Source organism: Prionailurus bengalensis, chromosome E2 (assembly GCF_016509475.1).
Source record: "Prionailurus bengalensis isolate Pbe53 chromosome E2, Fcat_Pben_1.1_paternal_pri, whole genome shotgun sequence".
NCBI classification, from domain to species: domain Eukaryota; kingdom Metazoa; phylum Chordata; class Mammalia; order Carnivora; family Felidae; genus Prionailurus; species Prionailurus bengalensis.
The window spans coordinates 6418455-6562633 of NC_057352.1; the positions used below are offsets into that span (position 1 = coordinate 6418455).

Below are 144179 nucleotides of genomic sequence, written 5' to 3' on the forward strand. Positions count from 1 at the left end.
TATTCATGAATGGGGGGGCAGGTTTTAGGGGATCAGAATCTTGAACTTGCACTGCCGTGGCATTTCATTGTAACTACATAAATATCCTGCGGCAAAGTATGGAGAGAAGAACTCAAGTGCAAAGTGTAAGTATATAAACCTCAAACTGTCTGTTCTTTAATTCTATCCTGGAAGGAAATTATTATAGGTTCCTTCAACCTTGAGAGCCTAAAGGTTGTTAGCATGTGTTACAAAGTACTCTATAGAGGTGGGATAAAACTGTGTTAGAAAAAGAACATGACTCCTTCAGGGTTATGGGGAAAAATTATTTAAACTTTATTAATGAAAACGTGAGACTTGTGATACATCCTGCAGAAAATAGTAGCAAAATGTAATGGCAGGAGTTAACTATGAATCATGAACATACTGTTCTGGTTCTCTGGATTCAACTGCCCTCTCAGATAACTGCTCTCTTCATTTTCCAAGAAAAGGGAAATGGCATTAATGATCCATCAGTTTGTCATTGATAGTATAGCACAGCTATTACTATCTTCCCCTGCATTGTTTCTACCACATAATCCGTCCCTAGCAAACAAACTATCACCATCATCTCATGAAAAGGTCCCTGTAACTCATCTAGAGAAGAGAGTGCCCTGATCATAACACGCATGACAACTTCAAGGGTGATTTTGCATTATTCTCTGCCCCTACCCCATGCAAATTCACACAAAATTGAATCTGACAACTCCGTGTCCTTGCTGTTCCAGGGAACACGGATATGAATGGGTCACACACAATGAAGTAGGCCCCTTCATCTTATGACTGCTCCTCAGAGACCATCAGGAAAGGCTTAAGATCAACAGATTTCAAACTTGAGGGTGAAACTCATAAATAAAATGTAACTCAAACTCATAAAATATAGCCTTTTCAAGAAAACTCAGGTAAGTATCTTATACACAGAAAATCATGAGCTACTTCCACACATGTCCTTGTTCCCATGATATAGGAGTTTTAACAATTTTTGACATAATTATCATGCAGTGTGGAACATTTCAGGTTAATCTGCGAGTTCTAAAGTCCTAGTTATTCCAGTCGGATCCAATTATGCCTGGATTCTCTAATGTGTGGTCTGTTCCGTGAATTGGTCAAAATACTTATCATATTTGTAAGGATTTGCAAGGAATCTCCCCAGTACCAATTTGTTGGTGAATCCTAAGGACACACAGTTTCTTAAAGGTATCTCCACATTCAGCATATTTGGTATAGTTTCCCTGCGTAAATTCTCTCATTACTCCAAAGGTGTGAGCACTTAATGAAAGCCTTATGACATTATTTCCATTTGTAAGGTGGCTCTTCAATATAAATCCTCTGATGTTTTGGCCTTGGGGCAAAAGCCTTAGCATGCACATTAGTTTTCTGTGATTTCTCTGCAAGGACTGGATAATGGCTCTGCCACAAACACTTACATGGTTTCCTTTCAACATCGACTCTTGTTGCAAAATACTTGGAACTCAAGCTAAGAGCTTTGCCACACTCATTGCATTTATAAGGTATATGCTCTAGTATGTTCCCGAACTTTTGATCTTTGGGTAAAATCCTTGTCACACACATTACATCTGTGTGGTTTCTCTCCAGGATATTTACTCATATCCAGTGAAGAGTACTAATTTAAAACATTGCCACATTTGTTGCATTTGTAAATATGAATGATTTGGTGAACCCTGAGTTTAAGGCAATACCTAAAAGCCTTGCCACATTCAGTACATTTATAAGGCTCTCTCCACTATGGATTATCTGATGACTGGTGAGGGGTGAGCCTCGAGTAAAGGCTTTGCCACTCTCATGGCATTTGTAAGGTTTCTCTCCAGGATGAATTCTTTGGTGAATCCTCAGGTCAGACCATTGTCTAAAAGCCTTGCCACATTCAATACATTTGTATGTTTTTTCTCCAGAATGAATTTTCTCATGAAGTCTAAGGTGTGAGCCCGTGATAAAAGCCTTGCCACACTCATTACATTTGTAAGGTCTCTCGCCCGTATGAATTACCTGATGTTTATTTAAGCTTGCATGGATGCTGAAGGATTTGCCACACTCCTTACATTTGAAAGGTCTCTCACCTGTATGGATTCTCCGGGGATTTATAAGGTGGGAATTTTGACTGAAGACCTTGCCACACTCATTACACTTGTAAAGTTTCTCTCTGGTATGGATTATTTGATGTGTACTGAGGTGTGAGCCTTGAGTAAAGGCTTTTCCATACTCATTACATTTGAAAGGTTTCTGTCCAGCATGAATTCTTTGGTGAATCCCGATGTCAGACCATTACCGAAAGGTTTTGCCACATTCAACACATGGATATGACTTCTCTCCAGTATAATTTCTCCCATGATGCCTAGGGTGTGAACGCTTGGTAAAGGCTTTGCCACATTCATTACATCCGTAAGGTTTCTCTCCAGTATGGATTATCTGATGTTTAGTGAGGTGTGAGCCCTGAGTAAAGGCTTTGCCACACATGGCATTTGAAAGGTTTCTTTCCAGCATGAATTCTCTGGTGAATCCTGAAGGCCTTGCCACATTCAATACATTTAAATGGTTTCTCTCCAGTATGACTTTTCTGATGGTCAACCAGGTTTGAACTTTGGATAAAAGCTTTACCACACTCATTACATTTGTGTGGTTTCTCTCTGCTATGAATTCTGTGATGTTTCACCAGTTTTGAACTCTGGCAAAAAGCCTTGCCACATTCACTACATTGGTAAGGTTTCTCTCCAGTATGGATTAGCTGATGGTTTGTTAGGCTTGAACGTACACTAAAGGCTTTGCCACACCCGTTACATTTGTAAGGTTTCTGTCCAGCGTGTATTCTCTGGTGATTTGCAAGGTGTGAATTTTGACTGAAGAGCTTTTCACATACATGACATTTATATGGTTTCTTTCCTCTATGAATTATCTGATGTATGCTGAGGTGTGAACCCTGATTAAAGGTTTTGCCACAGTCATGACATTTGTAAGGTTTTTCCCCATGTGATTTCTCATCATGTGTTAGTGTCGAAGGCTGAATAAAATCACTCCCATGTTTATTAGAAATGTTGGTTTGGACACTAGGAGAAATTTCTTGAAGTGGTGAAACTGAGGAACCAGTGTTGACACGCTTATCAACTTGATTACATTCATACATTTTCCCTTCAGTATGAAACACGTGCCATTCATCCTGAAAGCTTAATCCAGGCCTATTTACAACAGGCTTGTTTCCTGCATCCCTTGTACCAGATTGATCTCTTCTATCAGTGAGACTGTATTTACGGGTTACAGGCATGTCTCTAATTTGTTTCATCGTCTCTCCACGGCCACTCAAAGTCATGCACATTTTTCTGGATTTCCCTGAAGCAAAATCTTTGATTTCGTGGCCTTTGTGTCTTTCCAACATCATTGCCTGGAATACTTCTCCTGTATTACTATACTCCTTTGGTTGTAATTTCTTGATCACGTGTGTAGGAGAAACATCTACAAAATATAAAGAGCCAGAGGTATCCTCTTAATTACAGTTTGCAAACAAATGTAATGTTATATTCTCAACATATAACAATAAAAGTAATACTTGTACTGACCACAGTCATAAAACTTTTCCATGATCTCCAAAATTTTAGGAATACCTAAAGGAACAGGATTTTTTACTAAAGAGTGCTCATCTGTAATACAAATTAATCTCAGGATAGCCTGGTTTCAAATACCCAATGACAAAAACACTCACACTGTACAAAATTATGTTAGCTCTCAAAGAAAGGGTATTTTTCTTTCCTTTTAAATTCCAGTATAGTTAACATACAGTGTTCTGTTAATTTCAGGGGTACAATAAAGTGACTCAGCACTTCCACACATGGCCCAGGGCTCATCAGGGCACGTATGCTCCTTCGTCTTCATCACCTCTTGAACCATGGCCCACCTACCTCCCCTCTGGTGCCATCGGTTTGTTCTCTATAGTTAAGAGTCTGTTTCTTGGGGTGCCTGGGTGGCTCGGTGGGTTAAGTGCCTGGCTTCAGCTCAGGTCATGATCTCATGGTTTGTGAGTTTGAGCCCTGCATCGGGCTCTGCACGGACAGTGTGGAGTGTGCCTGGGATTCTCTCTCTCTCTTAAAATAAATAAGCTTTAAAAAAAAGTGTTTCTTGGTTTGTCTTTTCTTTTTTCCCTTTGCTTGTTTGCTTTCTTTCTTAAATTCCACATACGAGTGAAATCATATGGTTGTCTTTCTCTGACAGACTTATTTCATTGAGCATTATACTGTCTAGCTCCATCCATGTAGTTGTAAATGGCAAGATTTCATTCTTTTATGGCTGAATAATATGCCATTGTATATATATATACCACATATTCTTTACCCATTCATCTACCAATGGACACCTGGGCTGCTGCCATGATTTGGCTATTGTAAATAATGCTACTGACATAGGGGTACATGTATCCCTCTGAATTAGTATTTTTGTAATGTTTGGGTAAATACCCACTAGTGTGATAATGCGATTGTATGATAGCTTTTTTTTTTTTTAACGTTTAATCATTTTTGAGTCATGGAGTACCAGCAGAGGAGGGGGAGAGGGAGAGAGATACAAAGAATAGGAAGCAGGCTTCAGGCTGAGTTGTCAGTGCAAAGCCCAGTCTAAGATGGGACTCAAACCCACAAACCATGAGATCGTGACCTGAGCCAAAGTCGCACACTCAACTGACTGAGGCACCCAGGCACCCCAGGTAGCTCTATTTTTAACTTTCTGAGGAACCTTCATACTCTTTTCCACAGTGGCTGTACCAATTTGCATTCACACCAACAGTACAAAAGGGTTCCTTTTTCTCCACATCCTTGTCCACACATGTTCTAAGATACAGTATTTTTCCACCATGACCCCAAAGCACATACCAATTGGCAGTAAATACATTTCTCATAACCGATGAGAAAAAAGTATTATACATAATTTCTGTATACGTCATATAAATAAATGCTGCAGGACAGATAGTATATTACAATGGTAAGTAATCCAAACCAAGCTTATCTGATGGATAATCTAAATAAATGAGAATCCAGAATTCCAAAATAAATATAGCATTGAGAAAATGAAGAATTTAATAAAACAATGTTTACCAAACTAAATTTTATAAATACCTGTTATAAAATTATCTGTACCCATGAAGAATAGGCATTTCACACTATTCACAAGTGATGCATGTCAGTTCTATTGCATAAAACATGATAAAAGATCATCATCGTAAATCACAATAAACAGTAATAAATAAAATATTCTAGGGGTGCCTGGATGGTATTACCCCAGAACAGGTCCACGTGGTACAGGATCCTTTCAGTCACCAGGTTTTCATCCCAGCTGAGAGCCTAGGAGGTGCACAGGACTGTGGAGCGGGGCAGGCAGACTGCCCATGCTACCCTATGAGGGCTGCCTGACTAGCATGGTTTGAAACATCCAGTCTGGGGAGGAGAGAATTGGGTGTCACCATTTCCACCCCATCACCAACACAATGGAGTTTCAGGGAACAGGACAGAGGCCTCCAGTGGAGGCAGGACCCAATTGCACCAAACCCCACCCCTCCATGCCTGATAACGGCTTTTCTACCAGAGTAGGGCCGACACTAACCAAACCAGATAGTCCATCCTCGAGATCAGCATAGCCACTGATCCCAGGCACCAACAGACAACTGTCCTGTGGTTTTATAGGTTAGTCTAGTTTGTTTTAAATATTCTTTTTTTTTTCTTTTCTTTCCTTCTCTCTTCCCTTCTTTTACTTTATACCCTCTGATTTTTTTTTCTTCCCTTTGGAATCAGGCTTATAGTTTCTGCTTTCATTTTTGGTCAATTCTTATTTTTTATATATTTACATACACATATATATGTGCATGTGTTTACACATAAAAGTGTATATACATATAAGTACATACACACACACACACACACACACACACACATATCCTTTTTTTCTTTCTGTTCTAGGTGTTCATTTGTTTAACCAGGCATTTTTATTCTATTCTTTTTACACCTTTTCTGTATCTCTTTCTTCTTTATTTTCCTCTCTCTCTGGATTAAGCCTTATAGTTTCTTTGATTCTCTGCCTTGCCTTTTTTTTTCCCCCGCCCCTTTCATTTCTCTCTTTGTATGGGATAAGGTTCACGTGCTCTTTTTTTTTCCTTTTTTCTGGGTTACTTCAACAAACAAATCAAAGCACACCTGGTGGAAGGTCCAAACAATCCACCACTCCAAGCAGTGGGATAGAACAGCCAAAGATGTAACAACAGAGTAGACACAACATACCCCAGAAACACTTGCTGAAGTGCCAGGTCCTGGACAGTATATGACTCCTTTCTAATATGGTAGTACTTGCAGGTGCAGGACACATAACAAGCCATTGAAAGATGTAAAAGACAGAAAGTGACCCAAAATGACAAAATGGAAGAATTCTCCTCAAAAGAATTTCCAGGAATAAAGGATAGAGAATTGCTCAAACTGGATATAAACAATATATCTGACCAAGAATTTAGAATAACAGCCATAAAACTAATAGCTGGGCTTGAAAAACACATAGAAGACAGCAGAGTATCTATTGCTGCCTAGATCAAAGACCTATGAAATAGTCATGATGAATTAAGATATGTTGTAAATGAGATGCAAAATAAACTAGATGCAGTGACAGCAAGGATGAAGGAGCAGATGAGAGAATAAGTGAGATACAAGGTAAAATTATGGAAAATGACAGAGCTGAAAAAAAGAGGGAAAAGAAATTACTAGACCACGAGAGGAGAATTAGGGACCTAAGTGATTCAATAAAATAAAATAATACCTGTATCATAGGAGTTCCAGAAGAGGAAGAGACAGACAAAGGAGCAGAAGGTTTATTTGAACAAACCATAGCTGACAACTTCCCTAATCTGGGGAAACAAAAAGACATCCAAGTCCAGGAGGCATAGGGAACTCCCTTCAAAATAAAAAACAAGTTAACACCATGACATTTCATAGTGAAACTGGCAAAATACAAAGACAGAGAGAGAATTCTGGGCCTTAACCTACAAGGGTAGACACAAAAGGGTAGTAGCGGACCTGTCCACTGCAACCTGGCAGACCAGAAGGAAGTGGCAGGAAATATTCAATGTGAATAGGAAAAATATGCAGCCAAGAATCCAGCAAGGCTGTCATTCAGAATAGAAGGAGATAAAGGCTTTCCCAAACAAAACTAAAGGAGTCCATGACCACTAAACCAGCCCTGCAGGAGATCGTAAGGGGAACTCTGTGAATGGAAAGCAGCAAAGACTACAAAGCACCAGAGACATCATCACAAGCATGAAACCTACAGAACACATAATGACACTAAATCCATATCTTTCAATAATTACTCTCAATGCAAATGCACTAAATGCCCCAATCAAAAGACATAGGGTATCAGAATGGATTAAAAAAGAAAAAAGCAAGATCCATCTATATGCTGCCTACTAGAGACTCATTTTAGACCTCAGGACATCTGCAGATTGAAAGCGAGGGGGTGGAGAACCATCTATCATGCTACTGGACGTCAAAAGAAAGCCAGGGTCGCCATATTTATATCAAACAAATTGGATTTTAAAACAAAGACTGTAACAAGAGATGAAGAAGGGCATTGTATCATCATTAAGGGGTCTATCCATCAAGAAGAGCTAACAATTGTAAATGTTTATGTCCCCAATGTGAAAGCATCCAAGTATACAAATCAATTAATCACAAACATGAATAAATATATAGATAATAATATCGTGATTGTAGGGGACTTTAATATTCCACTTGCAACAATGGACAGATCATCTAGGCAGAAAATCAATAAGGAAACAGTGGCTCTGAATGACACATTGGACTAGATGAACTTAACAGATATATTCAGAACTTTTGATTCTAAAGCAGAATACACATTCTTCTCGAGTGCACATGGCACATTCTCAAAAATAGATCACATACTGATCACAAAACAGCCTTCAACAAGTATAAAAAGATTGAGATCATACCATGAATATTTTCAGATCACGCTATGAAACTTGAAATCAACCACAAGAAAAAAATTGGAAAGCCCCCAAATACATGAAGGTTAAAGAACCTCCTACCAAAGAATGAACAGGTCAACCAGGAAATTAAAGAAGAAATTTAAAAATATATGGAAGCAAATGAAAATGAAAGAAGGACAGTACAAACCCTTTGGGATGCAGCAAGGCCATCCTAAGAGGAAAATACATTGCAGTACAGACCTATCTAAGAAAAGTCCCAAATACAGAACCTAACCTCACACCTAAAGGAACTAGAAAGCAGCAAAGAAAACCCAAAGCCAGCAGAAGAAATAAAATAGAACAGAAATAAACAATATAGAATGGAAAACAACAACAACAACAACAACAACAACAACCAGTAAAACACATCAATGAATCTAAGAGCTGGTTTTTTGAAAGAATAAACAAAATTGAAAAAAAATAATAGTAATGTATATAAAAAACCTGATAACCCCCTAGCCAAACTTCTCAAAAAGAAAACAGAGGACCCAAATAGATAAAATCACGAATGAAAGAGGAGAGATTACAACCAACACCACAAAAATGAAAACAATTATTACAGAATACTATGGAAAATTATATGCCAACTAAATGGATGATCTGGAAGAAATGCACAAATTCCTAGACACTCATATACTACCAAAACTCAAATGGGAATAAACAGAAAATCTGAACAAACCATAAGAAGCAAAGAAATTGAATCGGTTATCAAAAATCTCCCAACAAATAAGAGTCCTGGGCCAGATGGCTTCCCAGGGGAATTCTACCAGACATTTAAACCAGAGTTAATGCTATTCTTCTCAAGCTGTTCCAAAAAATAGAAATGGAAGGCAAGCTTCCAGACTCATTCTATGAAGCCAGCATTACCTCGATTCCTACCAAAGAACCCACTAAAAAGGTGAATGACTGGCCAATATTCCTGATGAACACGGATGCAAAAGTTCTCAACAAGGTATTAGCAAATTGAATTCAACAGTACATTAAAAGAATTGATAGCATGATCAAGTGGGATTCATTGCTGGCTGCAAGGCTGGTTCAATATTCACAAATCAATCAACGTGATATATCACATTAATAGAAGAAAGGATAAGAACCATATGATTCTGTCAAAAGATGCAGAAAAAGCATTTGACAAAATATAGTATCCTTTCTTAATAAAAACCCTCAAGAAAGTCAGGATAGAAGGAACATACCTTAACATCATAAAAGCCATAAATAAAGTCAAACAGCTAATATCCTCCTCAGTTGGGAAAAATTGAGAACTTTCCCAAGTCAGGAACACAACAGGGATGTCCACTCTCACCACTGTTGTTTAACATAGGGTTGGAAAGTCCTAGCCTCAGCAATCAGACAACAAAATGAAATAAAAAAGGCATCCACATTGGCAAAGAAGACCAAACGTTCACTTTTCGGACATGACATGATACTCTACATAGAAAACCCAAAAAACTCCAAAAAACTGCTAGAATTGATACATGAATTCAGCAAAGTTGCAGGATATAAAATTAGTGTACAGAAATCAGTTGCATTTCTATACACCAATAATAAAGCAGCAGAAAGAGGAATCAAGGAATAGATCCTATTTACAATTACACCAAAACCCACAAAAGAACTAGGAATAAACCTAACCAAACAGATAAAAGATCTGTACATTGAAAACTATAGAAAGCTCATGATAGAAATTGAAGAAGACACAAAGAAACGGAAAAACATTCCATGCTCAAGGATTGGAAGAACAAATATTGTTAAAATGTCCATACTATCCAAAGCAATCTACAAATTCAATGCAATCCAAATCAAAATACGACCAGTATTCTTCACAGAGTTAGAACAAACAATCCTAAAATTTGTATGGAACCAAAAAAGACCCCGAATAGCCAAAGTATTGTTGAAAAGAAAAATCAAAGCAGGAGGCACCATAATCCCACACTTTAGATTACAAAGATGTAATCATCAAGACAGCATGGTATTGGCACAAAAACAGACACATAGACCAATGGAATAAAATAGAGAACCGAGAAATGGACCCACAAAAATATGGCCAACTAATCTTCAACAAAGCAGGAAAGAGTATCCAGTGGAAAAAAGGCAGTCTCTTTAGCAAATGGTGCTCAGAGAAGTAGACAGCAACATGCCGAAGAATGAAACCAGACCACTTTCTCACATCATACACAAAAATAAATTCAAATTGGATGAAAGACCTAAACGTGAGACAGGAGACCATCAAAATCCTAGAGGAAAACAGGCAGCAACCTCTTTGGCCTCGACCACAGCAACTTCTTACTTGACATGTCTCCAAAGACAAGGGAAATAAAAAGAATATGAACTGGGACCTCATCAAGATAAAAATCTTCTGCACAACAAAGAAAACAATCATCAAAACTAAAAGGCAACTGATGGAATAGGAGAAGATATTTGCAAATAACATATAGGATAAAGGGATAGTATCCAAAATCTATCAAGAACTTACCAAACTCAACACTCAAAAAACAAATAATCCAGTGAAGAAATGGGCAGAAGACATAAATAGATACTTTTCCAAAGAAGACATCCAGATGGCAGACACATGAAAAGATGCTCAACATCACTCATCACCAGGGAAATATAAAAACCACATTGAGATACCACCTCACACCAGTCAGAGTGGCTAAAATTAACAACTGAGGCAATAACAGATGTTGGTGAGGATGTGGAAAAAGGGGAACCCACTTTCACTGTTGGTGGGAATGCAAACTGGTGCAGCCACTCTGGAACACAAAGTGGAGGTTGCTCAAAAAATTAAAAATAGAATTACCCTACGACCCAGAATACAGGAGTGCTGATTCATAGGAGCACATGTACCCCAATGTTTACAGCAGCACTATCAACAATAGCCAAATTATGGAAAGAGCCCAAATGTCCATCAACTGAAGAAGGGATAAAGAAGATGTGGTGTATATATATATATATATATATATATATATATATATATATATATACATATATATATACATATATATATATATATATACACATATATATATATATATACACGCAATGGAATACTCCTTGGCAATGAAAAAGAATGAAATCTTGTCATTTGCAACTACATGGATGGAACTGGAGGGTATTATGCTAAGTGAAATAAGTCAGAGAAAAACAGATATATGATTTCACTCATATGTGGAATTTGAAAAACTAAACAGAAAGGGGGAAGGGAAGGAAAAATAACTTACAAACAGAGAGGGAGGCAAACCATAAGAGACCCTTAAATACAGAGATCAAGCTGTGGGTTGAAGGGGGTGGAGGACTGGGGGGAGCGGGGGAGGTGGGTGATAGGCATGGAGGAGGGCACTTGTTGGGAGAAGCACTGGATGTTGTATGTAAGTGATGAATCACAGGAATCTACTCCTGAAGCCAGGACTTCACTGCATGTTAACTAAACTAACAATTTAAATAACTGACAAAATAAAATTAAAATAATAAAATAAAAATAAAATAAAATAAAATAAAATAAAATAAAATAAAATAAAATAAAATAAAATAAAAATTCCTAGTAGAAAACAGAGGAAAAGCTTCATGACATTACTTTTTGCAATAATTTACCAGATATAACACCAAAGCACAGGCAACAAAAGTACAATAGGATAAACTGACTACATCAAAATCAAAAACTCCTGCACACCAAAGGACACAAATCAAAAGCTTAAAGCCAACCTATGGAGCACAAGAAAAGATGTGCAAATCATATATCTGATAATAGGTTGGTATTAAGAATAAATAAGAACTCTAAAGGGGTATAGTTCCACAGTGCGTGGTCTGGGAGTGGGGAGGTCCCCATACCAAAAAACAATGCTCTGACAGCAGCTAGGTATCCTACAATACTGACTCAGTTCTGACAATTCAACTCAAGCCTGATGTTATCTATTTGGAGGTCCCACAAGTTAAGGGCTGAGTCCTACATGACCCGCCTCCACTTCAGATGCTAATGGTAAATCCAAGTTGTCACACCTAGGCTTCTGACGGACCAGCTATAGATGTGAAGTTCCAATGAACCCCCTCCTTGGGTCTGACTTGCTAGATTGGCTCAAAGAACTCAAAGAAACATTTTACCTACTAGATTACTGGTTCATCACGAGAGGATGTAACTCTGGAACACGTAGGGCAAGGCAAGAGGAAAGGGTGCAGAGTCCTCTCCACGTGGGTCACTCTCCACAAATTTCCTCTTGGTCACCAGCCCAGAAGCTCTCTGACCTCTCTCCTTTTGAGTTTTTATGGAGGCTCCATTATAGAGGCATTATCGATTAAATCACTGATCACTGCTGGCTGAACTCCATCTCCAGCCCCTTTCCTCTCCCAGAAGTCCAGGGATGGACTGAAAGTTCCAACCCTCCAATCACTTGGCTGTGTCCCCTGGCAAAAAGCCCCCCATCTTTACAGGATTTCCAAAAGTCACCTCATTAGCATAAACTAGGTTGTGCTTGAGAGGTGACTTATGAAGAACAAGACACCCATTTCATCTTTATGGCTCCTGAGCAATTTCAGGAATTGACGAGAGACCAAATTATGATCAAAGATGCTTCCATTGTGGGGAGCCTGGGTGGCGCAGTCGGTTAAGCATCCGACTTTGGCTCAGGTCATGATCTCGCGGTCTGAGTTTGAGTCCCACGTCGGGCTCTGTACTGACAGCTCAGAGCCTGGAGCCTGCTTCAGATTCTGTGTCTCCCTGACACTACGCCCCTCCCCCACTCGTGTTCTGTCTCTGTCTCTCAAAAATAAATAAATGTAAAAAAAAAAAAAAATTAAAAAAAAAAGATGCTCCCATTGCTCTTATTGCTCAGGAAATTCCAAGGGTTTTAGAAGTTCTGTGCAAGAAACACGAATGAAGACCAAACAGATTTCTTATTATGAATCACAATATCACAAACTCCTACAGCTCAACAAAAACAGAACCCACAAATATTCTGATTAAATAATGGGCAAAGGACTTTGGAACCAACATTTCTCCACAGATGATATACAAATGGCCAACAAACTTATGAAATGATGTTCAGTATCACTGACCATTAGAGAAATGCAAATCTAAACCGCAATGAGATTATCACTCACACTCATTAGGATAGCTACTATCGAAGAAACAGAAAATACTAAGTGTTAGCGAAGATGGGGAAAAATGGGAATTCTTATGCAATGTTCATCAGCAAGTAAAATGTAGATGGAAAATATCAGGACAGTTACTTGAAAATTAAAAATTAAATTACCATACACTGTGAGCTGAATGTGCCCCCTAAAATTTCTATGTTAAAATCTAATCCCCAAGGTGATATATTTGAAGGTGGTGGCTTTGGGAAGTAATGAAGTCATCAGGATGGAGCCCACATAAATGGGATTAGTGCCATTACAAGAGGCCAGACAGCCAGCTCTTTCTAGTATCATGTGAAGATACAAGCAGTCAGCAGCAGCTTGTGGTCAGGAAGGGGGTCCTCACCAGAACCCAAGCATGCTGGCACCCTGAACTTTGACTTCCCATCTCCAGCACTGTGCAAAACAAATGGAACAACTGTTGTAAGCCACCCAGTTTTTGGTATTTTGTTACAAGAGCCTGAACAGACTAAGAAAGAAAATTGTCTTGATCGTGAGAAGTAGGGAGCTTCTGCAACAAATACCTAAAAATGGGGATGTGGCTGTGAACTGGGTCACGGGTAAAGGTGCATGCTGGAAGCTGAGAATGTCACAAAGGGAATTTTATTTATTTTATTTTTTTAAATTTTTTTAACGTTTATTTATTTTTGGGACAGAGAGAGACAGAGCATGAACGGGGGAGGGGCAGAGAGAGAGGGAGACACAGAATCGGAAGCAGGCTCCAGGCTCTGAGCCATCAGCCCAGAGCCCGACGCGGGGCTCGAACTCACCAACCGTGAGATCGTGACCTGAGCCGAAGTCGGCTCACCTGAGGTGCCCCACAAAGGGAATTTTAAATGTGATTCTGGTATAGGCTCCAAGACAAAAAGAAGAGAGCTGAACACAGTTCTCTTGGCCGAACTGCATTCATGCTCTACTGTCTTGTGGAAAGTAGAACTTGCAAGCAATGCCATTGCTCTTCAGCTGAGATTTCTAAGCCAAGACGCTTGGTTCCTCCTGACTGCTAATGGTTAAACAAGACCAAAGAAATAACTTGAAGATAAAATTATCAAGCAAAAAGAGACTATAGAACTTCAAGATTTTGAAAATTCCCAGCCTAACCATTTTGCAAAAAAGGAGAAACCATGTTTGGAAGAGAAAAGGGTGTGGCCCAAAAGACCCCGAATAGCCAAAGGAATGTTGAACAAGAAAATCAAAGTGGGAGGCATCACAATCCCAGACTTTAGCCTCTACTACAAAGCTGTAATCATCAAGACAGTATGGTACTGGCACAAAAACAGACACATAGACCAATGGAATAGAATAGAGAACCCAGAATTGGACCCACAGATGTATGGCCAATTAATCTTTGGCAAAGCAGGAAAGAGGATCCAATGGAAAAAAGACAGTCTGTTTAGCAAATGGTGCTGGGAGAACTGGATGGCAAAATGCAGAAGAATGAAACTAGACCACTTTCTCACACCACACACAAAAATAAACTCAAAATGGATGAAAGACTTAAACGTGAGACAGGAAACCATCAAAAACCTTAGAGGAGAAAACAGGCAACAACCTTTTTGACATAAGCTGCAGCAATATCTTGCTCAACACATCTCCAAAGGCAAGGAAATTAAAAGCAAAAATGAACTATTGGGACCTCATGAAGATAAAAAGCTTCTGCACTGCAGAGGGAACAATCAACAAAACTAAAAGGCAACCAATGGAATGGGAAAAGATATTTGCAAATGACATATCGGATAAAGGGCCAGTATCCAAAATTTATAAAGAACTTACCAACTCAACACCTGAAAAACAAATAATCCACTGAAGAAATGGGCAGAAGACATGAACAGACACTTTTCCAAAAGAGACAACCAGATGGCCAACAGACAAATGAAAAGATGGTCAACGTCACTCATCATCAGGGAAATACAAGTCAAACCACACTGAGATACCACCTTACACCACTCAAGAGTGGCTAAAATTAACAACTCAGGAAACAACAGGTGCTGGCGAGGATGTGGAGAAAGGGGATCCCTCTTGGACTGTTGGTGGGAATGCAAACTGGTGCAGCCACTCTGGAAAAACAGTGTGTAGGTTCCTCAAAAAATTAAAACCAGAACTACCCACAAGCCAGCAATAGCACTACTAGGAATTTATCCAAAGGATACAGGAGTGCTGATTCGTAGGGGCACATGTATCCCAATGTTTACAGCAGTGCTTTCAACAAGATCCAAATTATGGAAAGAGCCTAAATGTCCATCAACTGATGAGTGGATAAAGAAGATGTGGTTTGATATATACAATGGAATACTACTTCGCAATGAGAAAGAAGGAAATCCTGCCATTTGCAGCAACGTGGATGGAACTGGAGGGTATTACGCTAAGTGAAATAAGTCAGTCAGAGAAAGACATATACCATATGTTTTCACTCATATGGGGAACTTGAGAAACTTAAGACCATGGGGGAAGGGAAGGGGAAAAAATAGTTACAAACAGAGAGGAAGGGAGGCAAACCATAAGAGGCTCTTAAATACAGAGAACAAACTGAGGGTTGATGGGGTGGGAGGGGAAAATGAGTGAGGGGCACTGAGGAGGGCACTTGTTGCGATGAGCACTGGGTGTTGTATGTAAGTGATGAATCATGGGAATCTACCCCCAAAACCAAGAGCACACTGTATACACTGTATGTTAGCCAACCCGACAATAAATTATATTAAAAAAAAAAAAAAAGGAATAGGGTATGGCCAAGCTGTTTGATAAGATCAGAATGAGTGTGTTTTGCAGCGTTTTTCAGATTCCACGTGTATGTGAAATCTTATGAGGTATTTCTCAGTCTAATTTACTTCACTTGGCATAATACATTCTAGGCCCATCCACGTTGTTGTACATGGCACAATACCATCCTTTTTTATGGCCGTGTAACATTCCACTCTAAAATACCACATCTTCCTTATCCATTTGTGTATTAACGGACCCTTAGGTTGCTTCCCTGTCTTGGCCAGTAAATAATGCTGCAATGAACATAGGGGTGCGTTCGTAATCTTTTCAAACTAGTGTTTTCATTTGCTTTGGGTAAATACCTAGTAGTAGAATTATTGGATCATACGGTATTTCTATTTTTAATATTTTGAGGAATCTCCATACTGCTTTCCAGAGTGGCTGTACCAATTTACACTGCCACCAACAGTGCACAAGGTTCCTTTTCCTCTACATTTTCATCAGCACTTGTTATTTCTCATCTTTGATTTTAGCCATTCTGACAAATTTAAGATGATAGCTCATTGTGGTTTTGACTTGCAATTCCCTGATAATGAGTGGTGGTGAGCATCTTTCCATGTGTCTGTTGGCCTTTGGGAAAATGCCTATTCATGTCTTCTGTCCCTTTTAAAAATAAAACAAAAAGTAGAATCAGATCTATAAATATAAGAACTGATGGTTGACGAGAGGAGGGGAGTAGGGAGGTGGGCAAAATGACTGAAGGGGAGTGGGAGATACAAATTTCCAGTTATGAAATAAATGTCATGAGAATAAAAGGCACAGCATAAGGAATACAGTCAATGATACTGTGATAATGTTGTATGGTGACAGATGGTAGCTACATTGGTGAGCACAACATAACGCACAAACTTGAATCGCTATGCTGTACACATGAAACTAATATAAAGTTGTGTGTCAACTATACTCATGTTTAAAAATTAAAAAAAAAAAAAGATTAGTGAGTGTTAACTATGGACCTTATCAGCTACTATAGGAGGAAAACTGCCGGTGTGAAGTGAAGGGAAAGAAAATGGAAAGGAATAAAGGAAGACGGCCAGACTTTACAGAACAGAACCATAAAGCTATTTCTCTGCAAATTTTCTCTATTCTTCAACACAAAGGAGGAGTGACCTCAAGGCACTTCAGAGATGATTGGGCCTGCCTCTTCACTTTCTTTTTTTTTTTAATTTTTTTTTTTTAACATTTATGTATTTTTGAGAGACAGAGCACAGTGGGGGAGGGGCAGAGAGAGAGGGAGACACAGAATCCCAACCAGGCTCCAGGCTCCGAGTTGACAGCAGAGCCCAGTGCGGGGATCAAACCCACAAACCGCGAGATCATGACCTGAGCCAAAGTTGGACACTAGCCCGACTGAGCCACCCAGGTCCCCCTGCCTCTTCACTTTCAACAGGCCAGATGACCTCCCCACAAAACTGGGTTTTCAACCCCTGCTCAGTAGAACCTGGGGGGTGGTGCGGGACCCTGCCTGGTGGAGCTGGGTCTAGCAGCAGGACTGCTGTCCAACAGGCCTGGAGGGCAGAGCATGGAGGCAAAGAGGATTATTTTCAAGCCTTCAGAGCTCATGGATCTTGCTAGGTTTTGGACTTGCCTGGGATCAACCTGTGCTTCTCCCCCATTTCTGCTTATTGAATGGTATTGTCTACCCTATGCCTGTCCCACCACTATATTCTGGAAGTACACAATTACTCCATTCTACAGGTTCACAGCTGGAGAGGATTTTTTGCCTCAAGTCTCACCCATATCTGATCTAGAGATGTTTAGATTAGGTTTTGGACTACAGACTTTAGAGCTGATGCTAGAACGAGTTGACTTGTAGGGATGGTGGGATAGAATGCATGTATTTGGCATATGGGAAGTACATGAAACTTGGGGAGAGGGGTGAGAGCAGAATGTTGTAGATTAAACACTGGTGTTCCTCTAAAATTCATTATGTTGAAACCTTCCAAAATACAACGGTGGGCCTATGGGCAGTGACCAGTCCATGATGGTGGAGCCCTCATGAGTATCATCAGTGTCCTTACAAGAGAGATCACAGAGAGCTATCTCTCTCTGTTTCTGCTATGGGAGGGGACAATGAGAAGTCACCCATCTGCAACCCATCAGAAGGTCTTCCTCAGAGCCTAACCATGCTGGCACCCTGATTTCAGACTTCTGGCCTCCAGAACTGTAAGAAATAAAATTTGTTAATAAGCCACCCATTCTATGGTACTTTGTTATAGGACACCAAACTAAGATACCATATAATCTAGCATTTCCACTTCTGGGCGTGTACACAAAAAAAGTGAAAGCAGGACCTCAAAGAGATGTTTGCATACCCATGTTCACAGAAGCATTATTCAAAATAGCCAAGAGGTAGGGGCGCCTGGGTGGCTCAGTGGGTTAAGTGTCCAACTCTTGATTTTGGCTCAGGTCATGATCTCACAGTTTGCGAGATTGAGCCCTTGCATTGAGCTCTGTGCTGACAGTTTGCTTAGTATTCTCTCTCTCCCTCTCTCTCTGTCCCTCCCTGCTCTGTCTCTCAAAATAAATACACTTAAAAAAAAAAAATAGCCAAGGGCACCTGGTTGACTCAGTTGGTTGAACGTCTGACTCTTGATTTCGGCTCAGGTCATGATCTCAGTTCATGAGATCAAGCCCCACGTTGGGCCCCGTGCTATCAACACAGAACCTGCTTGGGATTCTCTCTCTCCCTCTCACTGCCCCTCCCCTGCTCTGCCTCTCAAAATAAATAAACAAACATAAAAAAAATAATAACCAAGAGGTAGAAGCAACTCAAATGTCTACTGATTGAGGAGTGCACAAATAAAATGTGGTATATACACATAATGAAATATTACTCAGCCTTAAAAAGACACTTGGGACGCCTGAGTGGCTCAGTCAGTTAAGGGTCCGACTTTGGCTCAGGTCATGAGCTCACAGTTCATGGGTTCAAGCCCCACGTCAGGCTCTGTGCTAACAGCTCAGAGCCTGGAGCCTGTTTCAGATTCTCTTTCTCCCTCTTCCTCTGTCCTTCCTCCACTTATGTGAAGTATCTAAAATAGTCCAATTCACAAAAACAGAAAGTAAAATGGTGTTCACCAGGCTGTGGGTAGAGAAGAAAATAAGTGGAAAACAAGTGAATTTAAATACTCATGGTAATCAACTGAATCTACATTCAAACAAGAAAAATATGGCATATTTTAACTCTAGTAAACTCAAATGATGGAAAATATTATGAAAGTTATCTGAAACAATAAAGAGAGACATGAGGTCAGGTGCCCTTCCTGTAGGTATTACTAAATGCCAAGCTGTTATTATGAATCCATGAAACTTAATGTGCACTTATCCAAAATGAGTAAATCAGACTCATAAATATGACCAGGAGAACAAAAGTAAGCTTATGGAGACCAGAGGAAATAAGCGAATGGCCCACTGCGGGAAGGACCTGTGACACAGGACACCATAAGCAGCAGCAGGTTCACACAGAAACAACTTCTCCTCCCTGGAGGAGGTCCGCGGGCAGAGAGGAGGCAGGCAGCATACACAGCAAATGAGAGCCAGAGAACAACAGGAAAGCACGAGACGGTGGGACACCAGGGACCAGGTGCACCTTCTACGAAGTTCAGATGGAAACCCAAAATAGTGTTCGTGTGTTCACTCATGAATGCAATTTACAGAAATTTAGAAATTTTGCAGAAAATATAAGTGTCATAAGCAACAGTGGAAGAGAAGTCAATAAAGTATAAGAAATGTGCTAAGTTTTCTGTAAAACACAATGATATTTATGTATCAATTCAATATACTGATACGAACATGATGAATCTAGACAGGGAGAGTAATTTTTAGAACACAGCAGTTACAACAAGAAATTAGGTCAGTGAAATTTGCACAAACTCAACAAGTTATGCACAAAAAACTGAAAACATACTATAAAAAAGGCAATAAATCTTACATGACAAATTAATGGTATTTCTGGGATTTGTACAGTACAAATATAAAATATACATGTTTTTAAGATATCTAAAATTCCCAATTTAATAAATTTAATTCACAAAAGTGTAACTTGATATTAGGTACTAGGTCAGGTGAGGCCAAGTAGAAAAAATAATTCAGACTATCTTTTCAACATATTCCAGGGTTTGTGCTGGATTTAGAGAACCTGTTGCTGAGCCATACCCTGAAAACTAAAGAAGGAAATAGTGTAAAATATTTAAAACAATATCTGTTCCCCAATTCAACACTCCCACTTACAAATATAAAACAAAGAACACTACTGGTAGCATCAGAAATTCACAATTGATGATTAAATAATAAAAATCAAGTTCTTGGGTGCTTGGGTGGCTCAGTTGGTTAAGCATCCAACTCTCAATTTTGGCTTCAGCCTTGATCTCACAGTTCGTGAGTTCAAGCCCCATGTTGGGCTCTGTGCTTTCAGCGAGGAGCTGCTTGGGATATTCTCTCCCCCTCTCTCTCTCCCTTTCTCTCTCTCTCTCAAAATAAATAACTTAAAAAAAATCAAGTTCCTTTACAATGTATAGAAATGGACAAGATGAAAGGAAAAAGTGGCTTAAAGGAAACGTATTACAGTGAACTTCATTAAAGTCATCGCTCAGCTTCAGCAACTCCCTCATTAAGATGCTGCATAATTATACCTGTTGAGGTAGAATGAACAACAGCCCGCAGAGGGGATGGCAAAGGCAACATGAACAACAGTCCAGTCAACAGCCTCAGACATATGAGAACGTGAACATGGACAACATTGCCCCAGGACAGATTCCTGTTTTGTTTATTGTGGCTCAAAGGGATGAACTGGCATCTAATGAACAACGTTGTCACAGAGCCCTTGAGAGATGACGTGACACACCTCAAAAACCAGAAAGAAAACTGGAATCACTGGTCCAGTCAGGATCTCGTGATACTTTCCATCTCAGTATCCAGGGCATATGCTGACCAGTCTAACCAGTAGCTTCAAGAGGTGCTTCTGTAGGAAGCAGACTATTATTAGAACACGGTAGTCAAAGTGTTCTTGGTCAAGAATTTTCTGTACCAAGTAAACCCACTCCACAGAAGACTCCACCAGAAGCAGTCCATAACCTAAAAGTGGACTATCACAGCAAAAAAGAAAAAAAAAAAAAAGGACGAAATTTCAGACTCTAGGGATGTGTATTCCAAAAGCAAATTTCAGAGGCAAAATCACGCAGACTTAAGAAAAATGAAATCGTTGCCAAACTAGGTAGAGAGGTGGAAGAGAGAGAAAATACAAGATGTCAGGGCCAAGTGATGTAGGATCTTGACACGGGACTGTGCCCTCCACCCACGGACACTAAGCTAAAAGCTGAAATGCGCTCCCATGTAGGACAGGGGATCAAAAAGAGCTTTCTGCCAACTGTCTTCACACATCTGAGTAAAAAATGTCGTAAGATCCAACCCACCTCCCCATTTCTTGTGCCCCTGAAGTGTGGCAGAAGCAGAATGGAAGCTATGGCTAAGGAACCTGAACAGGCAGACAGGGCTCAAGACGGCGCCATGCCGCTTCCAGGGAGCCTGATGGAAGGAAGGCAAGAGCAGCCAGTGTCTTCCCTTCTGATCAGGTCTCCCAGGGACAGCCAATGGGTGTGGAACGAGGACAGGTGCAAGAGTCAGGACTACAGAGGCCTCAGCTCTGAGCCACGTGGACGAAGACCCGAGCATCTGATGGCATCAAGCCCAGAAGGAGAGATCCCCTTTGAAACGGCCCTCCCATGCCCTGCAAAGTCAAGGACCAAAGCAATCACTGCACCAGGTCACTGTGTATGCATCACGGATCGCGACGTTTGTGTTCGTTTCTGCGGGAGCTGCAGCACCGCTGGAGGGTGAAAGGGTCAACCTCACACATCTGAAGACCGAGTGATAAGTGAGGGAGGAGAAAAATGTCCTCCAAGTGTTCATAAGAAAAAAGCCTTTGTTTTCCCATAGAACTCTCCCACTGCAGAGAGTTTCTCAAACACCATTTTTTTTTAGTTTATTTATCTTGAGAGAGATAGAGCACACTGAGTGGCAGAGGGGCTGAGAGAGGGAGAGAGAATCCCAAGTGGGCTCGGATGTGGGGCTCAAACTCACGAAACTCTGAGATCACAACCTGAGCCGAAACCAAGAGTCAGATGCTTAACCGACTGAGCCACCCAGGCGCCCCTCTCAAACACTATTAATGTGCGGCCTCCTCTCTGCCCTTCTTTCCCTTGCTCCAAAAAAGACGTAATATTCAGGTCAAACACACATATTCCTGCTTATAAGAAGAAAGGAAGGTGAACGTGATGTGCTATGGCTTTTCCAGAATCTTCGCTTTTTGTTCAGCTGAGCAGAGAGGACATCACAGATGGATCTGGAAAGATCATTTCACAAACTCCTCCACTGCCTGCCTCCTTCTGAGGGTGCAGGCAACAGGATCGCAGAGATACAGCTCTCTTCCCAAACTACTGAATTCAAAGTGCAGGGGAAGAAAATAGGGAATTGGCTATTTAAAAATTTTTTTGAATGTTTGTTTATTATTATTGAGAGACAGACAGAGACAGAGCATGAGCATGGGAGGGGCAGAGAGACGAGGAAACACATAATCTGAAGCAGGCTCCAGGCTCTGAGCTGTCAGCACAGAGCCCGATGTGGAGCTCGAACTCACAAACCACAAGATGATGACCTGAGCCGAAGTCACGCTTAACCGACTGAGCCACCCAGGTGCCCCGGAAACTGGCTATTTTAAAAGTCTGCCATTTGGTTTTATGCATTCTTAAACTCCAGAACAACTCCTGATGTATCATCTGAAAAAACAGGAAAGTAAAAGTCCAGCTGCCACATAATGAGGCTTTTCAATTCTGAGGCAACAGGGCTTCAAACTCAGGCAAGTAAGGCAGGGGCTCCCAGGAAGCAAACTAAGGAAAAATGCAAAGATACCCAAGGGCAGATCCCCACTTCTGAACAGACATTGTCCTCACCCAGAGAGACCAGGTTCCTGTAGTTCTCCAGCATCACGTCCCTGTACAAGGCCCTCTGAGCAGGGTCCAGGCACTCCCACTCCTCCTGAGAGAATTCTATGGCCACATCCTTGAAGGTCAATCGTCCCTGAAATGAAAACACACTTCACCAAGAGGCCATGGGGTGAGTTCTTCACACAAAATGAGAAGAGAGAGGTGCGTAAGTATCAATTTGGTTAAAGTGACTGTCCAACAGACCCACGTTAAGGTATTTTAAGCAACTTATGTGCCTCTAACTTTAAGTTCTTATGCATTTCCATAAGAGATTATAATACCCTCCAAGTAAGTAGGGATTTCTCATTTTTGTGGACAATACATGAAGAATACACCTAAAAAATCCCAATACTACACTGTCTATACACAGTATTAGATACTATGTTCTACACACGGAGTGATACTATCTAGATGAGCTACGGCACGAGTGCTATCTGCAGAGATGACAACATTCACAGTGGCTTTAAAGAGATATTAGAATTTAAAAACAGTGACGAGGGGGCACCTGGTGGCTCAGTTGGTTAAGTGTCTGACTCTTGATTTCAGCTCAGGTTGTGAGTTCAAGCCCCACATCGGGCTGTGTGTGACAGCCCAGACCCTGGAGCCTGCTTTGGATTCTGTGTCTTCCTCTCCCTCTGCCCCTCTCCCCCTTGTGCTTTCTCTCTCTCTCTCTCTCTCTCTCTCAAAAATAAACATTAAAAAAATTTTTTTAATTAAAAATTAAAATGAAATCAATAAAACTTGTGATGAGGATAGCAATGGCAATGACTTCAAAGCTTCTGACCCTTCCTACGTGCTAGGTATTACTCTAAAGGCTTCACATGTACCAAGCTGGTATCAGCAGAACAGCTCACTGGGGGAAGATGTGCTCCCATCCTATGGAGGGGAAGACTCATACTGGTCGGAGGCACTCTAGGAAACTCTCCTCTGGTCAAAGAGCTAAGAATGACACAGCGAGCACACGAGCTCAGGTAGTCAGGTTTTAGAACTGAAACTCAAGAACTAAGTAGTTCAGTAACGGAGCATTACAAGTACACAGACAGAGGCTTCTTGAAACAAGCTCAAAGTTTACGACATCAAACTGCATAAAAGGTCCTCATAGATGCTGCATGCACAGAAACACTGCTATTCTTATCATTACCTAAATCATTAGCCTGATAGTGTAGAAAGAATTTAAGGCCATGGAATATACTTAAGATATAATTTCAATGGCTAAAAACTATGAAACTTATTTATGGAATGTCTTTATAAAAACCATGAGCCTGGGTGGCTCAGTCGGTTAAGTGTCCGACTTCAGCCAGGTCACGATCTCGCGGTCCGCGAGTTCGAGCCCCGCGTCGGGCTCTGGGCTGATGGCTCAGAGCCTGGAGCCTGCTTCCAATTCTGTGTCTCCCTCTCTCTCTGCCCCTCCCCCATTCATGTTCTGTCTCTCTCTGTCTCAAAAATAAATAAACGTTAAAAAAAAAAAACCCACGGACTTACACATCCATGCACTCGTGCAAATTAACTGAAATATGAGGTGTGGTTTCTCAACATAATTTTGAATGATTTTTTTTTTTTTTTAAGAGAGAACATGGGCAGGGGAGTGAGGCAGAGGGGGAGAAAGAGAAACTTTTTTTTTAAGTTTTTAAAATTTATTTTGAGAAAGAGTGTGAGAGGAGGAGGGGCAGAGAGAGAGGGAGTGAGAGAAAATCTCAAACAGGCTCTGTGATTTGTGTGCAGAGCCTGATGTGGTGTTCAAACTCACAAACCGTGAGATCACAGATCATGACCTGAGCTGAAATCAAGAGCTGGAAGCTTACCCAACTGAGCCACCCAGGTGCCCGAAAGAGAGAGAGAGAATCTTAAGCAGTCTCCATGCTCAGCGCACAGCCCAACACAAGGCTCGATCCCATGACCCTGGGATCATGACCTAAGCTGAAATCAAGAGTTAGATGCTCAACTTACTGAGCCCCCCAGGCACCCCAAAAGAAAGTTTTTAAATGGCTGTTTTTATAGTAAACGAACACAGAATCCACCAGTGGTTTTTGAGAGAGAGAGAGAGAGAGAGAGAGTGTGTCTGCTCAAGGGAGGGCAGAGAGAGACAGAGAAATAATCTCAAGTAGGCTTCACGGTCAGCGCAGAGCCCAACACAGGGCTCACTGCCACGACTCTGGGATCATGACCTGAGGTGAAATCAAGAGTCAAGACACTCAACCAACTGAGCCACCCGAGTGCCCCCATTATCATTTTTATTCACGTGTATTTCAGCATGTTCGGGAAGATTAAAACGTATAAATTGTACTTCATTCGGTTTGTCAATATGACTATACAGTAGGCTAGTAAAGAGAGGGCACAAACATGAAAAAATAAAGAATACTTTAACTCCAATCTCCATAAAATACCTGCATTCAAAAATATAAATACAATTATATGCATTTAAACGTAGGTGTGTAGGCATTAACAAACAGCAAAGAGAGTTTGTTTATTCCACTAATAAAATGATGGTTCGAGATTAGAAGAGTTACCGGTGTTATGATATGCAGTACCTGAACAGATTTAGGTTTAAAAACATATCACAGTAATAGACACTTGAAAAAAATGACAAAAAGGAAATCGATGATTAAACTATCATTAAGCAAGAACATTTCACCAAACGTCATGACCAGTCGAGAACGCTGGATGCATTTGCTCTGAAATTTCGGTGGAGGAAAGGGGGTTGGCCGGGGCTCCTGCCATTCACCCAGCCAGCCTTAGCAGGCATCAGCAGAAGAAGTTAAAGGAGGTAAAAATAGAGAAAGAGAGAGAGAGAGAGTCAAGGAGCTGAAACTGTTGAAATTCACAGATCTAAGGATGGAAACAGGCTAAAAGGGCAAGAGGGAGAACGATATTTCATGCAAGCAGGATCCTAAAGACAGCAGAGGTGGTTATATCCTATCAGACAGAAGAGACTATAAGACAAAACGGTCGCAAGAGGGGAAGGACATCATGATAAGAAGATTGGCTCACCAGGAAGACAGCCCAAGGTAAACACACAGGAGTATGACATTAGAGCCCCCATATGTATTAAGGAAATAATAACAGTATGGGGCGCCTGGGTGGCTCAGTCACTTAAGCGTCCGACTTCAGCTCAGGTCACGATCTCGCGGTCTGTGAGTTCGAGCCCCCGGTCGGGCTCTGGGCTGACGGCTCGGAGCCTGGAGGCTGCTTCCGATTCTGTGTCTCCCTCTCTCTCTGTCCCTCCCCCGTTTGTGCTCCGTCTCTCTCTGTCTCAAAAATAAATAAATGTTAAAAAAAAATTTTTTTAATAAAAATAAAAAATAAAAAAATAAAAAGAAATAATAACAGTAGACTTCAGTACCCAGTTTCAGAAGATCCAGAAGGAGACAAAAGACCTGAACAGCACTCTCAGCAAGTGCACCTACCAGACAGACAGAACACCACAGCCAGCAGCAGCAGAACACGGTCTTCTAAAGCACACATGACGTCATGCCAGAAAACAAATCTTAGCAAATTGAAGAAGGCTGAAATCATAAAGAGCATCTTCTCTAACACTGAATTGAAACTAGAAACAAATAGCAAAAAGGAAACAACTCATTTTTTCTATAATATGCTTTTTTTCTAATTGCTTATTTTTTTTAAGTAACCTCTACACCCAACATGGGGCTCGAACTCACAACCCTGTGACCAAGAGTCTACCTACTGGGCCAAACAGGAACCCCAAAACATTTTTTGTTTTTTGTTTTGAGAGAGAGAGAGAGAGAGTGAGCAAGTGAGCAAGGGGCAGAGAGAGAGACGGAGGGGGAGAGAGAGGGAGGGAAGGAGGGGGAGAGAGAGAGAGAGAGGGATGGATGGAGGGAGGGAGGGAAGAAGGGAGGGAGAGAAAGAGAGGGAGGGAGGGAGAGAGAGAGAGGCAGGGGGGAGAGCAAAGCGGGGCTCATGCTTACTTGATGTGGGACGTGAACTCACAAACCATGAGACCATGACCTGAGCTGAAGTCAGATGCTTAATGACAGAGCCAACAGGTGCCCCCAAACAGCTCATTCTTAAGCAATGGGTCAAAGAAGAAACCGCAAGAGAATCTGCAAAGTGTCCGGATGAAAATGAAAAAACAACATACTGAAATGTAGGGACACTCAGAGGAGGGTCTGCAATGGTGAATATTTACATTAAACAAGAGGAAAGATCTCAAATCAGAAATCTAATTTTACACCTCAAGGAAGCAGAAAAAGAAGAACAAACTAAACCCAGTTTAGCAGAAGGAAGTAAATAAGATTACGGCAGAGGAAAATGAAATAGAGGATTAAAAAATATATATATTAAAAAAAATCAACAAACCAAGAGATGTTTTGAAAAGATTAATAAATTGATAAGTCCTTAGCTAGACTAGTGAACATTGCAACTCATGTCATGGAAAGTTTTAAAAAAGACTCTAGAGGGTACTATGAACAACTCCATGCCAACAATGCATAACCTCGAAGGTAAGGGTCAATTCATGAAAACATACAACCTACCAAGACTTATGATCACGAAGAAATAACAAATGTGAACAGAATTATACCTGGAGAGGACATATGAGCAGTGATCAAAAATCTCCACAAAGAGGGGCACCCGGGTGGCTCAGTTGGGTAAGCGTCAGACTTCAGCTCAGGTCATGATCTCATGGTTCCTGAGTTCAAGCCCCGCATCAGGCTCTGTGATGACAGTGCAGAGCCTGCTTGGGATATTCTCTCTCTCTCTCTCTCTCTCTCTCTCCCTCCCTCCCTCTTCCATCCTGGTGATTGCACTCTCTGAAAATAAATAAACTTAAATTTTAAAACAAAGTGGAAGATTCAACATTCAAAAAAATCAATGACAATACATTAGTAGAATGTACTAACAGAATGAAGGAAAAAAAAAAAAAACACTTGGTCATCTCCATGCGGAAAAAGGCTTTCACAAAATTCAACAAACTTTCAGCATGAAGACATCCAACAAACTAGAATAGACTACCCCCAACACAATCAAAGTCATATACAAAAAGCACACAACTAGCCTACCCAATGGTGAGAGACTGAAAGCTTTTCCTCTAAGATAAAGAAGAAGGCAGGGGCGCCCAGGGGGGCTCAGTCGGTTGAGCGTCCGACTTTGGCTCAGGTCATGATCTTACAGTCCATGAGTTCGAGCGCCATATCAAGCTCTGTGCCGACAGCTCAGAGCCTGGAGCCTGCCTCAGATTCTGTGTTTCCCTCGCTCTCTGCCCCTCCCCCACTCACGGTCTGTCTCTCAAAAATGAATAAATTAAAACAAATTTTTTTACGAAAAAAAAAAAAAGGAAGGCGGCAGCAAGGGTCCGCACTCTCAGCATTTCCGTTCAACAGAGTACCGGAAATCCTAGCCAGAGAAATGATCAAGGAAAAGAAATAAAAGCCATCCAAATTCAGAAAGGTTGATTTCATATTTTAAAACTCATGATGACTAAAACTCTTTCCATTCCATTCCCATCATTAATATCTTAAAGGCAGGGACCCACACTTGTTCAGCTTCAAATGTAGTGTAAAAGTGGGCAGATTGCTCGCTATTGGTCTGTTTTTCTAGAAGTTTCCAGGTACGTGTGGACGTTAATACAGGATTCCACGCGCCACTTCTTTTACCCCGGCTTACGGACGGCTAACAGCGCATCCAGACGTGGCCCCTAAACAACCGCTGCCTGAGCGTGAGCCCATCAGCATGTGGCCGAGCCTACTCACAGGCTCCGTGTCACTGGGTTACCATGAGCTGGAATCTAAATGGAGAGGAGGGGGACTGGGGGAAGGCCTGGGGGAGTGTGGACGGGCACGTGTCAAGAGTACTCTAGAGATCGGCAAGGCCAACAGGAAGGAGAAATGGATCCTCGACCAAGAATATGACTTTACCTGAGAAAACGCCATTCCTGTCGCCTCTTTCATTTTTCTTCCTCCTCTTCTGGGCCTCTTCCCTCACGCAATGTGGTTCTTTCTTAGAAGTCCACCTTAAAAGTTGAAAATTCTCTTTAAAGCTTAGAATGGCCATACCCCATTCTGTGCCACAAACACACACAGGGAAGTCCTCACCACGTGGGAGAGTAAAATATTTAAAAATACATAATTGCAAAAACATAACCATTAATGCAGATCACACTGAAAGATGGTCAGCTACAGAAATTAGCTCTGAGCAAATTTTTGTTTAATTTCAGTTTTGTTGAGGATTTTTTGTTTTGTTTTGTTCATGAGCAAATTTCTTCATTGTAAATAGATGGACTCTTTTGGGAAAGGTTCCAAGTCAACCCAGCCATCCTTCAGTTTGCAGAGAGCAGACAAAATGGAATTGAGGGGCACAGAGACTTAGTAGCTCACAGCCCACTGTTTTAAGGGATCATATAACAGAAGAAATTGGAGCATTAGACAACTGTTAAACTAGGTCTCAAAGGCTACAAGACCATCGGCATCCTTACTAAGTACGCACTGAAACAACCTAAAAGTATGTACCAATTGCTGAAGAACTTTTCTAATATATAAGATAAGGAGGAGAAAACACGCACTCCTCAATCTAAACCAGAAACCGATTTAAAAGGCAAATAATTTGTAATTTTTTTTAAAAAATCTAAATAATTCTTGGGAATGCAAGCTGGTGCAGCCACTCTGGAAAACAGTATGGGGGTTCCTCAAAAAACTAAAATAGAACTACCCTACAACCCAGCAATTGCACTACTAGGCATTTATCCAAGGGATACAGGTGTGCTGTTTCGAAGGGACACATGCACCCCCATGTTTACAGCAGCACTATCAACAATAGCCAGAGTATGGAAAGAGCCCAAATGTCCATCGATGGATGAATGGATAAAGAAGGTGTGGCATATATATACAACGGAGTATTACTGGGCAATCAAAAAGAATGAAATCTTGCCATTTGCAATTATGTGGATGGAACTGGAGGGTATTACGCTAAGTGAAATCAGTGAGAGAAAGACAAAAATCATATGACTTCACTCATAGGAGGACTTTAAGAGACAAAACAGATGAACATAGGGAAGGGAAACAAAAATAATATAAAAACAGGGAGGGGGACAAAACATGAGAGACTCTTAAGTATGGAGAACAAACAGAGGGTTACTGGAGGGATTGTGGGAGAGAGGATGGGCTAAATGGGTAAGGGGCATTAAGGAATCTACTCCTGAAATCATTGTTTCACTATATGCTAACTAATTTGGATGTAAATTAAAAAAAAAAATCTAAGTAATTCTGGGGTCAAAGTGAAAACAAAATTAACATATCACACTGGGCAATTAAAATAAAAACTTAAAAAATATATATCATACTGAAAAAGAATAACCTGACTTGAGTGTACAGGAGGCCACAAAAACTTATTTCAGAAGTTAATAATTATTTATATAAGGGGCACCTGGGTGGCTCAGATGGTTGAGCTTCTGACTCAGGTCATGATCTCACCGTGAGTGAGCTGGAGCCCTGCCTTAGGCTCTGTGCTGGTGATGCGGGGCCTGCTTGGGATTCTCTCTTACTCTTCCTCTCTCTCTCAAAATAAATAAATAAACTTTAAAAAATTATTATTTATAGAAAAGTGGAATCTGAACTAAGATTTACCTCAAGCTACAAAAAGAATACTGAATTAAATGTAAGAGAAGTAGGGAGGGGGAAGTAAATCCATTACAAAAACAAAAAGTAAACTTAACACTCCTTTAAAAAAGGCACCATGTAGGGGCACCTGGGTGGCTCAGCTGGTTAAGCATGTGACTCTTTTTTAAAGAGTTTTTTTTTTAGATATTTATTTTTGAGAGAGGGCATGCGCACAAGAGTGTGTAAGAGTGGGGGAGGGGCGAGAGGGAGATAGAGGATTCAAGGCAGGCTCCTCACCAAGAGCAGAAGAGCTGAAGGCCCTGCTCGGGCTAGAATTCAAGGACCCTGGGATCATGACCTAAGCTGAAGTCGGACGCTGACCAACTGAACCACCCAGGTGTCCCTACTCATCCCCTAAGCAGTGGACTCGAGTTTAGCTCAGGTCGCAATCTCACAGTTAAGTGAGATAGAGCCCAGAGTTGGGTTCCACACTAACAGCACAGAGCCTGCTTGGGACTCTCTCCCCCTTTCCGTTTCTCCCCCACGCGTGCGCACAGGCACGCGCACACACACACTCTCTCTCTCTCCCCCAAAATAAAGAAAAAAAAAACATTAAAAAGTATATATAAATAAAAAGGCACCATGTAGTGACCAGCATTTCTCCCCTTCCCCAACCCAGGCAAAGGGGAGAGGGTGATCCACAAATGACTAAGTTACCGCCCACTGGCTGAATACGGTTTGCAAATGGAAATTATCTTGCGATGCAAATAAATATAAAACGCACAAGCCTTACTGGCAGGTGTTTTGAAATTCTCGTCCTCATCCATATGATTTAAATAAACTTTAAATGTATTAGATGGTAAAGCCCCAAATCAGTATTTCACAACTTAATCATCTATATCCAATTAACGCAGACCCATCTGGATTCAGGCCCACCCTCTGTTTTCACTAAGATGTACTTTCCTCTTACTCTATCTTCTTCTGTGTTTCTCTTTTTTTTCTGTTTTCCCCCTGGGTTTCTGCTCAGTCCGTTATCCTCTTTCTGTCCTCTGGATTCCTTCCCTCACACCTATTCTGTCCCATTGTGCACGTGTTTCCCCTCTTGTTTTTATTTCTCCCCAGTCCTTCCGATTGTCCCCAGTCTCCATGCATTTCAGCCTCTTTCTTGTCCCACCTGCGCTCTTTCCCTGCTCTCCGTTATATTCCTCTCTTCTTTCTCTGTTATACTCCCTTGGTCCCCACTCTCTGGCACCCCCAGGTAGCTATACTTCCATTCTGGTTTCTTCCTCCGCTCTCTTGTCACCTCTTTCCTCTGTCTTAACTACACCTTCCTCTGTTGGCCAAGACTTTAACTCTTTAGTCCTCTCCTCCCTCTGACGTGCCTCACCATTGTTGCCTCCACTCCTACTCTGAACAAGGGCCTTTCCATTTTGCTCTCCTTCATCTCCCTGGAGACCGGGCTTTCCTCAAACTTCTACTTTTTCCACCTGCTGCTTCCGCGTCTTATTCTGTCTCTTTGCAAAGTCCCTCACCCATCCTCTACGTTGCCTCTAGGTTTTCTTTCAATGGCTTTCTTTCTCCCAATCGCCCTCCATCACACATTGAGTAGGCGTGGGATGAAATAAGACAACCGCCTCCTGGAAGAACCACGTTTTCAAGTGGGGAGGAATTTGGGGCGAAATACACTGGGTGTCACTAGGCAGGCCAAGTCACCCACCCCAGCGCGGAGTCAGGGGAAGAGGTGACCAGGGAGAGGGGGTTCTGGGGAACAGAAGCCGACGCGAGGAGAGGGGGCGGGGAAGGTGCCCCAGAAGGGTGGGCTCTCCAGAATCGTCGGCCCGGAGGAGGATGCGGCCTCTCCCGAGAGGCCGCAGGTACTGCCAGGCAGGGCCGACAGGGCGAGGCTGGGGCGGGGCGGGAATCCACTTCGTGGAAGGGGGCTTTTCACGACGTGAGGCGGGCGGCGGGCTCCGAAGAGAATTCCAGCAGGACACGGACGGGAAAGCCGGTGTCTGCGTGGCCCGAACGCGGAAACGCCGGGAACAGGGGCCAGTTTAGCTGCGATTTTAAACAGAAAGGGACGCGCCCCGGCCTCCCAATGTGACGTCTGAGTTTACTTGGGGTGCTCTGGCGAATGCGGGGATTTTAAGACCCGTAGCGATACCCAGACCCCGGCTTTGGAGGAGAGGGGACTGCAAAGAGCAGGTTTAAACTATAAAGACGGAAACTCACACTCAACAGCGAAACTTTTGCTCCACGCTATCCGCTTCCGGGTCTACCGGAACCTGAGGGCGCGTGCAATAAAAAGACGAAGGGGCCGTGTGTGGGAGGGGCCTAAGCGGGGCGTGGCCGTCAGGGGCGGGGCGTGAAGTGATGAGGCCTCAGCACGTACCGCGATGGGGGCAGGACAGAGCCGGTGAGGGGCGGGACCCGAAGGGAGGTGAGGCCTCCGCAGGAGCGGGACGAAGCTGGAGAGGGGGCCGGGCTTCGGAGAGCCCGTCAGGGGGCGGAGCGTGGAAGGAGGCTAGACCACAAGGGGGCAGGTACGGCGAGGGGGCAGGTACCGCGAGGCGGCAGGTATATGGCGGGTGTCCCTCCTCTCGCTCCCACGGTGTCTCTGCCAGGTGTAAAAATGATTCTTGAAATATCTCCAGGAGCAGCCTTGCTTCCTGCTTATTTCACGGTCTCTAACAGTTTTAAGGTAAAAGCCCGTGAAGCTGAAGCAATTTGGGGGCCAGGGAACTGGGATCCTGGTGGTCTGTGGGGACGTGGTGGGTGCAGGAACATTTCCTGTAGTTAGGATCAATTTAAGTAGTTTAATTACACAGCTGGAGCTGTTGGTGTCGGGCTTACAAACTAGAATGTAAAATTCAAAACTCCCTGGAGAGAAAAAGCAATTCCATACGGACACCCAACAAAATGGCATTGCTTTTTCAATTCCCCAATCACCCAGGAGGCCAAACTCAACGCTGTGCTCAGTTCCGAAGACTTGCATAGGGACGAGACCAGAGGAAAGAGGCGTGGAGGGCGAAGGCATATATAATTTGGGTTGCCAACCACTGCTTTAGGAAGAACACTAACTTTTTAAAAAATGTTATAAATTGCCTTGTTGTCGTTTATGTTTGTTATAACAATTTATTCTGTTACACGCTTGAGATGACTTACCTTCAAATACCTGAGTTTAACTTTACATAATATACTTAAATCAGTATCTAAATATAATTTCAAAATCACTACACATACCTTCTCAAAGTACAAGGTTTTTTATTTACAAATTGTATATTTTAGTTCTTTGCTTTCTAAATGTTTACAAAGCTTGTAACATATGTAGTCTTAGCGATTTTCACTTAAAGAATAATCAATTTTGCAATATTTCTAAAGGCACCCAGCAGGGAAGTGTATGCTCTTTAATATGAACCCTAAGGAAAGTAAAACTAGGTTATAAAACATCCAACAAACTTCTACCCTGAATAATTTTTCTGGCAGTATCTGTTAACATCTACTACAGATGTGTTTTCTCTCACCCTGCATATGGAAGATTTCAACCACGTCAAACTGACAGTCAATCAAAATACGTTTAGATAGGGAAATTAGCATATTTAAAATACTTTCAGGTAAAATTGAGCAGAATGTCTTGACATAGCACACATATGAATAAAAGAAGATCTATCATCCCATTTTTATTTTTATTTTATTATTTTTATCCCATTTTTAAAAGATGCAGTGACACAGTGCCCCTCCATAACACAGGATGAGGTACAAGCTATGTGACCTGGCTTCAGGCCCACTGGCGCATAATCCCAGAAGCAATCCCATTAGTTTGAGGACCTAGCTGGACAGGGTTTTTGCCTGCCAAAAGTGAAAGATATGACTGCTCCTTCCTTCAAATGCATTGACTTATAAAGAAATCAATACGGGGCGCCAGGCTGGCTCAGTCCTTAGAGCATGCAACTCTTGATCTCAGGGGTTGTGAGTTCAGGCCCCAGGTTGGGTGCAGAGATTACTTAATAAATAAACTTAAAAAGAGAGAGAGAGAGAGAGAGAGAGAGAGAGAGAGAGAGAAACCCATTATTTAATTAAATCAACTTCATAGAAACACTGACTAGAAAAGTGGTTGCCAGGACTGGGGGGTGCGGGAAACACAGAGAGGTTGATAAAAGGGTACAAGCTTTCAGTTCTAAAACTAATAAAGACTAAGGAATTCATGTAGGACATGGCAACTACATTCTATTATATACCTGAAATCTTAGAGAACTTAAATGTTCACACACACACACACACACACACACACACTAAATATGTAAAGTAATAGATGTGACAACTACATGGGGAAAATCCTTTTAAAATCTACACATATATCAAATCATCACAATGTACATTTAAATATCATACAATTTTATTTGATAATTATACTTCATTAAATCTGGAAGAAAAAAAAAGTAGAAAAGTTATACCAGCAGGGTCACCTGGGTGGCTCAGTTGGTTGAGTATCTGACTCTTGGTTTCAGCTCTGGTCATGGTTTCACAGTTTGTGAGTTCAAGCCCTGCATCGGGCTCTGCACTGATGGTGCAGAGCCTACTTGGGATTCTCTCTCTCTCCCTCTCTCTGCCCCTTCCCTGCTTGTGCTGTCTCACTCTCTCTCAAAACAAATAAATGACCTTAAAAAAAAAAAGTTATACCATCAGTTAAGTGTGAATCATACACCTGCATGAATTATATTGGTTCTTTCGATTAAGCTCTCCTGATAACTGTTCTCTCTTCAATTGTCAAAAATAAGATTCATTTATATTAATTTTTTAATGTTTATTTATTTTTGAAGGAGAAAGACAGCATGAGCAGGGGAGGGACAGAAAGAAAGGGAAACACAGAATCCAAAGCAGGCTCCAGGCTCTGAGCTGTCAGCACAGAGCCCGACTCAGGGCTCGAACTCACAAGCCATGAGATCATGACCTGAGCTGAAGTCAGATACTCAACCAACTGAGCCACCTAGGTGCCCCTTCACTAATTCTTGAAATAAAACAGCTATTAACATCCAAAGGACAATGTAGCCACCATGTCTCCTGTATTATTTCTACCACATAATCAGTCCCTAGTAACCTATTCCTATCTTCCCATATAAATCCCAATCTCCCAGTGTCTTGACCTGCTTTATTTCATGGTCATTTGGTAAAGCATTCCTTTCCTATAAACCACATGGAGTCTGTCTGGAGAAAGGCTCACTGAACACAATAAACCCAAGGGCTTAACTGCATCGTTTTACAGTATTCTCTGCCACCCCACATCCTCCCTAATTCAGAAAATATTTAATTTTATTTATTTGTTTTTAAATGTTTATTTGAGAGAGTAAGAGCACAAGCAAGGGAGGGGAGGGAGGGGCAGAGAGAGAGAGAGAGGGAGACACAGAATCCGAAGCAGGTTCCAGGCTCTGATGTGGGGCTTGAACTCACCAACTATGAGATCATGACCTAAGTTGAAGTTGGACACTTAATGGACTGGGTCACCCAGGTGCCCCAAGATAATATTTATTATTTTTTTTTAAATTTTTTTTTCAACGTTTATTTATTTTTGGGACAGAGAGAGACAGAGCATGAACGGGGGAGGGGCAGAGAGAGAGGGAGACACAGAATCGGAAACAGGCTCCAGGCTCTGAGCCATCAGCCCAGAGCCCGACGTGGGGCTCGAACTCACGGACCGCGAGATCGTGACCTGGCTGAAGTCGGACGCTTAACCGACTGCGCCACCCAGGTGCCCCGATAATATTTATTTTTAAAAGGAAGTATCCTTGTTCTTTCAGGGAACAAAAATATGAATGAACCTCAGCTAATGAAGTAGGACCTTCCATCTTTGTAATTCTGTCCCAGAGACCATGACAAAAGGCCAGTGAGAAAAGCCTATCACCAGAATCCAAATGTCAGGTTGAAACTCCTAGATAATGGAGCAGCCTTCTAAAGAAACCTCAAAAAATTGAATAAAATACCTCATAAAATTATTTGGCCATCTCCACATATTTGTTCTTTTGCTATCTATCATGCCATGAGTTTTAACATATTTTGACTTCTATTTATTCTGCAGTATGGGATATCTCAGATTAATCTTGAAGAAAGACTTACTCTTTGTAAAAATATTCTGATGTCGAGTCTGTTGTGACAATTAAGAAAATTAACATGTTCCATTACATTGGAAGTATGAATTCGTTGTCAATCCTGAGAACCCACCTTTGCTCCAAGGTCTTTTCCAGGTTCAGTACAGATGTATGCTTCCTCTCCACTATGATTCTCTGACACCAAAGGCATGGATGTTTGAAACAAAGCCTTATCACAAACTACCTTTGCAAGATCGCTCTCCAATATAAATCCTGATGTTTCAATTTTGATCTTTGTTCTCAATAGTTAAGAGTCTGTTTCTTGGATTGTCTCTTTTTTTCCCCTTTGCTCGTTTGTTTTGCTTATTAAGTTCCACATATGAGTAAAATCCTATAGTACTTGCCTGAATGGGCGGGCCTACGCTGGCCAACTCCATCTTGTTCTGTGTCCTTCACCTTGACCACGCCTCCTCCCCTTGAGTAACCTCCCGCTCACCCAAAACTTCCCGATCAAAACACACCCAGCGACCTGCATAACAGGACTCCGACCCTTCCCCAGACAATCGTCTGAGGCCACAGCCATTACCTCACCAACTGCCCCTAGGCCCCAATAAAACCTTTGTCCTTTTGAAACTCACTCTCTCTCTCCGTTCTCTCACCGCTGCGTCGTCGGTGCAGGTAGGGGATTGAGCTCGAGCTAGTTCGAATAAAGGCTCTTTGCTTTTGCATCGGACTCCGCTCCCTGGTGGTCTTTGGGGATCACGAATTCTGGGCATAACAGCCTTTCTCTGACTGACTCATTTTGCTTAGCATTATACTCTTTAGTGCCATCCATATTGTCACAAATGGCAAGATTTCATTCTTTTTTATGGCTGAATAAAATACCATGGTATCTATATACCACATCCACATTGTCTTTATTCATTCTTCTGTCCGTGGACATTTGAGCAGCTTCCATATCTTGGGTCTTGTAAATAATGCTTCTAAAAACTTAGGTAGGGGTGCATGTATCCTTTTGAATTAGTGCTTTTGTATTTTTTCGGCAAATACCCAGTAGTGCGATTACTGGGTAATAGGGTCATTCTATTTTTAACTTTGTGGGGAACCTCCATACTGTTCTCCAGAGTGGCTGCACCAGTTTGCATTCCTACCAACATTGCAAGAGGACTCCTTTTTCTTCATATCTTCACCAGCACTTGTTGTTTCCTCACTCAACTAATTTTTAACAACCACATAATTGGGAAAGGATAGTCTCTTCAATAAATGGTGTAGGGAAAACTGGAGGTCTATGTGCACAAGAATGTAACAACCCTTACCTTACAACATACTCAAAAATCAACCCAAAACGGATTAAAGACTAAAATAAGTTACGAAACTGTAAAACTCCTAGAAGAAAATAAAGGGGGAAAGTTCCTTAATATTAATTTTGGCAATGATTGTTTAGAATTGAAAACAAAAGTGTCAAAAACAAAAACAAAAATAAGACCAGATCACACTAAAAACCTTCTGCACAGCAAAGAAACAGTCAATAAAATTAAAAGGCAACCTATGAAATAGGAGTAAATATTTGCAAATGCTCAAGATGACAAGGTGTTAATATCCAAAATATGTAAGAACTTACAAAACTCAATAGCAAAACAAACCAAAAGGAAAAATAAACACAATGATTAAAAAAATGGACAGAGGACTGGGGTGCCTGGATGGCTCAATCCAATCGGTTAAGCATCCAACTTCAGCTCAGGTCATGGTCTCACAGTTGGGGAGTTCGAGCCCCACTTCAGGCTCCGGGCTCTGTGCTGACAGTTCAGAATCTGGAGCCTGCTTTGGATTCTGTGTCTCCCTCTCTCTACCCCTCCCCCACTCATGCTCTGTCTGTCTCTGTCTTTCTCAAAAAGTAAACAAACATTGAAAAAAAATGGACAGAGGACATGAATAGACATTTTCCCAAAGACATACAAATGGCCAACAGATACATGAAAAGATGCTCAACATCACCAGTCATCAAGGAAATGCAAATCAAAACCACCATGAGATATTACATCACACCTGTTAGGAAGGCAATTATCAAAAAGTCAAAAGATAAAAAGAATTGGAGAGGACATAGAGAAAGGAATCCTGTGCCCTGTGGGTGGGAATGTAAATTAATGCAGCCACTGTGGAAAACAGTATGGAGGTTCCTCAAAATATTAAAAAAAGAAATACCGTGTGATCCTATAAACCCACTACTGAATATTTACCCAATGAAAACAAAAACACTAATTTAAAAACATAAAGGCACCCCTAGATTTACTACAGTATTATTTACAACAGCCCAGATACGGAAGCAGCCCAAGTGTCCATGGATAGGGGAATAGATGAAGATGTGGTATACATATTCAATGGAAAATTATTAGTCAGACATAAAAAAGAATGAAGTCTCATCATTTGTACAACGTGAGTAGACATATAGGGTATTATGGTAAGTGAACTAAGTTGGAGAGAAAAAGACAAATACTATATGACTCCACTTATATGTGGAATGTAAAAAACAAAATAATATGCACAAACAAAAAGACAGAAACAGACTCGTAAATACAGGCAACAAATTGGTGGTTGCCAGAGGGGAGGAGGTAGGCAATGGGCAAAATAGGTGTAGGGGATGAAGAGGTAAAATCTTCCAGTTATAAAATAAGGAAGTCACAGAAATGAAAAGTACAGGGGCACCTGGGTGGCTCAGTTGGTTAAGCGACCGACTTTGGCTCAGGTCATGATCTCGCGGTTCATTGGTGCAAGCCTCGTGTAGGGCTCTGTGCTGACAGCTCAGAGCCTGGAGCCTGCTTCGGATTCTGTGTCTCCCTCTCTCTCTGCCCCTCTCCTGCTAATACTCTGTCTCTCTCTCAAAAATGAATAAACATTAAAAAAATAAAATAAAAAAACAATCATGCAAAAAACTTGAGGAAGAAAAAAAAGCCATGCATTTAAGCAAGACTATTTCACCAAATAGCATGACCAAGACTGGACAATTTCCTCTAAATTAAGGCTGAGAAAAGGGGCCAGCCAGGCCTCCAGCAATTAACCACTGCAAAGGATGCCTGAGGAGGGAGCAATACAAGAGAAAAGAAGGAAAGAAAAAAAGAAGGGAGGGGAGAGAGTCAAAGACCTGGTGTGTTTCGTTCATGGATGACAGGATTGCAACTTTGTCCAAGGTGGTCGCTGAGGCAGGAGAACTAAAGGAATGTACTAACAATAATATTCTTTCTTTACTGGCCCAGATTTCCCCCCCATCGGTCTCCTTTTCCAGAATCTTCCAACTCTTCCTACACATGAATCCAGGACTTCCACACATGGCTTCTTTCATCCTGGTCGACAGAGAGCCTACAGTGTGTCCAGAGGCAGCCCCTAAACACCCCCTGCAGCCCAGCCACACTGACAACACCCGTCTCCACTCGCCTGCTGCGAAGCCCCTCAGGATGTGCCCAGTGCAGCCTTCTCACAGGCTCGGGTCCCTGGGTGACGACGAGCTGGAATCTAAGTGCAGAGGAGAGGGACCGGGGGAAGGCCTGGGGGAGTGTGGACGCACCCATGCCAGGCAGGACACTTCAGACTCAGACAAGGTTGGCAAGTCCAAGAAGGGCCTTGCAGGAATGAGAGACAGGAAATCGACCCAGGATATGACTTCACCTGACAGACGGCCATTCCCGACTCCTTTCCTTTGCTCTTCCTCCCTTTCCAGGATTCTTCCTCAGGCAGGATCAGGCTTGGCAATTCAATCCTAAGTGTCAAGAAAACGCAGCTTAATGCTTTGAGTCAGTCTGGGTCCTTCCCGTCCTGCAGCCTCACACGGGAAGGCCTCTCCGTGTGAAAACGGGGGGTGCCCCGGGACAGTGAACTCCTCCAGAGGCCAGCAAGTGACCTTCCCACCCTTCTTCTTCAGAACCGGCTCCCGCCCTGGTGAAGCCCCCCCCCCCCGCACACGGCATCAGTGGGGACAGCAGAGAGCCCAATGTGGGGCTTGAACTCACAAACCTTGAGATCATGACCTGAGGCTAAGTTGGATGCTTAACTGACTGAGCCACCCAGGCGCCCCCTGCCTCCAACATCTTGAAAGAATTTTAGAAACCGCATGTTCCTCCTCTCATGTTAAGTAAACATCAAATTTTTTTCTTCATCTTATACAATAAAACATTTACAAATATAATGTAGTATCTTATATTTAGAATCCTGCTTGACATGGGGCTCAAACTCAAAAAACTGGAGATCATGACCTGAGCTGAAATCAAGAGTCAGACGTTTAACCAACTGAGCCACCCAAGCGCCCCTCCTCAAGCCTTTTAGACTGTTTTTTTTTATAAGCCTCATCCTCATCTCCTACAATTTATTTTTTTAATGTTTGTTTATTTTTGAGAGAGAGAGAAATTTTTTTTGTGAGTAGGGGAGGGGCAGAGAGAATGAGGGAGACACAGAATTCGAAGCAGGCTCCAGGCTCCAAGCTGTCAGCACAGAACCCAACGCAGTACTTACTCACAAACTGAGATCAGACCTGAACTGAAGTCGGACGCTTAACCGACTGAGCCAACCAGGCTACCCCATTATCTGTATAATTTAAACAAACTTCAGTTTCTTAGGTTATAAAGCCACAAGTCAATATAACAACTTAATCATCCATATCCAACCTTACCACTCACCTGGATCCAGGTACACCCTCTTTCTTCACTAGGATGTTTCCCTTATTCTGTGTATCTCTGTCCATTTCTTTCACTCTGTCTCTTGGCAAAGATTCTTTGCTTCACCAAACTTGAGTCAGACCCCTGAATCTTCTCCTGGGCCCATCTGTGCACTTCCTTATAAAACCAGCTTTGGCAAGAACCCGGAGTTTAACCAGAACCTCCCACCCTCTGTGTCTGATCAGGTTCCTTGTCCCCCACTATTCCCCAGGTGATGTCTGATCACCCTGGCCTGTCCTCAGCAAGAATCCTACTTGGGGGGCGCCTGGGGGGCGCAGTCGGTTAAGCATCCGACTTCAGCCAGGTCACGATCTCGCGGTCCGTGAGTTCGAGCCCCGCGTCAGGCTCTGGGCTGATGGCTCAGAGCCTGGAGCCTGTTTCCGATTCTGTGTCTCCCTCTCTCTCTGCCCCTCCCCCGTTCATGCTCTGTCTCTCTCTGTCCCAAAAATAAATAAAAGCGTTGAAAAAAAAAAAAAAAAAAAAAAAAAAAAATCCTACTTGGTCTGTTTAGCCAGAACCACACGTAGCCCTGATGCTCCCTCTTGGCGATTTTCCATGCAGTAACCCCCTCCTTGCCTCTTAAATTCCCACTTGCCCACGGTGTATTCAGAGTTGAGCCCAATCTGTCTCCTCCACTCTGTACCCTATTGCTGTGGTCCCTACACCTGTCCAGAGGCTGGTCCTGAATAAACGCTGCCTTACCATCTTTAACAGGCACCAGTGATTTTTTTTTCTTTGACACTCTCACTGTTTTTGGCGGGGGCAGGGGACTGTGTCTGGTTTCCCCTTGGATGTCTCTCACTCTGTCCCCCTCTCCTGTCCTGCTCTCTCCCCTTTCTGGATTCCTTCTCTCACATCTCTTCTGCCCCACTCTGCAACCTGTTTTCCCTCCTGTTGCTTTCTCCCCAACCTGATTGTTCCCAACTATTTCTGCCTCCTTCGTCCCCCACCTGTCTCTGCTCTCCCTATTAGGTTGGGGCTACCTCTGTTACAACACCCACTGCGCCCCCCCCTCAGCTTTCTGGCACCCCGAGCTCACTACGCTGCTTCCCTGCAGTCTCTCCTCCTCTCATCCGCGGTTCCTTCTTTCTGTCCCAGCACCACTGTGGTCTGCCATGGCTCCAACTCATGTACCCTCTCTCCACCGTCGGTCTGAAGCGCCTCTCCCTTTGTTGCTCCTGCTCCCACTTCCCGCCCCTCTCACTGTTCTGTTTTCCCCTTCATCTGCCTAGAGATCCCCCTTTTCTCCATCTCCTTTTCTCCCCCTGCTGCTTTCGCAGTTGATTCTTTTACTTTTTAAGTCTGCCACCCCCTCACGCGTCCTCCGCTTTGCCAGTTGTTCGTGGTTCTCCCTCACTTTTCTCTTTCATTTTTCTGGAATTCTCTCACTGGGTCTGTCTCTCCTGATTTCCTCTCACCCAGGAATGGGATGGAGTCAGATGCCCGCCTCCTGGAAGGAGCACCTTCTCCAGGGGCGAGGCGTTTGGGATGGAAGAACGCTGGTGTCACTAGGCAGGCCCAGGTCACCTCTCCCAGCGCGGGGTCGGGGGAAGAGGTGACTGGGGGAGAGGGAGCCTGAGGAGTGATCAGAGGGGCGGTGTTCTAGAAGCGGGGGGAGACCTGAAGAATCCCAGGACCCGGAAGAGCACGCGGCCTCTCCGGAGGGGCCGAGAAAGGGAGGCTGTGGGGCGCCAAGGGAATAAATCCACCTCGCGGAAGGGGGCTTTAGGCGCCTGGGGCGGGCGGCGGGCTCCGAAGAGGGTTCCAGCAGGACACGGACGGGAAAGCCGGCGTCTGCGCGGACCGAGCACGGCAGTGCTGAGGGAAGGGACCAGCCTCGCTGCGATTTTAAACCTAAAGGGACGCGTCCCCGGCCTCGCAAAGCGACGTCTGAATTTACTTGGGGTGCAGGGGCGGGTGTAGGGATTTCACGGCCCCTAATGACGCCCAGACCGTGGCAATGGAGGAGAGGACCCTACGAACAGCGCGTTTAAACTGGAAAGACGGAAACTCACGCCGCGTAGCAGGACCTTTAACCCGCGCCATCCGCTTCCAGGTCTACCGAAACCTGCGCGCTCTCAGTGAAGAGGACGGGGAGGGGGCGGGGCCTGGGCAGGGTGCGAGCGTTAGGGGGCGGGGCGCGCGGAGGCGAGGCTAACGCAGGTATCGTGAGAGGGCGGGACGAAGCCGACGAGGGGGCGGGGGCTCGGGGCGGAGAGCGGAGAGGCGAGGCCCACGCCGGAATTGCGAGAGGGTGGGGCGATGTGGGGGCGGAGCCTCTGGTGAAGCGCTTTCGTTCCGGGGGCGGGGCCTGGGCTTTGCGTCCTCCCGTCCTCTCTTCTAGCTGGTCTGTTTTCTGGGTTTGGAAACGTTTGAGTGTCTTCTGTGGAGCGGCGTTGTCTCCTATCTCAAGTTAATGTTTTAAACAGTTTTAGGGTAAAAGTTTAAAGTTGTGGGGAACACTTATGTTGGAAATTAAGATGCTTTTGTTTTGGGGGGCGGCTGGCTGCCATAGTAGGTTGAGCTTCTGACTTGATTTCCACTCCGGTCGTGATCCAGGGTGGTAGGACCGAACCCTGAGCCCTGTCTGTGCTGAAAGTGGAAACTGCTTGAGATTCTCTCTCTCTCGCCCTCTGCCCCTCTCTGCCCCCTATTTGTGTTCTCTTTCTCTTTAAAATAAAGCTTTCCTTTTCACACTTGAAAATGGTTCAACAATTATAAATTATAACAAGACAATTTAGAACGATTTTTTAAAAGTTACTAGTTTTTTTCTCGTTATTTTTAAAGTTAATGTTCATTTTAAACCAGTGGTTGGTAACCCAAATTATCGTATGCCTTTAGCCACGCCTCATATCCCAGGTCTGGTCCCTATGAAATCTTCAGAACTGAGCTCAGTGCTGATTTTGGCCTCCTGGGTGAATGGGGAATAGAAAAAGCAATGCCATTTTGTTGGGTGTCAGTACAGAATTGCCTATTCTCAAGTGAGAGAAAGTTCCTCTTGCCTTATCAGAGAAATAAGCTGATGAGAATAAGCTTTTTTTCCCCCCTCTTTTTTTAAAGTGAAACCTCTGCAGATGTAGTTTATAATCTTCACTTAGTACATCAAGAATTGGTTAGTTCCAAGGGAGTGCACCATTTCATCACCCGGGTCACTCTCCACCACCCCCCCCTCAACAAATGCTCCACGATGCAGTACAACCAGATGTTGTGTTTATGTAGAATAGAATGGTTTTTTTTTTAATTTTTTTTTAACGTTTATTTATTTTTGAGACAGAGAGAGACAGAGCGTGAACAGGGGAGGGGCAGAGAGAGAGGGAGACACAGAATCTGAAACAGGCTCCAGGCTCTGAGCTGTCAGCACAGAGCCTGATGCGGGGCTCGAACTCACAGACCGTGAGATCATGACCTGAGCCAAAGTCGGACACTTAACCGACTGAGCCACCCAGGCGCCCCTGTAGAATAGAATGTCTTAACAACACTTGTCCTATAACCACTCTTGCTGCTTTGTTCTGTTTTGGGAAAGGAAAAAAAGGAAAAACAACAACAACAATAACAAACAAGAAAGCAACATAATCCGAACACTGTGCACACCAGCGGGTGCCTGTCTTCCCTGGGCATTTTCAGTGGAATTTCTGCTGAACCCTGGCCCCCACCCCACCCCACTAGCAAGGAAAGAGGCAAAAGAACAGGTTTGCACCTGTGCACAGGTGGAAAGAGTGGAAAGAGAAACCACATACAAACTGGGCTGCAAGTGGATTCTCGCACATTTTTAGATGAGACCTAAAAAAAAAAAAGTCATGCTGTGCACAGGAAGCAGGCAAAGGAGTTCTGAGGGAGGTAGTGCCTGTGGACACGGTCTCCCCAGGAGACAGATGGAAATCAAGCTTTTCTTTATGAAAGTGAAGGAAGGCCTATTATTTTCTCTTCTTTTTTTTACAGTTTTTTAAAAATTTTATTTAAGTAACCTCTACACCCCAACATGGGGCTCAGACTCAGGACCCCGAGATCAAGTCTCATCCTCCTCCAACTGAGCCAGATGGGTGCCCCACGACCGGAGAAGGAAAGCTGTATGTGAATTCTGATTCAGATTGGCCATGTAGAGAGTACATACGGATGTGAACGAACTGAGTATTACCTTAAAACTCTGTGTGTGCAGATATGGGAAGGTCCTCGTGTAACCCCACAGTGAGGGCGAGGATTTAGTGCATCTAAACTAGCAAACACAGACTGAATTGTTCAAGACATAGTCTTTTTTTTTTTAAGTTTATTTATTTATTTTGAGAGAGAGAGCAGGGGAGGGGCAGAGAGAGAGAGAGAGAGAGAGAGAGAATCCCAAGCAGGCTCTGCACTGTCAGTGTGGAACCCGATGAGGGGCTCAAACTCACGAAACTGTGAGATCATGACCTGAGCTGAAACCAAGAGTTGGACCCTTAACTGAGCCACCCAGGCGCTCCAAAATCCATTTCTTTTCAAACTCTACACCCAGTGTGGGGCTTGAACTCATGATCCTGAGATCAAGAGTCATGCTCTTCCAACTGAGCCAGCCAGGCACCCCTCTCATTTTTTATAGTAGCTGCCCCAATAGGTGTGAGGTAGTATCTCATGGCAGGATATATATTTAAGTCCTTATTTATTTGAGAGAGAGAGAGCGTGTGCAGGGGAGGGGCAGAGATAGGGAGAGGAAAAGAGAGAGAACCCCAAGCAGGCTCCATGCTGTCACTGCGGAGTCCAACATGGGGCTTGAGCTCACGAAGCTTGAGATCATGCCCCGAACCGAAATCAAGAGTTGGCCACAACCGACTGAGCCACTCAGGTGCCCCTAGGGTATCTTTAAAGAGTTTGGGAGACAGTTGGGAAATATGACAAGATAAAATCCAACTGAATATTAGGATATTTAGAAGATCGAATATTGTGTATTCAGTGGTGATCTCAGCTAGAGGAGTGAATTTGGATTCCCATGTCCTTTACTTGAGGAAATATATCCATGGTGGGATTTTCACCATTTCTCCGATAGCAGAGGAGGAGAGTGGGGGAGAATAACCTGAGTCTTTTTTATGTTTATGAATAAAAAAAAAAAACCAGAATAAAAAGAGGGGGGTGGACAATCCCTCAATCACATAGAACAATTAAAACATATCCCTATTGGTAACTGCTAGATTTGAGAATCCAAAAAATTTGAATGAGTTTCAATAAACAATATACTCATCCCTGTGTCAAAAAAAAAAAAGAAAGAAAGAAAGAGAAAGAAAGAAAGAAAGAAAGAAAGAAAGAAAGAAAGAAAGAAAGAAAGAAAAAAAAAGCTCTATGCAGAACTCTATGCCCAACAGGGGACTCAAACTCACAGCCCCAAGTTATGAGATCAAGAGTCCCATGCTCCACTGACTGAGCCAGCCAGGCGCCCCTTAAATGTTTCCTAAGTCAGCACGACTGCACATAAACTTTGTTTAAACCAAAAGCCTGATTTATGGCGCACCAAGCATACATTTTACATCTGCTTTGTAAATGAGTGGCCTAAAGCAAAACCATCTCATCCTTAACACCAATGCTCCTACTTCTTGCATTTCTTGGCATTAAAACTCGTCATTCCTGCCTACATGCTAATCTAGAGTCTTTGGGCTTTCATAAGAGGTACAAAAAAGTATATAATCCTGTAAAAACTGTTCATTGTCTACAGCACTGTCTTCCCTGTGAAGATTGTTGGTTTGGGCCAGCTGGCCTAAATTGGGCTGGAATAAAACTTTCTTTCTTATAGAGGTGTTTTTTTTTTTTTTTTTAATTCTAAATGTTTATTTAGAGAGAGGGAGAGGGAGAGAGAGAATCCCAAACAGGCTCTGTGCTGGCAGCATGGAACCCAATGCAAGGCTCGATCTCATGGCCTTGACATCATGAGCTGAGCCGAAATCAAGAGTCGGTTGCTTAATGGACTGAGCCACACAGGAGCCCCTCTTCTAGACTCTAAAAGGTTTATTCGGGGCGCCTGGGTGGCGCAGTCGGTTAAGCGTCCGACTTCAGCCAGGTCACGATCTCGCGGTCCGTGAGTTCGAGCCCCGCGCCGGGCTCTGTGCTGACAGCTCAGAGCCTAGAGCCTGTTTCCGATTCTGTGTCTCCCTCTCTCTCTGCCCCTCCCCCGTTCATGCTCTGTCTCTCTCTGTCCCAAAAATAAATAAACGTTGAAAAAAAAATTAAAAAAAAATAAATAAAAGGTTTATTCATTTTGCATCAATACCACAAACTCTCAAAACTATAGGATATTTTGTAATAAGACAGATAATGTTTATCCTCTTTCAAATAATGGTATCTGGAAAACTGTACTTTCAGATTTTTAAAAATTGAACACCTAAGTAATAGTTGCTATTTATTTTGATAACTAGTTTTTGTATATGAAAAGGTAAGAAAATTCCGGTTCAGACTTCTGGTATTTATTTAATGAAAAAAATCTCTGGAGGAAATAAGTTAGCTGCAAATTTACGTATTAAAAGTTCACTGGACATATCAATCCTACAAGTCCAATTCAAGACTTTTGAAAAAGATACAGCGTAAGCCCAAAAAAGGGCAGAAATGAGATTTATATTGAATATAATGAAAAGTAGAATAAAACTAATGTCTTATCAAAATTGATACAGCAGGTAAATCTTTTAAAATATTGACTAAAGATAGGCACATGAACAATACTAATTAAACTATATTTATTAGTATTAGTACTTATGAATACTAATTACAGTAAGACTATTGATGAGATTTTCAAAACCTGTAGGAATTACTGTGAACAACTTTATCTTTACTAATTTGAGAACTGAGAAGAATAGTTTCCATGCAGATAGATCATTAAAATGGAATTAAGAATTAGAAATCAAAAAAGCATCCATAACTTGAAAACTTTGAAATATTCAACAGGACTCTGATCACCTTCCAGGAAACTTTCCCACTTTTTCAAGGTATTTATTCACAGTTCTCCCCACTTACAGACAAAATGTTTTCAGAACAGAAGAAAACATATAAAAAAAAAATGTAGTATTGCTAGTATATCCCTCATCTTAGGATATCAAAGAGAAAGCAGTTTGACTTCTGGAATGCGGTGCAAAATGAATCATTAGAATATGCACTATGACTAAAAAGGTTTTACTCTAGTAATGCCTGCATTTTAATATACTGTGGTACTATACACCCGATGATGTGATTACGTCTCCATTATGCTAGTAACTTCAGAAAAGCACTTTAAACATTTAAACACTATTATATTTAAACTATAAATGTGTGTTCAGTACATGAGGAGGAAAGTTAATCTGATCTATAGTATCCATCTACAATGAATACAGAACTTTATGTTGACAGCCAAATGTCAGAAGCATTTCTGTTATGATCAGGAGTAAAGAATTGAGAACTGAACCCTGTATATCACCACTTCTACTCAAGATTATACTGGAATTTCGGGCACCTGGATGGCTCAGTCAGTTGAGTGATTCTTGATCTCAGCTCATGTCTTGATCTCAGGGTCATGAGTTCAAGCCCTGCATTGGGCTCACTGTTGGGCATGAAGCCTACTTAAAAAAAAAAAAAAAAAAAAAAAGAATATACTGGAATTTGTAGTCATTTATAGCCAGTTGGTCAGAAGTACAAGAGGCCCAGGACTTGTGATTGGCATCTGAAGTGGGGGCAGTGTTGTGAGACTGAGTCGTTAATCTCTGTGGTCTGTGGAAATTCCCAGTTGGCTTCAGAACTGAATTAATTGTAAGACACCCAGTTGGTGTCCAGAGAGCTGGAGAATTGGTTGGTGTAGGGAAAACCTCACACGTTTGGTCTCAGAAGTGCTGTGTGAAACAGCTCACCTTATTGTTGATAATTAAAATGATCTTATGTGTGTTGGTTGCTAAATATACATGAAGAGAGGCACCTGGTTGGCTCAGTGGTAGAGCATGCAACTTGAACTCAGGGTGGTGAGTTCAAGCCCCATGTTGGGCACGGAGATTACTTAAAAAAAAATAATGAACAAATGAACAAACATGAAGAGAGGAATAGACAGAAATGGTACCAAGGGATTTTCTGATGGTTTGTTCATTTGTCTTCATGAATTTTAATGTTTTTATCTACTTATTTATTTTGAGAGAAATAGAGACTGTAAGGGGTAGAGAGGCAGAGAGAGAGGGACAGAGAATCCCAAGCAGACTCTGTGCTGCCAGCTGCAGAGCCCGACGTGGGGCTCGAACCCACAAACTGCAAAATCATGACCTGAGCCAAAACCAAGAGTTGGTCGCTTAACCCAAGTGAGCCACTCAGGTGCCCCATGAATTTTAATTTTTATGTGGAGCAACCAATGGGCCCTTTAGGAGTGGAAGACTTGGTGCTACAAGGAACTCTTGAAACACAGCCTCCAGCCACAAAAACTCCACAAACCCACTTACCAACCTGTACGTCCTTTGCACCCTTTTATCTGCATCTGTGCCTAGAAATAGGCAGGAGGGCCCCCCAATGTCCAAACCCATTCTCCTCATAGCAGTTCTGAGGAAGAACGTGATGAGGCAAAGGGGAGGGGTGAGAGCCAAATTCCCTTAAGAGGCTGTTTCAGAGGGAGGAAAAGTATCTTAATGTATTTACGGTCAACTGATGTGCAAACAAGGATGCCAACAACCCACAATGGGGAAACGAATAGTCTCTTCAACAAACGGTGCCGGGAAAATTGGATGTCCATCCCTATGCAGAAGTTGAAAGTGGACTTTTATCTCACATCACACTTAAAAATCAACTAAAAAATGTGTCAACAACTTAAGTGTAAAACCTGAAACCTAGAAGAAAACAGGGGAAAGTTTCTTGACATTGGCCTATGGAATGATTTTTTAGTTTGACCCCAACAGCATGGGGAGGCAGGAGGGAACAAAGCTAAAATGGGCAAGCGTGACCACATCAAACTACAAGGGACAAACTTCTTTCTGCACAGCAGAAGAAGCCATCAAGAGTGAAAAGACAATCTATGCAATGGGAGAAAATATTCGCAAACTATGTATCTGAAAGGATGTTAATATTCAAAATATATACAGAACTCAACATACCAAGGGAAACTTCCTCAACTCAATAAAGAACAGCTACAAAATTACCGTACAGCAAACATCAATCTTAAGGGTGAAAGAGTGAATAGTTCTCCCACAGACTGGAGATAAGGGGGTCCTCTGTTCCCACTGCTAGTCAACGTACTGTAAGTTAGAGCCAATGAAATAAGGAAAGAAAAGTGATGTAGACCAGAAAGGAAGGTTTAATAATGTACCCATCAACAGAAGGTATTGCAGTTGCAGTAAGATGAATGCCTCCCCATGCCTCTCACCCCCCACCAAAAGGATAGCCCTCATCCCTATAACCCGTGAGGGTTACATTCTATGTCAAGAGAGTTTGCAAAAAGAGTTTGCCCTTGTGCCCTAGTTAAGGATCCTGAGATGCAAGATGATCCTAGATGACCTGGCAAACATGATATAATCAGGAGGGTGTGATAAGAAGGATATAAGTGGAGTTGGAGACAGAGAAGTCGTTGCTCTGATAGAAGCAGGATGGGGACAGATGTTAAGATGCTACCTTAGAGGAAGTGGGCTATGAGGCAAGGCAATTAAGCAGTCTCCAGAACTTGGAAAGTGCAAGGAAACAAATTCCTCCCTGGAATATCAAGAAGGCTAACAGTGCTGTGGATCCATTCTAGACACCTTATGTTGAGAAGTAAAAGAGAATAAATTTTATTGTTTTAATTCACTTAGCTTGGGGTAACTTTTTACAGCCACATTAGGAAGCTAGCGAAATGGTGTACACAGAAAAGCCCAAAGAGGGACTCCTGGGTGGCTCAGTCGGTTAGGCGTCTGACTTGGGCTCAGGTCATGATCTGGCGGTTTGTGAGTTCGAGTCCCACATCAGGCTCTGTGCTGACAGCTCAGAGCCTGAAGCCTGCTTCAGATTCTGTGTCTCCCTCTCTCTCTCTGCCCCTCCCCTGGTCATGCTCTGTCTTTGTCTCAAAAATGAACAAACATAAAAAAAAAAAAAAAAAAAGAAAAGAAAAAAGCCCAGAGAAGCTACAAATCTCTAAAGTGAGATTAGTAAATTCTTTTTTTTTTAAGTTTATTTATTTACTTTTTTAGTAATTTCTACACCCAAAGTGGGGCTCAAACTCATGCCCTGGAGATCAAGAGTTGCATGCTCTTTAACTGAGCCAGCTAGGCGCCCTGTAAGATTAGCAAATTCTAGATATTCAAGATCGACATTAAAAAAATCTATATTACTTCAATGCAGTAGCAGTTAACACATGGAAACTGAAATTAAAAATACAATTATATGTACAATTGCTCAAAAAGGAAAAAGTACAAACATATGTTAATCTAACAAAAACATTAACAGGATTTTGATGCTAAAATCTATAAAAGTTTACACAAATAAAGACCTACCACAGCCATTTACTGGAAGATACAACATAGAAATGATGTCAAACGATTACAAATTGATAGGTTAATGTAATTTCTATCAAGGTATTTTCTACAATACAAACAAGATTATTCTAAAATTTATAAAGAAAGGCAAAGGAACTAGAATAGCTAGAGCATCTGAAAAAGAATAAAGTGGTCAGAATCATTCATGCAAGATTTCTAATATAGTAAAAAGTAATCAAAACTACATTGTATTCGTGGAGTGAGACACAAATAAATCAATGGAAAAGAACAGAGAACCCAGAAATGGCCCCACACAAGTACTTCCAATTGAGCTCGGACAAAGGTACCAAGGAAACTAAATGAAGAGAATTTAATACTTTAAACCAGAAAAGATTCCATAGAACATTATCCTCAGCATCCATATACCTTTGCTCTATCTCTGTGTTATCTATCTTCCCATCTGGAGTTTTAACACATTTTGACTTTATTCTGTGGTATTTTGAAAAAAACAATTATCCTGTGGTGTGTACTATTTCGGTATCTCACTTTAGAGAACTTGAGATTTCATTATTTTATTCCTCATAGAAACTCTCTGAGGGCGCCTGGGTGGCTCAGTCGGTTGAGCGTCCGACTTCGGCTCAGGTCACGGTCTTGCAGTCCGTGGGTTCGAGCCCCGTGTCGGGCTCTGTGCTGACAGCTCAGTGCCTGGAGCCTACTTCAGATTCCGTGTCTCCCTTTCACTCTGCCCCTCCCCCGCTCACGCTCTGTCATCAAAGACATCAAAGGCAGGATGTTTGACAAAAAGCCCTCTCAGATTCATTACATTTGTAAGGCTGCTCTCCGGTGTGGGCCCTGTGATGTTCTGTAGTTTTGATCCATGGGTAGAAGCCTTAGCATGCACATTACATTAATGTGGTTTTATCAGAGATGTAGATCCCGATGTCTAGTGAGTTGCGAAGACTGTGTAAGTCCTCTGCCGCACACGTTACATTTATGTGATTTCTCTTTAGCATGGGCTCTCTGATGCCGACTCATGCTTGAACTTCAAATCAAATGCGTTGTCACACTCCCTACGTTCGTCAGATTACTCCCCGGTATGAATTCTCTGATGGCTTACAAGGCTTGAATTCTGAGTGAAGACCTTGCCACAATGACTACATTTATAAGGTTTCTCTCCAGTATGGATCATCTGGTGTCTAGTGAGGTTGGAGCGTTGAATGAACGATCTGCCACACTGATCACACTGGTAAGGTTTCTCTCCAGTATGAATTCTCCGATGACTAGGCAGGCTTGAACTCTGACTGAAGACCTTGCCGCATTCATTACATTTGTAAGGTTTCTCTCTAGTATGGATCACCTGATGGTAAGTAAGGCTCGACAGCATAGTAAAGGCTCTGCCACACTCATGGCACTGGTAAGGCTTCTCTCCAGAATGAGTCCTGCGATGACGCGCAAGGTGTGAATCGTAACTGAAGACCTTCCCGCATTCGTCACACTTGTAATGTTTCTCTCCCGTGTGGATTATTTGATGTCTAGTGAGATGTGAGCTCTGATTAAAGGCTTTGCCACACTCGTTACATTTGTAGGGTTTCACACCGGTATGGATTACCTGGTGGTTAGTGAGCTGTGAGCCGTAGGTAAAGGCTTTGCCACATTCGTTGCACTTGTAAGGCTTCTCTCCTGTGTGAATTCTTCGGTGACTCACCAGGCCTGAGCTCTGACTGAAGACCTTGCCACACTCATTACACTTGTAAGGCTTCTCTCCCGTATGGATCACCTGATGGCTCGTAAGACCTGAACACTCACTGAAGGCCCTGCCACACTCATTGCAGTGGTAAGGTTTCTCTCCGGTGTGAATTCTGTGATGACGTACGAGGTGCGAGTTGCGACTGAAGACCTTCCCACATATGTCACATTTATACGGTTTCTCTCCTGTCTGGATTACCTGACGTCTAGTGGGGTGTAGACCGGGATTCACTGCTTTGTCACACTCCTCACGTGTGTAAGGTTCTTCCCTGATGTGCGCTTTCTGGTCTTGTGGGAGTAATGAAGAACGCAAGGGATCATTCCCACGTTCATTAGAGATGTTGGTCGGGACTCTTGGAAGAATTGTGTGAAGTAGTGAAACTGAGGCACTATCGTTGACAGACCTCGCCACTTGGTGACATTCGTAAACTTTCCCTTCAGTCTGAAGTATCTGCACGCCAGCCAGACGTGACTGAAAGCTTAGTCCAGACCTGTTTTCAATCGGCTCATTTCCTGCGTCTCTTCTACCAGTCAGGTTTTTGTTAAGGGTCACGAGCACACCTTCGTAATTTCTTTCACTGTCTCTCCGCTGACACTCAGAGTCGTGAAAACTTTTCTGGATTTCTCTGAAGCTACAATCTTCGGTGTCACGGCTTTCATGTCTTTCCAATATAACTGTCTGCAATACTTCCCCTGTATTACTGTTTTCTTTTGGTGGTAGTTCCTTGATCACACATTTGGGAGAGAGAGCTACAAGATATAAAGAACCATAGGTTTCCAATTAATTACAGAAAAATCTCATATTGAAAAACATATTACACCAAAAGTAGTACATATATTGATCAGTTATGAAATGTTGCAACCATGACTTTCAATTTTTAGGAACACAAAAGGTACAGGATTCTTTAATATAAAAGGGTAATTACATGTAATTCAAATTGATTTTAAAGCCTACTTTAAATAGTCAATGTTGGGACACCTGGGTGGCCTAGTCGGTTAAGTGTCCGACTTCAGCTCAGGTCATGATCTTGCAGACCGTGGGTTTGAGCACCGCATCGGGCTCTGCGATGACAGCTCAGAGCCCGGAGCCTGCTTCGGACTCTGTGTCTCCCTCTCTCTTTGCCCCTCCCCTGACTCATGCTCTGTCTCTCTCCATCTCTCAAAAATGAACAAAAACTAAAAAAAATTAAATAATCAATGGCAAAAAAAAAAAAATCACAGTATGCAAACTTACGTTAGCCCTGAAAAGAGGGGGATTTTCTCATCATGTTCTGAAATGGCACACCATTACCTGCCAATTTTTCACAGAAAATATATGGTTGTTTCACGTTTGAAGAGATAAAAGTACTGTCCATATTTACTGCATCTTTATTGGGCACTGATTCTAAAGCACAGCATGATATACTCTAATGGTAAATAATCCAGAACAAACTTATCTAATGAGTAATCTAAATTTTTTAAAATATTTATTTATTTTTGAGAGATGAGAGAGACAGAGCACGAGCGGGGAGGGGCAGAGAGAGAAAGAGACACAGAATCCAAAGCAGGCTCCAGGCTCCGAGCTGTCAGCACAGAGCCTGACATGGGGCTCAAACCCACGAACAGTGAGATCATGACCTGAGCCGAAGTCGGATGCTTAACCGACTGAGCCACCGAGGCACGCTATCTAAATAAATGGCAATTTAGAATTGGAAAACTATAGTAGCACTGGGGAAATGAGGGAGAATTTAATCAATGTTATAAAAATATTTTTCTGAATACCAGTCATGTAACTATATTCCCTCAGAATGGCCATTTTTAACAAGCAGTATAAGTCGGCTATGCTGCACTGTGCATACCAAAAAATCATCATCTGTAAGTCAAAACAACAGTTAATAAAACATTCTAGTAACCTAGAGTAAAAGCAGGACTGAAATAATAAGCAACCACAATGATACAAAATTATAGTTTGTGGAATTCTCAACAAATCTCTCTTGAGAGAAAAAAAAAAAAAGCAAGGGCTTCTATTCCAGAACCAGCATACAATACGAAAACTGGAATTTATGTTAAGACCACTCATTTTTGAAGTATTCAGTCAGGGAAATACTTAACATAATTGGGAAAAGAAGTCAGAAATCACAATTATGATTTTTTTTTAAGTTATCTCTATGCCCAACAGGGAGTTCAAACTCACAACCTCGAGATCAAGAGTCACATGCTCTACTGACTGCACCAGGCAGGCACCCCATAAATCACAATTATGAGTTTCGGCCTGCACTTATGTAACAGCTAATCAATTCCCTATCTGTGTAGTATTCTTTAATTTTTTAGTTCACTGGCCACAAAGTATATGTAATAATGAGTTTGTGCGTGAAAATCTTATTAATGAAGGCCAGATCAAACAATGTTTGGACAGAATTGTAGAATAAAAACATACAAAATATAGTGCAGGCTGCATGGCCTGAATGTTTGTGTCCACCCCAATATGATGGGGTTGGAGGTGGAGTCTTTGGCAGGTAACCAGGTCATGAGGGTGCAGGGTCGCGAATGGGATTAGGGCCGTTACAAGAAGAGATATGAGAGCTTGCTGCCTTACTCTTTCCATCATGCAAGGACACGGCAAGAAGGCAGTGCTCTAAACCAGAAGAAGGCTCATCAGGAACTGAACTGACTAGCACCAAGATCTTGGACTTGCCAGACTCCGGAACTGTGAGAAATAAATTTCTATTAGTTAAGCCATCTGGTTTTGGTACTTGCTATGGCAGGCTGAGCCAAGGCACAGACAAAAGACCATCTGATCAAAATCGTGACAGAAGGTTGCCGTATCTTACAAAAGTCAAGGAATTTCTGAGACTTTACTATAAAACACGGAATAGCTTTACAAATCAAAACCACAATGAGATACCACCCTACACCTGTCAGAATGGCTAACGTTAACAACGCAGGCAACAACAGATGTTGGCGAGGATGCGGAGAAAGAGGATCTCTTTTGCATTGTTGGTGGCAATGCAAGCTGGTGCAGCCACTCTGGAAAACAGTATGGTGGTTCCTCATAAAATTAAAAATAGAACTACCCTACGACCCAGCAATTGCACTACTAGGCATTTATCCACAGGATACAGATGTGCTGTTTCGAAGGGACACATGCACCCCCATGTTTATAGCAGCACTATCAACAATAGCCAAAGCATGGAAAGAGCCCAAATGTCCATCGATCGATGAATGGATAAAGAAGATGTGGTGTATGTATACACACACACACACACACACACACACACAATGGAGTATTACTCAACAATGAAAAAGAATGAAATCTTGCCATTTGCAACTATGTGGATGGAACTGGAGGGTATTAAGCTAAGTGAAATTAGTCAGAGAAAGACAAAAATCATATGCCTTCACTCATAGGAAGACTTTAAGAGACAAAACAGGGGCGCCTGGGTGACTCAGTCGGTTAAGCGTCCGACTTCAGCTCAGGTCACGATCTCATGGTCCGTGAGTTCGAGCCCCGCGTCGGGCTCTGGGCTGATGGCTCAGAGCCTGGAGCCTGCTTCCGATTCTGTGTCTCCCTTTCTCTCTGACCCTCCCCCGTTCATGCTCTGTCTCTCTCTGTCTCAAAAATAAATAAACATTAAAAAAAAATTTTTTTTTAAATAAAAAAAAAAAAAGAGACAAAACAGATGAACCTAAGGGAAGGGAAACAAAAATAATATAAAAACAGGGAGGGGGACAAAACAGAAGAGACTCATAAATATGGAGAACAAGCTGAGGGTTACGGGAGGGGCTGTGGGAGAGGGGATGGGATAAATGGGTAAGGGGCATTAAGGAATGTACTCCTGAAATCATTGTTTCACTATATGCTAACTAATCTGGATGTAAAATTTTAAAAAATTAAAAATAAAATTAAAAAAAAAAATAAAACACGGAATATCTTAAGCCTTCTAATAGCACTGACATGGCTAAAAGCCTTGAAGTACATCACCACTACTTTTTAAACAGGGACAGTAGGCACATGGGGTTTGTGTTTCTAACCCTTATTCATAGAGAAAGTATGAGAAACAGGATTTGACCTGGGCCTGCGGGTTCAGACAAAGTGTGCTCATGCATAAACGCCTGCAAATCACAGTCAAGATCAGGAACTTCGACATAAACACGTTGAGGGAGACACCAGAGCTGTGTTGTACTAACAGTGTTACCTAGCCACCCTGAGTACCCTGTCACCCCCGCAATAAGGATTTCTGTAGTGTCCTGAAACAGCGACACAGTGGATAAGCAGGGATCTTTCTTAACGTGGTAAGTAGTGTGGCTGGTGAGGGGGGCCTGCAGGAATCAGGGTGTTCAAGTTCTACACAATTCATAAGCTAGTAAGGAACGGTGTGGTCCATCCAGATCGAGGTACCGTGTGAGGGAAGGCCACAAAGAAGGAAGGTCAGGAGCGGAGGGCAGGAGGTAATGAGCACATGAGAGAAGCGATGGTATTTGCCCATCCACGGAGGGGTAAATGTACCAGGGCAGTCAGAATTCCAACCTTGGGAAAAAAGAAGGGACTGACGTGGCAAACACCATCATGCTGTCCCACGATGGAATTATAGGAATTAACTGTAGGAATTATAGTGTGGGTGTGTGGCCAAAATGTAAGACGGGTAACAGGGAGGGAGTGTGGAGTCCAGGCAAGAAGCCATGCTTAGAAAACAGAGTAGGATGGGTGGCTGCTGAGGGGGAGGCATAGGGGACATGGGGTAAGGTTGGTAAAAGGGGACAAAATTTCAGCCACATGGTGAACAAGGTCCGCGGAGCTAATGTACCACATGGTGACTACAGTCGGTAATATCGTATAATTGAAATTTGCTAAGAGAGTAGAACTTAAGTGTCCTCACCAAAAAATTTTTTAAAAAGTAAGTATGTGACGTAACGTGTGTTAATTAACTAGATTATGGAAATCCTTTCACAATGTATATGTATGTCAAATCACTACAGGGTACCCTTTCAATATATTACAATTTTCTTTGCCAGTTATACCTCAGTAGAGCTAAAAAACAAAAAATTCATCCTCTGACTGCCTCCTCTGAATACTTACAGAACAGTTTACACGAGGATCTTGGTCTCTTATAAGAACCAGTGAATCAACAGCACAGGGGGAGAAAAAAAAGGAATTGGGTATTTTAAGCTTTTCATAAGGTTTTACGCATACTTAAGTTCTGGCAGCATGCCTGATTAAGTGTGCAAATCATCTGACAAAAGTGTAAGTGCGAAGTCCAGATGCCACGTCATGAGGCTTTTCGTATCTGAGGCAACAGGGCTTCAATCTCAGCAAGTAAGACAGGGGCTCCAAGGGGGAGAATGCAGACACACAAGGGCAGATCTCCACTTCTGGAGGGAAATTTTCCTCACCCAAGGAGATCAGGTTCCTGTAGTTCTCGAGCATCACGTCCCTGTACAAGGCCCTCTGAGCGGGGTCCAGGCACTCCCACTCCTCCTGAGAGAACTCTATGGCCACATCCCTGAAGGTCAACCATCCCTGAAATGAGAACACATTTCACCAAGGAGCTACGGGGAGAGTTATCTGCACACAAAACAGGAAGACGAGAAATGTGTAAGGATCAATTCAGATGAAGTAGGTTTTCTTACAGATCTATGTAAGGTATTTCTGAGCAAGTTATGTGTCCCCAATTTTGGCTTATTACACGTTCCCATAAGAGGTTAGGATGGCCTCTAAATCAATATGGCTTTTTTCATTTTTGTGGACAATATAAGAAATATAAAAACAGAAAATCAGGGGTGCCTGTTGGGAGCATGCGACTCTAGATCTTGGGGTTGTGAGTTTGAGCCCCACGTTGGGTGCAGAGATTACTAAAAAAAATAATAATAATATTATTAATAGTAATAAACTTAAAAAAAAAATAGGGCACCTGGGTGGCTCAGTTGGTTAAACACCTGGCTTCAGCTCAGGTCATGATCTTGTAGTTCAGGAGTTCAAACCCCACGTTGGGCTATGTGCTGACAGCTCAGAGCCTGGAGCCTCCTTTGGATTCTGTGTCTCCCTCTCTGTTCCTCCCCCATTTGTGCTCTCTCTCTCTCTCTCTCTCTCTCAAAAATAAAGATTAAAATTTTTTTTAAAAAAATAGAAAATCAATACAAGGTTATCTAGAAGTGTTATCCATCATGTTGTGATATCTATCAATGTCACAATGAGTGATATTCAATATCTAGATGAGCAAAGGCATGAGTGTTATCTTCAGAGAAGACAATACCCATGATGGCTTTAGAGGAAGGCCACGGTGAGTAAAGGCTCTTGAAGACTTCCCACGTGCTAGCCATCATGCTAAATGCTTTCCACACACTAACTCCCATTGACATCGACATCATTCATCATAGACAGATCTGTTCCCATCTTACCGAGGAGACAACTGTGTCACACACATTCCCCGAAGCCTGCCCAAGGTCAAATGCTCTAAGAAATGGCAGAAAAAGCTCCAGAACCCAGATATTTAGGCTTTGGAACTGAACCTAAACAACGAAACATATACACCAGATAGCATGAAAAGAATGTTGAGAGGGGATTCCTAAAACAATTAGAGACAAGTTTAAGGCTAACAGCATGGTCACTGTATCTGTGCACACACACGCACATGCACACAAATGTCACTCTTGTGCTATTTAACTCATTAATGTGATAGTGTAGAAAACACGTAAAGCCATGCAAATACTTAAGATTTAACTTCAAAAATTCATAAACTTATTTATGAAGTAATGATAATGTCTGTAAATACCACAGGCTTGTGTGTCCCTGCACACGCACACGTGCACACACACACACACACACACACACACACACACACACACTCAAATTTACTGATGTAAGAGGAGTCGACTCTCCATGACACAAAGGGCCCTCCTCATAGGCTCCGGTCCCTGGGTCACGATGAGCTGGAATCTAAGTGCAGAGGAAAGGGACGGGGGTGGGGGGAAGGCCTGGGGGAGTGTGGACAAACACTTCAGACTCAGACAAGGTTGGCAAGTCCAAGAAGGGCCTTGCAGGAATGAGAGACAGGAAATCGACCCAGGATATGACTTCACCTGACAGACGGCCATTCCCGACTCCTTTCCTTTGCTCTTCCTCCCTTTCCAGGATTCTTCCTCAGGCAGGATCAGGCTTGGGAATTCAATCCTAAGTGTCAAGAAAACGCAGCTTAATGCTTTGAGTCAGTCTGGGTCCTTCCCGTCCTGCAGCCTCACACGGGAAGGCCTCTCCGTGTGAAAACACGGGGGGAGCCCCGGGACAGTGGACTCCTCCAGAGGCCAGCAAGTGACCTTCCCACCCTTCTTCTTCAGAACCGGCTCCCGCCCTGGTGAAGCCCCCCGCACACAGCATCAGTGGGGACCTGGGCGGGACCTGACCCTCCCCTGCAGGTCACAGGCCAGCCCCGATCACACCCCACGGAGAGTGGGTGCCCCCTCACCTCTCCCTGGGTCAGAGGCTGATGTCAGCCTCAGACATGCAGCACCACAGCCTTGGTGCTCAGCGCTGGAGACACATCAGAAACCCCCCAGGCACTTTAACTAGGACTGAGATCAGGCCCTGTCTCCCCTTGGCCATTTGAAGGGACTCTTTGGGAGGGTGCCCGAGAGGCTCCGCTGAGAAGGACCCAGGGAGGGAGCTTGTTTGCCACCCGCCTCTGAGGGGCCACACAGTTCCAGGCAGAGGGACAGGCCCCGGGAGGCCCTCAGGCAGGAGCAAGCCTGGCCCCAGGAGAGGGGAAGAGGCCTGCGTGGCAGCAGTGGGGTGAGGAGACCAACAGGGGAGGAGGACAGACAGGCACCTGGGGAGGCAGATCCGGAAGGGTGTGTCTTCCAACATTTGCCCCCCATGTCTTGAAAGAAACGTTATGTTCCTCCTCTCATTTGAAGCAAACATCAGATTTTTTTCATCATACACAAATATTTACAAATAATGTAGTATCTCATATTTAGAATTATGCCAAGCTGTTCACTAAGCCCCAGGAAGTAGAGGGTTGCCCTTAACCAAAATGTGGAGGGTGCAGGGGGAGGGTGACTGGGGGAGGTCGAGTCAGTTCTGGACAAGTTAAGATGGATGTGCCCCAGACGTCCTAGCAGAGATGTCGAGGCAGCTGGACACGGGACGGAGTCCAGGGCAGAAGTCTGGTGGAAGCGGAAACCAGGAGTCATGCAGGTGGTGCTGAGAACGAGGAGATGAAGTGATAAGGAAAGGCAGGGGTGTAGCCAGAGAGAAGAGGTTCAAGGACTCAGCTGCGGGGTGCCCCACACTCGGAGACCAGGGAGTTCAGCAGACACCAGCAGGGTAGCTAAGAGGTGACCAGTGATCAGGGAAACCAACAGGTAAATAGGGTAGTAAAGCTTAGTGAGATGTCCTCAAACTAAGAAAAAAAGGGTGTCGAGGAAGAGGGAGTGGTCACATGTGCCACCTGCCCCTGACAGGAAAAGCAAAATAAAGACAGGACATTCAATCCTGGACTGAGAAATGGGGTCGCTGTGGCTCTGAAAGACAAAGTCTCAGGGCACGGTAGCTGTTGAAAGCTTGACCAGATGGGGTTCACGAGACGAGTGGAGACCAGATTTGAAGACAGTGGAAGCAGGCTTTTAGGGTCTTGTGTCCTGAAAGGGAGCACGGGGTGGGATGCGCATTAAGGAGGCCACTTGTTGTGCTGAGCACTGGGTGTCGTATGTAGGTGATGAATCACTGCATTCTGCTCCTCAAACTAATATTACGCTGTATGTTAACAAACTAGAATTTAAGTAAAAACTTGAAACATGAAAAAAAAATGAAAGGGAGTAAGGAAGAGAAGGGCTTACCAGAGGGGAAATTAGTTAATAGAGAACGTTTTGTTATTTAAAACAATTTTTTTAAGTTTATTTGAAGGGAGGGAGGGAGGGAGGGAGAACGAGCGAGAGCACATGAGCAGGGAGGGGCTGGGAGAGAGGGAGAGAAAGAGAAGCCCAAGAAGGTTCTGTACGGTCAGCACAGACCCCAATGTGGGGCTCGAGATCACGACCTAAGCCGAAGTTGGACGCTTAACTGACTGAGCCACCCAGACACCCTGAGAATGTTTGGGTTTAAAGATTCAATGAGACAGTAAATAAAAAGCTTTGGGGGGGAGGCGTGCACGTGTGTGTGGAAGACGGGAGAAACCACCATCTGCGTGTGCTGACTGAAATTATTTCCTGACGCGTACAAACTCAAGATGGAGTGGAGGAAGGATCCCATCCGGTCCTGAGGCGGTGGGTGGGGCTGGCGACCCGGGAACAGTCTGGCTCAGCAACACACAAAATGACGGCGGTGCAACCTCTCGCATGGCCTTCATTTGGGGGCACTGAAATGCGCAGGGGTATTGTTTGCCCTTGGAACAGTCTTCATCGTGAGGGACAGAGCAGCTGACCAGATGCAGGGGAGGCACAGAAAGCCAAATCCAGCACGCCTGGCTGGCTCAGTCAGTAGAACATGCGAATCTTGATCTTGGTTGGGGTCGTGAGTTCGAGCCTCACATCAGGTGTCGAGATTAAAGAAAAAAAGTCAAGAGTCCTTCACTCAGACCACTCTCCTACCTGTCAACAGATGTTTACAAGGATGCATGAGCCCCCATGAGAGCCCAATATCTTCTTAAACATTCAAAATTCTCACTTAGATCTTCCAAAATGCATCTGAATCCTTCTTGACTTGCAACACAGAATAATCCAGAAGGTTCTCTGAGACCTTCCCTCCAAATCCTCTGTGTCAGACGATGATTCTTGCACAGACTCCACACAGGTTACTGTGTAGAACAGATGCTGGGGGGCACCTCCCAGATTCCCCCCAACCCCTAGGACCGAGGCACCATCCAGCTGCGGCCAGAGCTCCCTGTGGCTCAAACAACATCACAGGGGAACGTGCCTCTGCCTAATCCCTCTCCTTTCGTGTCTCCTCAAGTGTCATCAAGTTTCCCAATTAAACCCCAGCTGGCAAATCTCAGCCTCAGCATCTGGGTCCGGGGGAACCTGGGCCACGACAACGGCTCCCCAAATGGACGCATGCAGCCCCACAACCACCCACAAACCACTTCCAGGCACTCCCGCGGGAACCGAGACACCCTTTCCCAACAGGTCCACACACCCCTCACCCCACAGCCAAGCCCGGGACACGCGCACACACCGTTCCCTGGGCCGTCTGGGGGCCCACACTTGCTTCCGCTTCCCTCCCGCACACCCCTCTTGCCTCATTTCCATTTTCCCCATCTTCCCACCTCTCCTCCACATGCGCCTGAGCAAACTGGGCCAAGAGGCACGGGCACCACACCAGTAACGGACAAGAGTGCAGAGTGAAGGACACCGGGTCTTCAGTATGGACACCAACGAGGTGGCCCGGCCAGGGAACACTTGGGAGCAAGTGAGGACAACAGGGAGTCCAGTTGAAAAACAGTCAAAGGTTGGCCGGATCCAGTGCGGTGGGACGCGAGAGACAGAAAGGCCCCACATCTCTTCCCAGAGGCCACCAGGTCTCCCCTCCCCACTCACAGCAAGTTGCAAGAACCTCTAGTTCTTTGTGGTGCCTATTTTATGTCCCCTGAGGCTCCTGACCTTGTCCTCACCCTTCCCGAAGGGATACTCAGACTCTTGACTCTGAGCAGATAACTGCTGGAAGCCAAGCCCCCGCCCAGGATGCAGCCGGTCCCTGGTGACGTGCACAGCCCGGGCCACCTGGGAGCTGGTGAAGGGCAGTGACGCAGCAGGTGAACACGTGGGGACCCCTGGTCTGTAGGGCCTTCCAGGCCCCGGTACGTCCTTCTGCTCTTGAGTAAATAAGCAGCCACAGGAGATTTCGATCCATTAACTGAAATTCCCAGAACAAATACTGGCATGAGCATCACCACCTGCCCGGCCTCCTTGGTCTTCCCCGAGGACTACTGAGCTCTACCACAGGCCCGGCAGCTCAACCCAAGCCCAAAGTGAGGTGCAGCCGCCAGCCTGGGAAGGAGGGACTTCGTGCTCCCTCCAGCTGAGACAAAACAGGAAAGACTCAACGGAGATGATTCAACCTGCATAACACGACAGATGGCTGGGGAAGGGCACTTGAAGTGTCAGGCTGGAGAGCCTGGAGAGACATCTCTGAGCCTAAACCTGAAGGAGAAAGGGCCAGAGCTGACATGGTTTAGGGACATCAGGTCAGAGCAGGGATGAGGACCTGTGACAGAAAAGGCTGGTGTTTGGGAACAGAGAAAAGGTGATCGTGACTGGGGCACAGCGAACTGTGAGGAGAGGGTAAGGTCCCAGGACGAGGCTGGAGACACTGGCAGGGCCTGACGATTCGGGCTGTGCAGCCACAGTGAGTCTGTATTCTGTCCTGGTGACGATGGAGCCAGCAGAGGGTTCAATGCCAGGGAGGGACATACTCTGCCGAGAGAGTCACCCCTGCTGCAGAGAGATGGTCTGTGACTCAGAGTCTGTGTCTCTGCCTCCATCCTAGTGTTCTGTGTTTCTTTTTTAAAAAAAATTTTTTTTTCAACGTTTATTTATTTTTGGGACAGAGAGAGACAGAGCATGAATGGGGGAGAGGCAGAGAGAGAGGGAGACACAGAATCGGAAACAGGCTCCAGGCTCTGAGCCATCAGCCCAGAGCCTGACGCGGGGCTCGAACTCACGGACCGCGAGATCGTGACCTGGCTGAAGTCGGACGCTTAACCGACTGCGCCACCCAGGCGCCCCAATGTGTTTCATTTTTGGAGGACTGGGACCCACTTGCAATTCTACTGACATCTAGGCACTCTGTCCAAGAACTGCCACACGAGATATGCATTGTATTCTGCCAATGAATTCAGGGCTCAGTGTTGCTCAAATTCAGTTTCTGTCTAGTCTGTCATCTCCATGTTGAGCTGGGCTCACTGAGGCCCACAAGGGAGTCATTTCACCAAGTTATCCTGAGAAGGTCTGCGTTGAGTAAGCAAAACTGGGTACAACTGAATTCTGATAGGGTGGCCTGAAGGGCCCAGTGGGCAGAGTTTGCCCACATCACTCTTCTCTCTTAAAAATTCCAGGACCATCTTTCACATGTCTGGGCTAAGGAAACTTCCATTTCTTTTCTTTTCCTTTATTTTTTTCTTTTTAAATAATCTCTAAGCCCAGTGTTAGGCTTGAACTCATGACCCTGAGATCAAGAGTCGCACGCTAGGAGCACTTAGGTGGTTCAGTTGGTTAAGTGTCTGCCTTCAACTCAGGTCATGATCTCTATGTTCGTAAGTTCGAGCCCTGTGTCGGGGCTCTGTGCTGACAGCTCAGAGCCTGGAGCCTGCTTCTGTGTCTCCCTCTCTCTCTGCCCCTCGCCTGCTCGTGCTGTCTCTTTTGGTCTCTCAAAAATGAATAAAAACACTTAAAAAAAATTAAAAAGAATCACACGCTCTACCAAATGAGCCAGCCAGGCGCCCTTAGGAAACTTTTATCTCAAGGTATAATCGCTGTGTGCTCAGGCACTAAACTCCCCTTATCCAGAACATCACACTAAAACATTTACAAAATTCAGAACTTTGAACACATAATGAATTGCTGCTGTAAACACTGCAAGGCGGCCACCTATAGAAACAAGACACGAATTTCCTCATCAGGAACAGATGGGCTCTGTTAGGTGACCTTTCCAAGTAAATCAGCCCATTCTTCAATATTTGCAAAAAGCAGGCAAGAGGAACTTGAGGGGAATATCTATTCGGTAGCTCATGGCCCACTGTTTCAAAAGATCACATAAAAGGTAAGAAAACTGAATATTAAAGTGACAGCTTAAACCAGGTTTTGACTTACATAAGAGATTACTGACATTTTTACGAAGTACACACTGGAACAGTCTAAAATTATACTAGATACTAAAGGAAGTTCTCAATATACATGACAAAGAGAGAGCTTACAGACCTGTCTGAACCACACAATGAACTTAAAAAAGAAAAGTTAAAAAAAAAAATTTTTTTTTGAACAATAAAGTATGAGACCAAAATTTTTAAAAATGGCAAGGTCATGCTTAGAAAAGCATGCCAGAAACTGTTTATAGGATGCCTTCAAAGCTCACTTCAGAAGTTAATTATTTATAGGAAAGTATAAAGATGTATTTCAAGCTTCAAAAAGGAAAATGATGTAAATATAAGCGAATCAGGAAGAAAAAAGTAAAATCCATTACAAAGAAGCAACAGTTTTCAGTTTTCATGTTCCATAAAAAGGCAGCGTGTCGGGCGCCTGGGTGGCGCAGTCGGTTAAGCGTCCGACTTCAGCCAGGTCACGATCTCACGGTCCATGAGTTCGAGCCCCGTGTCAGGCTCTGGGCTGATGGCTCGGAGCCTGGAGCCTGTTTCCAAGTCTGTGTCACCCTCTCTCTCTGCCCCTCCCCCGTTCATGCTCTGTCTCTCTCTGTCCCAAAAATAAATAAAAACGTTGAAAAAAAATTAAAAAAAAAAAAAAAGGCAGCGTGTGATGATGGCCATTTCTTGCCCCACTTCTATCCTCGGAGCCCAGGCAAAGGGAAGAGGGTGACCCATGACTGAATGAAGTCTCTGCCTTCCTGGATGAACAGGGATTGCAAATAGAAGGTATATTCTGAAGCAAATAATTATAAGATGCACAGGCTTTTCAGAAAGGAGTTTTGCAATCCTCACCCTTATCTGCATCATTTATTCTAATTTTAAGTGTATTATATTATAAAGCCATACGTAACGTAACATACTTCATCATCCATATCCAACCAATTCACCATTCATCTGGATTACTTTGCTCACTACTGTCTTTCCTTCTCTCAATATTTATCTCTCCCCCAGCCCCTTTTCTTTTTTTTTTGGTTTGCTTTTCCATTTTCCCCTTGGGTTTCTGCTCATTCTGTTCCCCTCTCCTGTCCCGCCATTTCTCTCCTCTGGGTTTCTTCTTGCACACTTGTTCTGACCCATTATGTAACCTGTTCCCCTTCTTGTTGCTTTCTCCCCAATCTTTCTGATTATCCCCAATCTTCATGCATTTCTCTTTCCTCCCCAGCTCCCATCTGCTCTCCCAGTTAAGTGTGCTCTTTCCCTGCTACTCTCCCTCTGTCCCCACTCTCTGGCACCCCCAGCTTGCTGGGCTCCCTCCCGGCTGTTTCTCCCTCCCTTCCTCTGGTCTCCTCCCATTGGCCCCTTCTTTCCTCTCAGCACCACATCGAGCAGGCTGCCAGGACTCCAACTCTTTCAACCTCTCCCTTGGCTCCAAGTGAAGTGCCTTCCCCTTTGTTACCCACGCTCCTGTTGCCCGTCACGGGCCCCTCTCTACATTTTGCTCCTCATCATCCCTCTGGGGATTTCCTTTTTACTCTAAATTTCTCAACCTTCTTTTCTCCCACTGCTGCTACTTTGCCATCTGCTTCTGGTTCTCCCTCATTCATTTTTCTGTAATTCTCTCGGTAGGTCTTGTGAAAATAAATAAGGAAACCTCATTTAAAGTGGAGTAGGGAAACCCTGAAGTGGGAGCTCTCTGGCAAGTACCACTCCCTGTAGCCTGCTTAACCAGCAGGAAGAACGAACAGAAGAATTACTTTAACAAGGGAGGTCCTTTTTCACACGGGAATTTCATCTCTTGCTTGTAAGAAAATAAAGGAAGATCCCTTCATGCCCCACCAACAGACGCACTGACCACCACTTGCAGCCACTGAAAAACCGCCACAACCTTCAACTCTTGTTCTTCTCCAATGAACTTCCGTTTAAAACTCCCCCCCCGGGGGCGCCTGGGTGGCTCAGTCAATTAAGCCTCCTGACTCCTTGATTTCAGCTCAGGTCATGACCTCGCAGTTCCTAAGTGTGAGCCCTTCATCAGGCTCTGTGCTGACAACACGGAGCCCGCTTGGGATTCTCGGTCTCCCTCTCCGCTCGTCCCCCACTCGTGCTCTCGCGCACGCGCTCTCTCTTTAAAAAAATAAATTAAAAACAAAAAACTCTCCCCAATTTCCTCCTAAAAATAAGAGCTGACCTTCCCTTTCTCTCCCAACTTGCCAATAATTCACCACTCCATGCATGTCCCGAACTGCAATTCCTCTGCTTCTTCCAGAATAAAATCATTTTGCTGGTAAAATAACTGACTTTTGTTTTTAAGATGGGCAGTCCCTCTCCTCCAGATTCCTCTCACCCAGAAGTGGGGTGTAAAAGGATGCCCACCTCCCACAAAAACACATTATCCAGCGCCGGGTGCACGGTCTGTCTCGAGACAGGCCCTTTCTAGTCCTCTCCAGCACAAGGTGAGGCCTGGGGAACTAAGAGTAGCCGGCTGAGAGAGACGCGAGGTGAGAGGAAGTGAGCGTGCCTCCGGAGAGGGCTGAGCTCTCCAGAATCTCAGGGCGCAGGTAAGGACCAGCCTCTCCCGAGGGGGCGGCCCGGCGCTGCCCTCTAGGGGCAGAGAGCAGCGAACATCCACCTCGCGAATTCCAAACAAAAAGGGAAGCCCCCGGCCTCCCACGGAGACGTCTGAATTTACTCGGACTGGAGGAGGTGGTGCGGAGATTTTAGCAGCCCCCAGACCCCGGGGACAGAGGAGGGGAGACTGCGAGGCGCAGGTTTAAACAAGAAAGACGAAACTCACACTCCACAGACTGGCCACCGCTCCACGAAACCCGCTTCCGGGTCTGCAGGCAACCGCGCGCGCGCAAAGGGAAGAGGCGGGGCCTGTGCGGGGCGCAGAGTGAAGCCCTGCTGGCGTAAGGTCGGCGGGAGAGGGAGGCGGGGTCTCGGGGACTGGCGGTAACCATAGAGACGAGGCGCGCGGAGAGGGCAGGCGTGGGCGGGGTCGACTCCAGCGCGGGATCTGGGATTCCCTCCCGGGTTTTCGGGGCTTGGGAGTGCTAGAGTCAGCCTGGTCTTTATCCTGGGAAGCGGCACTTTCTATTTCAAGTTAACATTTCAAATAATTTTAAGGTAAAAGCTTAGAGTTTTGTGGGCGCCACTTATGTTGGAAAGTCAGATGTTTTCCTCTTCACAGCTGAAAACGATTAAGTCAAAAGCCACGAGTCCCGCCAGAGAGGATGAAGCAACTCAGTGATCTTGGGAGCTGGGACCTTGGTGCGGGGTGGATGTGGGCGGTGGCTGGGTCCTGGAACACTGTTGCAATTAAAGTTAAGTTAAACAACTTAACTGCAAATGGATGCAAACTGGAATGTGAAATGCAGATTCTGCCTGGGCGGAATGTGCAATTTCACAAGTGCACCCAGGCCATCATTTCCGTTTATACTCCCCATTCACCTCGGAGTCAGACTCAACCCTGTGCTGTGTTCCAGAGACTTACCCAGGGACAAGACCTGAGGTGTAGGGCTTGGAGGGCTAAGGCATGTGATAATTTATTACTTTTAAAAAAGCAATAACTTTAAAACAAAGATTAAATTACATCGCTCTTTTTATATTTACTATATTGTTCCACACTTGAGATAATTATACTCAAATGCATTCGAGATAAACGTTGTTGACATCACAATATGGTTAAGTCAATAATTTCTAAATATAACGTAATTTCAAATTCACTTTACTATCACTCTGAAGATGGTTACAAAGCATGTTGTTTTGTTTTGTTTTTTTTTTTAATCTGAACGTGGTAGTGGGTCACCTGGTTGGTTCAGCTGGTAGGGCATGCAACTCTTGTTTTGTGGTGGTGAGTTTTAGCCCCATGTTGGGTGCAGGGTTACTTTTAAAAAGTTGTAGTATAGTTTTCTTTGTTTTCTATTTCTCAATGTTCTGGCAGATGTGGATAACAAAGCCTGTACACTATGTAGTCCTTAAAAGGCATTTCAATTTACTTTCACCTAAAAAAATAATTAATTTTGCAATATATCTAAGGGTATTTATTTAGGGTTTTATTTAAACCCTACAAAAAGCAAAACTGGATTTTCAAATTTCTAATAGCCTTGTTTTTGCCCTCAATAATTTTAATGGCAATACCTGTGAATTAACATCTATCATGAAATAAGTGATTCTCTTACATCCCTAGATGTGGAAGATTTCACCACAGAAATGGTAATCAATTGAAATATGATAATGTTTAGATAGGAAATTAGCATATTTAAAATATTTTCAGGTAAAATGAAAATGTCCTGGCATGACCCCAAAGTGGATACATGATGATATGATGATATATTAGTACATTAAAAAATATATGGTATCTGGGAGGGATTTTTTTTAAGATTTAATTTCTTTAAGTTTATTTATTTATTTTGAGAGAGAGAGAGCACAAGTGGGAGAGGAAGAGGCAGAGACATAGGGAGAAAGAATCCCAAGCAGTCCCTGGACCATCAGTGCAGAGCCTGATGTGGGACTCCATCTCACGAACCACGAAATCATGACCTGAGCCGAAACCAAGAGTTGGATGCTTAACGGACTGAGCCACCCAGGCATCCCAAGATTTGAGTTTTTTAAAGTAATATTTACACCAGCGTGGGGTTTGAATTCACAAACCAGAGACCAAGAGTCATACAGCTCCATCGACTGAGCCCCTGGGAGAGATTTTGAGATTTTTAAAAGGTAGATTATTCTGTGATGTGATATGGCTAACTAGTCATTGAAGGGCATTAGAATATGCCATCCCCGGGGCGCCTGGGTGGCGCAGTCGGTTAAGCGTCCGACTTCAGCCAGGTCACGATCTCGCGGTCAGGGAGTTCGAGCCCCGCGTCAGGCTCTGGGCTGATGGCTCTGGGCTGATGGCTCGGAGCCTGGAGCCTGTTTCCGATTCTGTGTCTCCCTCTCTCTCTGCCCCTCCCCCGTTCATGCTCTGTCTCTCTGTCCCAAAAATAAAAAACGTTGAAAAAAAAAAAAAAGAATATGCCATCCCCAAATACACCCTTTTGCTGTAAGGATTATTTTGAGCTGCTTATTTTGAGAAACAGGAGACACAGGAGAAGCTCAGAACAGAGTGGAAGTTACCCTTTCATAAGGGGAATTACTTTTAAAGGAAATCTCTACTTGTAAAGGGTGTCTCCTCTATAGAGGAAGAGAAGGATGCCCCTACACAAAAATGTGATCAGAAGCATAACAAACTTAATCCTTGTTTACCCAGCTTTCTTGGATAAACTCTTCATAGCTGGCGTTGCCCCATATTTCTTTTGTCTTTAGCTGAAGGTCGTATTTAAGCAGGTGGCTGAGGCTACTTGGGGAGTTACTCGTTTTTCCCTGTGTCTCTCCCATGTATAGAGGAAGTATATGTGTTACCGAACATCTTTTTTCCCCTGTTAATCTATCTTTTATTACAGGGGTCTCAGCCAAGAGCTCAGAAGAGTAGATGGAAATTATTTTTCCTTGCTTATACTGTGTTGACAAGAAAGAAGTTTCAGTATGGACTTCCATAATCCCAAGCAAAGAAATGAGTTTACAGTGGAACATTTCATTAAACCCATAACAGTAGAGAGGTTAATAATAGGTGAGAGTCATGAATCTATTTGTTTATGAGGAGTTTTATTGCTTGTAAAATTGTCAAGAGAGCAAAATAAGTATATTCGCAAGAAGTTACAAAGGATATTTCCTCATCCACAGGAAGGTTTTGACATGTCTCCCTGTGATGTCACTTAAAAACAGATACCACTTGGGGTACCTGGGTGGCTCAGTCAGTTAAGCATCCAACTCTTGATTTCTGCTCTGGTCATGATCTCACAGTCACGAGATCAAGCCCTGAGTCAGGACTCTGCTTAAGATTCTCTCTCTTTCTCTTTTCCTCTGCCCCTCCCCCACTTGCACGTGCACACGCACACACTCTCTGTCTCTCTCTCAAAAAATAAATAAATAAAACCAGATGCCATTTATTAAAGATTCAAAAATGTGAAAAACACAGGAACTAATTTGACCTGATGAACATATATTAAACCTGGTAACACAAAAATAGAGAATAAATATTTCTTAACATAGATGAATCAACTAAGGGGCGCCTGGGTGGCTCAGTCAGTTGAGCGTCTAACTTCGGGTCAGGTCATGATCTTGCAGTTTGTGGGTTCAAGCCCCGTGTCGGGCTCTGTGCTGACAGCTCAAAGCCTGGAGCCTGCTTCAGATTCTGTGTCTCCCTCTCTCTGTCCCCCCCTTCACACTCTGTTTCTCTCTCCTTCAAAAATAAATAAACATTAAAAACATTTTTAAAAAAAATATGAATCAACTGAAATATTTACCACTGCCAAATTTTAAAAAAAATCAAACTTAGGTAAGGACAGGTTTTACTTGAGACAATTATTATATTAGAATGTTCCAACCACATGATCTGCGAATGTCTCCAAAGCCAGACAGAGAAGAGATTTTATTTCAAGGTGGAAACAGGTCTAGGAAACACACACACACACACACACACACACACAGGTAAAGGAGAATGGATGAGCATGTGGCAAGACCTATAAATGATCAGAGAATGTTTTACCTTGAAGTTGCTTACTCTTAGGAGGGTCTGTTATAATGGTGGGGTTATTATGAATTATAATGCTCAAGAGAGGTCTAAATTCTGAGTTTTGGGGAAGGAGAGAAGCTTTTATTAAAGTTTTATTTTTTAATTTTTAAAAAACATTTATTTATTTTTTTTCAACGTTTATTTATTTTTGGGACAGAGAGAGACAGAGCATGAACGGGGGAGGGGCAGAGAGAGAGGGAGACACAGAATCGGAAACAGGCTCCAGGCTCTGAGCCATCAGCCCAGAGCCTGACGCGGCCCAAAGAAGTAGAGTGGGAAGATTTTATACCTTTTAGACAAAATTCAGTAAATTTGTAAAGAATTGGCAAGACACAGAGATTTGGGCTAGTTGGTAAAGAAGTAACTAGGAAGATAAGGATCAGTTTAACAAGATTTGTCCGTATAGATATCTTGGACCCCAATTCTCTATCTCTGGTAATAGGAATGTCTTCCTCCTGGTACAGGGAGGGTGACGTTCACATGGGAGGGTGATCTACTCTCAGGAAAACAATGAAAGGTCAGAGTGTTTCTTATATTAGCTGTTCAAGTGTTCTTAATTCAAAATACTCAGTATGCCAAAGTGGCATATTTTGGACTGACAGATGCTGGTTTCCTTCAGTTCCTATTGATCAGTGGGTACAAACAATTCAGTAATCATTGATGGGAGAAAGGATGGGGATTTGAAGGGTCTGTATCTGCCTTGCTTCTAGATAAATGGGGCACGGGGGTGCAAGAGCACCTGGCTCAGGGGTCCCCAAACACACCAGGTTTGGCCACTTTCCACTGACAAAATCCAAAGGCAGAGACACAAGCGGTGGTGGAACAAGAAAGGAATTTATTTCAGGGAGGTCAACACCCAGAAGACCAGGGACTAATGGCTGAAAGCCTGTCTCCAAAGTGCTGAAAATACTTGTAGGTTTATATAAGGAAACGTGGGACAAAGATCTGTGGGGACGTGCAGCTGGGCAGCAAAGGTCGGGTTGACCATTGTCCTGGGGTCAATTACATGGGGTCTTGCTGGCTCAGGACAGTCGTTATTGCTTGAGGGTAATTTTGGATCCAGCAGGGTCTTTTTTTGCCTGAGTTAAGGTAAACTGGAAAGAAGAACTTAATCAATACTTAGAAAAAGTACAGACTGAGGTCCAAATGGAGGTGGTGGAAGTCCTGTTTCGTCTCACTGAGGTCATGTGTGGAAAGGTGGTTCTTTGCAGTAAGCAGTGCTATTTTTCCAGACTTACAGGGTCAGAGTAAAGCCCAACACGGTCACCAGATATTATGACACCAAGCAAAATTTAAAAAAATAAATACATGTTATATTTGAACAGTGGAACATTATAAACTTTAATGCTAATAATAACAAATTTGCCCAAGAACTTTGGCATATGTGCCCTTTGAATGGCCCTGGAAAACTCCGTATCTTCATTATGCTCTGTTGTGTCCCTGAGTTGGAAAAACACATTCCTATGGTTTTTTTTAAAAATTTTTTTAACGTTTATTTATTTTTGAGACAGAGAGAGACAGAGCATGAATGGGGGAGGGTCAGAGAGAGGGAGACACAGAATCCAAAACAGGCTCCAGGCTCTGAGCTGTCAGCACAGAGCCCGACGTCGGGCTCGAACTCACAGACCGCGAGATCATGACCTGAGCCGAAGTTGGACGCCCAACCGACTGAGCCACCCAGGCGCCCCCCTATGTTGTTCTTTTATTCACACAATACTTCTGACATGTCTGGTTGCCAAATGTGTGATAGTGTTTCCTCTACCAGCAATTCTCTGTGACAGCAGCTGGGTGTCCTATAATTCAACTCGATTTTGACACTGTCTACCTGGAGACACTGTCAGATCCCACAGGTTAAGGACTCAGTCCTATAAGCCCGTCCCCTCCCCCACTTCAGACGGCAATCACAAGTCCAGGTTGTCACCTGTGCTTCTGACCAACTGGCTATAAATTGGAGGTTCTTATTGATGCAGGCAGCTGGGTCTGAGGACCCAGAGTGGGGGCCCCACAGGACTAATTGAGAGGGTTCTTGGCTTCATGCAGGATGGAAATCAAATGTGAGCCAGCGGGGAGTGAAAGCAGAATTTACTGAAGATATATATAGATGTATATATACAGAGTGCCCAGGAGACTCGGAAAGGAAAAGAGTGTGAGTCTCCTCTTTGCTTAGGGTCTGTGGTTTTTATTGGCAATTGTGGTCTTGTGCACATGTCCTCTTAGGAATCAGGGAACTGGTCAGAGCAAGGACAGGATCCAGGTGTCCTTCATAAGTCACTCATTCCCTGAAGCTAGGGGGTCTTGGCATCAAGGTGTTTGGAGTCAGTGGTCTTGGAGGCGACCCCACCCAATCACTCCTTAGATGTTAGCTATTGTGCTGGAAAGTTCCAAAGATATCATTGTCTCTTTGTCCCTCACAAGGAGGACACATGCTATTTGCATTATAAGTCATGTGTAGAGTGGGGTGGGGGTGCAGGCCCTAGCAAAAATGGAAGCTGGAAAAGAAGCAAGAGGGGGGAAACAGCTTTTTTTAATGGGGTCCCTTCAGTTTCCCCATCTCATTATGAGACTTCCTACTCTGGTTCGATACATTTGCTAGAACAGTCCACAGAACTCAGGTAAACAGTTTACTTACTACATTACTGGTTTATTGTAAAAGAATATAACTCAGGTATAGCCGGGTGGAAGAACGGATTGGTCAAGGTCTTTCTGGTGACCGGCTCCCATTCAGGAGCCCACCAAGGTCTGCCTCTTTAGAACAAAAGACACTCGTATCAGAAAAAATTCCAAGGGATTTTAGACCTGTGTGTCAGGAATCAGGGTCAAAGACCAAGTATTAGAACAAAATACGCCCCTATTGCTCTTATAACTTCGGAAATTAAAAGGGTCTTAGGGGCTTTGTGCCAGGAAACAGAGGCAGAGACCAATATATTTTCTATTACATACTGTCCTACCTGAGACATTATTTTTTTTTAAGTTTATTTATTTATTTGAGAGAGACAGAGACAGTGTGAGTGGGGGAGGGGCAGAGAGAGAGACAGAGAGGGAGAGAAAGAGAGAGAGGGAGAATCCCAAGCAGGCTCCCTGCTGTCAGCACATGTGGGGCTCGAACTCACAAAATCATGAGATCAAAACCTGAGCTGAAACCAAAAGTCCGATGCTTAACCAGCTGAGCCACCCAGGTGTCCCTACCTGAGACATTATTAACTGTTGGAAGATGTTGCTCTAAACCACCAAAGTCAGAGGTCTCTGTGACTGTTAAACTGAACGAGAACCTGGAGGCTATATTAAGAAAAATATTTTGCTATTTTTTCATTAATCATAGAAACAAATCTGCAGACACATCATGAATTTTATAGTCATGATTAGACAGTACAAGCAGTATTTAAAACTCAGGGTCACTGGGAGAAGGCAGGACCTCACCTGATCACGTCTTTGGGACTCAGGCTTCTCCAGATAATTTAGGAACCTTGGGCACCAAGTTGGGCGGCCCAGAAGCCACGGGACATATTATGCCTACACCTGCAATTCGATTGGAAGGGGACCTAGGTGTGGCTCCACCCCTGGTAGACCAGACTCCACCTCCCGGAGTCCTTGCCCCGGGAGCTTGCACTGCTGTAAGTTGCTCGCCCAAATGGAGCGCCTCTGCTCAAAAGACTGTCTTGTGTATTCCTTACTCAGGATCCAAACATGCAGCAACAAGTTGGTCCCTCTACCTATTTGGGGCTCTGATCACTCAGTCAAAAATCAGTCTGACCCCAAGCCCACAGGAAGGAGCTACAGTGCTCACCCCTGACTGGCCATGAGTATGTGGCACCAACGAGTTCTCCTGCGGTGTCCCTGGGGGTACTTGATATCTCCTACTCTCACCCTTTCTGCCTCTTCCTTCCTGCCCAAACCCTCCAACACGCACACACAGCGAAGCCGGCAGCCCCTCAGGGCCTGAACGCAGTGTTTCCCACCCTCCATGTATCCACAGGACCGCACAGAAGCTGGCGCTGGCAGCCCACGACTACCCCATGCTTTATAGACATATAGAGCGCTCACAGGTCTTAGCTAAAGTTGCTCTTCCCCAAACTAGATTTCTAGGTTTCTAGAAATCTAGATGCCTAGATTTCTATGGCACACTTCTGGCCTTGCACAACGGGCACACAGAGTTCAGCTGCCTCCAGAATCTGCACCTTGGAAGGCCATCTCTTCTGCCTAGCTGGGGTCTCCAGGGCCTAACAGAACTGCCAGACCAGGTACCCTCTCAAATAACCTCTTAGATATGGAGTTTACCTCTTGCACTCCTCCCACCCACTTCCACCCCGAGGTCCTACCTCTTGAGAACTGCTTAGAGAAGAATTTAGCTCGGAGCAGCTCCTCTGGCTGCCCATCCTGTAAGGGTTAAATTGTAGTGTAGGGCTAATGCTTAGCTTGAAAAATAACAGCTTTGTGTTGACACTGAAGGTTAAGAGATAACAGCCTTGCTTTGCTCTGGTAAACTACCCTCATACCCTTGTAAATTAGGCTTCACCAATTAAGGAAACAAAAGTTCAAAGAAAAGAGCGTCAGAGGCAGGGTCAAGGAGATCCACTGGTTGCAACTTAGAGGCAGAAAGTCTAAAGTAAACACCTCATTAGGCAACTGTTTCTAACTCATCTGGAAACTGTTTCTTTGTTCTGTTCCCAGGTGATGATAAAACGATGTGATTGGTTATAAAAACTCTGTACCCCGGCTGTTCGGGGCGCACTCTTATCAAGAGTGTTGGTCCCGATTGGTCGGCCTTGCCTCTCATTGTAATAAACTTTGTTGTGACTGTCACTGGTGCCCGTAGCATTCTGTTTCAGGAGTCGTGTGGATGCAACAATCCAGGACACTCAGGTTTTCAAGACACTCAGATGCACATGAAGGGGAGCAAAGGTCTTAAAATCTGATAAGTGAAAATTTGCTTTTTTGGTTATAACCTAAGTGTAGGGAATTCCTCATAGCACCATGTCTCCAACTCCTGGGGGGCCCACTGATGGTTCCACATGTTAAAAACAAAATACATGAACACAAATGAGCACACCATCAGAAAATCCCTCAGAACCACTAATCCCACCACTGCTTTGCCTTTTTTTCTTTCATGTATATTGAGCTACCGTCACATGAAGACCATTTTAATGATCAGTCATAGGGAGACAAAAGAGACACAGAATCTCTACCCCCAGCAAGGCAAAGCCCAGCACCTAAATCCTCCTGAGGAAGATGGTTATATAAAACCCAACTCCCAGGGTATTACAGGAATTAACTCACATAATTTGTGTGTGGTTCCCAACACAGTTCCTGAGACATAGTGCACACTACCATTTTTGTGAGCACATTGCAGCTGTTAATATATATATATATATTTTATAGATTTATATTTATATATTAATATATACTTATATATTAATATTTATATATTAGTGAATACATGCTGTTTCTGTAAGGAAAAGTATAAACTAAAAATGAGAGAGAGAAAACAGATTTAATTCTCTCTTAAAAAGGGGGGGAGGAAAAGAGATTTCTCTTCCTCCTTTTTCCTAGAGCATTTCTCTTAGGAAACTTGTAAGTTTTCTCTGCCTGTTTGGAATGTATGTATGTCTTTTAAAAGCTAAATAAGACTCTTGCCAACATTGTAACTCAGGAATGTTTGCTCAAGGATCTGGGAGTCAACTCTTTGAAATGTAAATATCAAAGGAGATAATACATTTATCCCCTCCCAATTCCTGCCGGAAGATAGGTGCCTAACTCAGCAGGTGCCTCGCTCCCAGTTTCAAAACTCCCTCCAGTCATTAATATGAGAAGTTTGTTTTCTCTCTGGATGAAGCCAATTAGCTAAAACAAATGGCCACTCTGCTTACCTGATAATGTTAGGATGAGCTATGTGTGACGAATGGTGTCGTCATGTCTTCTTGAGGACAACTTATTATCTTTCTTGAGAACATGTATGTAATCGGTCGTATCCGCTTGCTTGTCTTCTATGACAGGGTAAGATTTATCTTTGCAATCTCTCAACAGATTGCCTGTGATGCATGTCACATTCTGGTTTAAAGCTTACTCACTAATGAAACGGTTTTCTTTCCTACTACCTTTGTGGGGAGGATTGCTGGGTTGGGAGATGATTTTATTTTTAATTGTATTCCCCAATACCTCCCGCCAGCAAAAAGAGCTTTGACTTAACACCATTTCCAACTTAAAAAAGGAAAACATTTCGGCTTCTAATATAAGTGGCTCTCACAACTCTAATCTTTTACTTCAAGATGTTTGAAACATTAACTTCAAATAGCCAGGAGGCCGCTCGGTCCACGAGATACCAAAGAGATTCAAAGAAACTCAAAAGCAGGGAGCAAGGTACTTTAGGGCTGAAAGTGCGGAGAAACGTCCAGGGGCGGGACGGAGGCCCAGACCCTACGCCTACTTCGGCCACGCCCCTTCGGCCGCCCACTTTCTGTCCAGTCCAGGCCACTGTCCAAGGCCCGTCCCTGGGCGGCCCCCCCGCTAACCCCGCCGCACGCTGCGCACGCGCAGTTTCCCGCAGACCCGGAAACGGAGCTAAGGACACCCTCCGGTGGGTCAGTGTCAGCTTTTCTGATTCAACACTGGTGTTTGCGATACACCTGCCCGTCCCCGGCCTCCGATCCGCAACACCCGCAGTTCGGGGGTCACCACGTACGATAAAACCCCCTTCAGGCGCTTGTGCTGCGCCCGATGATTCTCGGCAGGACCGTCAGATATTCCAGGCCTGGGAGCCCCACTGCGGGTTCGGGGGTCGACGACTATTTCGAGTTAAAGTCTCTGAGGCGCGTCCCCGCCCCCGGCCGTCCGCCTTCGGTCCAGGTAGACCGCCCCTGCCGCGTGTTTTTCTTGCTGAAAACCCTCCCGGGACTCCGCACTCTCTGGCCCTTTCCCCTTCGCGTCCTCCCTCTCTGGCCCCCAGGCGCTAGTGCAGACCCAGAAGCCACGTCTCCTTGGCCTTGGGGTTCTGCAGGCACCACCCCTCTCCGGACACCCCCTCCACCTACGCGACCTGCGGAGCCGGGCCCCTCCCCCGTTAGTACTCACTTTGTACTCACAGCCTTGGGAGCTTCTTCCGCACGATTCGCATCCACCGGCTGTGCTTGCCATGGTGTGTTTCCACTATTGAAGCCTCCCTGGAAAGTGTTCTTCGCGGGCAGAGAACTTTTTTTCCCCATAGTTGTGAGTGTCAGGGTTGGGGGCGAAGCAGAGACAGTCTGAGGGAGAATGAGTAAAACTACGTGTGAGAGAAAGGAAGAAAGAAAGAGAGTAAAACAGGGAAGAGCAGGTGGATGTGGAGAGAGAGTAAGAGTGGAGTGAACCACAGAAAAGTAGAGGGAGAAAAGAAAGTAGAGAAATCTAGATTAAAAGGTATCTCCAGAGAGGTGAAGGGTAGCACACTGGACGAGAAAGATCTTAACCGGTGATGGGAGTGGGGCAGCAAGGAGCAGGCACATCAGAATGAGAGTGGGGAAGGAATAAAAGAATTGGGGCCGTGGCAGATAGAGGTGGTGCTGGGACAGAAAGAGGGGCAAGGGTGACAGAGACAGCAGAGGGACAAACAGAGCAGGGAGGGAATTCCCTGGCTTTTAATCCTTTCATTGGCTTCTGGTTGTCCTCGGGACAAAAACCCAGACTCCACTGTGTGGCGACAGCCTAGAGCTCTGCAGGTGGGGTGACCTTCCAGAGTTGTTCCAATGTGAGGGAAGGAAAAGCCTTCTCTTTCCTGCATCCACCGGACCTTGGACACTGGCTGGTCAGCCAGGTGCTGTGGTGAAGAGGCCGTTTACAAGGAGGGAGTGAGCTGTCCAGCAATAGCAGCCAGACTGACAGCTGTGGGGCAGTTTGTGCCTGAATCCTGAGGGGTGGATTCAGGAAGTGCAGCTAGTGTTTCCGTGGTTGACTTGTGGCGTCTCTTAGGACCCATAAGGGTTTAACGGGAAAATGTCACCATTTGGGGGGTAATCTGTGGTGGTTTTGGTGGGGGAAAATCTCATTATTTCAGGCAAAGCATTCCTGAAGGCATCACATGTGTTTTGTGGGATACAGATGACAGTTGGGGGTGTTCCAGAAGGTCCCGGAGTCTAGTTGGAGTATGTGGATCATTGCAGACATTGCTCTTGTATTATGGCGTCATGGAGGTGCCTGACTTTGGGGTATGGTCTCCAAGAGGGAACGTGTCGAATCCTGGGTTGGTGGGTGTCTTCCTGCCAAAATAAAAGACTGGTATTAGGAACATGGCGTAGGATCTTTGGGCAAAGTGCGTAGCTGATTAGGAGGTTCTGTCGTGCAATATTGTGTGTGGGGTGTCCGCTGGGAGTATAGCACAAACAGCATGGGAACCCGCAGGAGTGTCTGAGTCAAGAAGGCAAACAGTGGGGGACTGGGGCCCAGGAGGTGGGTGCTTTCACTGAGGCAGGCTTGCTGGAGGTGGGTCTCTGGGAACAGCTGCAGAACGGCTGTGAGGTCCAACAGTACGACAGCCTCAGGATCCTTTGGACCCTGCTCATCAATTTTTACCTCCAGGCAATTATTTGGTTCAGCATATACATATGGCGATATCGTCCCATCTTTTAAAAAAATACACAAAAAAGAGGCTTTTACCACATTCTCCCATCTTTATTTTTATTTACAAAAATTTTTAATGTTTATTTATGAGAGACAGAGAGAGAGAGTGGGGGAGGGGCAGAGAGAGACAGAGACACAGAATCTGAGGCAGGCTCCAGGCTCTGAGCTGTTAGCACAGAGCCCGATGTGGGGCTCGAACTCACAAGCGGTAAGGTCATGACCTGAACCGACTGAGCCACCCAGGCGCCCCTTTTCTCGCATCTCTAAAATAAAGAACCTTCCATCAGCTGCATTCCCCGTGGTGGTAAGTGCCCTGGGGTGTGCTCCATTTTAGAGCAGAATACACTAAACACTTGTTTATACTCTGCTTCAGATCTTGGTTCCAGTTCTGTTTCATATCCACTGCGCCGCTGAGACTCTCCATGTCCGAGTCACCAGGGACCTCCCCACTTCTCAGTCCAGGAACTGGCTTCCCCTTCTCTTCATGCTGGTCCCAGCAACAGCACGCCAGGCTCCTCTTTCTGAAGCACTCTTCTCTTGGTTTCCACATCACACTAGTTTTTTACAAGTAAAACTACCACTTACCTGTTTTAACGTTCTTCTCCATGTTCATGCGTCCGTTCCCGGTGCCTGTTTCTCCTAACTCCTTGGTCTCTGACTGCAGGAGCACCCCTGGGCTTAGCCTTGAAAACCCTTCTCACTTCCTGCTTTTTCCCCTCGCCCCATCTCATGACTTTCAACACTGATGTCTCCTTTCACTGTTCCACCAGACTTCTCCCCTGAAACCAGGGGCCTTTACCCAGCTGTCTCCTCGATGTCTCTGCTGGGACAACAGCCTGGTATCTTCACCTTAATATGTCCAACAGTGACCCCCCCCCCCCCACCAAACTCCTCCAAACCTGTCCCTTGCAGTCTGCCTCTGCATATAGGGTGACCCTGTATTTCCTGGGCTTAGATGGGCATCTTGACATGTTTGCAAAACAGACATTACTTGTTAGTGTTTTAACTTAGGACACAATAAATAAAAATCAGATGTTTACTCAAAATGGATAAGGGAATACATGAGGTATGGGGGACATTTGGAAGAATGCAGTCCCTTCTGATTTGCTTCCTTTAATACTTTCTGATCTTACCTCCTTGTCTCCTCTACTCACCCTGCTCCAGCTGCACAGGCTTCTCTGTCCTTTCTGGAGCTCAGAACACCACTACCTTAGGGTCTTCACATGGGTGTCCTTCTGCCTCGAAGTCTCTGACCCCTCATGTGCAGGTGGTAAAATCTCTTCTTTCCTCTGGTCTTTGTTCTGATATCACCTCTCAGTGGCGCCTTCTTGCCCCCGCTCCCTTTAACATTCCAGCCACGTCCCCACCCCCAATTCTGGTCCATAGTGCCTCCTTGGCATCTCTCTCCTGCTCCTTCCCCTTCCACTGGCTGGATATTCATGACAGCAAGGCCCCTGGGGATCCAGAGCCAGAAGGGGGATGTGCTGGGTGGGCCTCCTGAGTGTGCTCCACCCAGCTTCACACTGTAAATCTGAGGCTGTCTGCAGATACAGCTCTTGTGTGCCTCCCAAAGAGTCCCTTCAAATGGCCAAGGGGAGACAGGGCCTGATCTCAGTCCTAGTTAAAGTGCCTGGGGGGTTTCTGATGTGTCTCCAGCGCTGAGCACCAAGGCTGTGGTGCTGCATGTCTGAGGCTGACATCAGCCTCTGACCCAGGGAGAGGTGAGGGGGCCCCCACTCTCCGTGGGGTGTGATCGGGGCTGGCCTGTGACCTGCAGGGGAGGGTCAGGTCCCGCCCAGGTCCCCACTGATGCCGTGCGGGGTGGGGGGGGTGGTTTCACCAGGGCGGGAGCCGGTTCTGAAGAAGAAGGGTGGGAAGGTCACTTGCTGGCCTCTGGAGGAGTCCACTGTCCCGGGGCTCCCCCCGTGTTTTCACACGGAGAGGCCTTCCCGTGTGAGGCTGCAGGACGGGAAGGACCCAGACTGACTCAAAGCATTAAGCTGCGTTTTCTTGACACTTAGGATTGAATTGCCAAGCCTGATCCTGCCTGAGGAAGAATCCTGGAAAGGGAGGAAGAGCAAAGGAAAGGAGTCGGGAATGGCCGTCTGTCAGGTGAAGTCATATCCTGGGTCGATTTCCTGTCTCTCATTCCTGCAAGGCCCTTCTTGGACTTGCCAACCTTGTCTGAGTCTGAAGTGTTTGTCCACACTCCCCCAGGCCTTCCCCCGGTCCCTCTCCTCTGCACTTAGATTCCAGCTCGTAGTGACCCAGGGATCAGAGCCTGTGAGGGGGCTGCACTGGCGCAACAGGCGAGTGGAGACGGGTGGTGTCAGTGTGGCTGGGCTGCAGGGGGTGTTTAGGGGCCGCCTCTGGACACACAGTAGGCTCTCTGTCGACCAGGATGAAAGAAGCCGTGTGGAAGTCCTGGATTCATGTGTAGGAAGAGTTGGAAGACTCTGGAAAAGAAGAGTGGTAAGAAGAAAGCAGCTCTGCCTGACCTTGTAATGCATTCAGAGCTAAACAAGTGCACCATGGTGTTTCTGGTTCCAAACTACTAATTTAGAATCAAGTTCAGAAATCAGCATCCGTGATAGTGGATGTTTTATTCCATAGTTGGTTTTACAGTGTGGAGTCAACCTAATCAATGGTAAAGGTTTTAAAAAAATCATTCTCAGCACATCTGTCCCACAGAGACCATGGCGTTCCTACAGCAGCTCTTGTGAGGCAGATGTTTTAGATGAAAATGGTGTTAATTTAGCCCAGATCTGGAGCATAGAACTTTATCTTCACCATCAGAGGGGCTGTAGCCATCTGGTTCCACCATTATTTTTAAGTATTATATCTCATTGACCTTAGACATCACATGAGTGAGTGACATGTATTGATTGGTTGATTGAATAAGCTCCAGACCAAGAAGCAACTTAGGCACCAAGATGTAGTCAGAAGGGGATGCTCTTCCCTGTCACTTCCCCACCCTTCATGTCTCAACAGGGAACTGATGTTGTCAGTTCTGTGGCAGGAGTCAGTTCAAACCTGATACAAATGCATTTAACACTGGTATAAAATTTTAGGAAATCTCGATGAAGTTTGTCGTAACATTTTATTATGCAAACATAGCACGTCTAGACACTGTTTTCATGTTAATCAACACATTCAGACACAGCTTGCTCATTTAGAGCCTCATTGGATCATTTTCTTAATGGGGACACACGGGGACCTTTGCCATTTTTCGCTGATGTAAAGAATGCCACGATGGCTGTGTAGGAGTAGGCCGGTCTCTCTGCAGATGTCTCAGGATTTCTCTGGGTCAGGCAACTCAACGTGTGACTACTGGGTTAAGGACAGTGCATTTCACATTAGGATAGATTCTGTCCGATATGGTCTCCTAAAGCTACGAAGTACCCCATCCCACAACAACACGTGAGATTTCCCCCCTGATGTAAGCAAAATTGGTACTGTAATCTCTTTGTGTTTGAAAATTGGGGAGAAATTGACAATCCGTTGTATTTCCATTTTCCACCTACTTGTAACTTTCATTAGTTTTGTGGGAATAAAACCTGGATTTTCATACTTTGCTGTTCTCCTTTGATATATTTTTAAGGGCTATTTTATGGCTTAATTCTTTACACACAGCCTTGTGTCTTTATTTTATCAGTGTTTTGCAGTGAAATGTAAATCTTTCCTTCTTGCCCTCTACTTTCTGATCTTTCTTAGGCAGATCTGAGCTAGCATAATCTCAAGGTATTATGTATTTAGTACTCTTTTCTTAAAATTATCTCCTTAAATTGGCTTTTTGTATATATCTGGTAGTTATTTATTTCATTGATTGTAAAGTTTCATGTAACACACACACATTAATAGGTTCATGTGTTTTTTGGCAAATCTCTCCATTTAATTTTTGTTTTCAAAATTATTTTTCCTCAGCACAATGGCCACTGTTTCGTTTTTTTAAATCCCACATTTCTTCTGCATTTGAATTGCTCTGAGTTTCTAAATCACTGAGGTCTTTATGTCACCACACCTCCAGTAAGAATTAGGTTTGGGGGCGCCTGGGTGGCTCAGTCAGCTGAGCATCTGCCTTTGGCTCAGGTCATGATCTTGTGGTTCATGAGTTCGAGCCCCGCGTTGGGCTCTTTGCTGACAGCTCGGAGCCTGGAGTCTGCTTCAGATTCCATGTCTCTCTCTCTCTCTCTGCCCCTCCACTGCTCGTGTTCTCTCTCAAAAATAAGAAAACATTAAAAAAATTAAAAAACAAAAAGAATTAGGTTTGTCAGTTTTGGTCATGTCTTTGTTATGTCCTTCACATAGGTTGGGAAATGTCTTGCAAGTAGGTTCCTCAGTGCAACTTCTAATGGGAATGAGTGTTTCCCCCCAGCTGGGCCCAGCTTAGGCATCCAGAGCAGCGGTGAATGGCAGGAGCCTGGCTGGCCCACCTACCTCAGCCTCACCTTTGGTGGAAATGTCTCCAGTGCTTACTGTGGATTGTGATGCTTGGTGGAAAGTTCTTCCTCAATAAAAACGTTTCAGATGTCCTGTTTGGTATGATTTAAAAAAAATTTTTTTTAACATTTATATTTTGAGAGAGACAGAGCATGAGACGGGGAGGGGCAGAGAGAGGGGAGTCCCAGATTCTGAAGCAGGCTCTAGGCTCTGAGCTGTCAGCACAGAACCAGATGCGGGGCTCGAACTCAGGAAGCGAGAGATCATGACCCGTGATCTGAGCTGAAGTCAGATGCTTAACTAACTGAGCCACCCAGGCGCCCCCCGCCCCTTTTATGTTTTTGGTTTTTTAAATTTTTAATCATCCAGTATTTCTTCAAAGATCTGCTGTGACCAACCTGTGTTCTATTTAGTTCAATTAATGTACATTAGTAAAGTTCATCAACCCGAATCCTTTTTTTGTTGTTTTTAGTGGAATAAGCTCCATTTGATGCATACATTCCATAATGGCTAAATGTCTGACTTTAAATGAAAACATGTATTTATATTTTTGCATATAGTTTGTCACACCTGAAGTTACCTCTTGTGCTCTAGATCCACTAGATGTGTATAGAACTGTCACTCAGGAGAAGGTCAGGTGTACGGCGTACGGCGTCCATATAATCAACCGCGAGTTGGGTATTTTTCATTTATATCGTTCTTTTTATTGTCCACAAAAATGGGAAATCTACAGTGATGTAGTGGATTCTATATCCTCTGATAGAAAAATATAATGAAACAAAATTAGGGACCTAAGAATTGCTCACAGTTACCTGTTCTTGCCCAAAATGATATGTCAGAACATTCACTTTGGTTGAATCGGGCCTTACACTGCTCTCCTGCTCATATTTTGTGTGAACAGAACTCACCCCCAAGGATCCGTGGTGAAATGTGTTTTTCATTTCAGGAACGGCTGACCTTCAGGGATGTGGCCATAGAATTCTCTCAGGAGGAATGGGTGTGCCTGGACCCCGCTCAGAGGGCCTTGTACAGGGACGTGATGCTGGAGAACTACAGGAACCTGGTCTCCCTGGGCAAGGAAAACGTCCCTCCAGAAGTCGGGATCTGCCCCAGTGAGTCTCTTGGGAGCCCTTGCTCTGCTTGTTGGAGATTGAGGCTGGGTTCATTTTGAAATGAGAACTTTTATGAGGCGGCATCCCCTCCCGCTCCCCCTTTCGTCAGATGGTCTGCCCACCCCACCCTAGATTAGTGGTGCCTCCAGAAGTTGAGGAAGAACAAAACCTTATGGCAAACTTTAAAAAATGTCTCATTCTGGATCCACTTAGATCCGTGTACTTCTGACTCAGTAGTTCTTGGAAGAGAGCTGGATATCTATGTTTTAAAAATATTCCATAAGCATTCAGGAGAGAGTGAAGAGGCCTGTGGAATGTTTTTCTAGACATCTGTAACATCCTCTCTCCTCAGCTGAACAAAGGGCTGGAATTGGATTCTGGAAAAGATACAGCACATCACATTCCTTTCTTTTTATAAGCAGGAATCTCTCTTTCTGTCTTGAATGATATCTCTATTTTGGAGCAAGGGAAAGAGCCCCAGACTGGAGAGCAAGATGAAAACAGTGAAAAAACCAAACGGGTGGGAACATAGGCAAGAGCTCAGAAGGGCAGAGAGGAGGCCGCACTGTTAATGGTGTTTGGGGAACTCTCCGCCAGTGGGGGAGTTCTGTGGGAAAACAAATGTGTCTTTCTTGTGAGCTCTCAGAGGAAAAGTTTGCTTCCCTTCCCCTCATCACTCCCTTCTTCAGACGTGTAGATATGCATCCTCCTAGCCCCCGGCTCATGCAAAGACCAAGGCAAAATCTTCGTCATGACCTGTAGCACTCTATTAAGTGCCCCATGACCTCTTTTTTTTTTTTTTTTTAAAGATTTAATTTTTGGGGCACCTGAGTGGTTAAGTGTCGGACTTCGGCCTAGGTCGCGATCTCCTGGTTTGTGGGTTCCAGCCCCACGTAGGGCTCCGTGCGGACAGCTCAGAGCCTAGAGCCGCTTCGGATTATGTATCCCCCTCTCTCTCTCTGCCCCTCTCCAGCTCGTGATCTGTCTCTCAAAAATAAATAAATGTTAAGATTTTATTTTTAAGTAATCTCTCCACCTAACGTGGGGCTCGATCTTACAAACTCAAGATCAAGAGTTGCACGCCCTCTTGCTGAGCCAGCCAGGCGTCCATGCCCCTGTGACCTCTTTTGTTCCTTGACCATGAAGGGCACTAGGGGGCTGGTTTTAAGGGGTTCTCTTTCTCTTTCTCATTCTTTTCTCATTCTCATTCTCTATCTTTCTTTTCTCATTCCATTCTTGTTCCCAGTCCACACGGGTCAGAGCTGAAGCCTCCCCAATCCTGGCATCAGGACTTCTCTAGGATCATCCTCAGTCTGTGTGCTTAGGAGACCTGCTCCTGGTGTTGGAAAACATCAGCATCTGTGGGCCCAGAGCTCTCTGCCTCTTCAGGCCCTTTCTTCAGTTTTGCTTTTGTCCCACGTTAGAGTGTGTGTCACGGGGGTGGGTGGGTCTCTCAATCCAGCCCCGAAACTGCTTTGACTCAGCAGCAGTATAAGCACGTCCACACCACACTATGCTGTAAGTTTCGCTATGTTGTGTGTTTTTGTTACTTTTCTCTCAAAGTATTTTCTACTTTGCTGTGTGATACCTTCTTTGACTCATGGGATTTTTTAAGTGTTTAAAGATCTTCATGTATTTACGTCCTTTCCAATTTTCCTTCAGTTACTAATGTCAAGTTTCATTCTTCTGCGGTTGGAGAAAATACTTTGTATGATTTCACTCTTTTTCAATTTGTTGAGACTTACTTCACGGACTGATATACGGTCTGTCCTGGAGAATGTCCCACGTGCAAGTGGGGAAGAATGTATTTTGCTCTTATGGGCGGGGTGCTCCATATACGTCTGTCAGTGCTTGCTGGTCTATACTCGGCTAAAATTGTCTGTGTCCTTCCTGAATTTCTGTCTGGCTGTACTCTCCATCATTGAAAGTGAGGTCTGGAAGTCTCCAAATACTCTTCTACAACTATTTTTATTTCTCCCTTCAATTCTATAAATATTTCACATATTTTGGGGTTCTCTTGTGTATATGTTCATATTTGCTGTAATTCCTTAATGAGTTATACTTTTTAAAATATATATTGTCCTTTGTCTCATAACAATTTTTACTTAAAGTCTGTTTTTTCTGATACTCCAGACACTAGGAAAACAAAAAATTCATTAGATTTGCATTGCTCTCTGAGCCCACAGTATCTCCAAGGTATGCCTGTATATAAAAACTTTCTTCTTTTATTTTTTATTTTTTTTTAGTGTTTATTTATGAGAGAGACAGAGCACGAGCAGGGGAGGGGCAGAGAGAGAGGGAGACACAGAATCTGAAGCAGGCTCCAGGCTCTGCACTGTCACCACAGAGCCCAATGCAGGGCTCAAACTCACAGACTATAAGATCATGACCTGAGCTGGTCAGATGCTTAACTGACTGAGCCACCCAGGCGCCCCTAAAAACTTTGCTTCTATAAATCCTGTCCTTCTCTCCTCTGCTGCTGTCACAAATTGTGTATATATATTGTGTGACCATCAGTGGTTCACATTTAAATCACAGATTTTAAATACTGTTTGATGTTGTTGTTTTAATCAATAGGGAAAAAGAGTGACAAACTGAAAACACAATACTAACCTTATACTCACCAGTCTACTGTCTTTATTACTGTTTCTTATTTCTTGATGTGGATTCCAGTTTTTGTTTCTTCCTTCGTATTAGCCTCAAGCATTCCCTTTACTAATTTTTTGTTAGACTGGTCTTCCAGCAAGGGACTCCCCAGTTTTGTTTTGTTTTGTTTTGTTTTTCTGGAAACGTTTTAAGTTTTCTTCTATTTTTGAAGGATAGTTTGAAGTGTGCAGAATTCTTAATAGACCTTTATTTCTCTTTAGCACTGTGAAAATGTCATCCCGTTGCCTTCTGGTCCATATGGTTTCTGGTGTGAAATCATTGGGTAATTTTATTGACGATCTCTTTTACCAGAGGAACTACCCTTTGCCGCTTTCAGGGTTCTGTGTCTTTGGCTTTTGACAGCTTGATTATGAAGTGTTTCACTGTGGGCATCTTTCAGTTTATCTCACTCGGGCCTTGCTGAACTCCTTGGATATGTTTGTAGGTTTATGTACTTCACCAAATTTGGGAATTTTTCTGCCTTATTACTTCAAATATTTTTTCTGCCCATTTCATTCTGTCCTCTCCTTCTGGGATTCCCATGATCTATGTTGGTACACTTGAAAGTGCCCGGCGAGTCTCTTGTTCCATTCATTTTTCTTCATGCTTTTTTCTTCTGCTGAGACAGAGTAATCTCAGTGGACTTAATTTGTTCAATTTGCCTGTTCAATTTGGTGCTAAACTCCCTTAGGGCTTTTTCCATTTTAGTTTCTGTACTTTTCAGCTCCAGAATGTCGATTCTGGTTCCTTTTTCTAATTTCTGCCTCTTTCTTGATATTCTCAGTTTTGAGAAATATTGCTGTCATTGGGTCCTTTGGTTATTTGCATATGGTCTCTTCATAGTTCTTTCAGCATAGTTCTTTCAAAATAGTGACATAAATTCTTTGTCTAGCAAAGTCTGAAGTCTGGGCTTCCTCAGGGACAATCTTTTTAAATTGCTTCTTTTCCTATGTATGGGCTATACATTATTGTTGGTTTGCCTGCCTCATAATTATGTTTTTAAGTTAAACATTTTGAGTATTATGACAACTCCGGAAGTCACATTCTCCCCCACCCATACCCGCACCTCAGCATTGCTTATTGTTGTTTACTGCAGTTGCTGTTGTCTGTTTAGTCATTTTTCTGAGTCAGTTTTGTAAAGTCTGTATTGTTTGTCACATCTGGTTTGCTTAGTGGTGAGCTAGTGATTAAACGCATAACTTCTCAAACACCTGGAACCAAAAAAACCAAAAAGCAAGAGACTCCTAGTCTTTGGAAATAGACTTTGTACGTTTGTTTGGGAATACCCAAAACTCAGCTTGGCGGTTTATAGTGGGGTCTTAGCCTTTACCTCCTGCTTCTGCCAAGCCTGAAGGTTAGCAGGAGGTGAGGCACAGGGTCACCTCACGTGTTTTCTGAGCACTGGCCCCACCCTGGGAATGTGCACGACTTAGATTCCTAGGAACGTGTAGCTGTTTTTCAAAGCCGTTATTCCCCAAAGCATTTTACTCCCCAGCCCTTCATCCCTGGCTTCACAGTGTCTTCTCTTGGCCCCAAGCGTGCCATCTGCTAGTATACTTGCCTTTAAATATGCTTGTCAAATGGACACCACTCCCACCCCACCTGGCAAAGCACCTCTTGAATTCGGCAAAGGCAAAACTTCTTGAGCCAGTTTTTCAGTGAGCCACCAAGCAGATCAAAGTAAAACCCACAATTCTTAGAGAATCAAGTCTGTTCTGCCACTCCCAGTACATGGGACCTATAGCAGGAACATGGGCTGCCTCTATGCTGTAGAGAATGGGATTGGGCCAGGGCAAGTTAAAATGTTAAAATCTCTCCAACTGAGATCAGCTGCCTTTTTCTTAAGTACCTACGTGATTGCTATAAATCTTTGTTTGGTTTCCAGAATTTTGATAAAGTTGATTCTGACAGTTTTTGCCAACTTCCTTGCTGTTTTTATAGAGAGATGGACTTAGAATATTCCACGATTTTCATGCTGTTACTTTTACCCAGTTCTTTACAATACTATTTATCTGAAAACTGTTATTTCAGAAGCCACTGGGCATCTGTGTAACTTAGACTGCTATGAATATGTGGAAGCTTTTCTCAACATGTTTTCCAATTCTCATATTGTGTGCTCTTTCTGGAATATAAGTCCTTTCCCTTGTTATTAAGAGAGAAATCATTAGAATTCCAGTCTATAATTGTGTGTAAGTGTGGTTACTTATTATTTACCTGTTGGATTTATGTTGGTTTAATTTAAAAATTTCATTTATTAACTTGTCATCTACAGATTAGGAGTTTCAGTATCTAGTATGGAATATGACCGCAATTCACCAATTGTTAAATGTTCTAAAATGCCTATTCTGCATACAGCATAGACAGTTTTAGAGTAGATACTAAGAATATTTTCTTATTCCAATGATGTTGTATTAAATTATTTTTGACTTCTTACTACCTTTTTATTTTTACTTTTATAGTTTGTAACTTCTAGGTATTTATCTTATTCATTTTTTTTTGGAGGACTTTATTTTTAAGGAATCTCTATACCCAACATCGGGCTCAAACTCATGACCCCGAGATCATGAGTCACATGCTCTACCGACTGAACCAGCTAGGCGTCCCTAATTCATATTTTTATGGATTGTCATTACTTCATGTAGAACTGTGCCTCATCATTTATTTGCATATAGTAATTACACTGTAAATATGCATTTGTATAATATGTTTTCAGTACAACACACCTATTTGTCTACTGGCATTTGGTGTGTGTTTTGATGTGGTGGGCAAAGAATACACTTTCTTTCAGAACTTACGTAAGTTTACATAATGTAAATGATTTGGTCATAGGGTGTTTCAAAGTAGGTTTCTCTTAATATAATTCGAAATACGTGTTATCTTTTATTAAAAGATTCTATTCACTTTGCCTTCTTAAACATTTACAGACTTTGGTTGAGAAGTTTTTATTTCTTCAATGTAAGTTTTACTTTTAGTCTAACATCCATCTTGCAACTCTAGTTAATATGAAGACTTTTTTTTTATATATCTTTCAGATAGCTCTGCTACATTCGTGATCAAGGAATTATTACCAAAGAAAGACATTAATAATGGAGAATTATACCAGTCAGTGCTCTTGGGAAGACCTGAAAGCCATGGCCTTGAGGATTTTGACTTCAGGGAAGTCTGGGGAAATACGTATGAATTTGAGAGCAAGTGCGAATATGAAGAAAGAAATTCAAAAGGAATGCTTGTGACAGATAACCTAAATCTCAGTGGTCGAAGAGATAAACAAGACAGCAAATCCTGGATTAATTTACCTTTAAAGCACAGTGTTTCTTTAAGAAAAAGTACATATCAATATTTTAAACAAGGGAAATCATTAATAAAGAATTTGTTAAAAATAAAAACCAATATAATCTATGCAGGAAACAAGTATACAAAATGTTTTGAAAATAGAATTGCATTAAGCTCCAAGTTGCATCTGGCTGAATTATTTCAAACTGAGGAGAAAATTAGTGGATGTAATCAAGTTGAGAAGTCTGTCAAAACTTGTTCCATTTTGCCGCTTCAGAGATTGCCTCCTAGTGTCAAAACCAACATTTGTAATAAATATGGAAAGGTTTTTATGTATTCTTCATTGCTTACACAGCACCAGAAAACAAAAGTTAGAGAAAAACCATACAAATGTAACGAATGTGGAAAGACTTTTAGCCATCATTCAGTCCTTACTAGTCATCAGAGAATTCATTCTGAGCAGAGACCATACAAATGTAATGAGTGTGGTAAAGCCTTTAAGCAGTTCTCAAACCTCACAAGACATCAGAGAATCCATACCGGAGAGAAACCATATAAATGTAATATATGTGACAAGGTCTTTAATCAAAATTCCCACCTTACAAACCATTGGAGAATTCATACTGGAGAAAAACCACACAAATGTCACGAATGTGGTAAGGCTTTTATCAAGTGTTCAGACCTCTGGCGTCATGAGAGAATTCATACAGGAGAGAAACCTTACAAATGTAATGAATGTGGTAGGGGTTTTACCAAACGTTCATATCTTTGGGATCACAAGAGAATTCATACTGGAGAGAAACCTTACAAATGTATTGAATGTGGCAAGGTTTTTAGGCAGTGGTCTACCCTCAGGATTCATCGAAGAATCCATACTGGCGAGAAACCTTATAAATGTAATGAGTGTGGCAAGGCTTTTAAGCAATGCTCACACCTCACTAAGCATCAGAATGTACATCCTGGAGAGAAGCCACACAAATGTACTGTGTGTGCCAAGGCTTTTATCCACATTTCAAGTCTTGTGAAACATCAGAAAATTCATTCTGGAGAAAAACCATACAAATGTAATGAATGTGGTAAGGCTTTTATCCAAAGTTCAAGTCTTGTGGCTCATCAGAGAATTCATACTGGTGAGAAACCTCACAAATGTAATGAATGTGGCAAAGCCTTTACTGTGCGTTCAAGCCTAACTAAACATAAAAAAAACCATACTGGTGAGAAACCTTATAAATGTAATGAATGTGACAAAGAATATACACAGCTTGTACACCTTACTAGACATCAGAAAATACATACTGAAAAGAAACATGATGAATCAGGTATACATGGTAATGCTTTTATTCAAAGCTCAAGCCTGGGGGATCATCAGAGAATTCATGGAAGAGAGAAACCTTACAAATGTAATGAGTGTGGCAAATCCTTTAACTGGTGTTCACGCCTTACTCGACATCAAAGAATCCATACTGGAGAGAAACCATATAAATGTAATGTGTGTGGCAAGGCTTTTAGTCAAAATTCAAACCTTACAATTCATCAGAGAATTCATACGGGAGAGAAACCTTACAAATGTAATGAATGTGACAAAGCCTTTAAGCAGTATTCAAGCCTCATAAGACATCAGAATATACATCCTGGAGAGAAACCACACAAATGTATTGTGTGTGGGAAGGCTTTTATCAAACGTTCACACCTCTGGGGTCATGAGAGAATGCATACTGGAGAGAAACCATACAAATGTATTGAATGTGGCAAGGCCTTTAGACAATGGTCTGACCTCAGGATTCACCAAAGAATTCATACTGAAGAGGAACCTTAGAAATGTAATGAATGGTGGGGTGCTTGGGTGGCTCAGTCAGTTAAGTGACTGACTTCAGCTCAGGTCATGATCTTGTGGTTCATGAGTTTGAGCCCTGCATTGGGCTCCATGCTGGTGGTGCAGAACCTATTTGGAATTCTCTCTCTCTCTCCTCCTGTCTGCCCCTTCTCCACTCTCTCTCAAAATAAATAAACTTTTAAAAAATGTGAGTAAAAAAGAAACGTAATGAATGGAAATCATTTAACCATTTTCCACAATACACTATATATCAGAGGATTTATACTAGGGAGAATTAAGTCTAGTCCAAGATTAATCAACCTCAGATGTTAAATTATTCACAGTAATTAAAAGTCAAATCATTTAAGACTCATGAGATGAGTGTCAGTGGAACAAGGTGATCTTTAGTAGTGATGTACCATTTATTAAAAAAATTTTTTTAAGTGCCATCTTTTTTTATTATTTTGAGAGAGAGAGAGGGAGAGAGAATCCCAAGCAGTCTCTGTGCTGTCAGCACACAGCCCAGTGTGGGTTTCAAATTCATAAACCATGAGATCAGGACCTGAGCTGAAACCATCAGTCAATGCTTAACCCACTGAGCCACCCAGGTGCCCCTGTACCATTTCTTTTAAACCTACTTTTTTTTTGTTTTTAATTTGAGGTTTCTTAAAAAGCCTACATTACTATTGATGTCTTTCAACCTGAAGTTTGGTGTTCTACTTTCATTACATGTTTTTTTTTGTGTGTTACCATGATGGTTTCTGGGAGCAGATCAATATGATAAAATGGCCTACTTTATTAAATGAGAATCATTCTTATCCATGTATCCTGAAGGAACACTGAATTTTAACATACAATGTTGTGTGGTATTGAATGAGAAAATGGGTTGGGCAGAGAATATATGTCAAACAATGATGTAAATAGTATGTTCAGGATCCCTTCTACAGATTTGTCAGTACAACAGAGGGCCACTGGATTATCAGAAACCACTGTTGTGCCAGATAGCATGAAAAAGCAGGCTTTAAGATTGAGAGACTGAGATTTTCATGATAGGTTATAGCAGGGACTGCTTATGTGCTAGAAATAATGGAAAAGAAATGATAGTCATCCTCTCCCTGTAATGAAAATAGTGGCTGTATATCAAAGATAAGTGAAATTTTAGCCTTATTTTGGGGAACTAAAAGCAATTATCAGAGAGGAGAACTTAATCAAAACAACCAGAATACAGTGTAGAGGTACTGGATTTGTGTTTAACCACTACACTGATGCTGTTTTACTCAGAATATATCTACTTATGTTTTCATTAATAAAATGTAATCATTTTTTCAAAGCTCTAAATGAATTATTTTCTTCCCCCTATCAGATCAAGTCTATCCTGTCTCATTATAGTACTTCAACACAAACATTAACAATACATCTTCAGGCTGTCAAGGCTGAAAAGCATCTGCAACAATTTTCTTCCCTGATGGAATCAAAGAACATAAAACTTTATGAATATATACTCATAATTTACTTGAGTTACTCCCTCCACCCTCTGCCTCTTGGATATTTATGTGGCTATGATGAAAACAGCACAGCAGTGCAACCTTAGACTCCAAACATTTGAAGTGCAATTCATCAGTGTGCACCTGATGTTTCCATATGCCCTTGTTTGTGCCTACACGAGACTCACGACTTGTACTGGCCTTGATTTACATGAAGCAATACACACACACACACACACACACACACACACATACATATATATCTATATAGGGATAATAGATAATACACACACACACACAGACACACACACACAGACGCAATCTCTACACCCAACGTGGGGTTCAAACTCAAAACAACCTGAAATCAAGGGTCACATGCTCTACTGACTGAGCCAGCCAGGCTCAGCCCTGGGGCAAAATATATTAAGCATATGAGAAGTGTCAGGAAATAAAAGAAAATTTCAGGAGTAGAGATATGATATGTGCAAAGTTTCCCCCCAACCACTACTTGGAGCTTTCACTGGAGTAATTTGGAAAGCTCACTGATCATGAGTTTCCCCGTAAGAATGAACATATACACTTGAGGATACATTAGTCTTGCTTTGTAGGCCAACTAGGAGTTTCACATATCGATCCCCTTGAAAATAGTTAATTTGCACTTTTAGATATTCCACAGACATGGGATGAACCCCTATCTGAAATTTAGTCTTGGGTATCAAGACTGATAATGCTAATCACCAAAAGGATGTGAAGATGTTTAAAGCACAGTGAGACTTTCTGGGGAGAGCAGGACAGGTTTCCAAAGTTGCCACAAAAATGGCTTGAGAGACAAGAGGAGACTCACTTCAGGTTTCTATGGAGTTTATACTAGACGGTGGGTCCTGCGTGTGGTTTGACCTTTTGTAGGCACCAAAGGAGCACCTGGGCTTCTAAATTTGGCCACTTGTAGAGTAGACGGGAAGAGGGAGATACATTGAATATGTGCAGTAAGTAAATGTGTGTGTGTGTGTGTGTGTGTGTGTGTGTATCAATTATACCTCAAGCTGTACCAAAAACAGGGAAGGCAACTGAGAGAGGGCTGAGGCTTAAAAGCTGTCTGTCCATGGTCAAATACCAAAAACCAAAAAGCAAAAAACTGGAGTGAGGTTAGAATACAACACAGAATGTTTACTCTCAAACCTGATTGCTTGGTTAGGAGAGACCCATTTTCTTCATACTAATAATAACTTCTTATGCATCCTTTCCTGCTACACACATAGGACCCTTTACCCAGTATAACTGCTGAAAGTGAAATACTGAAATACTGTTTAAATTGCCCGAGTCGCTTTTACACTAGTTTCATGATCATTAATGTGTGCAAGTGTTTATCAGACGGTAAATATGATTCAATAATCTTACCAGAAGAGTTTTTCAAAGGTTATAAAAATCTCAATTTGTGATTATACTATTAAGCATTATATGAGTCTTTCAACTCTGGTAAAATTCCTTTTTATTTAGAAATTTTTCCTTAACCCATTTTATATATATTTAGTTTACATGTTTTCTCTGTGTTACTACATTGAAAAATTTGAAAAAATGCATGAGTTAAAGATTCTTTTAAGAGGTGTGTAACACGATAATGTATCCAGGACAATAAGAGGTACAAAGTAAGTGCTTTATAGATATGAAGATTAAGAGTTCTTTTAATTTTTCTTTTTTTTTTATTATTATTAAAAAAAAATTTTTTTTCAACGTTTATTTATTTTTTTGGGGACAGAGAGAGACAGAGCATGAACGGGGGAGGGGCAGAGAGAGAGGGAGACACAGAATCGGAAACAGGCTCCAGGCTCTGAGCCATCAGCCCAGAGCCCGACGCGGGGCTCGAACTCCCGGACCGCGAGATCGTGACCTGGATGAAGTCGGACGCTTAACCAACTGCGCCACCCAGGCGCCCCTCTTTTAATTTTTCTTAACGTTTATTTATTTTTGAGACAGAGGGAGACAGAGCGCGGTGGGGGAGGGGCAGAGAGAGAGAGGGAGACACAGAATCTGAAACAGGCTCCAGGCTCTGAGCTGTCAGCACAGAGCCTGATGCGGGGCTCGAACCCATGAACCGTGAGATCATGACCTGAGCCGAAGTCGGATGCTCAACCAACTGAGCCACCTAGGTGCCCCGAGTAAGAGTTCTTTTATACCTTTTAGTTCAGTGGAAGAAGTAGAACAACATGAAATTGTGAACTAGAACCTAGTAAGGTGGAGCTAGGAGACCTGTTGATACCCTACAAAACTAATACCAGGATTTGGGGAACACAGTATGTTCATTTTACCTTATAATTATTTCCAATTCTTCTATTATTGCCATAAAACTAATCCTCTCTGTCCTACATTATTGCAATGGATACTGGAACTTATTTTTTTCTTATTTTTATTTTTTTAATTTATATCCATGTTAGCTAACATATAGTGCAATAATGGTTTCAGGAGTAGAATCCAGTGATTCATCTCCTACATATAACACCCAGTGCTCATTCTAACAAGTGTCTTCCTCAATACCCCTTACCCATCTAGCCCATCCCCCCCACCCATAACCCCTCCAGCAACCCTCTGGAACTTACATCTCAAGTCCTTATAGTATAGTGTCAGGATATCAGACTATTTTCCCCTAAGTTCAACATGAAGCTATTCGATGTTTTTACTTGATTGTTTCAATAACATATGTCCTACCATAAAATCCACTTTTTGGGGGGTGGGGACTCGCATGTTTGAAGGAGGGGGGGGAGAGGGGGAGAGAGAGAGAGAGAGAGAGAGAAAATCTTAAGCAGGCTTCACACCCAGCATGTAGCCCAAAGCAGGGCTTGATCTCACAATCATGAGATCATGATTTGAGCTCAAATCAAGAGTTGGATGCTTAACCGACTGAGCCACCCAGGCGCCCCCATGAAACCCACTCTTAAAATGTACAATTCAGTGGCAAGGATGTCTTTTCTCACCATTCTTGTTCAGCACTGTACTGGAAGTCCTAGATAATGCAGTAAGAAAAAGAAGTAGGACAGACATTATGAAGCAAGAAACAAAACTGTCTTATTTGCAGATCACACGGTCTATGTAGAAACTCCACAGAGTCAAAAAGAAAAAACTTTTGGAACTAAGAAATGATTATAGCAAGACTGAAGGACACAAGGTTAATACAATGTGCTGACTGTGTTATCCACCTAAATCCCATATGGTGCAATTCTAACCCACAGGGATGGTATGTGGAGGTGGTGCCCCTGGGAAGTCAATGACTGCATTAGAGGGGAACCCTCATGAAGGAGATTAGTGACCTTATACAAGGGACCTCAGAGAGCTCTTAATCTCCACACTATGAGAATCCAACAAGAAAACAGTCTTTTGCAGCCAAGAATAGGGCCCTCACTTAGACACCTAATTAGCCATCACAGTGATCTTGGGCTTCCCAGCCTCTAGAACAGTGAGAAGCATCTGTTGCTTATGTACCACTGGTCTATGTTGCTTTGTTATAACAGTTCAGACTAAGACAGTACACAAGTCAGCAATGAACAAGTGGAATTTGCATTTAAAAACACAGTAACTTTACACTGCCAGAAAAGGAAGTTATACTTAGGTATAAGTCTAACATAGTATGTACAGGATCTACAGGAAGAAAGCTAGGTAGCTGATAAACAAAATCAAAGAACTAAATAAATGGAGAGAGATTCATGTACACGGACAGAAAGATTCAAAAGGGTCAAAGTGTCATTCTTCCCAACTTGACTTACAGATTCAATGCAATCCCAAACTGAATAGCAAGTTATTTGGTGAGTATCAACAAATTGATTCTAAAGTTTATATTGATAGTCAAGACACACAGTAGGAAACAAAATATTGAAGGAGCTGAACAAAGTCAGAGGACTAATATTACTTCATTTCAAGGCTTACTATAAATATACAGTAATCAATGGGGCGCCTGGGTGGCTCAGACCGTTAAGCACTCAACTTCGGCTCAGGTCATGATCTCACAGTTCAGGAGTCTGAGCCCTGCATCCGGCTCTGTGTTGACAGCTCAGAGCCTGGAGCCTGCTTTGGATTCTGTGTCTCCCCATCTCTCTGCCCCTACCCCGGCTTGTGCTCTGTCTCTCTCAAAAAATAAACAAACATTAAATTTTTAAAAAAATATACAGTAATCAAGACACACAAACAGATCAAAGGAACATAATGGAGAGCTCAAAAATGGACCCATACAAATATGGTCAACTGATCTTTGACAAAGAAGCAAAAGCAATACAATGGAGAAAAGGTAGTCTTTTCAACAGATGTGCTGGAGCAAATGGACATCAATGTACAAAAAAAAAAAAAAAAATTCATCTAGACACAAACCTTATTCCTTTCACAAAATTCAACTCATAATTAATCATAGATGTAAATATGAAATGTGTAACTATAAAATTCTTAGAAGATGACACAGGAAAAAATCTAGAGGACGTAGGTTTCATCGCTTTTTTGATACAACACCAAAGGCACAATCCACGGAGGTAATAATAATTTGGATTTCGTTAAAATTAATAACTTCTGTTGTGCAAAAAACACGGTCAAGAGAATGAGAAAAAAGCCACAGACTGGGGTAAAGTATTTGCAAAGCACATTTCTAAAAGGTCTGGTATTGGAATACACAAAGAACACTCTCAAAGCCCAATAAGAATGCAAAAAACATCATTTAAAAATGGGAAAAAGACAACAATAAACACCCTCATCAAAGAAGATACACTGGATGGAAAATGAAGCACATGAAAATACGCTCCGCATCTTATGTCATTAGACAACTGAAAAGAAAAACAATGAGTTACCACCACACATCTAATACAATGGCCAAAATCCAAAATCCTGACACCAGTGGATGCTAGTAAAGATGCCTAACAACAAATACCATTATTCACTGCTTGTGGGAAGATTATAGCCACTTTGGAAGGCAATTTAATGGTTTCTTACAAAACTAAACATACTCTTATCACATTCTAGCAATCACATCCTTGGTATTTATACAAATGAGCTGAAAACTTATTTCCATGTAAAACCCGGCACATGAATGTTTACAGAACTTCTGCTTAACCGTCCAAACTTGGAAGTAACCAAGTAGGTGAATGGTTAAAAAAAAAAAAAAAAAAAAAAAAAAAGCTGTGATATATCTAGACAATGGCACATTATTCATCACTAAAAATAAATGAACTATCAAGCCAGGAAAAGACATGGGAGAACCTTAAAAGCACCTTGCCAAATGAAAGAATCCAATCTGCAAAGGCTACATATTGCATTGTTTTAACTACACGATATTCTGGAGAAGGCAATAGTATGGACATGTAAAACATATGGCCAGGCAAAACATTTCCCCATGTAAACCAGTTGGTCAACCACTCTATGAATCTGACACAGGAGCTAGGACCCAGTCTATTAAATTTTGTGTAAACACCATTTGATTAAGTTTATGAGGTCAAGCTGCTTTATTCACCTCCGCTACAGAAATGCAGGTTCCTCGTTCAACCAGCTGAAGAAAGCCCAGTGCGCACTAGTGTGTAATGTAGAAAGACATGGCATTTCTCCTTTACTTCCTGAACTCAGTTTTTGATGGTGATGCATCAAGAACTAAATATGGTGCGAAAAACATTCACTTCACATATTTCTGATAAGATTAGGAAATGTTATATTTGTTATCCATGCGAAGCAGAGTCTGGATATAGCAGAGTTCCGGCCCATAAGCAGAAAGGGGCAGACAGTTGGAAAACACACAGAAGTCATGGCAGCGGTGTTCACCAGCCACCAGCTGCGATTACAAAGAAGAGCAACACAAACATGACAGACGGAGGAGAGGAAGTAGAAAGACACAAAGGTGCTCACGAGGACGAGGATGCTCTGGGTGGCTCTGGACTCAGCAGAGGATCTGGGGGAGACATTAGTGGTTCGAATGTGCTGGACCCGCTGCTTGTGTCTGTGCAGGAGGAAGACCATGGAGCTGCTGGCCCCGATTGTGAGACCACACAAGGAAGCCTCAGGAAATACTATCAACACTGCATATACGGAAACTGTGATTGTCTCGTGATCTACAGCAAGACAGTAGCCCAAATCTCCTTTCCTTGTGAAGTTTTTCATGCTCCGGTTGCTAAACACATATAACAGAGGAAAAACTAAATTTACAAACATGAACTGGATCCAACAGAGGGAAATGGAGAAGCCAATGTACTTTGGGGCTTTGACTTTAAACTCCTTCCAACAGGAGTTCATGGGGCTGATCATAATGGTCTGGAACACAGTCAAGAGGCAGGTGCTGCCAATGGACATTCCCCTGCCCACCCTCTGAACACAGAAAAGAAGTTTGCATCCAAACTCATTGAAAAAATGTTTCAACCCAAAAGATGCCATAGTGTGGGGGATTCCTTTAGAGAGAATGACCAAGGAGTTGGCTATAGTGAGGTGCCTGAGAATCAAATGGGTGGACCTCACCCTGCATTCAGTGTGGTAAAGGAACAGATAATGGTAAAGAAGAGAGAAATTTTCCACAATTCCAACTATGGTCTGTGACAAGAAGATTATTCCTACTATCAAATCCCTGTAGGACATTCTGTCATTCAACACCCTTACTTTTAAATTATGGCAACAATCATTCTTCTGAGCAAAAAGGCTCACTGAAGATTTCTGACACCAAAAGTGACTTTCATTATGTGCTTCTGTTTGATTGCCAAGACTTCATGAGATGGGAATAATAGATGTCTGGTATAGTTCACTGAAAAGTCAGCACGAAAGATGACGTGGTTAGCCTGGGGGAAGCAATGAGAAGTGACAGCAAAGGGAATGAATGCAAATACAACATTTTCAGAAAAAGCGAAAATTCACTAGCTGTACCTGAGGAGGGAGGGACCCTCAACCACTCCCCATGTCATAAAACAGATAAACTCTCAATGGATTGCTCATCTAAATTTTAAAGAAAAATAGTGTACTTTTTTTTTTTTTTTAGAAAACCAAACAAGATATTTCTATGGTCTTAGAATAAGAAAATACTTACTTTAAAGAAGATATTTCTTTTTTTTTTTTTTTAAATTTTTTTTTCAACGTTTATTTATTTTTGGGACAGAGAGAGACATAGCATGAATGGGGGAGGGGCAGACAGAGAGGGAGACACAGAATCGGAAACAGGCTCCAGGCTCTGAGCCATCAGCCCAGAGCCTGACGCGGGCTCGAACTCACGGACCGCGAGATCGTGACCTGGCTGAAGTCGGACGCTTAACCGACTGCGCCACCCAGGCGCCCCAAGAAGATATTTCTTAAATAGCACAGAACACATTAATCATATGGGTGAAAAGACAAAATTAAGGGTAGTTCTCATCAAAACACGCACACACACACACACACACACACACACACCCAGAGAGATATAACCTGTAACCAGCACAAAGAACTACTACAAACCACACAACAAAATAAACCATAGGCAAAGCATTCCAACAGAAATTTTAAAAAGAAGTTATTCAGTGGATAATACATATGTAAAAGTATTTAAAGATTTTTAAATGTTTACTCATTTTTGAGAAAAAGAGAGAGAGAACGTGCAGGGGAAGGGCAGAGAGAGAGAAGGAGACACAGAATCCAAGGCAGGCTCCAGGCTCTGAGCTGTCAGCACAGAGCCCGACACGGGGCTCAAACTCACAAGCCGTGAGATCACGACCTGAGCCGAAGTCAGATGCTCAACCAACCGAGCCACCCAGGCACCCCGTGTGTAGAAGTATTTAATATCCTTAGTAAACAGGAAAATCAAAATATAACCACTACCTAAATATAATGCCAAACAGCACTGAAAAATATAAACTGGAAATGACAGAAATAACGAGGCTCTGGCAAAGATATAGATTAATGAAGAATCTCAGATACTGCTGGCAGGTGTTAAAACTGGTACACACATTTGGCAAACGATGCGGTATCCACTTTAGCTGTCCAAATACAACCCTGTGTCTCAACAATTCTACTCCTGCAAATGCATTCAACAGAAATCTGTGCATTTACCATCAGAAAGACCAATCACAGGGTTTATATGCCAGCACTATTCATTACTCATAACAGCCCCAAACTAAAAACTACCCACCAGCTCATTAACAGAATGAATCAATTAACTGACTCATATTTACACAATGGTGTTCTATACCATGAATGGAGGGAGTAATATACAGCAATACAGATAAATTCACAACATCAGATAGAATAGGGAAAAAATGACAATATGAAAGAGATCATGCCATAAAGTACAAAACAGGCAAAGTGAACTACTCTCTTAAATGTTAGAGCAGATATAAACCTATGTCCTAAGATTCCACTCCCATAAATCCATGCAAAAGAATTATATTCTTGGAGGTAGTGACAGGTGGCGCAAGAGGGTTTCTGAAGAGCTACAGCATTCTTTTCTTGATCTAGGTGTTGTGTACAGAGGTGTGTTCAGTCACGAATTCCACTGACCTCTGGGCTTACAACCTGTGTAGTGTCGTTATTTTTGAAAATGCCTAACACACACACACACACACACACACACACACACACACACACACAAAATCTGTGAGTGGCTAGAAAAGGTTGTCCTGTGATTGTGTGTAATCTGCTGATGGAGTCCATGCGGAAGAAACTTACAGATCTACAGGTCCAGATCTGAGCCCACATGAAGCCTCAGGGACAGTAATAATACTGAGTCTGCAAATTTGTCACAAAATTCAGTAGAGCAGAATCCTAAATTTCTGTTCTCTGTGATGGGTTTGTTGCCCCATTTGGAAATCCTACAAGAAAGGGATATTTACCAGCATATAAAGAAACCAGGGGCGCCTGGGTGGCTCAGCTGGTTGAGTGTCCAACTTCAGCTCGGGTCATGATCTCACAGTTTATGGGTTCGAGCCCTGTATCGGGCTCTGTACTGACAGCTCAGAGCCTGGAGCCCGCTTTGGATTCTGTGTCTCCCTCTCTCTCTACCCCTCCCCAATTCATGCTGTTTCTAAAAAATGAATAAACCTTAAAAAAATTACAAAAAAAAAAGAAAGAAAAAAAAAGAAACCAGCAGAGGAAAATGGAAACCCCCAAATCCTGGGGAGGCTGTACTTTAATTTCCACCCACCTGGAGGTCCTGGGGCTGCTGGTGATGGCTGGAGACACAGAAGGAGCAGCTGGTGCCAATGGACACACCCTACCAGCTCTGTGAGGACAGAAAACAAATCTACATTCAAAAGTCACTGAAGAGGGGCGCCTGGGTGGCTCAGTCGGTTGGGCATCCGACTTCAGCTCAGGTCATGATCTTGTGGTCCGTGAGTTCGAGCCCCGCGTCGGTCTCTGTGCTAACAGCTCAGAGCCTGGAGCCTGCTTCTGATTCTGTGTCTCCCTCTCTCTGGCCCTCCCCTGCTCACACTCTGTCTCACTCTCTCTCTCAACAATAAATAAATATTAAAAAAAAAAAGTCACTGAAGAAATCCTTCGCCTAAAGGCTGCCATTGGCTTGGGGACACCTATAAAAGGCATGACCAAGAAAAAACTGTAACCACATGTTTTAGAACCAAATCTGTGCAGCACAACCTGCATCTTATATAGCAAAATGAGAGATGAGAGCAGTGAAGAGAAAATGCCCAGGATTCCAACAAGTCTCAGATAAGGAGACCACTCCTATTGTCAAAAATTTAGGGCCAGTTGCTAGTGACTGGATTTGTCTTCAGACTCAGAGGATCCTGCACCAGATCATGTCGTGTGGACTAGATTGATCATATCAACTGAAATCCAATATGCTCTCTGAGATACATTTCTTCAATTTAGTTTTGTTAAGGGGCTTCCAAGAATGGAATGAATAACTCTTACATGGCACTTAAAACGTGTAAGTCACTGCTGTACAGCCGTAAACATGAATTATTTTTAAAATTTTCCTCACTGCATGACAGAGGCACGGCAAAGATAAGAAGAACTCAGAGACAGAGAAGTTAAGGGACGTATCTAAATTCACACACTGGTCAGGGGCCGAATGGAGACTGGAACATGGCAGGCTGGAGCCGACAGTGCCCGAAACTCTGTGCTCCATGGACAATCCAGGTCAGCTGTGTCTTCCAATAAGACCTGTATTTACTTTTGAAAAACACTTTTCCATTTCATTTCATGCTACTTTTCTTCTCCTTGACAAACCTGCTCATAAAGTTTCCATATTCTTTAATAATTTATTCTCTAGGCTAATCCTACAAGAAACTTTGCAAGGTCTTAGCTGGGTTTGGTGAATGAAGGGTTTGCTCAATGTGAGTTCAGCAGAAAGACTCATTGGCTGTCATTCCAGGAAGGAAAACACAGTGGACTCAATCCAATAAACCATCTGACAATATTACCCTGTTCCCAGAGCTGTGAAGCAAAAAAAATATATATGGTATGTAATTAAACAGTGTGAGGTAGAAACTAAGTTATTAGTAATTTTGGTTCAAATGATTAAGCATTAAATCCCACAATAAGCGAAACTATTGGATATTAGGCAACATATGTGAAAGACAAAAGACAGTAGAAGAGAATATCTGGGAATACAGAATCTTGTGTATCGTTTATGTTGAAATCATAAGGAAATGAGTTGTGAGCTTGGGGATGATGTTAGAATATTATTAAACCACAGATAATAAGACAAGATACATGTACTCATGACAGCTGTTTTCTGGAACCCATAATTATAGTTACCATTTCCTTAAATGTTGCTTCTCTAACTTCAAGAAGTAAAGGAATCTTCCCGTAGCCAGGAGGCCTCAGATGGTTTCAGTACAGGCACAATTACTATCTCCAGTAAGTGCATTATATACTTGAGATACAAAAAAAGAAACTTAACAAAAATTCTAGAAACTAATTCATATACACTATTTCTGTAGACAACTGGAAACTGTTAGAGGTCTAAAGGCATTGTAGGCACACCCCTACTGACACTGAAAACTCAACCTATGATTCCTGCAAAGTAATGTCAACCGCAGATGGCTTTCATAACTACGGTCCTTACGCACCTTCAAAATGACCCTTCCTTGTCACTGGCATTTTCATCAGTAACAGTCCGTGGGAGGACTTCATTAAATGGCACCAGGAACCGCCAGGTGTGGGTGTGGGTGCAGGGTCCGGGGTCCTCACCTCTATCGACAAGCTCAGCTCACACCCGAGGAACTACTCCACCTCCCTCTTCAGCTCTTCCCCTGGTCTGTCCTGACCCTCAGGATCCCTTTCCAGACACGAACACTTACTCACACGTCCTTCCTTACAGGGGCTGCCTCTCAGTCTGACAGAGAAAGAACTCACTGGACTCGTCACGTTGAAGGATGGGGGCGCAGCGTGAAGGTCACAGCAGCCAGTACGTGTGAGGGAGGGAGGCAGCCAGACCAGAGATGAGGCTTTGTGATCTGTGACCTCCCCTCCTGTCAGAACTGCAATTATCATTTCACACGTGGTGGCAATGACAGCACAGCCTCCGGTAGCTGACAATACTTCTGACTTTCTCCCAGGACTCATTACCAAATCCAATTACAACTTTGTGAGTATCTCCGAAGAGACTGTTGTCTGCTTTAGGAGGGGCTCTTACTTTTCATGGTCCCTGATGGCAGAGAGGGGCTCACAGGGAAGGAGCAGTAAATACTGATGTCAGACAACTAAGGGACTGGCAGCGAGTGTGTGTGTCTCACAGGCGTCCCCGATTCCCTCAGAAGTTCTTCCACCAAAAATCTAGGGCATTCTTAGTCTTCTGTCTTCTAAGCTGCATCATTATTTGAGAATTGAGGAAATACATGGAATCAGAATCCAGCAAGACTATTTAAAGAGATATAAAAGAGAACATGCCAACAATTCGTATTAGAAAACATGGGTGAGTCCCATGTTTTTTTAAAAAAATTTTTTTTCAACGTTTTATTTATTTTTGGGACAGAGAGAGACAGAGCATGAACGGGGGAGGGGCAGAGAGAGAGGGAGACACAGAATCGGAAACAGGCTCCAGGCTCTGAGCCATCAGCCCAGAGCCTGACGCGGGGCTCGAACTCACGGACCGCGAGATCGTGACCTGGCTGAAGTCGGACGCTTAACCGACTGCGCCACCCAGGCGCCCCAGTCCCATGTTTTTTGAGTAAAAAGAAGAAATTGTGGGACTCATTTTTTCAAGTTTATTTTATTTTGAGAGAGACAGACAGACAGACAGACAGAGGGTGGGAGGGGCAGAGAGAGAGGGAGAGAAAGAGACTCCCAAGCAGGCTCCACACTGCCAGCACAGAGGCAGACATGGGGCCTGAACCCATGAACCTGACCTGAGCTGAAACCAAGAGTTGGATGCTCCACCGACTGAGCCATCAGGTGTCCCAAATCTCATTTTTATAATTAAATAGAAATTATACTGAGATTTGTGACATGCAAATATTATCAAAATGACATTATAATAATATTGACCCTGGCGATCAAAGGAAATCTAAAAATCTACCCCTCTAAGAAAAACAGATGTTTATCAAAGTGACCCTCAGAAATACAGGTACCGGGATTCCATGATTTCACAAGCAGGTTCTACCACCGTTCTATCAGAGAAGTCAATGCTGCTCTGTTAATTCAACAGCACTGAGCTCTTACCAGAGGTCTCTACACCTCTCTGTTATTAAGGGAGCACTTGGGGCTCATGCAATTAACGAAGATACACAGTCTCAACAAGGTCCACTGTCCATTCCCCTGTGAGGGTTCTTCATCCATATGGAAAGGTGGGGAACCACAGTCCACCTAGCAGCACACCTACTTCTGATGTCAAGTGGAAGGAAGCTTGGGGTTCCCAAAACTACGCTTAGCTGACAGAATTCCCCCTAAGGACGCCCAGACTCACTGAGAGCTGTTGCACTCACTGTTATAGTTTGTTACAGGGAAAGGACACAGGTGAGTATCAAACAGGGAAGAAATGCTTGGGGCAAAGTTCAGTGAAAGTACCAAATGGAAAGCTCCAGGGTCCTCTCTCTGTGAAGTGATGGATGGGTTACTCTCCGAGCACTGAAACCTGACAGTATTCAGAGCGTACTGCCACCAGGGATGGTCACTCAAGCCTACGTGCGCACACTTTCTCCTGGAGCTCGGCCACATACCGTCAGGGTGGCCGGCGTTTAGCCTGTTCTTGCACAGTGTGGTGGACACCTTCAGTGTCCAGCGTCTCCTCCATGGACCGAGGCCCCATCATAAATCCTGTGAGACCCTCTCACGGTCCCGCCCCAGACGAAGAAAATATATGAGCAAGACATTCTAAGGGGTGAAGATCCCCTCCCAGAAGGTGAGGGCAAAGCCGAACCACCATTTTGGTGATATTAAATGCTCACTATATCCCCTACTCCCCAATCTCCCAGTGCAGGAATAGAGCCAGATGGCTGACAGCCCATTCTGCAAGCACACGGGCTCACACACAGGCACATTTACACACTCAGGCATGCACACACACATACACCATGCACACTCATCGACTCAAACACATGGAAAAAACACACTTGCATACAGTCTTTCTCATTCTGGCATATTTAGTCTCAGGCCCACAGACACTCATGTGCACAGAGACTACATACACATTCACACTCATATTCACACACACAATGCACACCCTCACACCACTGGTCTACTCACTTTCACAAAGCCCCTCACACAATTACCAGGTGTATGCTCCTCAAAAACATGTTTGTATAAATATGTTTATCAAAGACATGTGTCCAAGTCTGAAAATGCAAGAATGGGGCCCCATGTCTGCAGACCCCACAAGGATGTTTTAAACGACCAGCATTTCAATAGTTCTGTGAGCTCTGGCTGTGCAAATGCAGGGCGTGCTGAGCAGCAGTTCATAAGGGTGTAACAGCAGCATAAGAAGGGCTGGGGGGGAAGAGTGCAAAGATATAAAACAGGGGTGATGCACACAGCACGGTGACGTGGGTGGGGGTTTACTCCGCTAAAGCTGCCATGACAAAATATCCCAGGCTGGTGGTGTAAACCACAGAAACCTATTTCCTCAGAGTTCCTCAAGCCATGAACCCAAGACAGAGGTGTCAGCAGGGTTGGCTTCTTCTGAGGCCTCTCTCCTTGGCTTCCAGGTGCCCCCCGTCTCCGTGCTGCCCATGCGCATTTGCTTCCCTGGGGTCTGTGTGTCCGGAGGTCCTTCTTGTAAGGACACCAGTCACACTGTACTATTTCCACTTTAATGGCCTCACTTAACCTCATTATCTCTTTGATGCCCCCACCTCCAATTTCAAGGGATTACAGCGTCAACATAAGAATTCAGATGCACACAATTCTGTTCCTAACAAGAGTACATAAAGTGAGAGGTGAGTGAGGACAGAGAATAAAAGGCACACAGGGGTTAAAGGGTGCAGTATGTTTCAAGAGCACTGCACGAGTTAAGGGCACGAGGGGACAGAGGGTGTGAGATGTTCAGGGTGTAACACACATCAGTCTGGGGGTATGACAGTCATAAGAATAAAGTGGAATTGGTGGAGAGGGCATAATCAGCAAAAGTGAGCAAAGGGCGGGGCTGGGTAAAGGCGCCGACAATTCATGAGCACATGGGGCTAAAGAAACACACGGTAGGAAGGGAACATTTTGTGGGATGAAAGCCATTTGATGGGGGACACAAACCACTAGGACACTTGCAGCGATGAAAGGCAGAACTCTTTTTTTCAATACATGAACTTTATTGTCAAATTGGTTTCCATACAACACACAGCGCTCATCCCAAAAGGTGCCCTCCTCAATACCCATCACCCACCCTCCCCTCCCTCCCACCCCCCATCAACCCTCAGTTTGTTCTCAGTTTGTAAGAGTCTCTTATGCTTTGGCTCTCTCCCACTCTAACCTCTCTTTTGTTTTTTTTTCTTCCCCTCCCCCATGGGTTCCTGTTAAGTTTCCTCAGGATCCACATAAGAGTGAAAACATATGGTATCTGTCTTCCTCTGTATGGCTTATTTCACTTAGCATCACACTGTCAGTTCCATCCACGTTGCTACAAAGGGCCATATTTCATTCTTTCTCATTGCCACGTAGTACTCCATTGTGTATATAAACCACAATTTCTTTATCCATTCATCAGTTGATGGACATTTAGGCTCTTTCCATAATTTGGCTATTGTTGAGAGTGCGAAAGGCAGAACTCTTTTATGACCAGCAGCTGCACAGGGTCGAAGGCTGCCAGGTGGGGCCACGCTACGGGATGCACATGGGGATGGGGTGACAAGCTAAAGCTGGAGGAGCAGCTTATGTGAGGAAGCGGAATGAAGTGAGCTACTTTTCAAGGCTTCCCAGTGGACTGGCTGACTGGCTAATATCACAAGTTCCAGAGCAGAAAGGCTGTCCCTGGTTGTCTAGTACCTGCCACAGGGTGGTCACAGCTGCTGCAAAGTGGCCAGAGTGTGTGAGAGCCCAGTTACAGAAGGGACTGAGACATGGACGTGGTCAGCTGCTCAGCTGGGGGAAGTGACTGCCCTGTAGCTGGAACCTGGTAATAGGGTCAAGAGAGTATAAAAGACACACACACACAAATATGACACACTGTATTAATGAAGTACAGATGCACTGGATGTGGTTAGTGGCCCAAGACAGAGACAGAGGGTGGAAAGGGAGCTGAAACCTTTGTGGGGAGATAATGCTCTCAAGGACACAAAATGGGTGTGGGTGATGAAGTCAGCTGGGAAGAGAAGGGGAATGAAAAGATTAAGGGACTCAGGAAGGGCGCCCGATTGGCTCAGTCGGTTAAGCATCAGACTTCAGCCTCAGGTCATGATCTCGTGGTCCGTGAGTTCGAGCCCCACGTTGGGCTCTGTGCTGACGCCTCAGAGCCTGGAGCCGCCTGCTTTGGATTCTGTGTCTCCCTCTCTCTACCCCTCTCCCTCCCTCCCTCTCTCTCTCTCCTCCTCAAAAATAAACACTAAAAAATTGTTTTAAAGGGACTCAGGAAAAGGGGTAATGTTGGGGTGTGTATGGGGTACACAGGGAGCGGACAGCACCCAAGAACTTAGGGCAAAGATGGGCCATGGAGGATATAGGCACTGGGCTGCAGTCATTGGCTTCTGTATGAAATTCAATACAGGTCAACAGGGATGGACGATGTGCAGGTGATGATAGGACAGAGGTCCCTGGAATAGTGCAGGGTATAGACACGAGAAATGGAATTAAAAATGGGTGCACAATAGAGCTGGGGAAGGAAGTCTTGAAGGTTCAGGTGGAAGTGGGTGGGAGCACGCACAGGCCCAGGGGTTGGAGGGACAGGCTAAAGTACTGGGATGGAGAAGGACCTGTAAGCGGGGGGAGGGGTAGAGGACAAGAGGCTATAGTGGTAGAAAGATGGGCAGTATGGAAATTGTGGGCATGGAGGTCACAGGGGCAGGTGGGAAATTACATGCATTCGCTGCATTCCTTTACAACCTCATTGACAAGGGACTCTGTTTCTCATGGACCTGTTGGTATAGGGACCTATGCAAAATTTCCCTGTAAAACCGTTAACGCACAGTAGGACCACAGGTAGGATGCTGTGTGAACACTCCACCATGTCAGTCTCATCACTGAAATCCAGTTCTTAGAGGGAAAGACCACGAGAGACTGTTGGGACTGCCTGTTTCCTGCTACTGAGCACTCAGCGTTGGAAACGGTTGCCATGCTCGGTCCCTTCCTAATACTCACGTCTGCTACAACTTTTCTGACTCAAGACGACGTGATCAAAGACCTTTCTGTATTGTATTTCTAAACTGACATACATGCTTTACATATGAAATGAATCTAACGAAGGAGAATGGAAAAATATTAAGCACTTTGTTCCTGGCATGAAATCATCCCATGTGTAATCACTGGGATCACACAGAGGTAAGAAGAGCTCCACACGCAGGTGATACACCCTTGGTTATCTTGCATCACATGGTAAAAGAGACTTTGCAGATGTAATTATGGTTCATAATCATCCAGCTTTATTTTATTTCCTTTAGTCAGGTCTTTATTCAAAATTAATTGTCCACAATGATTTGACGTTTAAGGAATAAACAAATAGATGGAATGCTTCACAAATGTGCATGCCAGTCTGTGCATGGGGTTCCGTGCTAATCTTTTCTGAGTCACCATTTTAGTATATGTGTTGCCAAAGCAAGCACTATAATCACTGGACTTTATTTTTTTTTAACGTTTATTTATTTTTGAGACAGAGAGAGACAGAGCATGAATGGGGGAGGGTCAGAGAGATGGAGACACAGAATCTAAAACAGGCTCCAGGCTCTGTGCTGACAGCGGGGCTTGAACTCACGGACCGTGAGATCACGACCTGAGCCGAAGTCGGACACTCAATTGACTGAGCCACCCAGGCGCCCCCATCACTGGACTTTAAATGAGGTGGACTATCCTGGATCATCTATGTGGATCCAAAAAATCATATGGACCTTAAAGAACAAAAGCAGTCAAGAGATAGAGACGGGGAAAGAGAGGGAGAACAGGGAGGGAGGCAGCATGCTGATTCTGGCTTTCAAGGTGGAGGGGCTACATGTAAATCATTTTTATTATTTTTTTACTTATTTTCATTTTAATTTTAGAGAGAGAAAGGGGACACACACACACACACACACAGAGAGAGAGAGAGAGAGAGAGAGAGAGAGAGAGAGAGAGAGAGAGAGAATCCTAAGCAGGGTCCACACTCAACGTGGAGCCCAACACAGGGCTTGATCCCAGGACGTTCAACTGGCTAAGCAACACAGGCACCCTGGAAATCATTTTTAAAAATGATTTCTGGAAAAAAATAAATTCTGCTAACATAAATCACCCTCAAAGAAACTTAACCCCAGGGGCACCTGGGTGGCCCCATCAGTTAAGCATCCAATACTTGATTTCAGCTCAGATCATGATGTCAAGCATCAGGATCTGATCTGACATTTTGGAGCCTGCTTAGAACTCTCTCGCTCCCTCTGTCTCTGCCCCTTCCCCACTCGAGTATGTGATATCTCTCTCTCTCTCAAAATAAAGGAAAACTGAAAAAAAAAAAAAAGAAGAAGAAGAAATTTAACCCCACAGGCTCCAGTTAACAGCCTGGCTCTTGATCTTATGACCTGCTGACAATGTAAGAAAATAAACGAGTGTTGCTCAAAGCTGCTAAATTCAAAACAGAAATCTACTATACATATATAATAGTAAAATACATTCTCGGGAATTACCCCACAACTGATAGTATTTTGATCTCTGGGTGTAACATTTCTTTTTCAGATTTATGCTTATTCTCCCTTTATGTAATTTCAGAGCACACTGGGTAGAGTCTGAAATTGCATAAATGTGAGACATATGCACACACCATAGTATTCTCTTCTGGTTCAATGTTTCATATATATCATCATACTGGACTTACTTTCCAATCAAACTGCTCCTCAACCAGGGCTCTAGGAAGCAGTTATTATGCGCCAATACAAACAGATTTATCACGTTACTTGAAAAACCACAATTTATTCTACAAGGAGTATTACCAAATCATCTTTTTTGGAACTTTGTTTTACATAATTTTAAAAAGTTCAGTGTCCACTACAGCACACATCGTGACATGGGGGCAGTTGGTCACACTGATTTCTGCACATATGGATTATCCCCGCGGTTTTGGGACAGGGGATTGCTTCACCACCATGACTGCACCTTCTCACTGTGGGTACACAATTCATAAACTGCTCCTGCAAATGCCTGGAAAATGTCATATCCCAGCAAGTAGGGTATGTGGATGCCCCCACCTTTCATTGAATGGTTAGTTTTCTTTCTGAAAAATTTAGATCTACAAAAATTCGATCTACTATTCTTGAGATTCAACAAACATTACTATTTCATCACATGTTCTTCTTCACCTGACTGAGATTTTGCAGGGTGAAGTAAGAATTATTTCATGAATATCTTGACACTCTGCCTCTAATATCTGAACATCTGATCCCTAAGGTCAAGGTTATTTTATCTATCCCCAAAAAACTGTCACAATTAACAAATTCACACTGCTGTTATACCATCATTTAATACAGGAGCCATATACACATTTCCCCCAGTGATACAATGAATAAATCTGAGAATACAATGAATGAATGAATCTCAGAAATCTGGGATTCAGTCACGGTACAAATACTACATTTGCTGTTTTGACTTTCTCAGTTCTTAAATATAGATCAGTTACCCCTTTTCTGTCTTCAGTGATTCTGACAGTTTTGAAGAATGCACACCCATTGATTGTGGAATGTCCTTAAGTGTGGATTTCTCTGATTGTGTGCCTCAACTTCAGCCTCAGGTACAACACTGGAGCGGAACTTCTACACACAGAGGACAGTGGGAGCTTCAGAGGCCATCACCTCAGAGGCAAAGGCTAGGAGGATTTTCTATTACTGCTGATTAAGTTTGACTATGTAGTTATAACACCATCTACAAGACCTGATCATTTTATTTTTTTAATTTTTTAATGCTTATTTTTGAGAGAGAGAGAGAGAGTGCGAGTGGGGGAAGGGCAGAGAGGGAGGGAGACGCAGGGTCTGAAGCAGGCTCCAGGCTGTGAGCTGTCAGCCCTGAGCCGGATGTGGGGCTTGAACTCCTAAATTGTGAGATCATGACCAGAGTTGAAGTCAGATGCTTAGCTGAATGAGCCATCCAGACCTGATCATTTTAGCGGTGCTTTTTCCCTGTTCAGTAAGTAATTGCTGGAGTGATACTTTAAGACTGCTTGAACAACTTACCTTTTAGTCTAAATATTTTAGCATCAACTGATTTTTTCTGTCTGAATTAATTATCAGATAATGGTTGCAGGTCAGTCATTCTAACATTCTACTATCTTTTATATGTGCATTAATTAGCATTTCTGTGTGAAGAAAGGCTTTCCTTTTACCTTTCCCCATTGTTGTTATTACAATAGATTCAAGAATTCCTTCCCATTTGCACTCATATATTAATATATATTTTTCCAGGCTCAAATTATTCCAAATTTGTCCACTGAGATGTTCTTTACCATGGCTACATTCCATCAAGCTTTGTTTGTTATCATTGAGATAAAACATACAGAATGTAAATGCACCATGATTTGAGAGGGCACCCTTTGCAGAATTTCACACATTCGCAATGTTGTGTAACCATCGCCACTACCTACTTCATCCTCCTGCAGGGAAACCTAGCACCCATTAAGGGGTACAGCTGACCCCTGAATAACTCTTGTCTGAAGTGTGTGGGTCCTCTTATGCGTGGAATTTTTATACAAGAGTATTGCACATGTATTTTTCCTTAGGATTTTTCTAATACCATTTTCTTTTGCCTAGCTTACTGTATCATAAGAATATACTATACAATGTATAGAATATACAATATGCATTAACTGGTTGTTTATTATCTGTAACACTTCTGGTCAACACTAGGCATTAGGAATTACATATCTGGGGAATCAAAACTTACATGAAGATTGTGACTGCACAAGGGATGGGCACCCCGACTTGCACTACAGGCAGCTGTAATTTCTATTTCCTCCTGCCCCCATAATCTAGCATATACTGCAGTTCTTTAGTTTCTGAATCAACAACACATTGAACACTCACCTCATACTGTCCCTTCCCTAGCTCGTATTAAGTCACTTTTTCAAAGAGTCCTCCAATTTCGTTAAATAAAGACATATTAAAAAAAACAGAATCTTGGGAGAGAATCCAAAGTAGTGGAGAAGTAGGGAAACCTGAAGTTCCTTCGTCCCTCAAACACATCAGTGTTGAGACCAGAGGACTTTGAATTCCAAGAGTCCAGCTGCAGAGTGACAGAGACATCTCCAGGGGCCCACGGGGACAACCTGCCGAGCCATAGGTGCACGATTGTGAACTGGGAGAGAGAAAACGGGTGGTATGGGCACAAAGGGGAGGATCCCCTTCTGCGAAGAGACAAAGGGAAGAGAAAGAGAGGCTGTGAAAGGGTAGGATTGTATTTGGACCAGAGAAAAACCACAGACTGAGAATCAAACAAAACAAAACAAAACAAAACAAAACAAAACAAAACAAAACAAAAGAAAACAAAAAAACCCCAGAAAAGGATCTAATCTCTAACTGCAGGGCTTCCTCCGGACTGGGGCCTGCTGCCTGGATCACACACCTGGGGAGGAGGGCAGCCAGCCCCCGCGATGGGTTAACTAGTTCAGAGGCACAGTCTGTAGTGGGAGAAAGCGATCCCCTCCCTAGAGTGTTGTGGGAAGAAGGCATATAGCCGCTCAAAGGACAAAGACTGGCTGCGCCCACCAGCCAGAGGCCATATATCTGCAGCGCAGAGTGGCAATTCTCCAGAACTGGGGTACACGGAGCGGGACCCCTTAAGACATCGGGATTTGAATGCCAGTCAAGTGCCAGGCAGGAGTGGGAGTCGGTGGAGCAGGACAAACCGCCTCATTCGTGCCGCCTCACAGTAAGGACGGTCTGAACAGGCTGCTTTGGGACACCCGGTCTGTGGAGGAGGCACTGGGTGTCGCCATTTTTCTCCCCCTCACCAACAAGGAGGGACCTCACGGAAGGGACAGTGGACCCACAGTGGAGGCAGGACCCGCCCACACCAAGCCACGCCCCTCCGCATCTGGTAACTGGGCATCTACTGGAGCCGGATTGACGGGGCCCAACCAGACAGGCCCTCCTCCAGACTCGTGCTGCCACCGTTTCCAAGGCACCCAGCGGTTTTGCATTTTCTGATTTAATTCTTGGGCAATTCTTATTATACACACACACACATATAAATATATATATGTATACATATATATGTACACATGCACATATATATGTATATGTACACGTACATATATGTATACGTATACATTTTTGTTTCCTTCCTTTTCTCCTTCTTATTTATTCCCTTCTCTAGTCTGGTTATTCTGGTTGTTGGTTTGTTTAAGCAGACACATTTAATCCATTCTTTTTACACCTGTTCTATACCTCCTTTATTTCTCTCTCTCTCTCTCTCTCTCTCTCTCTCTCTCTCTGGATTAAGCCATATAATTTCTCTGCCCAGTCAATTTTCTTTTCTTTTTCCCCATCCCTGTCATTTCTCTCTCTGCACGGTATAAGGCCTCTTCTACCACCACCACCACCCCTTTTTTCCTTCAAAAAATTTTTTTACCCAGGGTTACTTCAATGAACAAATCAAAGCACACCCGGTGGAGGGTCCACAACATCACTACAAGTAGGGAGATAAGGCAACCACAGTCACAACAACAGGGAGCAAGAAACACTCTCCAAAAAAAAACACCTCCTGAAGGGCCAGGCCCTGGACAGTGTACGACCTGTCTTCAATATAGTAGTGCTTGCAGGTGCAGGACACATAACAAGCTTTTAAAGCACATAAGGGACAGAAAACTAGCCAAATGAAGAAACAGAAGAATTCTCCTCAAAAGAAATTCCAGGAAGAAATGACAGCTGAAGAACTGCTCAAAACTAGATATAAACAATATATCTGATCAAGAATTTAGAATAATAGTCGTAAGATTAATCGCTGGGCTTGAAACAAGCATAAAATACAGCAGAGAATCTACTACTGCAGAGATTAAGGAACTAAAAAATCGTCATGATGGGGCATCTGGGAGATTCAGTTGGTTAAGTGTCCAATTAGGCCTAGGTCATGATCTCCCTGTTCCTGAGTTTGAGCCCCTCATTGGGCTCTGTGCTGACAGCTCAGAGCCTGGAGCCTGTTTCAGATTCTAGTCTCCCTCTCTCTCTGCCTCTCCCCCATTCATGCTCTGTCTCTATCTCTCAAAAATAAATATTTAAAAATTAAAAAAAATAATAAAGTCACGATGAATTAAGAAATGGTGTAAATGAGGTGAAAAATAAACTAGATATGGTGACAGCAAGGAAGGAAGAGGTAGAGGGGAGAATAAGTGAAATAGAAGATAAGCTTATAGAAAAAGATGAGACTGTGAAAAAGAGATTAAAAACAAAATTCTAGACCATGAGGAGAGAATTAGAGATCTAAGTGATTCAATGAAATGTAATAATATCTAAACCATAGGAGTTCCAGAAGAAGAAGGAGAGACAGAAAGGAGCAGAAGGTTTACTGGAATAAATCATAGCTGAGAACTTCTCCAATCTGGGGAAGGAAACAAACATTGAAGTCCAGGAGGCACAGAGAACTCCCTTCAGACATAATAGGAATTGATCTTCTCCATGACATATCATAGTGAAACTGGCAAAATACAAAGATAAGGCGAGAATTCTGAAAGGAGCTAGGGACAAATGGGCCTTAACCTACAAGGGTAGACACATAAGGGTAGTAGCAAACCTATCTACTGAAACTTGGCAGACCAGAAGGGAGTGGCAGGAAATATTCAGTGTATTGAATACAAAAAATATGCAGTCAAGAATCCTTTATCCAGCAAGGCTGTCATTCAGAATAAAAGGAGAGATAAAGGCCTTCCCAGACAAAAACTGAAGGAGTTCATGACCACTAAACCAGCCCTGTAAGAGACCCTAAGGGGGACTCTGTGAGTGGAACACTGCAAAGACCATAAAGAACAGAGACATCACTACAAGCATGAAACCTACAGATAACACAATGACACTAAATCGGTATCTTTCAATAAGAATGCTGAATGTAAATGGACTAAATGCTCCAATCAAAAGACACAGGGTATCAGAATCAATAAAAAAAAACAAAGATCCATCTATTTGCTGTCTACAAGAGATCCATTTTAGAACTGAGGACACCTTCAGATTGAAAATGAGGGGATAGAGAACCATCTATCATTCTACTGGAAGTCAAAAGGAAGCTGGAATAGTCATACTTGCATCAGTATCAGTATCAGTATCAATACTTACTTAGATTTTAAACTAAAGGCTGTAACAATAGATGAAGAAGGGCATCATATCATAATTATGGGGCCTATCAATCAAGAAGAGCTAACAATTATAAATGTTTATGCACCTAATTTGGCAGTACCCAAATATATAAAACAATCACAAACATAAGCAATCTTATTGATAAGAATACAGTAATTGCAGGTGATTTTAATACTCCACTTGCGGCAATGGACAGATCATCTAGGCAGAAAATCAATAAAGAAACAATGGCCCTGAATGATACACTGGACCAGATGGACTTGACAGATATATTCAGAACTGTTCATCCAAAAGCAGCAGAATACACATTCTTCTCGAGTGCACATGGAACATTTTCCAAGACAGATCACATACTGGATCATAAAACAGTCCTCAATAAATATAAAAGAATTGAGGTCATACCATGCATTTTCAGATCACAATGCTATGACACTTGAAATCAACCACAGGAAAAAGTTTGGAAAACCTCTAAATGCATGGAGGTTAAAGAACATTCTACTGAAGAATGAATGAGTCAACCAGGCAATTAAAGAAAAAATGAAAAAATATACAGAAACAAATGAAAATGAACACAATAGTCCAAACCCTTTGGGATGCAGCAAAGGCAGTCCTGGGAGGAAAATACACTGCAATCCAGGCCTATCTCAAGAAACAAGAAAAATCCCAAATACAAAATTTTACAACACACCTAAAGGAACTAGAAGCAGAACAGCAAAGAAACCCCAAGGCCAGCAGAAGAGAAATAATAAAGATTAGAGCAGAAATAAACAAGATAGAACCCAAAACAACAGTAGAACAGATCAATGAAACTAAGAGCAGGCTTTTTGAAAAAACAAACTTGATAGACCCCTAGCCAGACTTCTCAAAAAGAAGAGAGGACCGAAATAGATAAAACCATGAATGACATTGGACTTATCACAACCAACCCCTCAGAAATACAAGCAATCATCAAGGAATACTATAAAAAATTACATGCCAACAAATTGGACAATCTGGAAGAAATGGATAAATTCCTAGATACCCACACACTACCAAAATCAAACGGGAAGAAACAGAAAATTTGAACAGACCCATAACCAGTGAAGAAACTGAATCGGTTATCAAAAATCTCCCATCAAATAAGAGTCCTGGGCCAGATGGCTTCCCAGGGAAATTCTACCAGAAATTTAAAGCAGAGTTAATTCTTATTCTTCTCAAACTGTTCCAAAAAATAAAAACAGAAGGAAAGCTTCCAGACTCATTATACTAAGCCAGCATTACTTTGATTTCCAAACCAGACAGAGACCCCACAAAAAAGGGGAATTACAGGCCAATATCCTTGATGAAGACGATGCAAAAATTCTCAACAAGATACTAGCAAATCAAAATCAAAAGCATATAAAAAGAATTATTCACCATGATCAAGGGGGATTCATTCCTGGGCTGCAGGGCTGGCTCAATATTTGCAAATCAATGTGATACACTGCATTAATGAAAGAAAGGATAAGAACCATATGATGCTGTCAATCGATGCAGAAAAAGCATTTGACAAAATACAGCATCCTTTCTTAATAAAAGCCCTCAAGAAAGTAGGAATAGAAGGAACTTATCTAAACATCATAAAAACCGCATATGAAAAGCCCAAAGCTAATATCATCGTCAATGGGGAAAAACTGACAACCTTCCCCATGAGATCAGGAACATGAGAGGGATGTCCACTCTCACCACTGTTGTTTAACATAGTATTGGAAGTCCCAGCCTCAGAAGTCAGACAACAAAATAAAACAAAAGGCACCAAAATTGGCAAAGAAGAAGTCAAACTTTCACTTTTTGCATGACATGATACTCTACATAGAAAACCTGAAAGACTCTAACCATAAAGCTGCTAGAACTGACACATGAATTCAACAAAGTTGCAGGGTACAAAATCAATGTAGAGAAAATGGTTGCATTTCTATACACCAATAATGAAGCAACAGAAAGAGAAATCAAGAAATAGATCCCATTTATAATTGCACCAAGAACCATAAAATACATAGGAATAAAACTAGCCAAAGATGTAAAAGATCTGTATGCTGAAAACTATAGAAAACTTACAAAGTTATTTGAAGAAGACACAAAGAAATGGAAAAACATTCCATGCTCATGGATTGCAAGAATAAGTATTGTTAAAATGTTAATACTATCCAAAGCAATCTACACATTCAATGCAATCCCAATAAAAATTGCACCGCCATTCTTCACAAAGATACAACAATCCTAAAATTTGTATGGATCCAAAAAAGACTCGAAGAGCCAAAGTAATGTTGAAAAAGAAAACCAAAGCAGGAGGCACCACAATCCCAGACTTTAACCTCGATTACAAAGCTGTAATCAAGACAGTATGGTATTGGCACAAAAACAGACACATAGACCAATGGAATAAAACAGAGAACCCAGAATTGGACCCACAAATGTACAGCCAACTAATTTTTGACAAAGCAGGAAAGAGGATCCAATGGAAAAAAGACAGTCTGTTTAGCAAATAGTGCTGGGAGAACTGGACAGCAACATGCAGAAGAATGAAACTAGACCACTTTCTTACACCATATACAAAAATAAACTCAAAATGGATAAAAGACCTAAATGTGAGACAGGAACCTTAGAGGAGAAAACAGGCAACAACCTCTTTGACCTCAGCTGCAGCAATTTCTTGCTCAACACATCTCCAAAGGCAAGGAAATTAAAAGCAAAAATGAACTATTGGGACCTCATCAAGATAAAAAGCTTCTGCACTGCAGAGGAAATAATCAACAAAACCAGAAGGTAACCAACAGAATGGGAAAAGATATTTGCAAATGACATATCGGATAAAGGGTTAGTATCCAAAATCTATAAAGAATGTACCAAATTCAACACCCAAAAAACTAAAAAGCCTGTGAAGAAATGGGCAGGAGACATGAATAGATGACACTTTTCCAAAGAAGGCATCCAGATGGCCAACAGACACATGAAAAGATGGTCAACATCACTCATCATCAGGGAAATACAAATCAAAACCACACTGAGATACCACCTCACGCCAGTCAGAGTGGCTAAAATGAACAAATCAGGAGACTATAGATACTGGAGAGGATGTGGAGAAATGGGAACCCTCTTGCACTGCTGGTGGGAATGCAAACTGGTGCAGCCACTCTGGAAAACAGTGTGGAGGTTCGTCAAAAAAAATTAAAACTAGAACTACCCTACAAGCCAGCAATAGCACTACTAGGAATTTATCCAAAGGATACAGGAATGCTGATTCGTAAGGGCACATGTATCCCAATGTTTATAGCAGTGCTTTCAACAAGATCCAAATTATGGAAAGAGCCTAAACGTCCATCAACTGATGAATGGATAAAGAGATGTGGTTTATATATACAATGGAATACTACTTGGCAATGAGAAAGAACGAAACCCTGCCATTTGCAGCAATGTGGATGGAACTGGAGAGTATTATGCTAAGTGAAATAAGTCAATCAGAGAAAGACATATATCATATGTTTTCACTCATATATGAAATTTGAGAAACTTAACAGAAGACCATGGGAGAAGGGAAGGGGAAAAAACAGTTTCAAATGGAGAGGGAGGGAAACCATAAGAGACTCTTAAATACAGAGAACAAACTGAGGGTGGATGGGGGGTAGGGGAGAGGGGAAAATGGGTGATGGGCATTGAGCAGGGCATTTGTTGGGATGAGCACTGGGTGTTGTATGTAAGCGATGAACCATGGGAATCTACCCTAAAACCAAGAGCACACTGTATAACATTGTCTGTTAGTCAACTTGACAAATTATATTAAAAACAAAACAATTTCACACTGGAATTTCCAGCTGCAATTCAACCTCACAGGTTTCATCCTTTCTTCCACAAATTCCACGCTTCTACCTTCCTCCCCCCCGAGAATGAGAAGTTTATAGAAGAAGCATCATCAGACTTTTGGACCGTTGTTTCTCAACCCTGGCACTACTGACCTTTGACCCAGATACTTCTCTGTGGTGGAGCTGGCCTGCGCAGAGTAGGATGTTTACCAGTATCTCTAATTGTACTCCCTATGTGGCAAAGCAATCTATGCCTCACTCGTGCCAAGAAATAAAGATCACTGAATATGGCCAAATGATCACAGACAGAGGAGGAGGGGGCCAAATTGTCCCTAGTCAAGAATCAATGTTGTATAATGCTAAACGTCTCTATAAATCACTTAATGAAAACTTTTGGAAAAGGACCATTAAATTGTGCTATTCTGACAATCTAAATATTCAACCTACCTTATTCTTAGAGGGATGATTTAACTACAATGCTTTGTAGAGAATGAACACATTACCATATGTAACATTTGAAAGAGGTAGAATGTAATTAAAAGCATCTGAGAACAAAAATGATTATACTTTTAAACTTGATCTTAACCGATACACTTTATTAACACGAGAAACTATCACTAAATGAGGAAAAAACCACCTGTGGTCCTATAGCCCAGTGAAATCAACGCTTAACCGTTTGTTGTGAATATATAACAGCTTAGGATACATATATTGCACTCAAAAGGTGACAATAAGGTGATACTCTCTAAAGGCTGTGTTATAACCGCTTTCATTTATATGGGTTAAAGATATCTTTGTATGTCATCGAATATACATTTAAGGTAACAGTTCCAAAGGCTTCCGTCCCTTACACACATAATTCAAACATCTATCGTTGCCCGTTTAAAATACTTCCACTTGTTCGTTTTCAAACAAATCTGGGATGAAACTACCTTCACGTGTGCGCTGCGAGAATCTCTGAGACAAATCCGACCGTGAGAAGAATCGGCGGGCAACGTGGAGTGCAATTTGCAAGACTTATGCCGGGACATCGCGCCACTCCTCCAGAAGCACGCGGGTCCAGGTGAACACACGAGTCACGCGAGGTGGCCGCGTGGAGGCCCTGGAGGTCCGGCCTCTGCACATGGCTGGCAGCTCGGCTCTCCTCCGGCAGCGTCTGGGCCCGAGCGCTCGCACCTGCCACGTGGATCACGAGTGCTAGAAGCGGCGTGCTCGCTGCTCGGCCCACACTTGCGCCGGCGCCTGGACACCGGGCTGGCTCAGCCCCGCACACAACCAGACCGCAGCTGAGGAGGCCTCCCAACAGTGCTGGTCCTGCTACACGCGCCCCCTCACCCACCTCGCATTATGCCCAAGTCTCCGGCCCATCCTGCCCCCGTCACGCTCAGGACCTCCAGTCCACACCTGATCCCCCAACATCTGGACCCCTCGACCACCCAAGCTCACTGACCAGGGCTCATGTTCCGCTCTACCTGCAGCCACAAATGGGAGCACAAAACCCATCGTGGCACTAACACGCGCTCTCTCCTCTCCAGGTGGGTCCTGGAACTCGCTCATTCCACTCCCTTGCAGCCCAGGACCTCGTGCGTGCGCACCAAAGGGCGAACATCGCAACTCCCCTCAACCCCACCCCCACCCGGGAACCCAAATCCTTCCTCCATTCCAACCTAGACGCCCTCGAGGGCAGCACCGGGTACTGGGACCCGTCACCGAAGACACACAGTTAAAAGCGCCACCAGACTCTAGTGCGAATCTGTCCCTCTCACGCGACCCTGACACCCGCCTGTCGCGGGCAGGCTCCGGGCAGCCGTGAGCCCAGAGCCGAGCTGCCCTCAGCACGCGGTCCCGTGCCTCCCTGGGGCCCGCAAGCACCCCCAGGCCACCGCCAGCCCACACTCCCTCACAACTAACCTTCCAGGAGGAGAAGCCGCAGCTCTAAGCCAGTTCCTCACCTGGAAGGGCCAAGGGCGTCTGCGGGAGCTCAACGGTCACCTGACCCTGCCGGACATGCGCGCAGGGGCAACGAGGCTGTAGCCACGCCCACACGCCCATCCCCGAGCTCGCGCCTGCGCAGAGGCCGCCCAAGAAGGCCAACTCCCTCCTAGGACCTGCCACGTGCAACTGCGCGCTCAGGCTTCCCTGGAGGGTCCTCAGACTTTCCCTCTAGCAGCCCCTCCGTCCCCACGGGAATCACCTGTGCGGGTTCTATTCCTTCCTCTTCAGTTGCTACATGTGAGGAACCCACAGCATCTGTGTTGAGATGGGACGTAGGCGAGTAAGAGGGTCAGGTGTGCTCTGCTTGCTCTCTCTAGTGCTACCGAAAGGGGGATTGGGTGGGGGGGATGCTGTGGAAAGAGTCCTGGGGAGAGAAGCAGCAGCACCACCACCAGAGACTGTGTTGAAAATGCTAATTCATCGGCCGGACCGCAGCTGTATCTCAATCTCTTAGAGTAAGGTTCTCCTGTAGACTCTGTTTCAACAGAAATGCAGGAGATTCACATACACACAATACTTTGAGAAGCAGTGTTTCGCAAAGTGGTTGTCATTGTTGGCTTCCCCTGACGATCACCTGGGAAGTGTTAACAACTATCATATCCTGTGCCCACTTCCTGCTCGTATATAGCCATCCTATCACTGTGTACTCTCTTGGTGGAAGGGTTCAATGAAAGGTCTGGGGTCATTTTTACAAGGTCAATGTTCTCATTCAGGAGAGCTCACCCTCATCACCACAAGGCCCCTTCTCCAAATATTGGGGATTCGGTTTCACCATGGGATTAAGGGTGGGGGTGGGAGTTGGAAGAATACACATTTAGTCACTTGCACTGCTATAAATACTTAGCAGATATTTAAAAACAAGGCACAGGGGCGCCTGGGTGGCGCAGTCGGTTAAGCGTCCGACTTCAGCCAGGTCACGATCTCGCGGTCCGTGAGTTCGAGCCCCGCGTCAGGCTCTGGGCTGATGGCTCGGAGCCTGGAGCCTGCTTCCGATTCTGTGTCTCCCTCTCTCTCTGCCCCTCCCCCGTTCATGCTCTGTCTCTCTCTGTCCCAAAATAAATAAACATTGAAAAAAAAATTTTTTTTAAAAAAAACAAGGCACAAATTTATTTTCATAACAGTTCTTAAATGAAAACCATTTGGGTCTTGGCTGGGTACTCTGATTACAATGTCACCTTCTAAATCAAGGTGTCAATCAGCTTGGACTTCCTTCTCCAGATCCTACGTATTATTCCACTTCTATCATCTTTTAGGTCGTTAGCACAATTAATTGCCATCTTGTGGTTTTCACATGTGCCCACCTACACTTAGGCTCAAAGACAGCAACAGTCTTTATGCTTCAAATCTCTGATTTCCTCTTGTAGCTAGTATCTCTGGATTCTCTCTCTCTTTAAGGATCTTGGAATTACTCTGGATCCAGCAGATCATCTAGGATAACATACTGCTTAAAGGTAATTTCATTAGTAACCTTAATCCTCCAAATCCATCTTACTTGGTATCATAACAAAGCCAAGAGTCACCCTCCATATGGACATCTGCCTGTAATTATTATGAAATCAGTGGAAATTTTGTAAAAAAAAAAATTAGAATTATCATTACATTCACAACTCTCTCACCTCTGGTTCCCTTTTCATATGGTTTCTTAGAATGAAAAAACATGGCTGAATTTCTCTCCAATTTTCAGGTATCCTAAAAAAGGTTAAGTGTTCTTAAAGCTCATATTGTTAAAACAAAGGGTTAGGTCTTAGAAATATCACAATACATAAAAGAATCTTCATCAGATCAATGTTGGGGCATAAAATGTCCTTGACCCATAACAGTTCTTCAACAGAGATGCAGAGTTTGGGATGAGACAGCTCTTTCCCACACTTGCAACTCTGGATACCAGTAAAAGCCTCTCCAGCCTGACCGACCAGTCACATCCTGCACCTGATTTCCCAAGGAATGGCTGAGATTTGCCACCCAACACTGCACCTTCCCTCCTGTACTGTATGCTCTAGTTCATGATGTGGGGGCACGTTTTAATTGAGCAAGAGTTCTGCCTCCTGAGCTGAAATTAGGAACTAACTATCCATGACACTTGATATTTGCCCGTAAATCGAGAACTAACGAATGGGTGTCAAGCAGTGACCTCCAACCTGCCTTGTGCCACTCGCACCCTCCCAGTTCCCTGGCTCCTCTTCCCCACCGTATGCTCCTCTCCCACCAGGGTCCTCATGCCCCCACCCTGGGAGCCCCAGTCACCTGCTAAACCTCCACACATCCCTCACCTGGACTCAGCCCTAGGAGACTTGTGCATCCCACTCCAACCTCCTTCCCGTCACCTTTTTGACATCTGTCTCTAGGTGACCGCTATTCCAGGGACTCCAGTGCCACCCTCCTTGCCTTCTATCAGCCCCAGGACCGGTGAGGTCCCGCCCTTTCTTTGTCTTGCCGAAATTCCACTCCCAATACCAGTATCTCACCCATTTCCTGGGTCCTCTACACCCACACCTTGCGGTGCCCCAGCCTCCACTCCTGCAGGAATCCAATCCACACCCACATGCATTACTCCATCCCGATCTCCTCTGACCCTTTCTCCTGGATTCCCTCACTGCCCACTACCCTCACTGGCCCCCTGAATGCCCTCTGCCTCTTTTGCCTTGTTCAAGGTCTCCTCCAGGGTTCCTCTCCTCTTCAGACATTCTCTATTGCCTTGGGCCACGCTGCCCTCCTCCAAAGCACACCCGCCCCACACTTTTTCCCTTCATCCTCCCACCATTATTTTCACCACTCCAAGACACTGTCTTGTGTGTCTCGTGCCCACACCGACCATTAACATCTTCCCTACGAAGTGTCCGTTTCGATTATCCCCTTCCACCCCATGAAACTCTGCACCTCTTTTTCCCAAGATCCCAGTATGCCTCTTACCGATCACTTCCCAGCACACTATGTCTCCACGTACCAGCAAACGTGGCAACTCCCCTGTGGCATTGAGCACACGTTTGTCTTTTATCCCTCTACCTTGTTTCTTCTCCTGCGCTATTTTCTTCCCTCCCCCCAGGACCTCTGCACCATGTTGTCTCTATGTTCTTCTTTCCTATGCCCTCTCTCTCACCTGCTCTGTCACACACCCATGCACTGCCACTCCCCCCCACACCCCAACATCCTCACCACACATCCGACTTAGAGTGGTGATGCTCAAAGCAATTTTTAAGACTGTATATTGTATATATTCTCCGTATGGGTAGTTTAGGGCTTGAAAGCATTACAAATGATAATAAAGGCCTCCAGACAGCCCAGAAATCTGGAGGTACTCCTCTTTTTCTGCATTTGAACATTTCATCAAGACACACACACACACGGTGAAAGCCTATGTTGATTTTCTTAAACTGATTGTGAACTGTGAGTTAGTGTGAAGGTGTGGTGAATACATATGTCAATGGGGGTGAGTTTCTAAGTGTTTAGGATGTGCCTGAATACTTGTGAATTTCAATTACAGTTGTGAGTACACGATGACCACGTATGGGTCTAATAGTATGTGAGTATATGTGAGGTTGGGTGTATACACACGTGTGTTTGCGGATGTATGTAAGTGTGTAAACCATTAACGTTTGTGTGCAGTCTGAGTTGCCCATCATTACGGCTCTGACTTGAAAATGGCTAGTAATTGCACAATGAACTTCAACAGTGGAATTGTCTGCAGGGAAAACCACAGGATCTGTTTCAACTCCTACTTTGTGTTTCTTCTTACCAAAGCAGTAAGTGCTCATTACTGACAATTCAAGGGGGGGGGGGGGGAGGGAAGCGTACAGAACTGTTGGAGCTCTCTGATCCTCTTGAATTAAGTAACTGAGGATGGGCTCATCCAACATTTATAGGTTGGGAGAGACTTCTGGTTAAGCCATCTGATCCTACTGCTTTAGTCTGTGAGAAGAGACTCTTAGAAACTTCTCTCTTTCCTCTCTGGGTATTGTCCAGTCTTTAATTCTTATCAATGGGGTCAATAATGGTAAAACCAATTTTCCTACACAATCTTCAAATTAAGTGGCACTGAATCATTCAAACATGTCATATTAACTTTGTGTGAAATGAATCCTATGGTGAGTTATTTACATCATGTTCTTCCTTTTGCTTGTATCTCTGCATATTCTTCCCAAGTATTTTGTCTCATTCTGTTTCTCTACTAATAACCTTACCTGATGGTTCCTTTCAGTGGCCTGAGGATTAGGAAAGTACTAGTGTCTGGGTAGAGGAACCTCTCTGGGACGTGAAGAACCCAGGGAGATACACATCCTTCCCCACTAATCCCTCACGTGTCAGAACACACTATTTCCTGCTGTGCTTAACAGGAGACACGTCTACCTACAGGGATCGAGGGGGAAAAAAACAAGCCTCCCACAAATAGTCTCCTACAAGGTTCTAACCAGAAAGTCGTAATTGTTCATCATAATTAACACGAGAGAAAAGTTTCAGGAACATCTTCAGCTCCCAAACCTGTATTCCCAGTGCAGCTGTAAATGAAATAATTGCAGTGGTGAGACAGGTGACCTCACAGAATCACAAACCTATATCTCAGGGTCTGGCTGGCTCCTCCCACTGGCTGCTGTGCCCTTCCCATGGAGCCCCTCAGGCAGCAGGAAGGAGTTGGTGAGGATCCATTTCAGTCTAAGAGGCAGTGTCTGTATCAAGAGTCTGGGTGAGTGATCCTATCAGAAAAGGGTGCTATTCTGTGGATTACCTAATTCACTGTGAAAGCCATGCAGGAATGTGCAATATTTCTGAGGTTGGAGCTAAGCTAGTTAAGAGGATGTGGGGTCCTAGACCTTCACCTGTCCCTGATGGCTCTTAATTCAGTGAAGTTAAACTTCGCTCAATGTGATTGCTGGTGTTCAGTGCAAGTAAGAATATACACTGATTTTTAAGTCCTTAAGAAATGAATTGTAAAATCAATCTCCTGTTCTAACACTATAGGAATTATAGGCTAAATTTTCAGGGTTACTAGATGTGCAACTCTCACAGCTTCATGGTTGTAGTGAAATGTATGAAGAATTTACAGGAATCTTCTGATCCTGTGCAGAACGTGTATCCAAATGGTAATGTCTTGAATTGAAAGTGTTCCTGTAACCTTGGATGTAGCACACAATCATGGGGACAGTAACTGAGTCTCCATGGAAGACATCATCATCTGTTGATTACAGTGAAACTATACTCATTCTGAAAGTTAGGAAATGAACAGGTAAGGGACTGTTGACATAAAAACGGTGATTTTCAGACAGCAGCTTTCAGGTTCATAGCATGTTCTTTCCAGGTGTTTAAAAATTACTCTACCATCAATACAAAAACCGAGTATTTTGAATCCTAAAGTGTGTAAGATACATGCCTTACAGAGGTCATTTTACAGTGATGCGTTTAATATTTCACAAATCTTAGTTCATTGCTAATAGTTTTCCTTAATTCACGTAAGTACTCACTAATAAGTATATAATGTATCACTCGAAATTAAGGATAACTTAGAGTCTGCCTTACACCATTTTATCATGCATCCGTGTTTCATGTGCCAAAGTTTATGGGATTGTTGTGATAATTCAGCAATTCCAGTGTAATGCCATTACACTTGTGTTCCTCACATAAAAGCACATGAGTCTTTCTGTTGCCTTCTTGCATCTACTACATATAACTGCAGGTTCCTGCAGTATGCTATTGCCAGAGCGCATGCACGTTCACTAAGGTATTTAAGGCTTACCCATAATTGATATTATCCTGTGGAATAAAGCTTTACAAATTAATGGAAACTTGTTGTGATGAAAATTATACAATACCCCCTACTCTGAAGTTAACCACAAGGTGTCAAATCAGAAGTAACCATGGATCTGATTCCTGGATGGACACAGCTAACTAGCCGTCTAGCAGACCGTGGGGGCTCAGTGCACTATCACGGTTTCCAGCCCAACCGGTTCCCAGTCCCCACGCAACCTGAAGGAGCAGATTTGAACAGATCCTTATCCTGTGTGTCTGTTCTGTTCATCTTTTAATTACAGCCACAGTAATGCCGACCTCATAGATGTGTGGACCATGAAGAAGTTCTCACGTGAGTGCCTTCACAGGAGTGACCTTCACGGGAGTGATTTTACATTATAAGGGCTCTTGAAAAGTTCTACATTCAGCCCTCGGAAAGCAACTATGAAAAGAAAACTGTAAGTAGGTGTTTCCAAGTGGCAAGGATTGGAAAGCAGAACATAGTGGATTTCAGCTGACGTGATATATGTGGCCCACACCTCATATTCCCATGCAGGAAATTCTAGCCCCGAAGGCAACTGTCAGTGACTGGGACCAGAAAGAATGGCCAAATGGGATCTGGCCATCGGCCTGATCTTCTTAACACAGACTACCGTTGGAATCCTGGGCAATTTCTCACTTCTTTGTCATTATATCATCCTTTCCTTCACTGAGTACAGGTGGAAGTCCACAGATTTCATTCATAAGCACCTGATTGTAGCCAACTTCTTAGCCCTACTCTGCAAAGGAGTCCCCCAGACCATGGCAGCATTTGGGCGGAAACATTTCCTCAGTGACATTGGATGCAAACTTCTTTCCCTTCTTCACAGAGTGGGGAGGGGAGTGTCCATTGGTAGCATCTGCATCTTGAGCGTCTACCAGGCCGTCACCATCAGCCCTGGGAACTCCAGGTGGGCAGAGCTTAAAGTTAAAGCGCCCAAATACCTTTCCCCCTCTATTTTCCTGTGTTGGGTCCTGCAAACGCTGGTGAATATCATTTTCCCTATGTACTTAACGAGCACATTGAGTGATAAGAACATCACAAACAGAAAGGATTTTGGATACTGTTCTTCGGTTCGTCATGACAAAACTAGCGACTCACTGTATGGACTGTTGTTATCATTCCCCGATGTGTTATGTCTGGGGCTCATGCTCTGGGCCAGCAGCTCCATGGTTTTCATCCTGTACAGGCACAAGCAGCAGGTCCAACATATTCGAAGAACCAATGCTTCTTCTGCATCCTCCCCGGAATCCAGAGCCACCAAAACCATCCTTCTCCTGGTGAGCACCTTTGTCTATTGTTACACCCTCTCCTCCATTTTTCAAGTTGTTTTGAGTGTTTATGATAATCCCAGCTTGATATTCGTAAGTGTCGCTGCAGCTGTGTCTGAGTGTTTCCCATCTGTCAGTCCGTTTCTGCTCATGAGCCACAACTCCAAGGTACCCAGGCTCTGGTTTGCCTGGAGAAGGAATATAAGATCTCCTTGTCTTCAGAAAAACATGTAGACTGTATGTACTTCTACCACATACAGTTGCCCATTCACTCACCCCCCTCACAGTCCTAAAAAATTTTTATGAGATTTTCTCTCTCTGACAAGAGAGGTGCAGCCTGCAGCAGACGGGGGTTTCTGGGGGTCTGATGGTATCTGTGCATTGATGTCTGTGCTGCGTACAGAAATGTGATCGGTGTGCATCGTGTTGTTGACCTGTGTCCTGTATTACTGTATCTGTAAAAATTTAAAATACACATCACCAATAAAATCATGAGCTATTGTGAGATTTATGCATAATGCCTTTACATGGTCAAGAAGGAGTTTAAATGTATTGACATTTACATGTCACTCTTATCTGTGATTAGTTTTTCGAATCATGCTGAAATTTCTAGGTTGACACCTAACAAATACTAAGTGTGCACTTCCAAAGAAAGGGGGTCAAATGTATACATGTTTTTACATGTTTTGTCAAGACCTACAGGATCGAAGTAGGGTGTAAGAATAAAGTCAAAAATAAGAATTGAGGTACAACTCTGAAAAATACATTTTATGGAATTGAAAACAAAACAACTTGGCACAGCAATATTCATACCAGGTAACATATACTTCATGGTTTGCCTTTATGATGATTGTCAAAAATGAGGACTCTGATAAATGGTCACAGAAAGAAGAGCCGGAGGAGACATGACCACCAAATATAAAATTTCATCACATACCTGATGTGTTCTCTGTTGATAAGTTAGAGGCCTCAGTCTCAATCAGACAGAGGCCCTGTCTCACGTGCTGTCACCTCTGTGCCAGTAGGGGTGGCTGACATAACCCACCCAACTCAGAGTCCGGTCTCCCAGTGAAAGGTCACCGGCACCACAGGGCAGGGTCACAGGGATCAGTCCCTCCATCCAGCAGTGATGGAGAAATCCTTGTTTCTTTGGCTTCCCAGCACGTGAAAGGAAGCCCAGCCCTTCCTGGACTCCTGGAGTATTGGGGACAGCACACATCACTGTGAGTGATGAGTTTGTCATTGCAGCCTCTGGCAAAGGGAGGAGGCCTCCACCTGGAAGCCACACGGTGTACGAATGTGGGGCCACTACAACACAACTACAAGGTGTGATTTTTTTTTTTTAAAGTAGTGATTAGCTTGTAAGTGAGCTCTCCTCAGAAGTAACCCTTAGAAATCCTGAATGTCTTGCTTGATACTCCAACTTGATTTACTCAGATTTACATATTCTTTACCTAATGTCCTTTTTCTGTTTCAAGAACCCACCGAGACACCACATCTTATTCTGTAATCGTGTCTCCTCTGACTCCTCTTTGCTGGGCCATTTTCCCAGATTCTCCTCCTTGTTGATCATCTTGACAGACTTGAGTACTAGTCAGGTATCTTGTAGAATGGACCTCAGGATTAATATGGTACTTTCCTCATGATTATCTTGGGCTTCTATATTTTGGAGAAGAGAGCTCAGGGTATAAAGTGCCATTCTCAGGACATCATATCAAGGCTACAGCCCAGCAACATGACTTATCATTGTTCACATCGGCCTACGTCTCCCGGATGAGGTTGTGTGTATGAGGACCCTTCGTGAAACTTACGTGTCCCCTTTCATATTGTACCCGTCTCAAGGAAGTCACTGTGTGTGGCTGACATTAACGAAAGGGATCTTGTGCTCTGCCTCCTTGAGGACAACGTTTCTTACATAAATTATGTGGAATTCTTCTGAAAAGTTCCTTTTTCTCAATTTATTATTTATTCAGTGATTTCCCAAAAATGAATAAACGTTAAAAAATTTTGTTTTAAAAAAAGGGGTCGCCTGGGTGGCTCAGTCGGTTGACCATCTGACTTTGGCTGAGGTCATGATCTCGGGTTGTGGGTTCGACCCCACGTCAGGCTCTGTGCTGACAACTCGGAGCCTGGAGCCTGCTTCGGATTCTGTCTCCTTCTCGCTGCCCCTCACCCACTCTTGCTCTGTCTCTGTCTCTCAAAAATGAATAAACATTAAAAAAATATTTATTCAGTGATTTCCTCTTATCAGTTTCGATTCCTGCACATCTGTTTGATACTGAGTTACAACCAATACCGCCTCTTCTGCTCTTGTTTAAATTCAAGGTGTTCTAGGGCGCCTGGGTGGCTCAGTTGGTTAAGTGTCCGACTTCGGCTCAGGTCATGATCTCGCGGTTTGTGGGTTCGAGGCCCGCATCAGGTTCTGTGCTGACAACTCAGAGCTGGAGGCTGCTTCAGATTCTGTGTCTCCCTCTCTCTCTGCCCCTCCCCTGCTCATGCTCGGTCTCTTGGTCACTAAAAAATAAATAAATGCTAAAATTTTTTTTTTAAATAAAATAAAATCAAGGTGTTCCAGCTTGACCATGAGGAGCTCTTTCGGGTGACTCCCGTGTCCCTCTGACATAGCCCATTTTTAGAAACCGAGTTGTTTAGCATGTCCTGACTTACGGCACCGCAGCTCTGCAGGCTGATTTCATACACGTCCCGTCCTAGTCCAGGCTGCACCGTCTCTCCAGGCAGCCCCTGGCTGCTGCCGTGGGGGAACCGTGTCATGGACCAAGGCATGGACACTAGGTATGCTCACTGCTCCTGGGTGTCACTGTGTTCACACCCTCTCAGCCAAACACCAAGAAAACGTACGTGTGTGTGCTGAACCGCTCGTGTGCACATAGGTAGAAACGTGTGTGGGGGGCGATTGGTGTCCATACAGAGTCAAATGACTTCATTCTGGCGTCTCCAACTCCAACCCATTCCTCATGGATCATTCTAACTTCCTGCCCTTGCTCATCTGTCACCTGTCTCTCCAACGGTGACAAACATGGATCTCACCCTCTGCACTTGTGAGTCAAATGCATTTCTGGTCCAATTTGTATAGGATACCGGCCCTCTTGTGCCTGGTTCTTCCAGGAAAAACATCTGAGTAAACTATGGGATGGCCACAAGAAAGCGGAAGTACAGGTAATGACATGGAACATTCCGAGGTAGAGGAGGAGGGACACCTGGACGCCTGGGAAGGGAACACCTTACACAGCAGGAGATACGGGGGGAGGGGAGGGGTGGAGTATTAAGGATCATTCATCTTACAGGACTCCCCCTGGACAATGGCATTCTAGGGGGGCTGCATGGCAGGGACACCATCCTGCTAGGCCCACAGGACACTTCCAAACAAAGAACATCACCCTTGGGCTTTGAAATCTAAGGGAATTTTCCCTCCTAGATTTTTTACTTACTGGGGACAGGTGACATTTCTTCTTTCCAGTTTCTCTTTTTGGAATGGGAATGTCTACGCTCTCCCCATCCCACCATTGATTTCTGGAAGCAGACAATGTGTCTGCATTCACAGGCTTATCGCTGGAGAAGTAGGTTTTTCACAGGATAAATCATATCTCAAGTCTTTTTTTTTTTTTTGAAGTTTATTTATCTATTTTGAGAGAGAGAATGAGACAGAGAGAATCCCAAGCAGGCTCCACACTGCCAGTGTTGAGCCCGATGAGGGGCTCAAACACACAGACCGTGAGATTATGACCTGAGCCGAAACCAAGAGTCAGATGCTTAACTCCCTGAGCCACTCAGGTGCCCCTCATATCTCATGCCTTAATCACACTTGAGTTAGATGATGCTTAGAGGAGTTTGGGACTTGGACTTGTTTACCAAATGAGTTAATATTCTGGGGCTACTGGAATGGGGTGGAGGGGTGAGTGCATTGTGCCAGTGAGGACATGAATTTGGGCAGTCCAGAGGGCTGAGTGTTATAGACTGACCTGTATCTCCTCGAATTGATAGGCTGAAGTCCTAAATCCCAGGAGCTCAGAAGGAAGATCCTTGAAGGAAGTGATGGGAGTTAAACTAAGGCCAGTAGGACGAGCCCTGATCCACTCTGAGTTGTGTCATTATAGGAGGAAATGTGGAGACACACACAGAGTTCAGATCTCTACCTGCACAGAGGGCACAGTATGGGAGGACAGAGTGGGAAGGTGACCATCTGGAAGCCGAGGACATGTCACAAAAAACTACACCTGCAGACTGACACCTTGATCTTGGACTTCATGCCTCCACACCTGTGGAAAAAATACCTGCTGTTTAAGCCACCCCAAATGTTCCGTTTTGTTACCTGGAATAAATGTCAAAGTACTTCATTGGCAGAGTCCTCCTGTGAGATGGCTCATTGTCTGCATTCCTCACAGGGGTCTTGCGATCTCACCACAGATTCTGGCTGTGAAAACACTTGTCAACGTAAACACTGCAGACGTGTGAGCCTTTATGTTATGTTCATGCAACTTCTGACCTCATCCCCTAATTCCCGATGCACTCAGATCCTAATGTTCCTGGACTCCACCCAAATGGGTATTCCTGTCGCCTTCCTATACAGTCCTGTTCTTGTACTTTTACCACATTTAATCCAGGTGCCTATTATCTATCTCGTAGAGAGTGCTTAGTGCCTGGGTTTTTATTTACAGAGGACACTAACTGGCGACACAGAGAGGCTTATGTCAACTGAAAGAAGACTTTTTACTGCATACATTTCCTGAGAGGGGGATGACAGCATCCCACACAGGCACATGGGAAAAGCATCATGTTCTGGTCAAGAGTCAGAAGCAGGGGAGAGGGGAAAGCCTAGCCAGAGCCCTTATTATGGTTTTTTGGGGGAAAGGGACAGCAGGACATGTTGTACAGCTCAGTACTGGCTACTTTGCCCTGGGGCATAGGGGCTGTCCCTAATTATCTGGTACTTGGTGGCGGACCGATTTAGGGCTGTGGAAATTCCAGGTTTGGTGCGCTAGAGCTTGTTAACAAGACCGTTGGGGAAGTGGACTCTCTACTGACTAGTTTACATGAAAAGATGGCCCATGTAAAGCCCTTCTCTATTTTCATGAATTGGTTACTCATGGAAAAGGCACTCTTTCCCTCCTCAAGAAGGTCACGAATGTCAGAGCCCAAAGAATATAGTAAATACAGTAAATACAATAGGCCCTGTTATGAACAGAGTTCAAATGCAGACCTACAGAGTCTAATCAAAACACAATCAAATAGAGAATTTCTGAGAAAAGAAAGCAAGTACTGTGGGACCCTCTTTCTTTCTCAGAACAGCTTCATTTCTTCCTGTCTTTCCTGCATCTCTATTTCCAGACTGGATGTGCAATTCTAGGTCCCCAGTGAAGCCCTGGGTTGACAGACACAGAGAGAGATCCTAGAGAGAGGGGAAATTTCTGGGGAGTCTTTTTAGATGCTGGATTAGCACTCATCACTGTCCCTTCCTTGAGCTAAGAAGGAGGCTTCTGCTAACGAGTTGGTCCATGGTCTCTCCCTTGTCCTGAAGCCACTGCTGAGCTGACTTCCTCCGATGTTTCCAGGTCACCTGTGTGCTCATTCCTTCCCTAGGACTGTGCCAAGGACTGTCTGGATCTCCTGAGTTTCTGTGTCTCTACTGTTCACCAAGAAAGATCTAGCTTTAAGTGGATCTGGACTTTGTTAAGAGGCTGACTCTGCTTTTTGCAAAGGAAATTCCAGTCATTGCTTTCTTGGGGGTGAAGTCACTGATATATATGCCTGGCCCTTTCTTTTTAACATTTTTTTCAATGTTTATTTGAGAGAGAGAGAGAGAGAGAGAGAGAGAGAGAGAGAGAGAGAGAGAGAGAGAGTGTATGAGCAGTGGAGGGGCAGAGAGAGAGGGAGACACAGAACCTGAAGCAGGCTCCTGGGTCTGAGCTGTCAGCACGGAGCCTGATGTGGGGCTCGAACCCAGGAACCTCGAGATCACGACCTGAACCAAATTCATATGGTTAACCAACTGAGCCATTTAGGCGCCCCTGTCTGACACTTTCTTAAGGTTTAAATCCTAAAGGAGCTTGCCATTTCCATGGCACCAATGCATTATTTTGTGTTCCGTTTTGCCTTTTCGTTTGAATGAAGCAGCTGAACTCTTCCCTCTGGAAGGGGAGCTCCTAGTTCTACATCTGTCCTCAATTATCCTGATTTTCCAAATCCTAGAGTCATCTCTCCCTTCAGGTGGTGCTGAATTCTTATCCTATGCACTTGATTACATTTATAAATGCGTAATGATTCCAGCAGAGGAAAATGGAGAAGCCAACATATTTTGGGGCCTTGACTTTAAGATCCTTCCAATAGGAGTTCATCGGGCTGATCGTGATGGTCTGGAAGACACTCGAGAGGCAGACGCTGCTAATGGACAACCCCCTGCCCACTCTCTGAACGTACAAAAAAAGTTTGCATGCAAATGTAGTGAAAAAAAGATTTCAATCCCAAAGCTGCCAATGTCTGGGGGACTCCTTCAGAGAGAATGACCAAGGAGCTTGCTAGAGTCAAGTGCATGAGAATCAAACGGGTGAACCTCAGCCTGCGTTCAGTGTGGTAAACGGACACGTAGTGATAAAGAAGAACGAAATTGCCCACAATTCCAACTGTCGTCTGTGACAAGATTATTCCTACTGTCAAATGCCCTGAAGCTAATGTGTCATACAACATGTTTTCCCTTATATTATGACAACAATCATTTCTTTGGGCAAAGGCTCACTGAAGACGTTTCACATGATGAATAACACACTACTTGGCAATGAGAAAGAATGAAATCTGGCCACTTGCAGCAATGTGGATGGAACTGGAGAGTGTTATGCTAAGTGAAATAAGTCAGGCAGAGAAAGACAGGTACCATATGTTTTCACTCATATGTGGATCCTGAGAAACTTAACAGAAGACCAGCAGGGAGGGGAAGGGGGGTAAAAAAGTTACAGAGAGGGAAGGAGGCAAACCATAAAGGACTCTTAAATACTGAGAACAAACTGAGGGCTGATGAGGGGGTGCGGGAGGGGGGAAAGTGGGTGATGGGCATTGAGGAGGGTACCTGTTGGGATGAGCACTGGCTGTTGTATGGAAACCAATTTGACAATAAATTACATTTAAAAAAAAAACCTGTTTTCCTTTCTATCATGACAACAATCATTTCTCTGGGCAAAGGCTCCCTGAAGCCTTTTCACATGATGAATAACATGAATTGAGTGCTCCTGTTTGACTGCCATGACTTCCTGTGATGGGAAGAGATGGAGAGATTTGCAGTCTATTTAACTGAAAAGTCAAGCAGTAAGGATGAAGTGCTGTTATCCTGGAGAAGCAAGGGCAGGTGAGAGCAAAGGGAAAGAAAGCACAAGGCAACATTGTCAGAAGAACCTGAAATGTGCCAGCCATACTGGGGAAAGGAAAGCTTAATCACTACCACTTCCTAAAATGAATTAACTTTGACTAGTTTGCTGATCTGAATTTCAAAGATATAATGTATTCTTCCAGCAAAAAAAAAAAAAAAACAATTTCCAGTACCTTATAATAAGAAAATATTACTTTTCTAAAAAAGTTTTTAATGTTTATTTGAGAGAGAGAGCAGGGGAGGGGCAGAAAGAGAGGGAGACACTGAATCCGAAGCAGGCTCCAGGCTGTGAGCTGTCAGCACAGAGCCCGATGCGGGGCTCAAACTCACGGACTGTGAGATCATGACCTGAGCTGAAATCGGACACTTAACCGACTGAGCCACATAGGCACCCCATAAGAAAATACTTCTTAAACAGCAATGAACATATTAATCATACTGTAAAATGATTTTATATTAAGAGGTGGTTCTCATCAAAATGCCCCACACACTCCATTTGTAACCAGCACAAAGAATTCCTGAAGACTACACAACAAACAGTGGACAAACCATTCCAACTGAAACTTCAAAAAGGGGTTTACTCAACAGACAATACATGTGTAAAAATGTTCAATGTAGTAGTCAGAAAAATTTCAAATATGACACTACTAACTGGTGCCATCAAACACTACCCAGAAATCTAAACTGAGGATAACAAGTCTTGGCAGAGATGTGGGTCACCAACAATCTCAAACTCTGCTGGCAGGAGGTGAAACTGGTACTAACATCTGGAAATGTGTGGTAGTATGTATTTTAGCGGTGTGGATATGCTACTATGCTCCAACATATATACTCCCACGAATATGCTCAACACAAATCTGTCAGGTATCCCCAAGACTGGTTACAAAGTGTATAAGCAAGCATTACTCATTACTCATAATAGCCCAAACTCAGGAATACCCACTTCCCATTAACAGCACCAGCAGTCAATGAATCTTTTCATATTCACACGATGGAGTCTGATCTGGCAAAGCCAAAATGCCAACAGTGATATGAAACAACACGGATGAATTTTCAAACGTCATATGGAGTGAGAAAGAAGTCATCATTACCCATTTCAGGCAGGATGACTCCATTTATATCAAGTACAAAATGGGCAGAAGTGGTCTTATCTTTCAAATGTTGGAGAGTTATGAACCTATTCCCATACATCACAATCCTACAAATATAGCTAAGAAAACTATACCCATGGGGACAGTGACTGAGAGAGAGAGCACAAGAGGATACCCGGGGATCTAGAAACATTCTGTTTCTTCATCTTGGAACTGCATACACCAACGTGGTCATTTGTGAAATACCAGTGATTTATTGTTTACTTTTTTATTGATTCATTTTTTAAATATTAAAAAAATAAATGAAATGACACAGGGCTCGATCCGAGGAACCGTGAGATCATGACCTGAGCCAAAATCAAGAGTGAAACGCTCAACTAACTGAGCCACCCAAGTGCCCCCATGTCTTTTAACTTTTTAAATACAAACCATCCAAGAAAAAAGTCTCCACCTACCTGGAGGTCTCGGGGCGAAGAGGCAGCTGGTGCCAATGAACACACTCTGCCAGCGTTGTCAGGACAGAAAACAGATGTGCACTCAGAAATGCATCAAAGAATGTTTCAACTAATGGCTGCCAATGTCTTGGGGACACCCGTAAAAGGAAATGACCAAGAAGCAAGTATAATCAGGTGCCTAAGAATCACATCTCAGGCTCTCAACCTGGATTCCCTGTAGAAGAGGAAGAGACGATGGTAAAGAAGTGAGAAAATGCCAAGGATTCCAACCATCATCAATGAAGAGGAAACTGTTCTCATTGCCAAATCCTGGTGTCCATTCTGACAGATCCCAGTGAGTAATACTGGTCTTCAGAATTCGAGTATCCTGCACTGGAACATGTCTTTTGGACTGCATGTATCATATCAGTTGAGACACATCATCTCTGGGAAACATATTTACTTCAGTTTGACTGTGTCAAGGTGCCTCCCACAGTGGAAAAAATAACCTTTATTTTCTTTTAACGTTTTATTTATTTTTGAGACAGGGAGAGACAGAGCATGAACAGGGGAGGGTCAGAGAGAGGCAGACACAGAATCTGAAACAGGCTCCCGGCTGAGCTGTCAGCACAGAGCCCGACGCGGGGCTCCAACTCACGGACCGCGAGATCATGACCTGAGCTGAAGTCGGCCGCTTAACCGACTGAGCCACCCAGGTGCCCCCAAAAAATAACCTTCAAATACCACTTAAAATGCATGAATCACTGCCTACTACCATACATATGGAATCTTTTTTCTTTTCCTAAATGCATGATGGAGGCACGAACATTATTTCCATGGCAGAGATAAAGACAAGCTAGGCACACAGGGTAAGCAATCTAAGTTCACACGTTGGTTAGGGGCCGAGTGGAGACTGGAACCGGGCACGTTGGAGCGAAGACAGTGTCTGAACCTCTGTACTCCACTAACAATGCACGTCAGCTGTGCCTTCAAATAATCCAGATGCATATTTAATTTTGCATTTATACTTTTCCATCTTATTTCACACTACATTTTATTTTATATGTTTGGTGTAAAAAGCATACATTTTTCATTAAGGATATTTTATTTAGGTGAATAACATATGTAAATAAAGTTTTAATATCATAATAAAGTTCAAGGCATGAATTACAGGCTAATCCTGCAGGAGACATCCCTGTGTCCACATTAGATTTAATAAATGCAGTATTTGCTAACAATACTTTGGTAGTAGAAAGCGTCATTTCCTGTCACAGTAAGAACAAAAGTCATGGCTTCCACACACAATATTACATCATAGTACCTTGTTCTCTAATCAACGGTTTATAAAATCCTACTATAAGATGAAACAGTTATTGATGATTATGTTTTAAATGCTGAGGTATTTAACAAAATGTGCATTGAGTGAAACTATTAGCACTAAGGCAAGATTGTAAAAGACAGTAAAATACAAGACACACGTAAAATGGTTCTAAGAATATGGAATTGTGTGTGTCACGTAAGTTAAAAATCATTAGAATATTAGTTCTGAGATTGGGATTCATATTAGAATATTATTAAACCAGAGAGAATGAGCCAAGATTCACATGCCCCAGGCACCTCTTGTCTGGTCCCATAATTAGAGTGAACGTTGCCCCAACTGACTCTTGGTTCCTGCTCTGGTATGATGTCATGGTTTTGTGAGTTTGAGCCCCATGTTGGGATCCCCACGGACAGTGCAGAGCCTGAGAGGGATTCTCTCTCCCTTTCTCTCTGCCCCTACCCCACTCTGCTATCTCTGTCTCTCTCAAAGTAAAGAAATAAACGTATTTTTAAAAAAATTCTAAAAACAGATTCATCTACACAATCTCTGTAAAGGATTAGAAAACTGTTTCTGCTCTACCCTTCTCTGTATTATAAGCATAAGACATTGTAAGCACATCTCTACTGACACTGAAAACTCTCAGCTCACACCCAAGGAACTACTCCACCTCCCTCTTTAGCTCTTCCCCTGGTCTGTCCCGACCCTCAGGATCCCTTTCCAGACACGAACACTTACTCACACGTCCTTCCTTACAGGGGCTGCCTCTCAGTCTGACAGAGAAAGAACTCACTGGACTCGTCACGTTGAAGGATGGGGGCGCAGCGTGAAGGTCACAGCAGCCAGTACGTGTGAGGGAGGGAGGCAGCCAGACCAGAGATGAGGCTTTGTGATCTGTGACCTCCCCTCCTGTCAGAACTGCAATTATCATTTCACACATGGTGGCAGTGACAGCACAGCCTTCGGTAGCTGACAATACTTCTGAAAAACTTTCTCCCAGGACTCATTACCAAATCCAATTACAAGTTTGTGAGTATCTCCGAAGAGACTGTTGTCTGCTTTAGGAGGGGCTCTTACTTTTCATGATCCCTGATGGCAGAGAGGGGCTCACAGTGAAGGAGCAGGAAATACTGATGTCAGACAACTAAGGGACTGGCAGCGAGCGTGTGTGTATCACAGGCATCCCCAATTCCTGGCGTCCCCGAT

At 43.5% G+C, this 144179-nt stretch overlaps 3 protein-coding genes and 1 pseudogene across 4 annotated transcripts; 2 read left to right on the plus strand and 2 right to left on the minus strand.

Moving 5' to 3' along the window:
- Positions 1-291: 291 nt before the first annotated feature.
- Positions 292-68986, minus strand: LOC122495260 (annotated as a pseudogene).
- Positions 68987-79285: 10299 nt separating this feature from the next.
- LOC122494764 (zinc finger protein 677-like) lies at positions 79286-95959 on the plus strand. 2 transcript variants are annotated; one of them, XM_043600189.1, is made up of 4 exons: positions 79286-79595; positions 83363-83453; positions 86728-86893; positions 92572-95959. In XM_043600189.1, the coding sequence occupies exons 2-4, from the start codon at positions 83439-83441 to the stop codon at positions 94626-94628; spliced, it is 2238 nt and encodes a 745-aa protein (XP_043456124.1). In that variant the 5' UTR covers positions 79286-79595; positions 83363-83438; the 3' UTR covers positions 94629-95959. The 2 variants fall into 2 exon arrangements, with proteins under 2 accessions (XP_043456124.1, XP_043456123.1); XM_043600188.1 differs by having other exon boundaries at positions 83363-83813; positions 86376-86893; positions 92572-95142.
- Positions 95960-100208: 4249 nt separating this feature from the next.
- LOC122494798 (vomeronasal type-1 receptor 4-like) lies at positions 100209-103122 on the minus strand. The gene has a single exon (XM_043600247.1). The coding sequence runs from the start codon at positions 102692-102694 to the stop codon at positions 101750-101752; it is 945 nt and encodes a 314-aa protein (XP_043456182.1). The 5' UTR covers positions 102695-103122; the 3' UTR covers positions 100209-101749.
- A 28540-nt stretch (positions 103123-131662) lies between these two features.
- Positions 131663-134284, plus strand: LOC122494801 (vomeronasal type-1 receptor 4-like). The gene has a single exon (XM_043600251.1). The coding sequence runs from the start codon at positions 132048-132050 to the stop codon at positions 132987-132989; it is 942 nt and encodes a 313-aa protein (XP_043456186.1). The 5' UTR covers positions 131663-132047; the 3' UTR covers positions 132990-134284.
- The last annotated feature ends 9895 nt before the right edge of the window (positions 134285-144179 follow it).

Excerpts from the sequence above, each read along its gene's own strand:
- LOC122494764 (XM_043600188.1), top strand. The coding sequence starts at position 86,614 with ATGTCAGAACATTCACTTTGGTTGAATCGGGCCTTACACTGCTCTCCT. Across the intron at positions 86,894-92,571 it reads AGAAGTCGGGATCTGCCCCA|ATAGCTCTGCTACATTCGTG; the intron begins GTGAGTCTCTTG and ends TATATCTTTCAG.
- LOC122494798 (XM_043600247.1), bottom strand. The coding sequence starts at position 102,694 with ATGTCCTACAGGGATTTGATAGTAGGAATAATCTTCTTGTCACAGACC.
- LOC122494801 (XM_043600251.1), top strand. The coding sequence starts at position 132,048 with ATGGCCAAATGGGATCTGGCCATCGGCCTGATCTTCTTAACACAGACT.